Genomic DNA, 144,179 nt, shown 5'->3' with positions numbered 1-144,179 from the left:
TTATAAATGAACAAACTGAATCAGAGTGATCACACAACTAGTAATGGGGTGAGTCGAGTCTGTATGATTTCAGGATCTTTTCATTGTACCATATTACCTATCTTATTTAAGGAGCCTCCCACCTTCACCAATAGAATCTACCCTTTACTCTCCTCCGGACTTTGGGTATTGCTACCCATCTGTAGTTTCGACCTTTGTTTCTTTAGGATTCTTTGTCTGAAATTAGATGGAGTTCCTGGATCTGAATGGAGAAAGGAAATGGATTGGTTTTTATTGGGTGTTAGCCCTTAATGTGGTGATTGTAAATTCTGGTTTCCTTAATATAAAAAGAGTTACTAGCCCTCTGCCAATCAGCCATGCCTTACCATCCGTCGGTTACCGGCTTCCTTTACCCTAGACTGGCTGCAGTTTCGGGGAAGGGCATAGTGCAGAGGACTAGAATTTTTACCTCAAGTGTTGTCTCTGCGTTTTTCTGAGGAAAACGTTCATAGTCTTTATCAGATTCTCACAGAAATCTGTCATCACTATTGAGAAAGGTTAAAAACTACAAGTATCCTAAGATTTGGTTCCTAAGAGATTGTGATGCTAGACTCAGTTGATTCTTCTTTGATCTGAAAAGGTGCCCCCTTTGGCCTATTGGACCAAGCAGCAAATCACCACAAAGCTCATCTGTGAACGTACTTGTTTTCTTATTTATTTTTTGAGGAAGGTTAGCCCTTGGCTAACATCCGATGCCAATCCTCCTCTCTTTTTGCTGAGGAAGATTGACCCTGAGCTGACATCCGTGCCCATGTTCCTCTACTTCTTAATATGTGGAACACCTGCCAAAGCAGGGCTTGATAAGTGGTGCCTAGGTCCGTGCCCAGGATCTGAACTGGTGAACCTTGGGCCGCTGAAGCCGAGTGCGACTCAACTTCCATGCTGCTGGGCTGACCCCCATACTTGTTTTCTTATAAAGAAATGATCTGTGAATTCAGCTTTTACTTTTGAAAATTCAAATAATTTTGCTACTAGAGATTGAAACCTACTTAGTTTTACTTTTATCAACTTCACTTACATGTACCCTCAACTGTGCTCAATAATTTTTTCCAAAAGAAAATACTTTTTGAAAAGGAAATGAAAAAAAGGAAGGCATTAATAACAGGTCTAGAAGTCAGATGAGACTCCCTAAAAGAGTTTTTAATTAGGTAGACTAAGGAATGGTGACAAGCAGCTCCCAAACATTTGTGTTTAAAACTTTTTTGGCTTGTAAATTAGTGTTTTTATATTGTAATAGGCTGATAGTGAAATAAACATTCATTATAAGCCTCTCAAAGAAAAGATTAGGCAAATATTGTCTCCTTTGAACAGTTCACCAATGCAGGATTGGTAGAAATTCATATGAGTGTGTTCAAATAATAGCTAAAAAGTGTTAAGTTTGAAATCTGCTAGAAAAACAGTAACAAGCTATTGATAATAGGACAAATGGAGAGCCTAGTGGGTTTCTTTTTTGCTTTCATATACAGATGGAGAAAGAGTTGGACTTTCAACCATGAAATGTGAGGCAGGTCCAGTGGTGCAGCGGTGAAGTGCGCACATTCCGCTTCAGCGCCCCGGGGTTCGCCGGTTCGGATCCTGGGTGCAGACACGGCACCACTTGGCAAGCCATGCTGTGGCAGGTGTCCCACATATAAAGTAGAGGAAGATGGGCATGGATGTTAGCTCAGGGCCAGTCTTCCTCAGCAAAAAAAAAAAAAGAGGAAGATTGACAGCAGATGTTAGCTCAGGGTTAATCTTCAAAAAAAAAACCATGAAACGCAATCTTGAATCTTAGTGGATTCTTAAGAAATCCTAAATTCATTCAGGAGCTATAGGTCACGTAATTTTTTTAGAATTCAGGGATGGGATGAGTGTGAAGACATCGTTCCTTTAACAGAGGACTTTGTGGTGCTTTGGCCCAGTAGGTCAAAGTGGGGTACCTTCTTAGGCAGGGATAGTCTTTGTTTTGCTTTTTTGTCACCCTTAGTAAGTATCATCTTATATATTTACCAAGATATAAATTGTTTAGTCCCGTCTTAGGTAATGGTCCTTATGGACATAAAATGAAAGGATCTTGTGCAGAAGTATTATCAGTTCTCCATAATTACTATTTTTGGACACTGGTAATTTAATTTGTGGGCCAGAAACCTCAGTTGCGAAGGATCTAATGTGTTACCAAACTCATAGTATTTTTTTTATTGTATTTTCTTAATCAACAGATAAAAATTTTTGCACTTTTTTTAGGGCTAGAAGTCTGAGATCAAGGTGCCAGCAGAGTTGGTTTCTCCTGAAGCCTCTCTCCATGCCTTGCAGATGGCTGTCCTCCTGCTGTGTCTTCATATGGTTGTCCCTCTGTGAATGCACATCCTTGGGATCTCTTTTTGTGTCCAGATTTCCTCCTCTTATAAGGACACTGGTCATATTACATTAGGGCCCACCCTAACGGCCTCATTTTTTTTAAATTGAGGTGTAATTGACATAAGATTGTATTAGTTTCAGGTGTACAACGTAACAATTAAATATTTGTATAAATTGCAAAATGATAACCACAATAAATCTAGTTAACATCCGTCACCTTCCATAGTTACAAAAGTTTTTTTTCATGTGATGAGAACTTTTAAGATCTACTCTCTTAGCAACTTTGAAATATGCAGTACACTATTAACTATAGTCACTATGCTGTCCATTATATCCCCATTACTTATTTATTTTATAACTGTAAGTTTCTACTTTTGAACCCCTTCACTTATTTCTCCCACTCCCCAAAATTTTTGCACCTTTAAAAAACTATCCTTTTGTTCAAAAAGATTGGGAACCACTATTCTAAAGTTATTAGTGGTGGTCTGTAAAAGATTTGTCAAAATCTGGGGCACAGGATTTGGGGGAAAAAAACAAAAAACATGTCTTAGTTTTTTATATTGGTCACCAAGTACTGGAAAAGGAAATACAGTAATCAAAAACAGTAATGTTAAGCATTTGGAAATATTTTACTCAGGGGAAAAGTTTATAAATAGAAGATATCTTAACAAAAAAGGGGAAATAGCAAGTAAATCCTAAGATACTTTGTATGTTTACTCCATTTTATTCAGTGCTAGAATTCTGTACTTTGCTTAGGGTCAAACTCTGATATGACAGGGAAACCAACAGAGATGATTAAAGGAGACAGTAGAATAACGGAAGTTTAGCATGATACATGGTTGTGATTATGTTTTGCAGGAGAATTTGGAGCAACTTACTATGCCAGTTGTATTCATTAACTAAAAAGTACTATTTTGTCAGTGTCCTGGAGCTAATTCATTATAAATATTCGTTAATGAATGAGAATTTTGGCCCAAATACAGCTGAAGTGTTTACTGAAACTGGAACAAAGATGAACATCTGTGTCAAGGTTTTAAAATCATTTTTCATGTTAACATCTCCAGAGAAGATTTTTAGAATCCATAAGTTTATTTATTTATTTATTTATTCGTGAGGAAGATTGGTCCTGAGGTAACATCTGTTGCCAGTCTTCCTCTTTTTTTTTGCTTGAGGAAGACTGGCCCTGAGCTAAGATACAACATAGAGAATGTGGGATGCTGCCACAGGGTGCCTTGATGAGAGGTGTGTAGGTCCGCACCTGGGATCCAAGCTCACAAACCCAACCACTATGCCAGCAGGCCAGTTGAAGTTAAGTATTTTTGATGTTTTGCATGATGGGAACTCTTGAATTTCATGGGTCTCATAACAAACCACTAGCTCGTTGTTCCAGAGATGTTCCTCCTCTTGGGCTTCTAGGGAAATAACGTATTCACAAATTTAATTTTACTCAGTAACCTCCTATGAGTAGATACAAGCTAGTTTTTTGCTTAAGCAAAACAATGTCTATCAGTGTTTCTTTGAGTTGATCCTCATTACTGTTACTTTTTAAGTTACAAACTATTCTAAGTTTAATTTCACTGTTATCACTATAGCTTATGGTGAGTAGTTTAGTAACAGAATGTGTAGTGGTGTATATTTGCATTGACCGTGATTTGGGCCTATTTTCCACTGACTGGACCTTAAGATATGTGTGCCTTGTGGTTCCAATAGAAATCATCCATACACATCCCAAATGTTTTTGTTCTGTGACACTCACCATTACTACTGAGTTAGTTTTTGACTAGAAAGTACACCTCAGTCGAGTAGGTGAGCCTTTTTACCCTAAGTTTGTCATCACTCTAAGATTCTTTTACTACTCTTAGAAACTGCTCACTAAAAATAAGGAGAACAGGGGCCGGCCCGGTGGCACAGTGGTTAAGTTCGCACGTTCCACTTCAGTGGCCCGGGGTTCACTGGTTTGGACCCCCGGTGCAGACCTACGCGCTGCTTATCAAGCCGTGGTGTGCAGGCGTCCCACATACAAAGCAGAGGAAGATGGGCACAGATGTTAGCTCAGGGCCAGTCTTCCTCAGTGAAAAGAGGAGGATTGGCAGAAGTTAGCTCAGGGTTGATCTTCCTCAAAAAAAACAAAATAAAATAAAAATAAGGAGAATAACCGGTCACTACTTCAGTAATGAGCCACTGCTTGTGTGATGTAATCAGTCCTTATCTTTAATATGCAGGTTTATGGAATGTCACATTTTACCTGCTTTGGCGTGTTTCGTCTGTGTTTTATCCATTTCATTTATTGACATATAGCATATGTAGGAATCTGTATCACAGCTGTGGGTCATATGTATGCTTGCAGTTAGCTCTGCTGTAAGGAGAAATTTGCCTTCCCAAGAACACAAGAAATTTTATTATCAACAAACTCACATCAGAAGAAATTGCTTACAATGATTTTTTTATTAAGAAAAAATAATTGACATTTTCAGTAGCCATAAGTGTGTAATTTAAAACCTAAATATCACTCAGCAAATGTATCAATTGGTACATTAAGCTCTTTATCCATCTTAACTTTTGCAAAAGATTGATGACCTTTCTTTCCCTGTCGCCACCACCTGTCATTATAAGCAGATCCCTCTCACCCATTTTTATGATAAACAAGGGGATAACTCCACTTGGCAGATGTGATATATTTAGCTGATATTTCTGAGATTTGCTGTAAAATAATCCTGTGGAAGTGGAGTGGTTACAGATAAAATAAGATTGGCTAGGAGTTAATTGTTGATTAAAGCTGGGTAGGATCCATGAGTTGATTACAGGGTTTTCTTTGGTTTTGTATTTGTTTGAAATTTTTCATAATAAAGTTTTTTTTTAAGATGCAAAAAATAGCCTATCAGCCAGGATAAGTAGTGTGAACAAAATTTTGAAGCTAATTAAGAAAGGAGGTCTTGTTCCATTCAGGCAAAGGAGTTAGAACTAACCCAATAGGCATTGGGGAGCCTCTGTAGATTCCCAATAATGGGATGATAATGATCAGAGTTATGCTCTAGAAGGGTTCATGTCATGAAAGAATGAAAAGTAGATTAGAAGGTCGAGAACCCAGAAATAGTGAGACCAGTTCATTGCTATTATGCAACCTTGAAATTATAAGGAGGCGAGTAGTGTTACTGAATAATAGATAAAAGTCTGTGAGGAAGGAGGAAGAACAGCTCTGCGTCAAGGCTCTTAGTCAGGTGCTAGTGACAGCACAGTGAAAAGGAGAAGTTTTCTACTCATCGGTTCAGGGCTTAGATTTGGACCGTGTGGGTATCTGGTGTCATAATGGAGTATACAAAGTGAATTTGTAGCTACAGTGTAGGTACAATTATAGTCAATATTTTGGCTCTATCTTTTAGCAAATCAGTATTAACAAACCGCTTGTGGTTTCAGAGTTTCTTCTCTTTCCAAGGGTAATTAAAAATGAAGGCATCATATTTTACACTGCTGAGGCAGAACAGAGTTTTGATAACCTGTTTGAAACCAAAGAGCTCAAATCTTCTAGATTACTTACATTTTTCAGTCGGAACCCTATGGCTGCCAACTGAATTACAGATGGCTAGCATAATTTGTTTTTTCATTACTGGAAGAAGAAATATAGAACTTGGTGCATTCTGTTAAAAGAATTAAAAGTTATCTCCTGGGACAACTATAAGAAAATACTTTGGTTCTGAAATAGTGGCTTATCTAGGTTTTATTTTGACTATCCCAGCCCAAATTTAGTGAAAAGGCACCTGAGATCACCTATTTAGTATATAAGAATTTTAGAGGACAATAGCACATCCAATCATTAGTCTTAAAAGTGTATCACAGAATTATTGGGAATTTGTAGCTAACTTTCATTTTAGGGTTTTCTTTTAGAATGTAGAGAGTCTTCTAAGGAAAAGATTCTATGAGGAAAGTTAGAATTGAAATTGTTTTCAGCCTCATGAGAAAATGTAGCCTTCCCCCTTTGTTTGTGGGAGTGTAAAATGGTTTTAACTCTGTGGAGGGTGGTTTGGCATCGCTAATAAATATGCTCATGCCATTCCAGCTCTTTCCCTTCTAGGAAGGTGTCTTAAGGAGGTGTGTGCACATATATGTGACTGTTCAGTGCAGCACTGTGTGTATTACGGAAAATTAGCAACGATCTGTAAACACCCACCTGCAGAGGACTGACTGAAATTACAGTAGATCCATAGGATAGAGTACTGTGCCATCATTTAAGAGGAAGAAGTAAATTTGTACATACACATATAAAAGATGTCCAAAATTTATTGCTAAATGAACAAAGCAGATTACAGAACAGTAGAGTTAGCACCTGTATCTTTGGGGTCTCTTTGGGAAGTGGAATTGTGTGAGAGTTACACTTTTACTTTTTATGCTTTTGTAATGTTTGCATATTTTTAACAAGCATTTGTTACTTTTATAATAAGAATAAAGATACTGTTGTTGGTTGGGGAGGGGAGCCCTATTGTGCATATCAGAATTATTAAGCTTTAAATTCCTTTACTGTTATACTTAGCTACCTGGTCTGCCAAATAATCACAGAACATGTATGGTCAGATTCTGTTCATCTTGTTTTGAGGGTTCTTGCTTGGCATTGTCCTTTATTCTTAATGGAATTTTCCGTGAGACCAGTCGGTGATAAGTTTTATCTAAACAGTTTAAGAGATTTATAAAAGAATCTCTTTCTCTAAGAGACTCCTCTGTGTCACTGGTGAACTATGGAGTGGTTTGGAGTTTTCTTTTTTTGGGAGGGAAGGTGGTGTTTTTCTTCAGAATGACTCATTAATTGAAGAGGCACACTTTAGGACTTTTTTTTCCCTTCATGGTTGTGAAAATGCAATACTTGGCACATAAGCAAACCTAAAGAGTTCACAAATTGCCTACCCTCTCCTACTTTGGATAAGAGAAGATTTTTAAAATAGCACTTAACATAGTTTTTATACTTAGTAATTACTCACTTTATGTTTGCTGAATGAATGAATGAAGAAAAAACTGGCAAATCTAGATAATATAAATCCCAAGAGAGCCAGGAATTTTAATCTGGATTTGTTTGTCTAATGTAGCACCAATAATAAATAATTGGTGCTTAATAAAAAAAATTTTGTTTTAATTCAGATATTGCTATCTAAAAATCAGTAGTAATTACTTTAATGAATAGAAGCTATACATTAAAATTCTAATTTCCTTTCTTCTGAGCTCCACCGTGTGTGTGTGTGACTCCTTGCAAGTTAATATTTTTGTAGCTCTGTTTCTTCATCTGTAAAATAATGAATTAGACTCTAAATTTAAAACCAGATTTTTTTTATCAACTGGAGAAATTTTGCCTAAACTATAGGAAGTATAACAGATACTAATGTCTCATAAATGTCATAACCCGCTTCATCTGGAGGAGTTAAATGTGGTTCCCGTTTCAGAGTTTGAAAATGAAAAAGATCTGGTCAGAGAAGAGGCAAACATAGAGGTATGAGAGGTTCTTTTCCTGTCTAGTGTGGCACATCGGTCTAAAGCATGCTCTGAGGCTCCAAATACAGTAGGACATGCAAGTGGGATAGTGGAAGTTATAAATTAGGCTTACAATCTGAAGCAAGTTAATGCAGGCTCTAGAAGTTCAGGGCTGAAGAGAAGGAAGAAAAGAGAAAAACACTGGGGTAAACAGTTAAGAGAGACTAAAGAAATGTCATGAGAATAAAAAGTCTTGAGAATATAGCTCTTTAAATAGCTAAATCTAAGTTCTTTGAGGGTGATACTTAGGAAATTTTTAGTCTTCTAACTGTTTCTTGTTAGGGATAGAAAGAGTGTATCCATGGTTAGTTTAGCATCTTTATCATTCCTAAACAAGTTATAAATATTTCTTTTTCTTCGATGTCAACTTAAAATAATTTAAGATTGTAGTATTTAATTTCATTATTTTTGGCATCTACCACCACTCTCCCTCCCTTCGAAGTACACCTGAGTATGTCTTGGCCTCTATAGTAATTACCATTAATAAAATTTTTCATGGGAAAAGAAATTCTTAGAATAGACTAAAATAGGAATTTTTTAAAACTGGATTTTAATTATCTCCTATTCTAGTAAACTTAGTGCTTTTATAGGCATTGGTTTATTGTGCCAAGACCAGTAGCCCCTTGAGGGAGTGTAAATTTAGGCAAAGGAGCCAAGAGATAAACAAGTGTACAGGAGAAGAGGCGGGAGGAAAGGAAAACTTTATCTTGGCTCTAAGTTAGTAAATCATGACATTTCTTTAGTCTGGCTTAATTGTTTACCCCAGTGTTTTTCTCTTTTCTTCTTTTTCTTCAGCCCTGAACTTCTAGAGCCTGCATTAACTTGCTTCAGATTATTAGCCTAATTTATAACTTATACTATCCCAGTTACATGGACTTTTCACTGGATCTCTGTGCACTTTCTCTCTTCTTAGAGTTCATCTCTTTATTTTCTGATAATTCTTACTTATTTCTTCCAGTGCTTATCACTTATCTCTCCTATGCTGTTTTTTTCATGTTTCCCACATATCCTCATTTCACATTATTTGCTGTAGCAAAATTGAAATACATGTATGGTTGGAGAAGGTGAAAGAAGTTTTTAGCCACAGTTGAGTTATTAGTAGCAGCTCCTTTTTCTTCACATATAATTAAAAGTTCCAGAGTGCCATTTAAACTCGTTTGCTACATACACTAGTCTACTTGCACGTATGAGTCAGCAGGACAGGTGTTATTCTTTCTGTTGTACAGATGAGAAAACTGAGACTTGGAAACATTGCGTGAATTGCCTAAGCCAGTGCCGGGGTTCATAGAAATTTGGAGCAGAAAGAAACCCAATGAAGATTTTGCTTTGAGGAGTTTAAGGTTCATCTATAAAAAGTGATTTTTTTTTTTGATCGCCAAACTAATTAAGTTATAGGTTAGAACTTAAATTTCCTAACTCCTAATATAGTACTTTTTCCTAACATACTTTTTCTTCTCCCAGGGGAAATAGCTATGTGTTACAGTATAAAGGCAGTGTTTTTCCTCATTATTTCAGTTTGGGTTGGAGGTGGAAGATGAGCATATAATGCGACTGTCACATCCTTCTCAAACAAGTTGGTCATGTAGATAAAGTGCATTTGTATATTTATTGCATTTTGAACTGTTCTGTGATTTGAAAATTAAATTGAGGGTAATAATCATACCAAAAAAACTTTCTGATATTCTTTCCCCATCTCCCCTTTTTACTATTTTGAGTCATTCAAAAGAAAGAAATTGAAGTATAGAAGTATTTAAGAATAAATTCAGCTTACATGTATAACAAAATTTTGAATAATCAGTAGGTTCAGAAATGGAATCTTAAAGCTAATGTCTATTTTCTTTTAACTCTTATTGAAAATTTTCCTGAAATGTTTTTTTCTTTAGCTGAGTTAAATTTATTCGTTTATTGGGCTATTAAAGATCTTTTATTGCTTCAGAGTTATTCTGTATATCTGTTCATGATTTAATAGTTTAGATATAGGGATAGTAGATTGGGCTGCATGTATTGATTTCGGGATCTATCTTAGATGCTTGTCTTTTTAGTGAATCCAAGTTTAAGGGTTATTGCCTTCAAAAGGAAGAAGTTTGGCTAGAAATGTGGCTTCCTGCTAGTTGGAGTTTAGAGAACTGAGGTTTGTGTATTCAGGGTCTTTTATTTAGTAAGAAGAAAATCCTAATAATTTTATTACAATACTGTATGAATAACCTTGATGGCGAAGCTCTGAAGAAGAAACTAGACCTAGGAGATGAGGAATCTCGAGAAGACCTTTAAATTGAGGATACTCAAGTTAGATTCTGAAACAGTAACTTGTGGCTAATAGGGTGAAAATAATCATTAACCCTCGTAGAAGATTTGAAGTAATGTTGCCCTTGAGGAAAATGGACATTGCATAGTGTGATGATATTACTCAACCCACCTTTAATGTCAGCCTAAGCAAGAAGAGATTTTTCTCTTGTTTTCTAATACATGCCTATTTTTAACATACTGAATTTGACATAATTTTAAAAATATCTCTAAAAATACCTTTCTGGTCCTGAATTAGTGAGTGTGTGTATTTGTCCTTACTTTGAAGTCTCATAATTGGGCCTTAGATTCCAGAGTGATTTTCAGACTTAGGGAAGTCACTACCTCGCAAAATGTTTTCTTATGAGAGTGAGGAAAATATTTGTAAAATTTCAGTGTAATACCTTGCTGTTAATATGATTAGAGAATATATTCATAAAAGTAAAAATGTGCTTAGTGTTTTCTTTACAATTAAATGATGGATGATAGATATTGTAAAGCCAAAGGCATTTTTTAAAAGGGACATTTTGAGAATGTGGCTTGTTTGTAGATATCTAAATATATATTCACTTAAATGTTTTATCAGAGGCCGAAATTGAGGAAGAGATTTGGATTTCTGGTGGTTTGTGGAGAGTTGATCAGAGATCGCTCCTTGGCTGAGTTGCTGTCTGCATAGGCTGTTTAACAATTGTTTCTCTGGCAGCAGATCTTGTTCATCTGGATTGCATCATTTCTGGGAGGACGGCCAAGGTCCACAGCCTCAGTACAAAGACTGTCTGAAGCATATGAGGCCTGTTCTCTTTCTGAAGCGGCACTCCTCTTCCTGCCAGTCCTCTTCACAGGATTACTGAAGCAGACTTGTTCTGAATTTCTTTCATTGGATTGGCTGTGTATTGGACTCTTGTCTCCCAGCTGCTTCCGGCTCACCTGGCTGATGCAATTTCTTTTTCTGAAATCTCTGTTAGAATTGTTCTTAAAACACGTTTTGTCTGTCTTTGAGAGTGACCAGACAGATCACACGGGTCTTGTGCTTTCAGCAAGTCATATAGAGAAGAGACTGTCAAAATGACAAATACAAAGACTATTGACCATTTCTGAACCCAATTAAAAAAGACAGGGGTATTTATAAAACATTTCTGGCATGTTCCCTTTAACAGCCTTTTCCCTAGAAACAGTATGTAAATGGTGACTACTCAAAAAGAGTACTCAGTGCTAGGAGACAGGCTGGTTCTGCATCTGAATCCAAGAACTTACTAGCGTTACTGCAGATTCTGATGGAGTGTTCTGGAAATAGTTAAGTTGAAATTCTGACGCATTTATTTTCCCCCTACTGTGCACTCACATGTTTATTTCTCTTTTTTCTCCTGTCGTTTCTTGTCTTATTTGTTGTTGCTAAAGGAGTCTACTTTTTCTTCCTTGGTTCATTTAATTTTTTTCTGTCCTCCTTTTACTGTTACCTTCATACCTTTTGTTTTTATAATTTCAAGTATGCTCTTTTAAAATTGTTTCTAAAGAATAGTTTATTTCCTAATTTCAATAAATTAAGAAATCCATAAAATATCAACATAGGATAGATTTCCTCTCTACTGCTTGGTAATTGGAATCCCATGAACAGCTCTTTTCACGTATAGTGATATATTAACATGTCAAGTGTTAATACCTCATTCTGGCTAATGTTAAATTTGACTTTTTTCTCCCCAGAAGTCCTGGATCACCTATTTTCTTTTACTTTTTGGAGAGTGGAAAGTTAATTAAGGCTCTGTTTTTCCGCTATAGAGTTGACCACAAATAGCATTGACGCCCTTTTGTCACTCTTTTTTTCTGTAGTCGGACAAGAGGATAGGTGGGATGGAGTCGGGGGAAGAAAGGAGTCGTGTGAACTTGTACTTAAATAGATGATGATAGGTCCTTGTCTGACTGGAGAGTAAATTTGACATTTGATTAAAGAAAAGCTTCTGAGTTTAGGAAGAGGTCACTGGAGAAGAGAAGCACCTCCTAGGAAAGATAGAGAGAAGGGAATTTCTTGGGAAATGGGAGAGAATTCTAGTTTGAAGGAAAGTGAAGGATTACCTAGTGACATCAAAGTATTTACCTCTTCTTAAGTCAAATAAAGATAATTTCCTTTTCCACCCTTTATTTAGGTTCTGGCTTCACTGGCAAATAGGATATAAAGGTTAAAGGATAAAAATAAAATACTAGATGGGGCATAGGTTGGTAAACAAGGCAGTATAGAGAAATGAAGCATAAAATTCTCGGTAAAATATTCTTTCTGTAGAATTCTCTTCTGTGTCCATCAGTGTTATTTCTTTCCATACTAATTTGTGTCTCAACTTTTTCTAGGTCTTCAGAGCTACTGGAAGCTAATTTTTTGGGACTTCATATTCAGAGATCTATAAAAAGGTGACTGAGCCAAATAAACTCGTTTAATTTGTTTTAGTTTTTGAATTTTAATGGATGCTAAAATCACATGTTGAGTTAATGGTGATCATAATTAATTCAGCAAGTATTTCTCAAACACCCTCGCAGGCATTGTTCTGGACGTTGGAATTACAATAGAGGATAAAACAAAAATCCCTGACCTCGTAAAGTTTATATTCTGATAGGAAGAGACAGACAAATTAACAAGTAAAAGATATCTTGAAATTGTTCCACCTAGAGACAGAGTTAATTCTTACCGTTCTCTCTAGACGCTCTTCAAACTCTGTGATAAATTAATGACTGCTATAACTACTAAGCTTGGTAAACTAAACTAGGAGTCTGTTGTCTTCGTTTATAAAACTAGAGTGATTATAATAAGAAAATATTGCATATAGCATGATCTGTTAAAATTTCTTCAGTTAACATTTTAATAGCTACATGTTGCAGAGTGTTAAGTGAATTAAGAAGCCCCAATATTGTGAAAGCATTATTTAGAACAAGATGGCCAAGCTCACCTATAATGATTGCCTTCATCAGAACAGTGGAAGGATCATGTAAAACTAGACAAAGGGAAACTGGAGGAATTCATGAAAGAGAAATTCATAGTTAAGTACTTAATGTTTCTTAAAGTTACTTGTCAACTGTCCAAATTAGCTGCGTTGGGATTTCATTAGGGAATGTATTAATGGTTTATTCACTCATTCAGGACGTATTTTCTGAAGCAGTTTTCCCATCTTTTCCTTTTAGTATATCTTTTAAACATTATAGAAAAATAATATCAGCTTAGGTTTATAAGTTTTCTTTTATCCAGTAGCCTACTTTTTTTTTATGGGCATATAATAGTAATAGGTATGACAAAGGATTTTTAATGGTGTTGAGTAAATTTTTTTGTCCTTGACTGAAAATACAACACATGATCCAGATTCCTGTATTGGTCGGGGGAGGTAGGATCATTATCAGACTGATCTGATCATCAAACCCAGGCAGCCTCTGGGCTTTTTTCAAATTTGAATTATACAGTGATACTAAAATTAGAGAAAGAGTTGTAACCAGCACTCTTCAATATTTAACTATGCTCTTTGGGGCATATTTGATAAGTGTTTTGTCTTTTCTCATTTTTAGATTTTATTTCAATTTCCCAGAGGCTTGGAGGATGTACTGCCTGAATTTCTGTTTGGATGTATTGTTAGGGAAAGGAAACGTTTGTGTAAGATGAACCCAAAGGCAGACACTTATATTAGTCACTTCTGTTTTATGAGCTATGAAGAAACAATAGATAGGAAGATTTTTTCCTTTTCATTTCAGTCTCAAGTCTAGCAGTATGTCACCTCCAGTTGAGTTGGAATAGATATATTGCCACACCCAGATTTGGAGAGCCCTAGATCCATTGGTGAGATCCAGCTCTTTTAAAGTGTACGTGTCAGGGAGGACTGCTTATAACAGTTGATAGTTGTTCCAGCATTCTAAAGTAACAGCACAAAAGAGTAATTTATCTTTATGCATTCTGAAAAATCTTGGCCTAATTCACTGTTGACAATTGGTTTTCTTATCCACATTAATTTGCTTCATATATCAAAGTAAGATTCAAACATCTCAGATTGTCTACCATTAAAATTTGCATTAAATGCCCTGGATTGACTCAATATCATAATTTTCATTCCATTTGGTTTTTTTAGTATAAATAATCATTTTACTTTTTTATTGTCTTATTTGTCTTACCATGAATCAGTATATCATTCATGACTCTTTTTGTAGTATTTCTGCAAAAATATGTACTAACATGGATCTGTAACATTTACATTTACTTTCTTCCCTCCCACATAAAATGGTTGTTGTTTGACCCTTTTAGTGGTTTTTTAACATTAATACAAAACTACTAACATAAAATCATGCAAAGTGCACTGTTTTCCTTTTGCACCATACCTCTAAATCTCTTAGTCTACTTTTGCTTTTTTACACTTCAGTAGTTTGTGAATCTTTCTGTTCCCAAATTCCACTGGTTATGGTCACCAATTCAAGGTATCCTCACTCCTTTTCCATACAAAATTTTCTAATCTTTATCATGAAACAGTACTCTTTGTTGTTTATGTTGTATTCATACCTAACAGTGGATATTATCTCACAAATATAGTTGTAAAAATAATTGCATTTTCTCCCGAAATTTTAGTTAAAATGGTTTAAAAGAAAGGAAAAGAAGGCAATAAGAAACAGCTGTATCAAATCAAATATAAACAAATTGATCTATTTTTATCACATTTAATTTGGTAGAAATAACATTGGCTGCTGGTAAAACTGCATTTACTTGTGGCATAGAAAAAAAGTTTAAAGGAGATCTTGAATTGCTAAAAAATTAAGTTAAACTATGATATTTCTATTAACCATCCTATGTTTTAGAACTTAGTTGGGTCCTAGGCTGCCAGAAAATTTTGTTTGATGAGCATTTCTAGAATGAGGGAAATGTGCTTATTAAGGAACTAGGTAGACAGTTACTTTCCCTGTGTCTGAAAAGAAAAAAAAATTTAAATGAAAACTAAGCATAACTTTTGCTTCCTTGCTTTGTGGAACGTTAATGCAGTACAGAGTAAACATGGGACAGTGTGTAGATCCCTTTCTGTACTTATTTTATTTTTATCCCTTAAAGCCTTGTGCAAAAAATATTCAGTAGTATTTTGGGTAAATTTAAAGAGCTCTCTGATTACTAGGTATTTTCCTTTTCTGTGGCAGGATTCCTCATGTCCATAACATGTTGGTTGAGGCTCTGCAGCTCACCCCCACTCTCAGAGTGGCCAGTCTCCATTAATTGGACCCGGTGATTTCTACTCTCTGCTGTGTTGGACGTCATGAGCATTGCAATCCCTCTGGGAGTCACCACACCAGATACATCCTACTCAGATATGGCTGCTGGATCAGAGTAAGTGCTACTTCTAGGTAGTAGGTGCAGTACCAGTTTGAGTGGAGACAGCTTTCTTATGGGCATCTAATAATAAATATGTAGTATTTTCTAAATCCAAGCCTAGCCTGCTATAAATGATATTAGACCTTTCTCTTTGCCCCATAGAAGCTAGAGCATAAAAAGATTTAGAAGAGGAAGGAAAAGAATTTGGGGGACATTTTTTCTGAGTAAATAATTAATAGAGTTAAATTTGTAAAGTAGTGATTACGTTTTCATTAGTTTTGATGGGTGGAGAAGATCGAAATAAAGTAGGTGCCAATACCTGCTTCTGTAGAGTTAGCTATTATTCTGATGGATGGAGATAAGGAGGAGTTCTCTCCAACTGATTTTCTTTGAAGGCCTCTTCCTATGTACTTCTCATTGTTCTAGAGTAAAGGGGCTGAAACTTTATATGGGCAGGTTACTTAGACCTTCTGACATTTGGGTAGAAAACAGAAAGCAGTGTCATTTGTTTTTTATAATAATTGTTGCCTAGAAAGAGGACCTTCAAAATCAGTGGTACCAAACTTTCTTTTCAGCTAAGAGCAGCTTTAGAAATTCAGAGTTTGTCGAAAAGCCCAATCCCTAAAATAGACTCAATTCTTGAAGAATTTAAATGCCAAATGGCAATGAAGGTAGGCCTTCGTTATAAAACTTTATATATTATTCACAGTTTTAAAAATTTTAGCCTTTTGTATCCCTTCTCTTTTAAGTTGTCCAAGATTCCCCCTGCTCACAGATTCCCCCTCTTGTCCTTTTACCTCCCTTGTACCCAATCTTCCTTGCTTACAGAAAGGAAGTGGAAGCCCCCTACCTTTCAAGACGAAGTGGCACTACACCAGGATGTGAAAGTCCAGCGAAAGAGACCCAAGGGGCCTAGGGGGCAGCACACCCCCAGAAGCCAAGTCTATTCCAGGCAGTACCAGGGATTAGGGTCTGGGCTGGAAAAATCCTGGTGTTTTGAATATGTTCAGGTCCAGTTCAGACTCTTGATCCCACAGCCACTTCTTGAGTGAGGTGGGTGTTGCTCTAATTCCCCTGTTTCTCTTGCCATTTTCACAATCCCTGGGGATTCTTCCCCCTTCAGCAAAGCAAAGCAATTGTACCAGAACTCTGGGTTCAACTGCATCCCTGAGTAATAGTGGTTTTCTTCCTTAAAACTGAGAATGTTAGTAAAGAGTATGTACATTTCTTCACAAAGCCACCTAGGATAACTTAACTGTTTATTGACTTTCTTAAAGAGAAAGCCTTAAAATGAAGCTGCCCTAAAAAGCAGTATATTTTATTCTGGGGTGGTCTAGAATTGAAAGCAGTTTTTGGCCTTATTCCCTTATATATAAAAGGAAAGATGGAGGGAGGGGGAGGGAGAAGGGTGGATTGTGTTCCTTACATGGCTTTTTTTCCTGTTTTTAAATTTTTTGCATGCTAAAGAGTTTTAGTTATGCCAATATGGAACTTAAAATTTTACAACTGTTTCCCAAGTAAAGTACTTAAAAATCTTCCTGGATTAGTAGGTGACATAGTTGTATAGCGTTAATAGATTTTTATAGTCAACCACTAGCCTCCTATATGGAGTAACTGGAAAACTATATAGGTAGACAGCATTAACTTTTGTGAGAAATTTCAACAAAAAGATTAAATCAATGAGTTTGAGATTAGTAGATAAGAAAAAGACCTAAAGCAATTATTCTTAAAACTGGTATTTTTCCGAGAATACAGAGATGACTGCCCATAAATGTTGCTAGGGAGTCCCGAAGTAATTGCAGAAACAAAAAATACTGCTGGCCTCAAAATTTGACTGCAGTGTTTCTGTTTCCTGAAACATTTTTATCTGTAATCTCCAGACAGATTTCTGATACTGTGGTCATAACTAATTACACAGTTATTCATTTAGTATTTCTCCAAAGCAGGAGAATTCAGCAGTTGGCTTTTGTACCAGTCTGTTAAATTATCGATGATATTTGTTAATACTTTACCATGCGTATTCTGCTGTCATACATATTCCACTGTTCTGGGCACCCTTAAGATTAGACCTGGTATGAAGGGCAACAACTTCACCTAAGTAAAAGACCTAGATTTTATCTCAGGGGATTTTAAATCTGGTGACAACAATATGCATTTTTTTGTATATTTGTAGGAAAACCTCTAGATGTAACAACAGAAGCAAAGATTTTTCTGAATTTACAGTACTGCCATAAATGAATTTCCAACATTTTCCAAGAGGTAGCATTATAGCAGCAGATTGCATATTGTACTTAGAACACAGCTGATGGAGTATATCTGTTATAAGCATGGCTTCTGTGTATGTGCCCAACTGTCATAGCGGTTCAAATATAGGGGAAGAAAGCCCATAATTACATTTGCCCTAAAATGATTGGCTAACAAGAGATGCAATCCTAACACTCCAAATTTTTAATCCATATTTTAAAATATAGATAAGAGCTGATATATATGTCAAGGAATAGCCTAGGAAATCCTGTAGTTACCTGTCAGCATGTAACTATGCATTTAATCAGTAGCCAGTATGGAAATTACAGAGTTTCCCCATCAAAAGATATGAGTTTAAATTTTAGTATTTGGCATGCATAGCAATATATTAAATGCTGTGCTTGACTAGAAAGTTTTGTGCAGTGGGATGGCCTTTTAACCTCCACAATATACATTTTATTTTTATTCCCTAGACTTGCACATGAAGTGCATATGTTCATATTTACTCAATTTGGAGATGGGTAAGATACAACCAACATAGCTCCATCTCCATGGCCATCTTTTATTTCATGCCGCTTTCCTTTTTCCCGTCCAAAAATAAATCCATTCCTAATAAACAGCTATCATGTTTCACCCCATGTGTTTAATGGTACAAAATCTCTTACATAAAATATGTACAGCTCTTTGGAATACTTATTTATCTAGTAAATTAACAATATTGCATAGAGTTATTACTGTCTCTTAACTGTCCATTATAGAAACTAAATTCTACCTTCATTTTATTAATGCTTGTTTGCCTTTGGTTTCATTTAGGAAACCCCACCTGTTTCCTAATACTCAGAGCTGATTGCCTCTCAGTGAGCCATGTTCAGATCATCTTTTTCTCAAGAATACTGACCTGCATTCTTGACGTATCCCCCCCAGTTCCCATCTTACAGACCCTCTTAAGTAATAAAATGCATGCACTTCACTAACAGAGAATACTTTCCTATGTCTAAAGTTCTTCTTCACCTAGAAATTACCTTTGCTGTTATTAATAAGATCCCTTCTCACAGTTTTGGAGCATATAACTGGGTGAGTTGGATACATATCTCAGAATTTTCTTTTATCCCTCACTTCTCAGCTGACCTTGCACATTGAACTGCACACTTTATTCCTGCCAAGCACTGTATAGTGTGCATTTCTAAGCAGGAAAAATGTGTGTTACTTGAAGCAAACAGTATGCATTATTTGATTCCCAGAAGACCCATTGATCTCTAAGGCTGAGTTATGCATGTCCTTGGAGTTTCTAATTTGTGAATCTCTGTTCTGCTTAATTTAAATGATAGATAATCCATTAATCAGTTCAGCAGAGTCATACAATTGCATTCCTTAATTATCTTTCAAAATTCCGTCAAAAGCTAACCAGTTAGCAATCAAAGTTAGGTTTTTTTCCTCAAAAACTTGAATTTTGTCCTTTGCCACCTATGCCTTTTTACTATCAAGTAAAGACGTACATTAAATTTCTAAATTTGGACACATTTATAATTTTTTATACTAATAAATTGTGCTTGAACAGTTTTTTTTCCCCACTCAGTGAGGGTACAAAAAGATACTAAACCAAACTTCTCACTAAGCCTGGTTACTTAAGATCGCATATAATTTTCTTTAAAGGTAGAATGTTATCCTGGTTTCCACATCAGTTAGGCATAGTGGAAAGAGCACACACCTTGGAATCAGACATTGTTTCAAATCCTGGCTCTGTCAGTTTGTGACCTTAGCACAAAGTCACGTAATCTCACCACCTCAACTTCCCCATATGTAAAAATGGGGTGCTATTTACCATGTTTAGTAGTTTCAGAGTAAATGAATCAATACATATAAAGCACCAGCAAATAATGGGCAATTCAAAATGGTAGCTGCTACTACTGTTATTTGTCATTAGGCTAATATAACTTCTGAGTACAGTTTTGATTATTTTGAAGTTCTGTGGTATTACCATGCAGCTGTTAAGTAACTGTGTCCTTCATATGCTTGCATGTCATTGGTGGATGAGAAATTATTACTCTAATATTTGAAAGTGTTTGGGGGTTCATCAAGATGAGAGGTATGATAAATATAAGATGCCATTGTTTTTACCTGTACTTTCTTCAGGGTATCCTGTCTTGGTAGTGAATGGAAGAGGGCCTGGTCCCTGGGGCAGTGCAGAAGGCACTTTCATCATCTCACTCACTGCAAATGTCATGTGAGGTTTCATGGAAGTGTTAAGAGATCCAATTAAGAAGAATAGTTCTGAGTCTAAACCAGCCCAGAGTGGCTTCTCTAGGGGAAACTCCCTGCTCAGCTGGTACGTTTGTGTTTGTCATTAGGGACACCTTGTATCCCAGGTGCCTGCTTTGAGACATCTGCCTGTACTGGCCTCATGTTACACACAAATCCACATTTAATAACACTCCTGCTGTTATTTATAGGCTTAGTTATGTTAATCAGATTGTTTCACTGAATTCTTTCTCTTATTCTAGTGGCTGGTGGTTGTGGAAAGAGGAGGGGTTAGGATGGGAAGTTAAGTCTTAGTTTAAGGAAAGATTAGGTGTTATGCTATCATGCGTTGCTTTTCGCCTTTGTGCAGCCCTGAATCTGTGGAGGCTAGTCCAGCAGTTAATGAGAAGAGCGTGTATTCCACTCATAATTATGGGACCACTCAGAGGCATGGGTGTCGAGGACTGCCTTATGCTGTGAGTATGCATTTGTTTCTCTCCAGAGCAGTGATCTTCCTGGAGTGTAATCCATTCTTATACATTGTGACTTTCTTGAAATGTTTATATGCAGCATGACGAAGTTGCCCCTTTTGCACTTCCCTGCCTCCAGCGGACGTCTAGCCCTGCATCATTGTTCTTGTTTTTATGTCCCAGTTGACCTTGGCATTTTGTTTTATCACTTTCCTGGTTGAAGCCAAAAAACGAAGGGTACTACTTTCTTCTTTCTTTCCATATGTACCATACTTTAGGGGAGAGAGGGGCCAGTGTTTGGACACTGTTGATTTAAAAAATCTTATTTTCAGGATCATAATTACGGAGCCCCTCCTCCTCCGACACCTCCTGCTTCTCCCCCTGTCCAGACGATCATCCCTCGTTCTGACCTGAATGGCCTGCCGTCGCCCGTAGAGGAACGCTGTGGAGACAGCCCGAACTCTGAAGGAGAGACTGTTCCTACCTGGTGTCCTTGTGGTCTTTCTCAGGATGGCTTCCTTCTCAACTGTGACAAGTGCAGGTAAGATCATGTTCCATCTAAATTCAAGCCTGGGTTGCTGGGATTAGGGTTTCTTATTAGTAGGGAAAAGCTCAAAGTATTCTTTCTTGTGTTTGTTAATGTAGATGATTCCTTAGTGCTCCTTGGCTCGAATTCTCTGCACTAGGTGAGAATTACTGACAACAAGGAATGAGAGATTGATGTTAAAGCTATTGAATTTGATATGAAATTTAATGTCCTGGAAACATTTGGTAGGTGGGAGGGAAGGGGGTAGTATATGCAGAGACACTTCTCCCATGTGTGCAATGATGTACTGCATGCTGTTGGAAGGACTACTTTAAGTTTATTTTCCCTCTTTAGGGGAATGAGCAGGGGGAAGGTTATTAGACTTCATCGGCGGAAGCAGGACAACATATCAGGTGAGCTGAAGATGGGTTAGGCCTATATTTTAACATACGATATTTTGTGATTTAAATGTTTGTCTCAAAACCCCTCCTTCTAAGTTCCCATGATCCCCACCTCTTTTCATGAGAAGACATAGAAGTCCTCTCAAGACCACTGTGTAATTTTCTTATTGTGAATTAAATGTATCCAAGAACAATATTTTAGCCCTGTAGCAATCAAAATATTCCTTATGAGCACACAAAAAAATTCCTTCTTCTTTGTTAGACATTGAAGCAGAGCTAGGGAACTGAATTCAAGGGGAGAAATAGGTACAATGTAGAACAAGGTTTATATACTTAATGCCACTGATAAAGAAAGAATCTTCTTTTCATATGGAAGGTAGGTATTTATGTTGTTCTACAGATGATAAATAATAGATGTAGTAACTTATTGGATATGAGGTAGATCTAAAGAAATAAGCTGCTTCTAAAGCACTTTTGAGGCTGTTTGTACAACATGAACTATGGTACAACCTTTCTTCAGGTGGGGATAGCAGTGCAACAGAAAGCTGGGATGAGGAGCTTTCTCCTTCCACTGTGTTGTATACAGCAACACAACACACACCTACAAGCATCACCTTAACTGTTAGAAGAACCAAACCCAAGAAGCGGAAAAAGAGTCCAGAAAAGGGTCGTGCAGCACCAAAGACGAAGAAAATCAAGGTATGAAGGATAAAAGTCTCTTAAGTAGAAATAGCTAAAATTTTGGACCAAGAATGTACCAAAATTCTTTTGAGAAGTTGTGATCCAGATGTTTAAAGGGCCACTTTTGCTCTGCTTGCAAAAATCAGCTTATCTGTGTTATGAATATGTAAACCAACCTCTCTTCTGCCACTTCATACCATCACAACTGGCACAAAGTTTCTTCTACTCCAACCCCCATCCCAGGTATGAAATCCCAGCCCCCCTGGCACAAGCCCATATATGCTGCAGCCTGCAGTCTAGGCTTCCATTGTCCTCATATTATCTGCCTGCCTCCTCAGTCCCAAAACGTAGTCTGAAGTTCTTGTCCTGGTAACATGCCCACCTCATGTCATTGGGTTGATTGTTTTTTCCTTGTTTGAAAAAAATTAGGAAACATCTCTTGAATGGTCTAGGCTTCGTCAGTGTCGTGGTCACTTTCCTGTATTCTCAGCTAAAAAGTCTCCAGGAGAAACCTCTTCTGTTTTGTGTTCTTTCTTCCCCATCACAGCAACTTTGTTGCTCCTAGGTGACTTGTCCACCCCTTGTTAAGGGGATTGGTCTTTGTTTCCTTCTTAATTTCAAAACTGGTAAATCTGCAACCTTACTTAACATTTTTATGTACTTTTTCATTTAGTGTCAGGGGTGCATATAGGACTTAAGTGATGCATGCTCTTCCCTGTTAATTACCTAGTTCCACTATGGAAAGTATTGGAATTAGCCTCAAAGTTCACTGGCCTTGAGCTACCCCTATTCTTGATAATAGTGCGGGGAAGTCCATTGTATTTTGTTACCTAGGAAAAAGGGGACAGACAAGAACACTAGTTGTTGCCTTAGTTTTACTCTCAGATAGGTATAACTGTCATTATTGGTACCAAGTTTTGTTTTGTTCTACTTGTTTTCCTCTTTGGGATAGGCATTTCGAGAGGGATCCCGGAAGTCCTTGCGGATGAAGGTAAGGGGTATTCTTCCCTGATGCTGTGTTTTACTTCATTGTGATCTTGCATTTTGGTCAGCTTCTTTCCTGACATTGATGGTCTGGGAATCTTGGACTCTGCTTTTCGTTAGTTTGTAATTGTTGCCATTCGGTTTTCATAGAGCCTTTCTCCAAAGTAGATTTTCTTGACCATTTTCTGAAATATTTTCCCTTTCTGTAATCAGCCTTCATTTATTGGTTTTTTCATTAGCTGCTTTTCTGGCGGGGGGTAAGTGACATTTTGCCTAACAAAATGAAGCTGATGTGTTCTGTCATTGTGATTGACCTCAACCTCAGGACTGAGATTTTTCTGGTTATACAGGATCTCTTGTGCACCCACTCTAGCACCATGTGGCCTTTAACCACCAGTTGGAAGGATAAATTTCATCTGTAGGAAATTAGTGCTATTGATAGGAATTACTCTGATTGGAATTACTCACTTTTGAACTGTTTTCTCCCGGCATATCTATTTGGTATAGGACTGATGATGCTAGTGTGTTTCTTTTCTTCAGTTATCAAATAAAAGAATTTATGAGGCATGAATTTGGAGAGCAGTTGGAGAATAGAGAAATTACATGCAATGGTTTTAAAAGGGCTTTTAGGTACTGGGTGATAAAAACAGTTGGCCCAAAGGAGATTTGATTATCCTGTCTACTATCTTCCTTTACCTATGTATATATAGGAGGACAACATACCTCCCAAACTATTACTTATGGCTTCAAAGCATTTAATTAGAATTAAGATCTAGTTTAATTCTGTAAGTATAAATATCCCTAAATGTGTAAATGATATAAATATAGGATCTTTCCTGTTGACAGTTATATGGCATAAACATTAAAATCTTTTAGTGAGAATAAGCTTTATTAGGAATATATATATATGGAGCACCAATATGACTGATGTTAACAAAGATCACAGGTGGCACTTTATCTAAAATTTGAAGGTCTCACCTTGCTTATACAGACTTGTACATTTCTGTAAAAGACATGGGAAGGGACGTAGAGCCCCAGAGCATCAGAATCCTGGGATGTCTTGGAACACAGTTATTTCTTTGCTAAATCTCTTGCCTGCAATAGGCTACATTTGCTTTAACTGTCCCTTTATTTTTGTCTCATTTGCTTGGAGAGGACCTTAAATAGACTTGTGGGGCAGTCATAGCCCTGATCCTGGTTGATGAGCCCTTTTTATTTTATCAGCTAACTGTTATAACTTGCCTCCAGAGATTCAAAGCCTTTTGAAAGCTATTGATGAGTCTCCCAGAAAACTACACATAAACCCCAAATATTTCTTGCAATTGCAAGATATTGACAGATAACTCCAAAAGTGTGTTAAAATTTATACATTGAAAGTATACTGGTTAGTTTTATTTTGATTCTCGTATCAGAATTCTAATTTGAGTTACAAATTTTAGACTCAGAATTAATTATTAGTAAGAACTCCACCAAAGATTTCGTTGGGAGCCATAAGAATGGGAAGAATTTACCATTTGGGTTTTTAATCCCAAAGTCAAGAGCTTTCCTACTGGAGACTGCACAAAACCAGGGTTTCTCAGCCTCAACCCTGTTGACATTTTGAACCAAGTAATTCTTGGTTCTTGGGGGCACTGTCTTTTGCATTGTAAGCAGTTAAGCAGCATCCCTGGCATCTGCCCACGAGGGGCCAGTAACACACACACTCAGGTATGATAATTAAAAATGACTTCAGATGTTACCAAATGTCTCCTTAGGGGCAAAATCACCTCTGGTTGAGAACCGCTGCTCTAAACCCACTGAGATGAGATCTCCAGGACCCAGAAGAATGGGACAACAGAGTAGACAGAGTTGTATTAGTGAACAACAGCTAATACTGTGCCAAAGGCTTCTAGTATACCTTGTCTAACAAGTCAGAAGTTTAGTGATCACTACTGGGTACTTAAACCTGAGAATACTGTTTGACCCCTGCTAATCCCCAGTCTTATAAGCACCCTTAAGTTTCAGGCTTTGCACTTTTCTTTTGCTCAGCTCCTACTGACAGCTCACGCAAGTAATATTCTGTTCTCAGTGTTTTGGCCTTAGGTGTTTCCTAGATCCCTTTGTTTATTGTTCAGTCTTTTCACCTCTAGTGAGAAATGTGGAAAACAGTGGTGTTAACTTTTTCCTTCCATTTCCCTATTCCTTGGGGAAGGGATGATAGACAACAGTCAGTCAAAACTAGTGACACAAAAGTGAAAGGAAGCAATTGTTATAATATGCATAAATGTTTTCTACATTATTTATGGAAAGTATATTTAATTTTCTTACACCTGTTTTTGCAAGTTTAGTGTGGACATGGATTTGCAAGTAGCTTTGGTACTGTGATGTCTTTCCCTTCTAGTCCTCACTAGTATGACATCATCACTGTCAGTGTTTGTTTTGTTTTCTGGTGACACATTATGTCTTGAACACCATGGAGGAGAACATGCGTCAGACTTAAGCTGTGTCTCTAGCTCAAGCACATATAAAACTGTTTAGGATAATGATGCTGAGATTTAATACTCTCTTCTTAGTCCCCTCACCACTGAGGGCAGTGGTTTTCCTAGAGAAGAAAAGCAAAGTACCTCTCAGCATTTTCTACACTCCACCTTCCCACCCCCTCCCCCATCTCACCTCTTCAGAGTGTGGCTGTTTAAGCTGTTGAAAATAGAATGTTAGGAAGATAGACTCCAAAATGATAATTTTTTCTATGGAAGGCAAGACTATGGGTTATTTATTTGTTTATTTGGGTCACATGTATTTTTAGAATGGACACATTGTATAATGAAAATCAGTTACACAGAAATAAAAACGTTCTCCGGAGAGTACTAAAACACTACTAGTTTGAGCTGACAGACTCACGCAGATGTTCAATAAGGATTGTAATTTAAGTGATGTGAGATTTTGAAATGTCCCTTCATTTTTATGAAGATTTTCTTACGAACCGTGATTCTTCTGATAAGAACAAAATTTATTTTTACGACTTAAAAATGGTCATAAAATCACAGTAATGGGATGGAACTACAATCCAGGTTAATTTCTCACTTTATAAATGAGGAAGCTGAGCTTTTGTAAGAGGTTGTTCAAGGCCTCACAGCTCATTGGTTATGAAACCATTACAGAAGCCAGATCACCTGACTCCCAGGCCATTACTCGTTTATGCCACACCAACTGCCAAGCAAAAAACTAATTTTCTTTGGAAACTCAGCCTGTTTTTCCCCCATTTTTATGTATGGAGTCTCCTAACGTACCTGACCTTTGTTCTCTACAGAATTCTCCTTCTGAAGCACAGAATTTAGATGAGAATACAACTGAGGGATGGGAAAATCGAATAAGACTGTGGACTGATCAGTATGAAGAAGCTTTCACTAATCAGTACAGTGCAGATGTACAGAACGCCCTTGAACAACACCTACATTCTAGCAAGGAATTTGTGGGCAAACCTACTATTTTAGACACTATTAATAAGACTGAATTGGCCTGTAATAATACGGTTATTGGTTCCCAAATGCAGGTAAGGATCCAAGGGGTAAAGACTCTCTAAATAAGTAGTTAAAATTTTAAGAACCCAGGAAGAGGATGTACATTGGAGTTAGCATTTCTTTCAAATGTACAAGGCCTTAGAATAATGAATTAGCCAGCTGTTGAGTATCTTTAACTCAAAGCAGATGATAGTAACTGGAGACTGTCTTGACATGTATTTTTAAACTATCTCTATTAACTAAAAATAGAGAAATTAGGATAGAAAATTTTATACAGCTTTAGTAGAAATTATTAAGATTAATAGAAAGCTAAGCTTATTCTTTCTCATTCTTACATTCAACACAGAGGCACTAAAATCTTAATCATATATTTTTCTTTGATCTTTTCTTGCCTTTTGGGGTGGGTGACAGGTTCACTAGATGGAGCCTGTTTCTTAGAAATACTGAGCTTTTATCAAATTTAAAATTTTCTGACCATTGAGCTAAATTAATATATACAAATAAACCCTAAAAATATTGGTGCCTTTTCCTCAATTAGGAAATATTCTAAGTGTCTACTAAGCTGTTGTTGCTATTGTCTAACGTTTATACTCTGGTTTTATTCAGCTACAGTTGGGAAGAGTCACTCGTGTTCAAAAGCACCGAAAGATCCTAAGGGCTGCAAGAGATTTGGCTTTGGACACTCTTATAATAGAGTACCGAGGGAAAGTCATGTTACGACAACAATTTGAGGTCAATGGACATTTCTTCAAAAAGTAAGAATAACATACATTGAGCAGTGAGGGCTAAGGTGGGCCTGGCCTGAACACTGTGGGTGTAAAGCCCATCCTGGTTGATAGAATACTCTTGGGGAAAAGATAGCTCAAATAAGCTCATGCCTGTCTGCTATTTGTGAAGAAGTGCAAGTAAGTCTACAAATTGTTTAATATATAAAGTGGCGATGACTCCTTTCCAAGCCAAGCATTCCTTGCTTTGTGCTTGTTCTTTAATCAAAAGCAGACAAGCATGTGATGTTTTCCAAGTTTAGGCATTGCAAAGGACTGCTGCTTCTTCTGTCAGCATATGCTTCATGTTTGAAGTCATGGGGTGGCCTTTTTATGTGTGTTGAGAATTACAGGAATTTTAATTATATCCCTAGACCATACCCCTTTGTGCTCTTCTACTCAAAATTCAATGGTGTAGAGATGTGTGTGGATGCACGTACTTTCGGTAATGATGCTCGGTTCATCAGAAGATCATGTACACCAAATGCAGAGGTAAGATTTCTATAGCAACTTCTCTTTGTATGGAACCACCAATGGACAAGTTTACTGAAGTTCAAGCAGTCTGAAAACTTCACTCAGATTAAGGTCTGTAGATAATGGTTATGATCTTTCATTGTAAGAGATGAGAAACAAAAGTAGTAATGCTTTTATTCTGACAGGATGGAGGCAAGGAATGGATTTTCTTTAGAGAAGGCAGAAATGCAAAAAAGCAAGTTAGCATTTGTTAAAGAGAAAGGGCTAGATTGGATAAGAAGTCAATGAGGTTATATTAAAGAAATTGCCATATAATAGAAGATGTAATTTGGCCCAGACTAAGCTGTGCGGTTGCAGTTTTTTAGATTTTAGGCAGTAGTGTTGTAAGAGAAATTGTAGGCATTTCTAGAATTCATTAGTCTGTGCATAATCAGTGCAGCCACATCAAACGCAGCAAGAAAATCCGCAGAGCTTTTCTTACAGGCTAAGGAATTTTAATTCTCTGCTGCAGCTGAAAACAGCTTTAAGATGTAGAGCAGTGATCTTACCCTGATTTCTAACATCTCAGGGTTTCTCCATTTATTTCAAGAAGTATCATAAATTTTCGAACAATTACTGTGTAGTAGTTTCAAATGAAATTATAGAGTCAAATAACAGACTACCATAACTCTAATTGGGGAGAAATTATTCGGGTAAAAGGTTTTCTCCCTTTTCTGGAGTGTTCCTGGTCTTTATGATAAATCATCAACCATAAGCCTTGTTCATTTAGGTGAGACACATGATTGCAGATGGGATGATTCACCTGTGTATCTATGCTGTGTCTGCCATCACCAAGGATGCCGAGGTCACCATAGCATTTGATTATGAGTACAGTAACTGGTAAGACCTTCGAAACCTTTCCTAACGTGCATGGCCTTGTCTTACATATTAAGCTATTCTATTGTCTGTTTTTGTTCCTTGCCATTTCCTTCCCCTTTTTACCTGATCTTTTTATGAGTAATGCATTTTCTCCCTAGAAATTGTGAAGGGAAAGACAGACTTAGGGCATTTCTTTAAAGACACAGGTACATAGTATGATACTGCTCACCAGTCTCCTAGGCAAGGATGTTACAGCTTATGCCTTTGTAGCAAGAATAGCAAAGAGGGTATGTATGAGACACTCCTAGAAATTGCAGTAGCATCTGTTGTTATGTACAATGTACACAGCACCCGTACTGGGAGCCGTAGAGAATGAGAATTTGAAAATTCACCTCGTCCACTCAAACCATGTTATCTAACTATATATAACAATACAGAGAAAGAGATATGGCACATCGTAGATGAATACGTGATGGGTTTTGTAAAATGGATACTTTTTCTCCCTCGATCCTTTTAGGCAAAAACGGTTATGTGGTAAATTGATGTTCGGCACAAGTACGAGAAGAAAAGCTATTAATAATAAGTAGGGAATCAGTAGGTAAAAGTGAGAATGTGGTGAAAGTAGACACAAGTTAAAAATGGACACTGCAGACTCTCACCGATTCACTGCCCACTAAAAAGCATAAAGATGGTGGGAGAATTGAATTTAGGGGAGGCTTTCTTTCATTTCCACGGACCGTATGTAGGGGAAGAGTTGGGGTTACGTAGAGAAACAGAGCATATTGAAAATACTCATAGGACTCGAATGTCTCTATTTAACTTAGTCAAAGATAATACGAGAGGAAATTACTATAGTAATATTTCAAGAGAATGAATGAATAGTATAACTGATTTTCACTTGGCCTGAGACAGAAACTTTTGGTTGTTTTTTTGGAGCAGTAATTATAAAGTGGACTGTGCATGTCACAAGGGGAACCGGAATTGCCCTATACAGAAAAGGAATCCCAATGCTGCAGAACCACCGCTCCCCCCTCCTCCAAGCCTACCCACCATTGGAGCAGAGACAAGACGGAGAAAAGCACGACGGAAAGAGCTAGAGATGGAGCAGCAGAATGAGGCTCCGGAAGAGGATAACAACCAGCAACCAGAACAAGTCCCTGAGAAAGTGACTGTATCCAGTGATCATGAGGTAATCTCCCCTGGTCAGAGGATGTTGCCATGGTGTTGGATCCTCTCCAGATAAAGAGGGTCCCAGGTTGCCACATAGTGTTTTATGTAGGGAGTCTACAGTAACACTTAATGCCGTTCATATCAAGGTGGTGAACATTCATTCATTCTCTCCTTTTTTTTTTTTAACAATGTTAAGAATATCCTTTCAGCTACTTTCCAGTTTTCAATCCAGAGAATGGGGCTTTTCATTTGTATTTATCATGTGGCTCCACATGAGTGACACTTTGTAAAGCACTAACAGTAGTTTTTAGAGAGTTTTAAGCTACCAAAAGAAATAGAGATTGATTTTTCATAGAGTTCTAAGAGTACAGCTGAATATTGCCTCTATCTTAAAGGAAATAGACAATCCAGAAGAAAAAGCAGAAGAAGGGAAAGAAGAAGTTACAGATGACCAGGAGAACCCAGCTCATAGTAGGAGGGTGAGTACCTTCTAACATCCTTTTGTTCCTGCTGATTCCTGCTCCCTCTAGCAAGTGTACCCCTTCTCTTCTGAATTTGTGTCAGCTCATTTCTTTGACAAGATACTGTACTATCACCTGTAAGTTAGAATTTGGGCTTTTTCTATAAAAGAGATTTCATTATGGTTTTTTAATTTCTTTTCCTAGTGACTGTTATCTGATGATGGTCTTAGAGCTTTCTTACTAACAATCTGGTTTCCAAAAAACTGCCTGGTCAAAACAAAATATCTATGTTGGGGCTGCTTGCTCTAACTTAGGAATTTCCTAAGTTTGTGAGTTTTGATGTTTTTTTAAAAACCATTTCAGTCATATGGATTCAAAAATTCTAGTCTTTTGCTGAAACCAACCATGTTTATTTCTGTTCCTGAGAAGAAGTTCAAGTAGATCTGCTTGGTTATTTTTGAACTCTGAAAATACAGAGAAAAATCGATTTTAATGGCTATTTTTCTTTTGTAGTAAAAAGTTCCAAGATCACTGACCTTTTTTGAAAAGTTCAGGTTTGACCTTGCCTTCCTTTACAACTCTTCAACGTGAAAAATGAAATATTTTAGTTTTTATCTCATGTTGTCCAAGACGCATGTCATCTTACTGGTAGTTTCTGTAAATGTCTGTACATTTCCATTAATAATACTTCTGAAAAGCTGTCCCCTCCTCCTGGTTGAGGCTTCCTCTTATGCTAATGCTATTTCTTTCTAGACCCGGGAAGATAGGAAGGTCGAAGCCATCATGCATGCTTTTGAAAACTTAGAGAAAAGAAAGAAGCGACGGGATCAGCCCTTGGAACAAAGCACCTGTGACATGGAGATTACTACCACCACCCCAGAGGTTCCTGTGGGAGAAGAGACGAAAACTGAAACCCCTGAGTCAGAAGTTAGCAACTCTGCTTCAAACATTGCCATCCCAAGCACCCCACAGAGTGTTGGAGTGAACACTCGGAGGTCTTCCCAAGCAGGGGTAAGAGATGATAAGACTGCAGGGCTTAAACATCCTTATTTTTGCTAATGGTGATTATCTGTCTTTTGGAATGATTAAAATCAGCATTTTCAGCTTTGCCTTGTATTGCAGTACGTAAGGCCATTTTCGTCAGCTGATTTCTGGGATTTAGGGAGACAGAATTTGATGACTAGACACTTTCACACTAGAATGGAACTTCATACTGTTTCCATCAGATAAACTATTCGTGGTGAGTTCATAAAAATTATTTGGTGGGGCCAGCCCCATGGTGTCATGGTTAAGTTTGGCACACTCCTCTTTGGCAACCTGGGTTCACAGGTTCGGACCCCAGGCACAGACCTACACCACTCGTCAGCTATGCTGTGGCAGCAACCCACGTACAAAATAGAGCAAGATTGGCATGGATGTTAGCTCAGGGCACATCTTCCTCAGGAAAAAAAGAGTATTTGGTTTCTCTTCTGGCCTTTCTGCATAGCACTATTATGCACTGGACCTTTCCTTGATATGAAGGATTCTCGGGATAATTTTTCCCTTCCCTACCCTAGACATGAATTCTAAACCTTAAGCTAAAACCTCAGGATCTGGGAAAGAAACAAGGGAGAAATTATCTTTCCTGCTAAGAACCCTAAAATTAGGTGGCTACCTTCAGCTGACTTTTGACCTATTTTATAAATACTAGAAAAAGAAATAACTAACCAAGACATCTGAAGCCTCTGCAGCTGATTTAATTGTACAAATTTTTGTAAGGATTACGTTTGAAATAGTGTTTCTGAATACTCACTTTTTTCACCAGTAAACATTCAGAATGCTTAAAGTGAATAGGAAACTGAATAGAATGTTCGCTCATAAGAACTTTCTGGTAAGCATTTCACTGTGCTGTTGTTGTAGGATGTTGCTGCAGAAAAACCAGTCCCCAAACCACCTCCAGCAAAGCCTTCTAGGCCCCGACCGAAGAGTCGAATTTCTCGGTACCGGACCAGTTCAGCCCAAAGACTAAAGCGTCAGAAGCAGGCCATTGCACAGCAGGCAGAGTTGTCACAAGCTGCCTTGGAAGAGGGAGGAAATAACAGCTCAGTAACTCCTACTGAAGCTGGAAGTATAGATAGTTCAGGAGAAAACAGGCAATTAACAGGGTCTGACCCAACTGTGGTATCAGTTACTGGATCCCATGTCAACCGTGCTGCATCTAAATACCCCAAAACCAAAAAGGTAAGACACAAATCCATCTTCATAAATCTAGTCTGCCAAGGGCTGCGTCTTAGTAAAGTTAGAGGACCTGTAATCCCCACAAAAAAACAAATAGTCTAAATATTATTAGATTGAAAGTTTTGGCAAATGCTTTGATGCAAAGGGCTGAAGCCATCCCTACCTTTTTTTGTTCCCATAAGTTTTAGGCAGAGCTTAAGTTGCTCATGGCTGGAATTATTCCTCCCTTAGTGGTCACAGAGAGGGTGAAGGAAGGTATCCTTGCATTCTGAATGCCCAAGTCATACTCTCTGCATCTGCTATATCTCCTTTCCTAGTTTTTAGATGAGCTTTGTCTTCACGAGCTTCACTGCTGCCTCTGGCTTTTACATCTGCAGCATCAACTAATGATCTCTTTTTTACCTTAGTATCTAGTTACAGAATGGTTGAATGACAAAGCGGAGAAGCACGAATGCCCTGTTGAGTGCCCTTTACGTATCACCACGGACCCAACTGTACTGGCGACAACCCTGAACATGTTACCCGGTCTTATCCATTCCCCGTTAATTTGCACCACCCCCAAACACTACATTCGCTTTGGCTCACCCTTTATCCCTGAGAGGCGTCGAAGGCCCCTTCTGCCTGATGGCACATTCAGCTCCTGTAAAAAGGTATGTCTATGTGTATGTGAGTTTTTTTTTTAATCTAGGATGCCTGTAATTGTGACACATCTAACACATTCTCTAGATAGCCACTCTCTGTCCATGTGAGTTTGTAATGAGTTCACTGTTCAGCCACGAATACTGATGTGTCAAGAGTCAGTGGGATTAAGGTGGGATGTATACTGCATTTTTGGTGCTCAATTTGTGAGTATTCACTGTTGTCTTTTCTGAGAGCCCTTGAGGTTACTGAGTTGAGAGCGCACAGCATTTGATGACTGGATAAGGAGGGATGTTTTGTGTGTGCTCTTGTGGTATTGGTTAACATGTCCATTTGTGATTATTGTGTGAGATTGGGCCCCGGGTAATCTAGAACACTGTTGCATAAGTTAAAAATGATCAAATTGTGTTTTGAATTAATTTAATCACTATCATTTGAATGAGAGTAGAGGAAACGTCCTATTACAATTGGCATAATTCCCGTTCCTTGATCAAATGACAAGTTGGACTGTTTATTCCCTAGTGAATATAGAACCTACTATAAAATCCTCTCTTTCTGTGCCCCCATCTCCCCTCTCTCCTCTCTCTAGTTACATACTGTTTTTTGGATCTAGTGGCAGTAGTGTTTGATGGTTGGTTGTTTTTGGAATGCTCTTTCTTAATTCTCAGAAGCTCTGCATATTTTCCAAAGGTGTCTCTCAGGAATAGATCACTCCCTCAGACCTATAATGTCATTTTTGTGTTTCTAGAAGTATAGGATACCCTTTCATTTGGTCTTCCTTTGAGGTAGAGTCTGTTCCCTGGAACATCCTTTTCTCTTATCCTCAGATCTGGATTCAGGCTGCCTTCCTCAGTGTCTGCCATTGCCCTCCTCCACTGGCATCACGTACATGAGGATGCTGCATGTAGATTATTTGATGTGATGAAGTCTCCAACTCCAGGCAGGTCTTCCCTGACTCCTCCAAACTTAAAGCTTTTCTCTTTCCCCAAAGAGCAGAAATTTCTTGGGGGGAGGGGGGGCATGAAAGATGAGCCAAAGTGGTGTGGGCTGTGGAGGGGAGGAGGGCAGCAGGGATCTGTGCACAGAGGAAGGGCACTACCACTGAACGAGCAGCATAGACTGAAGAAAGTCTTTTCCGAATCTCACGTCTTACCTGAGTATTTACGTCACGTGCTGGTGTATTTGGGAGAAATTCCCAAGTAGAAAAACAAAAAAGTTTGACCATGAGATCTTTGCCAAAAGGGTTTGTAGATAATGCATGCAGTAACGTGAATAACTTCCAGGTGTCATAAATTTGTTGCAATGACAACTTTCTAAAGGAAGAAAGACTAAAAATTTGCCTAAGTGATAAAGGAGGATTGAGTGTTTGGGGATACTTTCTTATACCAAGTCACTTATTTTGGATCTTAGAAGTTATCTGAGAAGGAAAAAAATTGTTTGCCATTTAATGAGCATTATGATTAACCTTATTCTGTTGTAATTGGAGAGTTGTATTAACCCTGGTATGGCATGTAAAACTAATCTTCCTATTAGGTTTAGCTCAGCCCCTCATTAAGAGTAACAGCTCAAAATCTTAACTACATTTCCAGAGTAGTATTGCCCAATTAGAGAATGAGATGTGGTCTTTAGTTTGGAGGAGCAAGTCAAGAGATGGCTTAATATGTTATGTGAAAGCAGTTTTTTCCTTTTGTTCTGTCTTTGGCTGGACATAGTACAGAACTTCTAAGGTGGTTAACTGTTAAAGAATTTTATCAAGTTAGATAGTAGATTCTCCTATTTTGGTCCTTTTAGAAGGGTAGACGTCATTTAGTACAGATTAATAGTGACATCTGAATTGTAAATAGTATGATCTACCCCCTTGAAATGCCACCTTGAACATTCTGTTGCTGGGTTACAATCTTTTTATTCCCATCTTTTTCAACTAGCAGAGTACTGTGAAAATTAAAAAACGTGTAGGAATATAAATTCAAATCTGATAGAAAATCCATTTCTTAGAGCTCTTTTTAGTTGGTTATGGTTTAGGACTTGTGTCTGTGGCTCATCTTTGTATCTCCACTGGCAACAGATAGAAATCCCATTTCTCTCATATCCATGTTGTATTCTCCACGTGTCAGACCATCTTTAGTCTTGTTTATACAGGTTCTGTGCAGACACTTTTATCTGTATGTGTCATATCGGTCTTGAGGAAGTGTTCAGGCTATGCACTCGAAATTATCATAGTAAAATTATCTTACTAAAATGGGTCTTTTAAAGTTGTTTAAGTTTAGATCTGAATTGTTTAAGTTTAAATTACAGCTTTAATATTTGCTGTTAACATATCAAGATTATATTACAAAACAAGAATGTGACTTTTTACGGAGCAAAATTAATGAAATTGGGTCTTTTATCTAGAAATTGGACTCTACTTATCCTGGGTAGGGATGGCGGAGAGTTTTTTTTAGATTGGCTAGGAAGTATTCACCTCGTGCAGGACCTAAAAAGATTTCCGTGATTAAACAAAGTTGTAATAAATTTCTGAAAATCCCTCGGAGGAGAATAAGTTAACCAGATAGATGAGAAAAGCCATCCGTCCTCCATGAGATTAGTTAGAACAGAGTGTATTCCCAACAGGCCTACTGTTTCATATCTGATTAAAGGAGGTAAAGGCCTCGTAAGTTAAAGACAGCGTAAAGTTGCATATGTATATTTGCTCCCAGATTCTTAATTTGACAGAACATTTTATGAAGTCCTTGGGGTTTCTGAATTAAATTGAATCGTAGTTCTTACAAAGCACGTTTCTTTCGTTGGATCTTACTTCACTTCTTGTTTTAGAATGGAAGCAGTGATAAGTGGCTGACACTCTTTTCAGGAGTGTCCCTCCTTGTTCTCTGTAAGTCTTCTCTAAACTTACCTTGTAGGCGTAATATGTGTGGGGCATTTGGTCTCCTAGACTTCTTAGCAAACTGTCTTGACTGAAAATGAAACACTGTGCTTTGCATTGGTATTTGATTGTATACACCGGAGGGTTATTCATCTGTGTGTCTCTTTGCGTTACTTTGAAATTCACTTGAACAAGTTCTCACTGACCACATGTGCCTAGTATTGTACTACATGCTTTCTTCACACACATCATCTCGCTTAGCCTTCGTGACAACCCTGTGAAGCTGGGATTAGTAGCCTCAATTTACAGATCCAGAAGCTTTGGCTCAGAAGGGTTCAGTAAGTTGACCAGAGTTAGGTAGCTGATAAGAGGTGCAGCCAAGTTTCAACCCAGATCTTTAGACTCCAAAACCTAAATTACTTCCTTGCACTTTTCTCGTAGTAATGGGACCGTTTAAAACATTTCTCTCTCCCATCTCTGAGCTTCCTAAAAAACTCTTTAATACAGAGTTTCAGAGAAGGAAGAAATGTTCTTTTGACTTTAATAACTATCTAGAACTTGAGGGATGGGAGTGTCTAAAGTTAATTTATTATCCATAGGGTTTGTTGGAACTTGTTAGATACAAACAAATGTTCACATTCTTTTTTATGGGCCCTAAAATACTATGTAGACATACGATAGGGCCAGGAGGAATGGGTTTGATCATGTTTGCTGTGTTTGACCTTATAGCTAATCATAGCAGTGTCTTACTCCTTAGAATGCCCCTGTCCTGGTTTTATTTTCCCTTTTTGTAGTCATCAGATCCAGAATGTAAATTCTTTTATGGGTGCATCTACTTGACACTGGAAATATAAGAAATTAACTTCTCTTGGAGGAAAGCACAGTGACCTCAAATGAGTCCTGTCATCTGCTCTGAAAAGAAAAACTGGTACTAAAGGTATCTGTGACAAAGGATTTTTCACTCATTTTGTCCTCCTGGCCCTAATTTCCCCCATCTATACTGTGAGTGCTTTGGACAAGGTGACCTCTGAAGTCTCTTGTAAGTTGTAAGGAGCTATGGTTCTGATAGTTCATCTTTACATCAATATTCTGTGTGTAAGAGAGTTCATTCTTGGTCTTATTTTGGCTTTTAGAGACCTGGTCATATCCTAAAATGTTTATGTGATTCAGTTGACTGCTGAGATCTCTTTTTTATATACTTACTTTTATCGCCTTATGTTTACGGTTTTATTTTTGTTTTCATTTGGCAGACCACAATGCCATTTACATGATGTAAAATTTTTCCTGGTGAAATTTTCCTCGCATTATTTCCCAAGAAATAATTATTTCCTAAGTTCCTAAGCGGGTAAATCTACTAGAATTGCTCTCTTTGGTGAAGAGAATATTTACTTACCTGTAATGCTTGTTCTCTAAAGGTGTAAAATTATAGTCACCTTTGCTCTTCCTACTTGGGGGAGGGTCTGACTCAGACATTGATGTTTATCAAAATTCGATCTGTCTCATGTCAGGGCAGGAGAGCCACAGAGTGGTGAGCATCCTACAACTGTGTATCTTAAGAGAACACAATTACAGGTAAGAAATTTTCTCTCTTCCACAGGATGATGCATAATCTTATCCTAATCTTTGCAGGCTTACTTTCTGACCTAAATTTTTTCCTCATCATTTTAGATTCCAATATAAAAAAAATGTGACTGCCTAGAGAGCTCTTTTTGACTTTCTCCCCTTTTTGATTTCTGCAGGTCATTTATTCTGGTGATTTGCATTTATCCATGCTTAATTTAACCAAACTGCTTGATAGGGAGAGAAAACTCAGGATGTTCCATCTGAGAGTAGACCTTTTGGAAGTATTTTGGTACCTGTAGTGAAGAGCGGTTTATTCTCATTCAGTGTCTTCCTATGAATCTTTTCTATTACCTCTTTAGATGTCCCCAGCACAGGGCAGACAACTCTTGAGATCTTTTATCTTCCTTCTAGGCATTTATTTTATGTACTAGTTTGATCCTATATGATCAGAGTCTCTCTTAAATAAATGCCAAGATTTCTTCCTTATCTCTTCCCATTTACCCCATTCTAAGCAGTGTGAAAAGTTGAATAATCATTTTTTATTGGGTTTGGTTTTTTGCTGAGATCTCAATATGTGTAATTCAGGATTTCTCAGTTTTGCCCAGTAGAAGGAATTGATGGGGCAGTATTCTAATATGCTGAAACACAAAACAAAAAACACTTGAGTGTGGAACTGAATGAGTGTGTTGGATTGCATCTCTCACCAGTTGATATGTAATGACCTGGTTAATGCATTTAAAATAGGTGTACTAAATAGTTTTAAATGATTATTGATAATTCCATGATTTTTTTCCCATTATAGCGCTGGATAAAGCAAGCCTTGGAAGAAGGGATGACTCAAACATCATCTGTACCCCAAGAGACTAGAACTCAGCACCTATACCAAAGTAATGAGAATAGTAACTCTTCTAGTATCTGCAAAGACAATGCAGGTGCGTATCTCAAACCGTTCTGAATACATGAGCAATGATTATTTCAGATCCACATAAAAAATTTCAGTATGAATACTTAAAAAGTCTGGTACAAAAAAGAAATGGCATTGTTCTCTAAATAGTTACTTTACATCTGTCTTTACAGAGGAAGAGAAAGATCTCAAGTCAGGGATCAGTTTTCCCAGGACGACAAAGAAGGAACTAGACAGTGTACAGATAACAACAGAAATGGTTATAAAAAGGTTAGATACATTTAAAGTAGTAAGTTTAGGAAATCTATATCCATGTTTATAAAAGGGGAAAGAAGCAAGAAAGATGTGGGGCACTATTCAGGAAAGAATCAAAATTGTAGGTGATTGAGTTGGTGGGGGTGATTGAAGGGGCAGGAGATGAATGAAATAAATGAGAAGTTATTATGAATTGGTTGTTTTCAAAAGGACTTGCACAAACAGTTTAAAATTTTTTGGACGAGGTAGCCTTGAATCCATTTTAAAGTCCTCGTGAGTTTTTAAACTAGAGGGTCATGAAAAGCATCTGGTCCTATTGGTTTTCACAGACTCTTACAGGATTTTTAATTGAATTACAGTTGAAAGCACTGGTGCGTGAACTTGTGATACCAGCTTAACTTGTTTTGGGACAGTCTTCTTACCAAAGTTTCTTCTGTCAGTATTAACTGAAAAGTTCTCTGTGATTTCTATGAGTTTATCGCTAAATGAGTTTTGTGAATATTATGCAAACAAAACAAAATAGCAAAATAAATTAGATGCTAAAGGTCATGTAAGGCTACAGCTAACATGATAATAGTTCAAGTTTTCCTGAAAACCACTTCATTGTTTCTATTCAGTGACTTGCTGAGTAAATATTAACGAAATTAAATTAAATAGGTTTGTACTAGTAGTATCTGCTTTATATTAAGATTCTGTAAAATCTTGTATTTGGAAAAATCTAGGGTACTAAAAATGTATTCTTTCAAATTTTTTACTTAGTTTATTTTTCTTTCTCTAGATTGGATTATACCTTATAAGTTATTACATGTGTAACCTCAGGATAATAAAATCCCAGTGTAGAACATCTGGAAGATAAATGATACCATGTATTTAAAATATTTTGTTCTCTCCTTCAGCAAAGATTAGGGAGATTTACTCAAATCAGATTAATAGAAAGAAATGCCGATACCAGATTCCTATCAATATTATCAATTTATTGGCAGCTTTTCTTTTTTTTTGAACTTTTTTATCCCCCCCCAAACTCCCCCAGTACATAGTTGTATATTTTAGTTGTGGGTCCTTCTGGTTGTGGCATGTTACGGTAAGCTGCCTCAGCGTGGCCTCATGAATGGTGCCATGTCCGCACCCAGGATCCTAACTGGTGAAACCCTGGGCCACCAAAGCAGAGCGCTCAAACTTAACCACTCGGCCACAGGGCCAGCCCCAATTGGCAGCTTTTGCAATATAGTGAGAATATAACTTAACTGAAGTCTATCTTGTATATACACATTTGCACATTTGTATTTGTGTATTAAGTGTGTATTTGAGGTTGGGAAGAGGAGGTCGTATAGCAGTTCATGTCCTGACTCGCAAAGACTCAGGAAAAGTGCCTTTTACTACCTGCCCTGGTTGGAATGGAATTAGGACTGTTAGTCACCAACCTTTATTGAACATCTGCTCTCATCTGTAGTAGTGAGAAACATGCAGAGGACACACCTTGCCCTTAAGGAACAACATAAACAGAAGGAAAATGTTTAATTAAAACCAAACAGCAGTCAAATGAGTGACTTGGGATATTGCTAGAAGTTAGTGTAAATCCTGAGGAATTATTTTAATTTGTTGGTTTAGTTTTGTTTTTTTCAAAAAGACCAAGGAGATGTTAAGAAAGACATGGGGCCTGCCTGGTGGCGTAATGGTTAACTTTGCACACTCCACTTCAGTGGCTCAGGGTTTGCAGGTTCAGATCCCAGGCACAGACCTATATACCATTCGTCAGGCCATGCTGTGATGGTGTCCCATATACAAAATGGAAGAAGATTGGCACAGATGTTAGCTCAGGGCCAATCTTCCTCACCAGAAAAGAAGAAGAAGAAATTAAAAACGAAAAAGAGAGAGAGTCCCACAGACCTGAATTTCAAAACCAGCTCTACTATTTACTAACTATAGATGTTGAGCAAGTTAGTAAACATCTCTGAGCCTCATCTGTAAAATGGGAATAGTAATATCTGTTTGTAGAGCTAATTTGAGATTAAATGATGTGTATAAAATGCTTAGTGCAGTATCAGACCCATAATAGGAATTATTACTTTCATTTTTCTACACAAAATACTCTTACTTGTCAAGTATTTATGGAGCACGTGTAGAAATTAGTCAAGTAATAGGATACATTAAAGATTCTAAGTTCCTAAAAGCTAAAGTTGTATAGAAATGAAAGGTATTACTACTATTCAGATAGAGGAGGACACAATGTTCATTATTTGTAAATAATGTAGAAATGTACCTAGGAGAGCCTGAATAATCGACTGAAAAACTTATTAATAAGAGTTTAATAAAACCTCTAGGTAGTACATATGCAGAAATTAAGTCTTTATGTACTAAGAAAATGAATGAAGAAAAATTTTTCGTTCTCAAACTTAACAGAACTAAGAAACTGCTTAGGAATAACCTTAGTGGGACATGCGGTGCAAACCATTACTGAGAAAGTCGAGGAAATGAAGGGAAATTCTGTATTCCTTAATGGAAAGAAGAAATATAATCAGTATCTCTTTTTCTCCCTCTCTCTCTTTCTGTCCCTCTGGCTTCATATAGTTTCCATCAAACTAGTTCGTTTTTGGATTTTGGTTAAATGATCTTGAAGTTTATCTTAAAAAATAAACAGGAAAATAATTGAGAAAAAATTGAAAAAGAGTCATGATGAAGAAGTACTTTCCCTGGAAATATGACTGACTTCTAATATGAAGCTGGAAGCTAGTAATTAAATGACTATTATTACTATAATTACTATTATTACTAAATTACTATTATATATACTGATTAGTATAGTACTGGTGTGAGAATGGATGTATATATGGAACAGAATAGCCAGAAACAGGCCTTATATAAATGAAAGATTTGGTAAATTATTCTGAAATTTTTGCTTACTTGGAGGATTGAAAAGAATTAGATCCTTGCCAAAGCAAATTCTGTGCACATTCAAATATTTTTTTTAGAAAGTCAAACTTGAATGACGTTTCTCTGTCTGTATTGTCTCTGAACTAATAGAGGACAAATATATTGGGAGAAAGGATTAGCAGTAAAAATGACAGCAGTGTAATATCCATTGTAGCAATTTGGTAACATTAAAAATATGCTTTAAAAATATTCATACTCCTTAACCTAGTAGTAGTTGTTCTAGGTATCTGTTCTGCAGAAATAAGCACGGGCCAAAATTTCTGTAAAGTATTAGCTGTACAATTATTAATAATTGGAAAAATATACAGGATAAAAACAACCTGGATTTCAGCTGATAAAGGAATAGTAGAATTTGTGGTTTATTTTTATGTGTGTAAACTTTTGATGGACTACTACACAGTGTCACTAAAATTTTTACTCATGATTCGTTTTATCAAATTAACTTAACCCCCCCAAAAAATAGCATAGTACTACTTTTAAATTAGATTTCAATGATCTGGATCTTGAATCTCTAAGAATATTAAGAGAATGGTATGTTACAACCAAATAAAATTTCTCCTGGGAATATAAGGGTGGTCCAATATTTGAAAATTATGCAGGCCAGATGGAAGAGGGGGAGTAATAGAAATCTGAATTTAATGATATTTAATTAATTTAATCTAATAAAATAATGTACTTAGAATTTTTTTTTAATATCTATCTGAAAATGGTTGCCAGTTATGCTTCATTGAAAGCATGGTTGAAAACTAGTTACATTAAACCTTAAAATGGGTTATCAAATTATCCCTCTAGTACTGTTATTTTTTAACACTGTCTAGAATTGTTAGCCAAAATGATTAGCAAAGAAAACTGAGATAAAAGTATTACTAAAGAGGATGTATGTGTTGTCATTGTGTACAAATAATATGCTTATCTATCTGGAAAAGCCAAGAGAATTAACTAAAAAACTGGAGAGATCAATAGGGTAGCTTGGAACAAAAATGTATAAACATTTTCTTATATATTAATAATATTTGGATAACATAAAAGGAGAAATATGTCCAGTTCACAGTGCTAACAAAAAATAGAGAATACTGGTGAGTAAACTTAATTAGAAATGTGACAAATCTCTAGGAAGAGGGATATAAATGAAGACATGAGTAGCTGAACAATTGTGCCATGGTGCTGAATGAGAATTCCCCAAATTACTCATGAATTCAATACAACTCCAACCAAATTTTAACTTTTTTTTGGTAGTATGAGCATGGTTGACACATGATTTCTGCAGTTCATTGTCATGAACCAGTATACTACAATAGCCAAAATATTTTGGAGAGCCAGAGTAGAATAACTGGAATTGCCCCAACACTTTTACTAAAATGGATGTCAATATTGATTCCGTTTGGACAACAAGGGTACAAAATAACATTCAGAACTAAACCCAGTATATGTAAGACTCTAATTGGATAAACGTATTTCAAATCAATGGAGAAATTATAATCTATAAGTATAAAAGATTTTGGAAGAATGTGCTAGCAATTTGACATGTGAAAAGGATAGATAATCACTACCTTATGCTAAAGTATGTTCTATTTGAGTTAAATTGAAAAATTGAAGATGGAGATAAAAGGAAAATAGGCCAGTATTTTTTATACTCTTGGGGTAAGGTGGCAGAGACAAATATGATGTCACAGGCAGAAAATCAAATTATTGATACATTTGACTAAATAAAAATATAAAACATTAAATAGCCAAAAAAGGCTATTAATAAAATTAAAAGGCAGTGAGCAACCTTGGAAAATATAATTGCTGCATTTCCAACAAAGGGTCATCATCCTTGTTATTTAAAGAGTCTTTACAGATGAAGAACTAGACCAACATGCCCATAGGATGCAGGCTAAAGGACATGTGCAGACAGTTCGCACAAGAATAAACAAAACTAGTGAGCCAAAGGACGTATTCTTTCATTTAACAATCCTACATCTACCAGTTTGTCCTCAAAAGTAAACAAGTGCAGAAATATGTAAGAGCAAGATTATTGGTCATTGAGACATATTTATAATAGCAAAAAATTATACTTAAAGGGGTTAAATTTTGGTAATACGAATGGTATACAGCCATTAAAACTGAATTGTAGATTTCTCTTCATTGTCATGGAAAGATTTTTTACCGTGTATTTCTGAGTGAAAATAGTAGGTTATTAAGCAGTGCGATTTAGACAGGAGTCAGTAAGGCCGTGTCAAGAAAGAGTTCTAGATGAAAATACACCAGGGTTATTAGCAGTGCGTCAGTTTGTGGGTATGATTTCAAGGTATGTTTGTGTTTCAATATGTGGCTCTTTGTACAATCTTGGGAATTATTTGAGTAAAGGTGAAGAACCATAAAAGATGGATGGGTTTAACCATATAAAATTTGAAAGCTTGGTATGGCAAAAAGAAGAAGAAGAAAAATGAAACTTGAAAAAATAAATTGTAAATATAGTGCTATTAATAGAAAAAAGTAGGCAAATGACTACTGACCTGTGAACTTCGTAAGGACAGACGTTAGGTCTGTTTTGTTGAATATGATATCATAAGTACTTAGTAGATATATTTTAAATGAATTGTAAGTTGATTTGTGGGTAAGAGAGTTCATCCATACTTTTTAACTTTTCTGCAGTGAACTTCATCACTTATATAATTGCTCTTAGTAAATACAGCGTTGGACCTACCAGTATAGTGGTCTTTTAAAAGATTCACTGTTTAAGACTTGAAATATATAAAAGGTATTCTAAATATAAGTCGTGAATCATGTTTGTTTGTTTTTTTTTATACCTAGGCAATTTTCAAAAGGAGAAAAGAAAAATAAGAAAGAAAACTTAGTATCTGGAACAAAAGGAAAATACGAATATTCTTCCAAACTAGGAAAATAAAAAATTCTCAGATATCAGAAAAGAAAATATGCATCTCCAGTATTTTTTGCATTTCTTCTTCCCTCTCCATTTCAGTGTCTGCTACACTAGCTCCTTGCCTCAGAACTCTGTGCTAACTACTCCATTAACACTAAATAGTTTCCCAGTGTCCAGTATTTTCTTAGCCATTGCTGCCGGAGTAATCTTCCTGAAGCATGGCTCTGTCCATGACCCAGTGTCCCAAAACTGCTTGAAGGCCTGGAATCAGCTCACTCCTTCCACCAAGCCTTGGGGGTGTAATTTAACCTCGTGATTAAGAATGCGGATGGGAGCCAGATTACATAGTCTTTATCTTTCTGCCTGTCAAATTCCTCATCTTGAAAATGGGGGCGATGATGATGATGATGATAGTAGTGCTGAATTTATAGAGTTGTTCAAATTAATTCACATGAAGCGTCTAGTATAGTAGCTTGTGTATAATAATTGCTTAAAAGCCTAATTGTTTTTTAACTAACACATAGCAGTATAATCACCTCTATTGAGGTTCTTAAACGTATAGTAGATATGTTTTTATATGTTTTCTCTTTCTTACAAATTTGTAAACCATTTTAAATAGAGTATATGATGACCATTTCTCCCCACATACCTGGTTCAGTGATTTCCATGTAGTAGATATTAAGTAAATAAATCCCTTTTAACTGTAAAGGAATAAAAGTAGATTTTTCCTCTGTGAAAGTGAGGTAGGTGTGTTGGCCTGAGAGGTCACTGAAATATATAATGTAGTAGCTTCCTTTTTAAGTGGACCTAAGAGGTATAGAAAGTAGGATATTTTGATCAGGAAAACAATACCAGCCTAGTTTTTGAAAATAGTTGGGAAAAGTTTTTGTAGAAATCATTTCACACTTGGAAGCACTCCAAACTAGGGGCTGGATACAAGTCAGGTAATCATGTGTCTTTCCTACTAAAGCAGAACGTTACACATTATAGGAAGAGCTGCTGAAAAATGGCAAAACTGTAAGAGAAGATAAAATAAGTATGGCGCATTAGCATTCCAGAAGCTTGAGCTAGTGACATGGCAGTTAAATAGAGGGTGATTTTAACAAAGTGACACAGATTTGAGATTTTCAGAAACAGTGTAAAAAAATATATTTTGCTTCCAGGGATCAGTCATTAAAAATGTCAGATTCATCTGGCAATTCTCTGGGAGAGAGTTTTGAGAATTGTGTGGCAATTAAAGAGTTTCTTTGGGCTTGCGATTTGATTGCAGGAGATACCAGTGGGGTGAGATGAAGAGGAGTTAAGAGCCATTGTGGGCTAGAGATTAATGGCTTTACTGCAGAGCCTCTCTTTAAGCTGTGGTTTCAATCTCTCATCCAAGCTTTGTATTTCACAGACTTGTTGAGCCCATTAAAGAAATGGAAATCTCGTTATCTGATGGAGCAGAATGTCACCAAGTTACTGCGGCCTCTTTCTCCAGTCACACCACCCCCTCCCAATCCAGGCTCAAAGAGCCCCCAGCTGACCACACCTGGCGCATCTCACCCGGAAGAGGAGTGTCGGAACGGATACAGCCTCCTGTTCTCACCAATTGCGTCTCTTACTACTGCTAGTCGCTGCAATACTCCTCTGCAGTTTGAGGTGATTTGGGTTTGGTTCTTGGGAATGCTGAATATGAAAATCATCATTTGCACCTCCTCATTTCAAATATATCATTCCAGATGTTTCTTTACCATGTTCCTTGCCTGTCTCAGCAAGACAATGGGAAACCTCAGGGTCATTGTGACCTATTACCTGGTAGCCTCTCATCTTGGCAGTCCCCATACTTCCCAAAGTAGGAATAGTGCTACACAGATGATGTTCATCTGTCTTTTGCATGCAGTCCATCAGTCTCCATAACTTGAGGTAGTAAGCATGCTAGATCTCCATCTTTATCTTTACTGTGTACCTTGGTTAAAATAGGCCTCTAGCTGCCTAGTAACCATTAATGACACCAGCCTGAGAGCTAAGATTATACTTATTGATCATGTCTTCATTTCTAGACCTTTTAAATCAGTGCAGTGTCTTTCCCTGTTGTTTTCTATTCTTGTTGTGGCCTCAGTGAACGGAGATTTAGAAACCATTGAAATATGGTTTATAGCAAATGAAGGGGTTTTTTCCTACTCCAGGTTACTTTCTCTTGTTAAAAACGCGTTAGGAATGAAAAATAGAGGCTAGCAACATGCATTCATAAGAGACAAATTTATTATGTTCATACTCTGGATTGTTAGAAATGTATGTCTCAGGTGTTTCAAAAAGTTAATTCTGAATCACTTTAGTATTCAAGTTTGGGTGACAGCAGGTCTACTGAATAGAATCCATATGTATAAAGAAACTTCATCTATTGCATAATACTTTATAATCAAATTGAAGACATTTTTCTCTTCTTTCTTAGAAAAATTTGTTCTTGTCACTAAACACATTCAGTTCAGCCCCTAGCTCACACTTCTCCAGATGTGTTCTTTGATAAAGGTGAATGTTCCAACCGATGCCATCCTCCCTATTCAGCTTTTATGAGAGCATGGAAGTTAAGAATACCTGGACTTTTAAGTGGCTAACTCAGAAAGAGGTAGCTAGAAACCTTGAAAGCAAGAAGCAGCCATGTTCTGTGCCTAAATAGACCTTGTTAACTTAACTTTGGAGCAAACCTTTTCCTGGTTACATTTGATTTCTAGGGAAGTTACTCTTTAGGAAATTCCCTGTGGCATTCTTTTTAGCCAGCTAATAAAGCAGATTTGGGCCTTATTAACTTTACTTGGTCTAATTGCAGTTGACTTTTCAATTAGCAACTAGAGTTTGATAGTAAAATTTCATGAGAGGACGTTCTCCCTGTAGGGCAGTAAATTATAGGAAAAGGGTTTCATACTTTATCAGTGCAGGTTTTATCATAATTAACGGGAAATTACAGAAATTAGAAGGTAAGTCGCTTTCTGGAACAGCCGTGTTTAGCACTCAGTGCATTTCCTATCCCTTGTAGCATTTTGGATAACTATGAAACACTATGCAAATGTAAGGTGTTTGTATTTTTTTGAAAAATCAAAGATTGTTTTAGTGATGGATAGTCTAAGCATAATATTAGAATACCAGGAGGGAAAGAAAATATTGTAATATAATAAACAGCCCATCCCTTCAAAAAGTCCAGTGTGTGTTTCCACTATTTTATCTCCTTTAACTAAGGAAATTTAGCCTTTTTCATCAATAAAAAGCAAACTTCACCATCCTAACCATCCTTATCAGCATTCAAATTGCCATACTCTTTCCTATATTCTAGTATAGGGAAGTGTGGGAAGCCTTATTTCTATCCAAGACTAACACAGAGAAATATCAAAAAGGTGTCATAAGTAAAGATCAGCTTGGGGGCCAGCCCGGTAGCGCAGCAGTTAAGTTCCCGCGTTCTGCTTTGGCGGCCCAGGGTTTGACGGTTTGGATCCTGGGTGCCGACATGGCACTGCTTGGCATGCCATGCTGTGGTGGGCGTCCCACATATAAAGTGGAGGAAGATGGGCACGGATGTTAGCTCAGGGCCAGTCCTCCTCAGCAGTAAGAGGAGGATTGGCAGTAGTTAGCTCAGAGCTAATCTTCCTCAAAAAAAAAAATCAGCTTGGTTGAGGGAAGAATATTTTTGAAAGGAAAAATAAACATTTCATGAGAAATCTGTCCAATGCTAAGGGAAGGAGTTGAGACATGTAGTAGAAGAGAACAAGATTATGAGGAGGAGGGCGCATCAAGAAAAAGAAGTGAAGGCTGCATTGGGAGGAGAAGCTTAATTAGCCCCTGCTTTCCACCAGAATAACCCTTCCCTTCCTTTCCTACCTTGAGATCCATACCGCACTATCCGCCTCACACACACTACCCACCCCACCAAATAAAATTAACAGCCAGTACCCTGCTCTGCTAAAGCAGCCTCATTCCCCTATCACAGGATAGGTCTGCCATGCAGGCCACATGTGTCAAGGGTCTACAAGAGTAGGAATCCTACCCTTACCTTACCACTGACAACCCTCAATCCTTGTTACAACTACCATTCTCTCCACTCTTTACTGTTCAGATATTCCCAGCGAGTTCACTGCCCAGTTCCTGTTTAATAAGGGAATGCTGCCTCAGGTGAAAGCCCTAAGGGTAACCCTGTTTAGGACGCAGGGACTGGAAGTGTGCACGTCTGCTTATTTTTCTTTTTTTTTTTTTTTCGCTCTGTTCCCAAAAGTATTAATGGACTTTAGTATCAGAGCACATTGGTAGGGGTGGTCAGATCCAATTAGATCCTGTCAAGAACCATCTGGCCTGTGAGCTAGAGATTCTGTCAGTCATAGCTCCTGTAACCGTCATTCAGGAGGAACTGGCCATCTTCCTAGCAGAGTCAGCCCCCAAGCATGCTAAGCAGCTTCTCTGGATAATGGTAGTAGGCCTGTGTCACATAAGAAAATGAGGAAATGTGATGTTCATAGGGGGGTGGGGGGTGAAGGTAAAAGGTTCCCCTACGGAGGAATAAGTGGTGGGGTGCCCATCAATAACAAATACTCTCATCTAACATAGAAAGAAATATAATAGTGTCAAGTTTCACCAATCTAACTCTTTCCTGATATCTGCTTGAGATGTTTACTTATAGCATGAAACATTATAACCAATTTATCCTTAAATGCTTTCAAAGACACCAGGAAGCATTTTAACAAGTCATTCTGTCTATTGAGAGGAATTCTGCAGTTAAATACCTGCCCCTCAAAAAAAGTTGTGGCTAACCATCTATGCTTGCTTTTACTTTATTTTTTGTTTGTTTTGTTTTGCTTCTTGACTTCGAGTAGATGAATAACAAGATGCTTTTCCCTCCTCTAGAACATATCCTCCCCTGAGAGTTCCCCTGCGAATAGGCCCGAGTCCCTGTCACCCGAGGTAGTTATCACACCATCTCAATCACACTTGGAGGCTGAGAGTGAGTGTGCATGAGTGTATTCCTGAGTGTGTGGGGGGGGCTGGGGGCTCCAAGTGAATGGGGTGATGGGCTGGAGGGTGGCCGATCGGTCACTTAGGTTGAATGAATGTCCAATGTGTGATTGTGATTACTCAGAACCCTCAATGTAGATGGAGGAAAATGAAGTAGCTGTGTGTGTGTGCTGGGGTTTTGTTGTTGTTGGGGGAGGGGGTGGCTGAAGAGTTCTTTTAAAGAAGAATAGAATCTAGAAGTCAAGTTTAAAGGAGGCTGAAGATATGGTAGGAGATGTGTTAAAGTCTAACGAATAAGGTGTGTTTGTTAAATAAGAAAAGTTAGAAGTTGGTAGGAGCTGTCTTTTGATATTTATTATCTTGGGCTGATAAAGGAGCAGCTTATATTGGAAATGGTAGGCAGTGGTTTATGCTTTGTTCCAGGGTTAATCTGACAGCTCTTGTTTAACTGGATGTTTTGGGCTTTGGTTGATAGATTGAGCAGCTTCTTTAGGAAGGGAGAGTCATGCCTCTCACCTTTTACATTTCTTCATAGCTCCTTACTGGGTATACAAGGAAACTAAGTCTGCCCATGACTTTTGTGACATAAGCCTCCATTCTGCAGTGGTTGGGATATGGTTGCCATATAAGTGGCATCTCTTAGGGTATTAATTGAGTGCTTTTCTCAGAAACCCTACTGCTATGGAGATGTTAAATTCAGATTTTAGTGGTAGAGTTTCTTAACTATTAAAAGATTTGGACAAATGTAGTAATGATTAACTCCATGAATCCACATGGAGCCTTTTTCCTCTTGAAGAGAAAGTTACAATCTCTCAAAACATTTCAGAAATTAACTGAACTGTTAACCCCTCCCCACTCCAAAAAAGATTAGTGCTAAACTCAGCAACAGTTGACCAAATTCTGAATCAGTAGGATTTTATAGACCAGTGTGACTGAAAAAGATTGTATTCTAGTGTACTAGAGGTTTTCTGGGTATTTTTTACTCTATCTTGTAAAGAAGGTAAAGTTCTCCTCAGCTGCTAAAGATTCTAAGGTAACATAATTTGGAGGTTGACATGGTGTGATATCTGGGTTTCTGGTACCATTCTTTCTAGAGAGTTAGCTATAGTTGACCTAGTGGTGGAAACATCTTGGTGTTAGGAGGTAATGATAACCAAATAGTAGATGGATTTTTGGGGGGTACATTTCAGATGCTCTACAGTGATGGGCATTAGTGGTCTTTGTGGTATGTTGACATACGTTAGAGGATAAAGAAAGAAGAATTGAGCGGCCAGAAAGTTTTATGAGAAACACTCCTACTTAATGGTGAAAGTGAGTGAAGAACTGGTTGATTGATGTCTTTTAACTAATGCCATTCTCCTTTACTGAACCAGTAACTTAAATGCTTGACTTTCCGTCTACTTTCTACTTTGTTTCACCTTTTTTCCTCCTCCCACCTTCCATCAGTATTGATTTAGAAATGAATGACACCAGAAGCCAGTTTTCATAAGACACCAGTCTTACCTCTGTAGCATACGTGGGGCTCAGGTACATCCCTAATTATACTGCCAGTCCCTTAATGTGTAGTGTAGAGTGACTCAACAAACCTGATGAAAGGCTAAGCAGGCAAAATAATCACATTTGGCCAGTTATCTAGTTTTGACTTTCCCAGTATTCTCATCCGGAAAGACTTTAAAGCAATTTGGGAAAGGCCAGAATTCTTTAGTAATCTGGCCTGTAGACACTGTGGCTACATGGGACTTTTACAGATGTTAATGGCTTTCTCTCTTCTACTTCCATCCCTCTTATCTTTCCTTGTTCACCTTTGCCCCTCTTACCTCCCTTCTTTTCTGCCCTTTGACTTTTTCCTTTCTCCCCTACCCCATGTCTCTGTTGATTTTTATTCTTTCAGCTCTGTCACCGAAAAGACCTGGACTTGACAAAAGTAGGCTACCTTGACTCCAACACTAACAGCTGTGCTGACAGACCTTCCCTGGTCAACTCGGGTCATTCTGACCTGGCTCCTCATCCCTCCATTGGGCCCACCTCTGAAACTGGCTTTCCAAGTAGGAGTGGAGATGGACATCAGACCCTTGTGAGAAACTCGGACCAGGCATTTCGGACAGAGTTTAACTTAATGTATGCCTACTCCCCATTGAACGCTATGCCTCGAGCAGATGGATTATATCGAGGATCTCCCCTAGTAGGGGATAGGAAGCCTTTACATTTGGATGGGGGATATTGTTCCCCTGCAGAAGGGTTTCCCAGCAGATATGAACATGGTTTTATGAAAGACCTCTCTCGTGGATCCATGTCACCTGGTGGTGAAAGGGCTTGTGAAGGAGTCCCATCTGCCCCCCAGAACCCACCACAAAGGAAAAAGGTAAGTGTTTCACATTATGTAGGCTCTTTTGAAGAACGTTAACTGAAAAATTCAGTAGATATTTACTGAGTTATTGCTACGTGTTCAGCACTGTTCTCAGTGTGAGGAAAACACAGATGAGTAAGACATGGTCTCTGCCATGTCTAGTGAAAAGCAGACTGTTTTAATACAATTTGATGAGTGCTGTAAATATTCAGCCAATTTAAATGCCTACTGTGTATGTGCCATACACTTGATAGGCAATTCAGAGGACAGAACAGTGAAAAAGTATGCCAGTTACTTATGTTAGTTAGCACATCCCGTGTACTAGGCACTGTTGAGCTCCTCTTATGCATTTAATCCTCACAATAATTCTGTAAGATGGATGATTTCCCATTTTGCAGGCAGGGAAGCTAAGGCAAGTTGAATAACTTGCCTATGGTCACACAGCTAGTAAATGGAAGAGCCAGGACACTACCCAGGTCTGTCTGATTCCAGATTGCATCCTCTTACTGCCACCATGCTATATTGCCTCCTAGGTTCTGCTCTAATGGAGCTTATGGCAAATAAGACTGAGCTTGCAGATAATTATATTAATAAGTAATTACTTACAATGGTGATGGATGCTCCAAAGGAGCTGTTCAGATGTGGTGAGAACATCTTAACAAGGGAACATGGTTTAGTCAGATGCGTGGATGGTTGCTTTGAGAACGCAGAAGAGGCTCTTAGCCAGTTTGAGGGTGGTGGAATGAGAGGTGACAGGTCACTGATTTAGCTGATTTCAGACAATAAGTAGGAATCAGTCAGCCCACAAATGAAGATGAGGATGTTACAGAAGAGGGAGCAGAGCAAGTACCTATAATGACACTCCATTGAGTGGCCAGTAGGGATGCGATGTGGTTGCAAACAGTTGGATGTTGCTGTGGTATCAGGTGAAAGGTGGGGAGAGGAGGAGAATACAGAGAGAGATGAGCAGGGCCAGGCATAGAGAGCTGGCTAACGAGTTGGGACTTGACTTTTAAATAATGCCTGTTCTAGAAATTACAAAGCCAAAAATGTGTGGTTGTCAACTAGGGACATTTGGAAATGCATGGGAGTATTTTGGGTTGTCACAGCAACTTCCATTTATTGGGCAAAGCTAGAGATGCTAAGTCTTGTGTGTGACAGTGTCACATAATTACAAAGTATCTGTAGTACTTTTGTCAAAATGTAGCCTAGCGGCTTTTTATATTTGCATTACAACAAAATATATTACCATTTGTTATTATTAACTCCTTTCCAAGATTGTGTATAGAAAATGCATACAAAATTGTCTTATTTTCCCTATTTGTTATATTTTACTTTTGGACAGAAAAATGAGAGCCCTAAGGGGATAGAAGAAGGAAGAAACACTGGGAGATAATTTGGAATAAGATAGCAATGGGTTTAGAAGACTGTTACATGAACAATATTGACTATCAGGGACAAAAGTGGAAATAATCTTTGGATTTTTGGTTTTATTCATTGTGTACAAAAATTGTGGACCTCCTGCTATCAGCCAGTTTCTGTGCTGAATATTAAAAATAAAAAGCCAAATAAACTTGGTCTTTGCCCTTGTAGAACATACAGTTTAGTGGAGGAACAAGCAGAACACTGTAATAGGTCCACAGTTGGGGGAAGCACAGTATGCTGCAACAGCAAAGAGGAGGTAAACTGAGCAGGGCAAGGGAGAGGGGCTCACTGTGCCATTCCGGAGGGAATGGGGCAGGTGGACAAGGAGTCAGAGAGAAGTTTCCAAGTGTAGGTTTTCTAGAGCTAGTTGCTAAAATATAAACCACAAGTCATTTCCTTTCTCTTTTTACACTAGTTTCCCTATGTGTAAGGCAGAGAGGAGTAAATCCTTGGGTGTATCTTGGAAAATTGAGCACATTTAAGAACTCTAAGCATTGGCTTTTTCTTTTTTGTTTGTTTGTTTCTATTTCTCTCTCTCTTTTTCAACATCTAACTCTAGGAGTTTCTAGGGGAGGAGGAGGAGCCGTTGGAATCACCTGGGAGGGCTTTTCAAACTACAAAAGCTCCCAGCTTTGCACCTTTCCCTTTTTAGGTGCTTCCATTATTACAGATAATTATAGTATGCTTCTGTTATTGGGTAACTTATCTCACAGGTTTTTCTGAAGGCAGAAAAAAGGTTGAGGTGTACTGGTGAATACCGTTCTTCAAAAGTGTCATCTCTTGGTATATTCTCTTCTTGCCAGTTTGCCACTGATTTAAACATGTAGCCGTGCTTGCTCAGATCTCTCTAACACCTGAAAAGAGTCACCCATGTTGGTGCCTGCTTTGTTTGCATGGCTTGCTAGTGGTTTACTAGGGTTCCATCTTCTTTCCCCATTGCTAGTGATCCCCTAATGATGCCTAGCTAGAGTCCTGTTTCCTGTTTTCCTCCTAGGTCTCCCTGCTGGAGTACCGCAAACGGAAACAAGAAGCCAAGGAGAATTCTGCCAGTGGGGGAGGGGACTCTGCACAGAGCAAAAGCAAGTCTGCAGGAGCTGGGCAGGGCGGCAGTAACTCACTGTCAGACACTGGTGCCCATGGTGTACAGGGGTCCTCAGCCCGGACCCCATCTTCCCCTCACACAAAATTCTCCCCATCCCATTCCTCTACGTCCCATTTGGAGGCGGTCAGCCCGTCAGATTCCAGAGGATCTTCATCTCACTGCAGACCTCAAGAAAATATCAGCAGTAGGTGGTAAGTTTGTGTTTGATGCTTTAGTAATTAAATTTAGGAGGGAAGTATACATCTAGAATCGTTCCCAGTTTTACCTACGTTTGGGACCACTTATCTGAGAAAGCCAGCCAACAGTGCCATCTCTCCTGTTCAGCTGATTTAATAGTATCAGCCACAACCCCCCAGCCTTACAGAAGCAAAGAATTGCCACCAAGCCTACAGAACACCACTTTGGACGACATGTGTAAGCTATTTTATTTGCTGGGCACTATCACTGCCTCTTCTGTTTTCTCATTTTGTGTGAAAGGTAAGTCAACAGTTCAATTCCACTTAAATTAACAACAGATATAATTCCACATGGCAAGCATATACAGAGAGAAAAGACGTATTCTGAAAGGATTTGTCTGGTTTAGGGGAGAATACAAATAAATAAATAATACTAGTGGCAACTACTGAGCATCAGATGAGTGAAGTAGAAAATGAGACAGTTCAGGGATCTTGAACTGAAGAAATGAAGTCTGGGAAAGAAAAGACCTAGCTCAAATGAGTAACGTTCATTACTCTAAGAAACACTTATTAAACTACTACACATGCCAGGCACATGACTTCACAGAAGAGAAAATTTAGCTTTTCAAAATGGAAGTTGAAGTAGACATCTTTAAATCTGCTTTTTCCTTGATTGCTTTTTCTTTCAAAGTATTTATTCTTCTGTGCCTGGCATAGTTTGAGGCAGAGAAAATACCTTGTTTTAAATTGGTCCTGAAGAAGGTCATGTTTAAGAGGATGTTTTAAGTGAATATGTTGTACAACCTTTGTCAGAGCTTCATTTGTTCCAGACTTGACCCTTGAAGTCCTGTGGCATAAATTTGCACCCTGTTGCCTTCACAGGATGGTTCCCACGTCAGTAGAACGACTTCGAGAGGGAGGGAGCATCCCCAAGGTCCTCCGAAGCAGTGTGAGGGTGGCCCAAAAAGGGGAGCCTTCTCCTACGTGGGAAAGTACCATCACAGAGAAGGACTCAGGTGAGCCTATGGCCTTCTGCTGCCAGCCAGGTTCAGGGACACGTGAGCCAGGCTCCACACAGTTCACACCAAATGCTGGGCTGAGGTGAGTCAGTTTCATTTGCAGTTATGTGAGGTTCCAGCTCAGTCTTGCTTCCACTTTTTTGGGCTACAGCATTCTTAAGATCTAGCATTTCTTGCTCTCTGTCTGCTCTTTTTTCCCAAGGGCTACTTTTCTGTAACTCATCTCTCCAAAGTCCTGGATATCCACTTTGATGAAGGATGAAGAGAAAGGAGGAGACGGGAATCAGATCAGGCATTTAAAACATAGTCCATAATTAACCACTCCTTTTTGCCCTTGTGGCATGCTGCACTCAGCTAATTTGTCAGAAAGAGCAGCATGGGTTGGTGGTGGCATTGATGATTTGAATGAACAATGGCTATTTCCCTCATACTCTAAGAAGCCAAGTTGATTTTGTGTTACCTTTCAGATCCTGCAGATGGAGAAGGCCCAGAGACACTGAGCTCAGCACTCTCTAAAGGAGCAGCCGTTTACAGCCCTTCCAGATACAGCTACCAGGTGAGACAAGAAATTGCTCATCTTTGGGCATAGCAGTATGTTCTGGGTTCCAAATGTTTTGTGATACTGGCCATCCTTTGCAGTTGAGATGCCGTCTTTGCATATAATTTCAGCAGCCTTGGAAATAAGTCATCATCTGCTCACCTTCAGGTAATAAATCATGCCAGAAAAATAAAGTGACCAGAGACAGCCATTTTACTGTCTTTGGTATCCTAAAAAGAACAAATGGTTAAGAAGATGAAGAAGAAGAAGAAGAAATAGGGTGTTTCAAATATTCATAAGCCTGGATGGCTTAAATATGGACCTTTTCACCTCGTTTTGCTTTTCCTCCTAACTCTTTCTAGCTCCTGCAGTGTGATAGTCCACGGACAGAATCACAAAGCCTCCTTCAACAGAGTTCCTCCCCCTTTAGAGGACATCCCACCCAATCTCCAGGATACAGTTATCGAACTACTGCACTGAGACCTGGAAACCCCCCCTCTCACGGTTCTTCAGAATCTTCCCTCTCTTCTACATCCTATTCCAGCCCCGCCCACCCTGTGTCCACAGACTCGTTGGCCCCATTTACGGGGACACCAGGGTATTATAGCAGCCAGCCACATTCTGGAAACAGCACCGGCAGCAGTCTTCCAAGGAGGAGCTGCCCTTCTAGTGCTGCTAGCCCTACCCCACAGGGCCCCTCAGACTCACCAACCTCAGACTCGGTTTCCCAGTCCAGCACAGGAACTCTGAGTTCCACCTCCTTTCCTCAGAACTCTAGGTCGTCATTGCCATCAGACTTACGGACTATCAGTCTGCCCAGTGCTGGGCAGTCAACTGCCTACCAGGCCTCCAGGGTATCTGCGGTTTCCAATTCACAGCACTACCCACACCGCGGGAGTGGGAGTGTGCACCAGTACCGACTCCAGCCGCTGCAGGGGTCGGGAGTCAAGACTCAGACAGGACTTTCCTAGGGCTTCTGGATTTGGGCAAACAGAACTGAATGAGCCCATAGCTGCTTCCTTCCAGCTGCCTCTGGAACCTAGGCCGAGCATATTGCTGGGGAAGGGGGTACAAGGTGCCAGAGGATTGGGTCTGGTCGACAAGAAACAAGACTTGTGGTCGCGACTGGCTCTGGCCTTGGAGAAAGATGTAAATCTTGTCTGAAGCAGAGACTATAAAGAAGTTTCTCCCTGCTGTTAAGGGTACATTGTTGACAAGCAAATGGTGTTTCGGTTAGTAACGGTTCTAAGTGCAATGAGTTGTGTCGAAGCCTCCGTCTCCCATCCTTGCCTGTAGCCTGTAGTCACTTGTGCAGTGAGGACATCTTTTTAAATCCCCCCAAAAATATTTTTTTTTCTTTCAAAGGAAAAAAAGTGAAAAGAGCCAATCTCAAAGCCCCAAGCCATCTGAGTAGTGTTAGGGTTTTATGCACTTAAGAAAAAAGGTAGGTATGTTAACATTCACCCTAAGACAACCATTCCAAAAGCAGATAATCTGGCCAAGTTGTGTCCACCAAGAATACCCCCTACCTTTGTCTTAAAATCACCAAGAAATAGGCAGGGATAGTGAAGCTTGGAATGTGCTCTGACAGAGGGGTGCCTGGCTCTCTGAAGAAGAGCTGGAGGTCAACTCGTGATTATTCAGGAGCAGATTACCCTTGTAGATTGTCTGAGCCCCCACCTGTTACCATCCCACTCCCCCTCCCCAAGCTATTTCACAGCTCAGTAACCTATGAAGTAAGTAGGCAAAGAAAAGTGGAATGATAAATGAGATAGGCCAATTGCATTGCTACTTATCAGCTGTTGGCAATAATTTTGATTAGGAAGGATCCCAAGTGGTTTGGGAATTCTTTGAATTTTATTTTTTCTACTCCCAATTAATCAGGAGTTGACGATCCCATGAGTAGGACCGCCTCCATGATTGGGGAGCATGCACTCGTGACTGCAGGGTAAGAGTGGAAAGATGTTTGTGGAGTGGCACCGACAGGGCTGTGATTGTGTGGGCATGTCCCACGTTTCTTTGGGGGATGCTTATTTGGGAGTGGCCCAGGTGAGAGAGTTATAAAGCCACCCGCACACCTAACACTGTTCTGGATGAGAGATGAGAGCAGACTGGCTTCTCCCCATCAGTGCATTGTGCCTGTTGTACACCCCTGGAGGAGCCCTGGAGCCAGCCCAGGTGGGGTACACAATCTTTTTAAATTCCATATGGTTGCCAGCTTATTTCTTTCACTTGTTTACTGTAATATCCGGCGTGTTTTTATTTATCTAATTTTGTATTCAGTTATAACCATGGTAGGGTAGCAGATATATGACAGGTGTAATCCCTGGTGCTGCAGTGGACCTTACTTCTTTTCTTTTGGACAAGATAATACTGTGAGTCTCCTCCTCCTTTCCCTCCAATTTGTTTTCTCCTCTTTTCTCCAGCCTCTTGCATCCCCTTCCTTTCTACCGTCTCCTACAACTATCCATATGCACAGTCTTCTCTCTTTGTGTGTGACTGTTACAAAATTTCACTTTTTCAAAATTGAAATCAGGTGTTTGCTCAAATGAGGGGAGATTTTTTTTTTTTTTTTAATGCTGAGACCTCAGCAGAATACTTTTCTTTTTGTTGTTTCCCCCACAAACCCATCAGTCTGGGAGAGCGTTGGGAGTGGAAATCATGTTGCCTGGGATGCTGGTTTCTTTGTATATTATATAAAACGTATGTAAATGTCTCTCCATTGGGCTGGGGTTTGCATTCTCCCCTTGGCTATTAACCGAGGGGAGAGGCCAGCGGGCAGGCGGCCCTCACCCTGCCTGGCACGTGCAGAGACCCCAGCCACTCTGTGTGGGCAGGGTGCTGTCAAGACCAGACCTCTGGGGGGGGTGGGGGCGGGGGGTGGGGGGACTCTTGGAAGGGAAGAAGTATCACTTCTTTCTCAAGTGGAGTGTTTACACCTTGCTGTAACATTTGAACTTTCACAAGAGATGTAATAATTTTGATAATAAAATTCTTAACCATAATAATCATAAAGTTGAGAACTTCTTTGTCCAGTTCTGTGACCTTGCCTTGCCTGGTTTTCCTAACGCTATCCTTACCTGAAGAGGGCAAGATGGATCCATGTTAAGGAGAATGTGCTCTTGGTAGAGTTATTTTGCCCATAATGGGGCCAGGAATACAGATTGATCTTCCTTCATCCTTTTATGATTAAAGGCCAGTGTTTAATTATGATTCAGGCCAGTTTTAGGGCCAGTCTGGAACAATGGAACTAAACATCGCAGACTGGCTTGAACCAGACTGGAGTTTCTGACCTTGGCCTCATTCATTCAGCAACTACATATTGGCCTTTTTCTTTTCCATCCAAAAACAGTACCAGGCAGTTTTTGGTTGTGGGTTTATGCTGATTAAATGGGGGGTGGGGGTGGGGTGATAAAGTCTCTGCTCTCATGGAGCTTACATTATAGAGCAGGGTGAGAACTAAACCAGTCCATAATTTCACATAGTCTTCACCATGTTGCTGTTTCATAGCAGATAGGCAACTAGGGAGGTTGAAGCAGCCACTCTGGCTTGGTTGATCAGGGAAGCTCTCTGAGGAATTGCCGTTTAACTGAGACCTCAGTGATAAGGTGGCAGTCCTGAGATGAGATGAATAAAGATCATTCTTGGAAAGTTAGAACAGCAGGTGCAAAGCCTCTGAGGAAGAAGCAGCTTGGTTGGGATATAGTGAATGACCAGGGTGAGGGAAGTGGATAGCAGATATCCAATAAGACAGGAAGACAGGGGTCAGATCAGATAAGAGCAGGAGTCAGCAAACTGTCTTCTGTAAAGGGCCATATAGTAAATATTTAGGCTTTGTAAGCCATGTAGTCTCTATCACAACTATTCAGCTCTGCCGTTGCAGGATAAAAACAGCCACAGGCCGTACATGACTATGCTCCAATGAAACTATATTTACAGAAATGTGGAGAGTCAGATTTGGCCTGCAGACTGTAGTTTGCTGGTCCCTGGTGTAGCACTTTGTGGGTTTAATTTAAAGAATCTGGATTCTAAGTACAGTGGTAAAGTCATTGCAGAGTTTTAAGTAGAGAAGTGGCATGGTCTAATTTATTTACAGTTTGTTGGTTAGATTAAAATTACTTTAATTGTTTTAATCTTGGGGGAGACATTAATAGAAGCCAGGAAACCAGTTTGGAAGCTAGAGCAGTTATTTAGGCGAGCGGCAATACAATGGTATGTGTATTAAGATGGCAGTACCCGGGGGATAAGGAGAAGAAGTTGGAATCAGGGTATGTTTTGTGACTAAACAGCAGTGCTTGCAGATGGATTGGTGTGGCAGTATTTTGCTCTAACATTTGTTTGACAAATATTTACTAAGACCTATCATAGACTGCATTTTGCTAAGCACAAAAGGGATTCAAAGATGGAGAAGATGCTATCCATTTCTTTAAGGAGCTTAGAAAGTAACCAGTGGAGATATGATAAAAATGATTGTCTTCTTAGAAGACGCTTCCAAAATTCCCATAGGATACCTAGCTAACCTTCCACCAGGCACAACCAAATTCTGCCTGGAGGAAGACGAGAATAGGTGCATGGTCCTCTTTAAAAAGCATTTTCATATACAGTGTCTTATTTGGTCTCATAATTCTGTGATGATAGCAAAGCAAGTGCTAGAATTTAAAGATGAGAAATTGAGGCATAGTGCAGTGTTCCAGCTGTACCGCAGGGCTTCTCATAATGAATAAGCCCATCTGATTTTTGCCAGAATTGGAAGATTCTGTTCCATAGTTGTTTACTAAACACCTACTGTGTGCTAGGCTGTATGTAAGGTGCTAAGAATATGAAGGTAAGTAAGACAGCCAAGTGCCTATAAGGGATTAGTAGTCTGTTTCCTATTGCTATCAAGCACTACGCTAGGTACTTTGCTGAATATAAGAAGCTGAACAGTATTAAAGTAAGCTGGTACCACGGTGCACCTTATATATGACTGCAGTTTACAAGGCTCTTCCATTTATGTCATCAGCTATCTCATTCACACTTAAAGTGTAAGGTAGGTATTGTTCCCATTTTATAGTTTTTTTAAATGCACTTCAGAGGATACGATTTGTCCAAGATTTCCCTCTTCTAAATGGCAGGCCCAAACCGACAGTCTTGGAAATTTTGCCTTTACACAGGAAACAAATAGAGACAGCTAATGATAGTGGGAAACTGTGGCTAGAAATCATTTAACGAGCTGAAGAAGTATTTTATACCCTTTCCTACCTTAAAAACAGTCTGGACTTTTGGCCCTCAGGCATCAGTTTGATGATGCAGTTTTCTCTGTTTAGCAGGGGTCAGCCCAAAGGGAAAAATACACTATTCAAATGGAGTAGACCATTCACTTTGAAACTACACTGATTATCAATTCATCAACCAGAGCTGGGACAGCCTCCATAACCTGCTATGAGGCTTAGAGAAAGGGGTTTGCCAAGGTTCTTAATACACCCTGTGCTGAATATTGATAAAGGAAACAGCTTGGAGAATAACGTAGTTATTGAAGAAGATGGTGTTCCCCTATAACTTTTACCTGTTCTTACATTCAAAACTTACCTGGCAGAGATTCTGAGATAATAGTTTTGAATATGTCTTCAAATCCCCCATAAAAGTACACCGAGCAGTCATGATAGCTAAACAAAACCTTGGGAAACTTTACAGGAAAACTAGGTGCCTCCATGAGCCCCAAAACAAAAGTTGAGTAGAAATAAACTACCAATAGCCACAACTCCTGCATGATATCACCCTTTGTTCCAGAGGAAGCAGTGGAGCATCTGATGGATCCTAGAACTCCAAAACAATAAGTACTTACTTGGAAGTTCAGCAAGCCAATTTGAAAACAGCCAAAACTGGCAGGGCTTTGCAGTGAGTACAAAGGATGCTTAGTTAGATCTAAAGGGGCTGCAGCAGTCTAGGGTCAAGAATATTCTAACCAGCAAAGCCCCTGAGACAAAGATCCACGCTGGAAAACTGATAGACTCCAAATTAAGCAGAAAAATCAAAATAGGGATTGATGGAGGTGTGTGGGAGAGATCACATTAAATGGAGTATTTTGAATAAGAATGAAACTAGGGTTGTCCCCTTAAATCCAGGATGTGTTGTCTTTTCTAGGAACGATACAGTCATGCTCCACAGAAGGACCTTTTGGTCAACAATGCACTGCATATACCACACCATGGTGGTCCCTTAAGATTAGTACCATATAGGCTAGGTATGTAGTAGGCTATACCATCGGGGTTTGTATAAGTACATTTGATGATGTTTACATGACAACGAAATTGCATAATTATGCATTTCTCAGAACATATCCTTGTCATTAAGCGACGTACAACTGTATAAGGATATTAAAGAACTTGTTTTTTAATTCCTGAGAGAGACAAGTAGTCATAAAATGCTAAGCATATTCTGTGCTGAATTTAAACAGCTGTAGTTTGCACTGTCCATATTTTAACATTTTACATACCAAAAAAGTACTGTGGAACCTTGAAACTAAAAAAACTCATCATGCCTCCCTTCTAAAAGTGCAGAACAGCTAAGTTGTACAAATATTGGTAACAGAAAGAATCAAAGTCAAATCCCAAACAGTTATAAGAAAGTAAGGAGCAGAATAATATCCCCACAAACAATAAAAGCATGCTAAAGACGTGCAGATAAACATTTAAAATGACAGATATCTTCAAAACTAGGAATTGAGGGGAACTTCATCAAGTTGATAGAGAACAGCTACAAAAAACCTATAACTAACATAATAGGGAGAAACTAGAAGATTTCCCACTAAGATCAGGACCAAGAAAAGATGTCCACTCTTACAACATTGTACTGGAAGTCTTAGCTAATACAATAGGACAAGAAAAGGAAATAAAAGGTATACATATTGGGAAGGAAGACATAATACTGTCTTTGCTCATAGATGATGTCATTTATTTTGTTGGAAATCCAAAAGCGTCGACAAAACCCCCCCAAAAACCCTCAAACTAATAACCCATTTTAGCTAGGTTGCAGGACACGAGGTTAATATACACATTGCTTTCCTATATACCAACAACAAACAATTGGAATTTGGAAATACACAAAAACATTTCTATTAACACTCAAAGAAACAAAATAGATATAAGTCTAACAAAATATGTACAAGACCTAAATGGGAAAACCCACAAAACTCATGAGGAAAATCAAAGAAGAACTAAATAAACAGAGGGATATTCCGTGGTCATGGGCAGGAAGACTCAAGATAGCAATTCTCAGCTTGATCTATAGATTCAGAATCCCAGCAAGTTATTTTGTGGATATCAGTAAACTGATCCTAAAGTTTGTATGGAGAAGCGAAAGACTCAGAATAGCCACACAGAATTCCAACATAATGTTGAAAGAGAAGAAAAGTCAGGACTAACACTACCTGACTTCAAGACTTATTATAAAGCTACAGAAGTAAAGGCAGTATGATACTAGGGTAAGAATAGGCAAATAATAGATCAGTGGAACAGAACAGAGTGCCCAGAAATAGACCCACACAAATACAGTCAACTGATATTTGACAAATGAGTAAAGACAATACAGTGGAGAAAAGATAGTCTTTTTAACAAATTGTGCTAGAGCAACTGGATATCCACATGCAAAAATGAATCTAGACACAGATACCTTCACAAAAATTAACTCAAAATGGAACATGGACCTAAATACAGAAGTATTAAACACCTATAAGATAACATAGGAGAAAAATCTAGAAAACCTTGGATTTAGCAATGACTTTAGTACAACACCAAAGCCCCCATCTGTGAAAGAAATGGTGAGCTGGACTTGATAAAAAATTAACTTCTGCTCTCCAAAAGACACTACCAAGGGAATGAGAAGACAATCCACAGACTGAGAGAAAATACTTGCAAAAGACATACCTGATAAAGGACTTATCCAAAATATACAAAGAATTTTAAAAACTCAACCATTAGAAAACAACCTACAGATTCAGTGCAATCTCTATAAAAATTCCACTGGCGTTTTGCACAGAAATAGAACAATCTTAAAGTTTGTATGGAACCACAAAAGACCCTAAATAACCAAAGCAATCTTGAGAAAGAACAACAAAGCTGGAGGCATCACACTTCCTAATTTCAAACTATATCACAAAGCCATAGTGACCAAAACAGTGTGGTGTTGGCCTGGAAACAGACACATAGATCAATAGAAAAGAATAGAGAGCCCAGAAATAAACCCACAGGTATATGATCAATTAATTTAAGACAGAGGAGCCAAGAATATACAATGGGGAAAGGACAGTCTCTTCACTAAACGGTGTTGGGAAAACTAGACATCATATGCTAAAGAAAACAGGACCACTTTGTTATACCTTACACAAAAATTAACTCAAATGCATTAGACTTTAATGGAAGACCTCAAACCATAAATCTCGTAGGAGAAAACAGACAGTAAGCTCCTTGCTTTGGTCTTGGCAATGATTTTTTGGATTTGACACCAAAAGCAAAGGCAACAAAAGCAAAAATAAATGAGACTACATCAAACTAAAAAGTTTCTGCGCACGAAGGAAACCATCAAAATGAAAAGGCAACCTAGTGAATGGGAGAAAATATTTGTAAATCATATCTGATAAGGGGTTGATACCCAAAATATGTAAAGAACTCATACAACTCAATAGCCGAAAACCCAAACTGGTAAGAAAAAAATGGACAGAGGACTTGAATAGACATTTTTCCAAAGAAGACATGCATATGACCAACAGGTACATGAAAAGATGCTCAGCATCTTTAATCATCAGGGAAATGCAAGTCAAAACCACAATGCAATACCACCTCGCACCTGTCAGAATGGCTGTTCTCAGGAAGACAACAAAGAAGTGTTGGTGAGGATATGGAGAAAAGGAACCCCTCATACACTGTTGATGGAAATATAAATTGGTGGAGCCACTATGGAAAACAGTATGGAGATTCCTCCAAAAGTTAAAAGTAGAACTACTTTATGATCCAGTAATTCCACTTCTGGGTATATATTTATCTGAAAAGTGAAAACTAACTCCAAAAGATACTTGCATCCCCAGGTTCATAACAGCATTATTTACAGTAGCCAGTTTATGGAAACAACCTAAGTGTCCATCAATGGGTGAATAGATAAGTAAAATGTATCTATACAATGGAATATTATTCAGCCATAAAAAAGAAGAAAATCCCTCCATTTGCAACAGCATGGATGGACCTTGAAGGCTTTATGCTGAGTGAAGTAGGTCAGACAAAGAAAGACAAATACCATATGATCTAACTTATATGTGGAATTTTAAAAGAAAAAGCAAAAACAGAACAAACTCATGGATACAGACAACATATTGGTGGTTGCCAGAGGTGGGAGATTGGGGGTGGGCAAAATGGGTGAAGGTGATCAAAAGGTCAAACTTGCAGTTATAAGTCATAGGGATGTAATGTAAAGCATGGTGAGGATAGTTGATACTGTATTGTATGTTTGCAAGTTGCTAAAGGAGTAGATCTTAAAAGTTCTCATCACAAGAAAAAAATTTGGTAACTGGTGATGGATGTTACAGACGTGGTGATCATTTCACAATATATACATGTCTCACATCATTATGTTGTACACCTGAAACTAATGTTACATGTCAATTATATCTCAATTTTTAAAAACACCAGTAAGATGAGAGGAGTGCAACAGCAGACATACATAGCCTTCATGTTTTAGGTCCAGCCTACACTTCTTGCCTTATTTCCTCTATTTAAACCTTTTATGTCAGCCAATATGACTAATTTCCTTAAGGTCAGGATTTTACTATGTTTATTCTTCACAGAGTCTTGCATACAGGATGTGCTTAATTTTTTGAGGAATTGAGAGAAGAGAGGTGAGAAGAAAAAAAGAGAGACATAAGCTATTAGAGAAATAAATGGATTTTCCTAATTTCTTAGAAGACCCACTAGATGAAATTGAGGTCATAAAGTACAAGTTAAAATTTCTACCTGAAGAAACTTGCAAAACAGAAACGGTGGTGAGGAAAAGGAATAGTCTTTCATTTACTAATAAAAAATTTAGCAAGTCAATAGGGCATTGGTTTTTAAAGGCTCTGCTTCAAGATATGCATACATTTTAAGGTCCATTGGTGTTGATACCCACCAGTAAAGCCTACTAGAACTCCTCAATTCAAATAAAGCTTTATTTGTGATTATCTGCAGAATGCTTTCCTATCATATTTTTGGCAAAAAAGGGGAAAAAAAGCGACCTGATTAAAAAAATGGGCAAAAAATCTGGACACTTCATATACAGATGGCAAATAAGCATCTGAAAAGATGCTCAACATCATATGTTATTAGGGAATTGCAAATTAAAATAATGAGATGTCACTGCATACCTATTAGAATGGCCAAAATCCAAAACACAACACCAAATGCTGATGAGAATGTAGGGCAACGTAAGCTTTCGTTCATTGCCAGTGGGAATACAAAATGGTACAGCCACTTTGGAAGATAGTTTGGCAGTTTCTTACAAAACTGAACAAATTCTTACCATACAATTCAGTGATCGTGCTTGATAATTACCCAAAGAAGCTGAGAACTTATATGAACACAAAAAGCTGCACATGGATGTTTATAGCAGCTTTATTGATAATTACCAAAACTTAGAAGCAACCAAGCTGTCCTTCAGTAGGTGTATGGATAAAGAAGCTGGTACATCCAGAAAGTGGAATATTATTCAGAACTAAAATGAAATGAGCTATCAAACCATGAAAAAACATGGAGGTACCTTGAATGCATATTACTAGTAGTGAAAAAAGCCAGTCTGAAAAGGCTACATACTATATGATTCCAATTATGTGACATTCTAGAAAATGCAAAACTACAGAGACAGTAAAAAGATCAGGGGTTTGGAGAGAGAATGAATGGGCAGAGCACAGGATTTTTAGGGTGGTGAAACTACTTTGTATGATACTATAATGGTAAATGCATGTCATTATGCATTTGCCCAAACCCATAGAATGTACAATGCCAAGAGTGAACCCTAATGTAAACTTATGGACTAATGGACTTTGAGTGAAAGTGGTGTGTCAATATAGGTCCATCAGTTGTAACAAATGTACCACTCTTGGTGGGGGATGTTGATAATGTGGGAGGCTATGCATGTGTGGGGCAGGGAAAATAAATAAATCTATGTACCTTCTGCTCAATGTTGCTGTGAACATAAAACTGCTCTAAAAAATAGTCCTTTTTTTTAAGTGACAAATATGGAAGACAGACAAAAAAAAAAAACAACATGGGTGTAATAGGGGTTCCCAAAGATGACAAAGCAAGAGAATAGAACAAATACCAAAAGTTATAATTCAAGAAAACTTTTCTGAAATATTTTAAGCTACAATTGAAAGAGTATTACATACCTAGTAAATTCAACCCAGAATGATCAATATCAAGACATTTTAGTAAAATTGCTAGAGTTTAAAGAAAAGGAAAAAATCTTGAGTATCCAGGCCCTCCAAAATTTACTGATAATGGAAAGAAAATTAAGCATAGCACGTGTTTTGACAGCACCACTTTGTGGCAAAAAAAAAATGGAATAATATATTTAAAATACTCAAAACTTTGAGCCAAGAGTATCATACCAACTGAACTGACTTTCAAGGATAATAGCAGCAACCTCTCATCAGCATGCAAGGACTTGGGAAATTTATTTCTGTTAATTCCTTCTTAGGACTCTTTAGAAACTGAGCTTCAGACAACCAAACTGTCTTGAGAAACATCAACATAAAGTCTGGTAGTGAGCTCATTATCTACAGTTAACTACATGTAGAACTAAGACTAAATGAGGGGTATAAGGAAAGTGTAGTATAAAATGGTTTATGTGACCTAAGCAATGTAAATACAGTGCAACTATCAAAAAATACTCGGAAAATAATGTTTTTAGTAATCATATTTGTGGCAGTATATCTGAGGGCTTTAATGTGGGATAAAGCAAATGGATCCAGGGTCCTTGAGGACCAGGGTTCTCAGTGTCAGGGGAAAATGAGTTAGAGATGTTAAGATAGAAGATGTTAAGCAAAAACCTTCCATGTATCCATATTAACTTATGAGGTATTTTATCACAATAGATGGATTAGATAGCTAGATCCCATATCTATATATACGTAAGTTTTGTGTCTGTGTCTTAGACATGTCAACTGGAAAGGCTTAGAAACAGGGCTTGTTAGAGAAATGGTTGATTTTGGTCTGAGAGAGAAAATGTACAAGATGAGTCTGGACCATCTTGTCATACCAGATAGCAGGGATGCTATCAGAGATAATTAGGTTGGGTTTAAAAGACTCACACCAACTTTAGGAGGCCTCTTCTGACCAGCAATGGGACATTTTAAGCATTAATTAGAATAATAAATATAACGGAACCAAATAGATCAACTGTGTTTCAATCTATGAGTTCATAGTGGTATCAAAACAATAATTGTTCGTCTCAGGAGGATGTTTGGGAAGCAACTCTATTTTTGAAAACTGGTAAATAAAGGGAAAGACTCCAGCACTGGCTAAGTAGATCGTAAATGAGGATGTTTCCCTGTATGGAAGCATTCCTACAAATAACTGATGAGAGAATGATAGAGCGTCAATATTTTGCAACCCCTAATGACAAAAACAATTCGACATTACATGTTTCTTGATGACAAAAGCAACTATGAAGCAGTCATTCAAATGTGCAAACACAGACACTGAATAAGCATCTAGATCCAATTACCAGTTTGCTGGAGATAGAACAGAGGAACTTGTTCAACTACACCACAAGGACGAAGCCCGCAAAATTCCAGCTGTGAAACTACATAACAAATGGTCCGGTTTCTTCAACAAATGGCAAGAAGGGGTAAAAAGACATGAAGCGGGGAAAGACGCATCAAAAACAAAGTCAAAGCTAAACTATTTTGTTTAAAATGCTCACTTGGGTGAAAAAAAAGTGTAAATAAAAGTTGGGAAGTGATTAACCTAAAAATCAAATAGTGGTTACTCTCAGGAGGGGAGGAAGGGCTTAGTGTTTGGGAGCACGGGAAGCGCTTCTGGGGTCGGCTAGCAGGAGCCTATCTTTGGTTATGGCTAGAAGGGTACTTTCTAATAATTCTTCCGTCTACCTGTACATTTGTTTAATGCTGCAACACATTTAACAAAACGAAGAACAATCTTGCCACTATAAACAGGCAAACAACCCTGCTACTAATTGGCCTGAGATAATTTCATCCTGGCAGTACCTGACCGAACAGGCATTTGATGAAGCTTCTGTTGAATGAACTTGAAGAAGCCTCCAACCCACCTAGGTTGAGTTCCTGCACCTACTTTGGCACCTAAATGGGCTTTCCAGCACCTCCAGATCTGCTCAGGTGCCAACAGCTGGCATCACCAGTCCTTGTGATCTGCCTAAGTAGACCTGAAAGGGGTTTCAAACTAGAGCTCTGTTTGAAACTTTGAGTCTGGTGAATTCTACCAACTTCATGTTCCTATTCCCCTTAGTCCCCTCCCAAAAGGAGAGTTCTCTGTGTCATCTTGCTTCCTAATGCTCTTTACTCTTACTGTACCACGTGGTTCTCTGTCCCATCCTCCTCTCCCAACCTCTGCCATTGCTTTCTGGTCACCTCTTTTCTTTGATAGGCCACCGGCTACCTCCCCCATCTTGTCTAGTGGCCTTTACTGAAATATGGTTCTCTCCTTGGGTCACCACCTCCTTTGCAGCCCTTTTAAGTGAGGCTGCTCCTTCTCTCAAAACCTGTTGCATGGATGTTCTCCCCAAATGTTTCCAGACAAATACATTTTGTCCCTCAAATAAAAATCCCCTCTCCACTGACGCACATGACATCTGGTTATTGCACTTTTTAGCCCTCTTCATTGCTTTCATCTTTTGACCTTCCAACCACTTGCTTTGATTCTTGAACAATTTTGGCTCGTCTTCTCCACCCCAATTTCTGCCATTATCCTCACCTTTGGGTGGACATCCTAAGCAGGGTACCTCACATCTCAAAGTCTTCAAGAATTACTCATAATATTCAGGTCACTCCACTTTCTAACTATCCTCCCAGCTCTTTCAAGTAAATTTTAGTCCCTTAGTTCTTCCATTTTCTCCATATACGCCTCATTTCAGGCTCTCCTTTCCAATTCCCAGCCTAGATCTCGTGGTGGTTCTCCTAAACACTCTTTCAGGACACTTGGCTTATCTTGCACCTACCTCTCAATCCACAGTCTCCCTTCTCTGTGCCTGCCCTCCTGTCTGTGCCACCACAAATTCATGATTATCCATCAGTTCTTTTATTTATCCTTTGACAACTCCTTTAGCAACTGTTCCAAACTTTCACCACTCTTCTCAGACCCCCAGCTCAGTTCCCTTCTCCTTGAGCAAGCAATGTTGCCTCCTGCTTAACTGAGAAAATGGATGCTATCAGGCAAGCACTCCCTAAACCTTGCACTTCCCTGTACCCCAAAAAGGCTTCCTCGCCTCTTCCATTTGTCATCTTCTCTTTATCCTTAAACTCTTACTAGCCATGGCCTACAGTCAGAACTCTTCCATATTTCACGAAAGAGAGCTTCCAGATCCTCCTCTAGATTGCACGCTGACACTTGTCCGCTGCCGGTTCGCTGTGTACTTAATAATTCCTGAATGAATTTCAGTCACTCACTTCTCCTCCTTATTCACACTTCTCCAAAGAAGTGATCCTCGCTCAGTCACCTCCCATCTTCTCCCTGAACAGACCTCGGTGTGGCTGTCCCCTGAACACTCCTCTGGACATGCTCTTACCAAATCCAACAGGGACCTCCTTGTTCCCAGATCCAGTGGACGCATTTTTCATTCCCTAATTCTGGACCTTTCTCCATCTGGCTAGTTGACCCTCCCCTTGAACTCTGAATCCCTGGTTTCCGTAACGCCACATTCTCACGGTTCTCCTCATAGCTCTGACTCTTCTACTGTACTCTCCTTTTGGATGTCCATTTCTCTGACCTTCATCTGTTGGTGTTTTCCAGCATTCCATGCTCTTTTCACACCATACAGTCACCCTGAACACGCTCATCTGTGCTTTGCATTTTAACCAGTACCTGTATGCTCATGTTTCTGGCCCAGATCTTTCTCTGGAGCTCCCAAATCCATATAAGTCAACTGACCACTGGACAACTCCACCAGGATGTTCCACATGCATCTTAAACTTAGCATTTCTCAAATTGAACTGATCATCTTGCTCCCCTGCTATACCGACAAATCTTTCTTGTCCCCAAGCAAAATATTTAACCATTATCCTTGATGCCACTCTTTATCACTTCAGCCCACAATCAGTTACCAAGCCTCCTCAATTCTACTTCCTAAATATTAAATTTCTTACCTCTCTTAGACCCCCTGCCAGCACCTTGCTTCAGGCCAGACTTCTGCTTTCCCTTTCATTAAAATTGTCTCCCTCTAATTGAGCCCCCTAACACCACAACCGGAGAGAGTTTTCTGGAATGCAAATCTAACTGTGTCCGTCTCCTACTTAAAAACTTTCCATGGTTCCCCGCTGCTCTTACGTCCAGACTCCTGCACACAGCCTCTAAGCTCGTTCATCATCCTGCCTTTGCCTGCCCCTCCAGACTAATCTGACCCGCCCTGACTGCACAGCTCAGCATTACTAAATTGCTCTTAGTTCTCCAAAAGGACAGTGCTGTTTCTTACCTCAGTCTCTTTCCTAAAGCTGCCTTCTCTTACACGAATGGCTTTCCTGACTCTTGCCTGCCTGACTCCTATTCACCCCTCAGAAAAACTGTCCTCTGCTCTACCCACTCCACCAAAAGCCATGTAAGGTGTCCCTACCTGGGACACCCACGATACCCTGCACCTAGCAAATTTTGCATTACTTTGTTTTTACATATTCATCTGCCCAACCAGACAGACCCTTAAGACAAGGTCTCTGTTTTTGTTCTTTAAATGCTTAGCATATACTAAGTGCTCAAAATGTGTTGAAAGAAGACTCAATTCCCAAGTGCTTAAATTATAATCAACGTAGCTGACTCACGGGACACGTTGCAATGTGCCAGAAGCTGCAAAGCAATTCATATACATTCGTTCCTTGGTTCCTTACAGCTTCCCTGAGATTACTGTCATCCCCATTTGTTCCAGGAGATTTAGAGAGAGGTGAAGGGTCTTGTCCCAGGCCAGAGGCAGCAACGGGTGGAGCCTCGTTTGCTCTAGTCAAAGTCAAGCCTGTGCAATCAGGAGTATGCAGAGACTGCTAGCTGCCCGCTCCACCTGTTCTCTGCTTTCTCCAGTTTTATTTGGGGTGGCAGTGTGCTCAGTTAACAGATCACAGTTCAGCTAGGTGTGCTATTTGACTCAGTCTTATGGGATTTCCAGAAGTCTCCTTCAAATAAAATGTGGACCATGTGACTAGAGCCCCAGCAGCCATCTTGAGCCATGAGATGTCCTTGAAGATGGAAACCAGGATTGAAAGTGGCACTGCAGAAAGAAGAGAGGCTGGGTTCCTGAAAACACTGGGCCGTATGGGTCATGGTCTGTGATGGGAAAATAAACTATCTCGTTAAACCACAGTAGTAGAGCTCTGTTTATGCAGCCAAAACTGGTACAAAGGGTCAGGTTGAATCTCACCCCTCTGGATCCCCTGGGGGCCAACTCAGAGAAGAAGCCAGCATGGGTGATATAAAGTGTTTCTTTATTTGAACGTCATTCCACCTGCACTGAAGCTCAAATCCAGCAGCAGCAGAAGGGGTCAGGACCAAAATAAATGTTACCAAATTGGACAATGAGCAGCAAGGACACATTCAGACAGAACTTACTGATGGGGTGTAGACACCACCAAGCTATCCTAATGACACACAGCACAGGTGCTCTGAGGTCTGCTGGCCAGAGCTCTGGGAAGGACTGTGGCTCCCTTGTTCCCTTCTCAGGAAACTCCAGTCCCACCCAAAGGCTAGCCCTGAGCCAGGCAGGGGCCTACAGAAGTTTCTTGTGCTGGGAAGATCCCAGCTTTTCCAAAGAGAGGGTTTCCCTTTCTCAGTTCACGCTGGAAGCTGGAGAAGGGTGATCCCCTGTGCCCTCAAAAGAAGGCCAAGTAGGTTTCCTCCACAGCCTGGTCTGAAAGCTCTCAACATCTTGGCTAGTCCAGGCCTGGAAAGGATCTTGATCCTATCCATAGTCGTCACCCCTCAGGAAAACAATGTCTTCCTCCCTGGCCACCCGTCCCCAAAGAGGAAAGTTCTCACATCCCGGAGACCGGGAAAGACTTGACCACCCGGTGCTCCAAACCACCTCTAGGTTGTGGCTGCTTTGGCTTGTCATGAAAGAGTCCCCAGACCAAGGCAGAGAAAACCAGATAGTGCCAGAGCCCTCTGATCCAGTCAACCTGGGGGAGGAGTGCCTCGGTGGGCCACTCAAGGCTCAGCTTCTTTCAAGGACCAAGGAACAGACCATCTGTCTTCAGTCTCTAGTCCCGAAGGCTAGAGCCAAATCACCTGCCTACAAACCGTCCCTTGCCATGATGGCTGCCATCTGGGCCTCAGGCTTGGTGATGCTTCGGCCTCAGCCGGGGCCCCTGGCTGCAGTATGTTATGCGCTCTGCTCCTGCCTCTGCTGAAGCCTCAGGGACAGGGCTGCGGTTTGGCCTGCACTCCAATCTCTTTCCCATCCCTCTGTTACCCTAGCGTCCTTTCAGCTCATCCAACCCTGCTTACTGGACCCCAAACTCCTGGCATCGCCAGGCTGCCCCTTCTTCAGCCAGGGCAGCAGCTGGCTGGGTGAGTGGTGACATGGAAACACTGTCAGTCTGCCCCAAAGGGAATTAACCTCCCTCTTCTCGACCACTAATCCACTCCAGTTGTGCTGACCCTCTCAGCAATCACTTGGGCTCAGTTCCCCTGATGTGGCGCCCCCTCCACAAGGGGTTGGGGGTTGGCTGCCTGGGCCCCGCACGTGGGCCTCGGCCTCTGAGGGGGTTAGGGTCTAACCTCTCCACCAGGGCACAGGGATCTGGCGGCTCCCTTGGGTGGTAGGCATCCTTGGGTGACAAGCTCTCCCCTTGCACATTGCACACACAGCAGCTGCCCCCCCGATGCCTCGGGTCCCGTCTCCTCTATCCTCTCCTTCCCCTTTCTTTTGACCCCTGCATCCCAGTTTGGCCTCCCACAGCCCGTCTCTCTCCATTTGCCTCCTTCCTTGTCCTATTCCTTCTTCCATCTTGCCAGCCACCTCCCCTCCCCCATCCCAAGTTCTCTGTCCGTCTCAGTCCCCTCTGTTCACTCTTCATCTCTCTCCATTTCTGTGTCTCTCTCGGTGCCCCTCCTCCTCCTCCGTGCTGTCTCGGCCCTCTCCTCTCCGTCTCTTACTCTCCCTGTCTCTGCACCTCCCTCTTCACCCTCTTTCTCCTACCTCTGCCTTCTCCCCATTCCTGATCACTTGCTCCCAGCCCCTCCCCCTGCAGCCTTCCAACATTGGGCTTTGGTTTGGATCTTTGAGGAAATCACTTGTGCCCCCCACTCCCTCCCACAAGGCTGCCCTCACCCTCCCATTCGGCCTGGGACCCTGGTGTGCAGCCCACCCCCCGGGCAGCTGCTGGGGAAGGCGCCAGTCATGGGGCTGCAGTGTGGGGCTTGGGAGCAGGAGAGAGGGCAGCACAGTGCCGGGCCAGAGCACTGCTGGGAAGGTGTTTGCCCAAGAGGAGAGAGTCAAGGGTGGGGTCAGGACTTGGTAATTTCCAGGTTTCAGGATCCTACCAAGACCCAGCTTCTGATTCCAGTTAGGGTCCAGATGGGGGATTCAGGCAGAGGATTTCTAGGATCTGTCTTGGGAACCGTAAGTCTCAGGTCCAAGGCCTATAGAAATGAACACAGGGTTGGCAAATACATGGCACTCTCTGCTTTTCTCCCTTCCTTTGACTGAGGCCGACATAAGGAAGTGGTGACAACACGCTTCCCCATTGATCCTGCAGGAGCCTCACACCCCTCCAAGGGACCAGGCAGCAGGTACCAAAGACAGAAGTAGGCACACGAGATGAAGCCAACCTGCTGCCCAAACGGGCCAAAAGGGGTTGTCCACACCCCAGGCCAGATGGCTGTACCGCCAGGTCCACGAGGCAGTGCGAGGGTTCAGAAACACTTGGAGTTTCCCTCACTTGCTCCCTGCCGAGGGGGAAGGAGATGCCCCCCAGTGGGAGGAGGGGGGAGAGAAGACTCCTCATCTGCCCCCATACACACACACGCGCACACACACCCGCTCACACACGCACGCACACACTCATGCCTCGGCTCCAAGCACTGCCCGTTGGGCTGCAGACCCTGGGCATATCGCAAGGCGAGAGGTGGGCAAGGAGGAGGAGGAGGTGGGGACAGGGTTACAAGGCCCAGGGATGGGGACAGGGGTACCCTGTTCAGAGGTGACCTGCAAGTTCAAGTTATGCAGAAAAGTATCAAAGAGGCAAGACAGTCTCTGCCCTTGTTAGATGCCCGGGGTAGGGGGGCATGAGAAGGGGCAGAGGGGGGATGCGTCCCCTAATTGCCCACTCTCGGGCTCCCCTCCCCAACCCCCAACCCTGACAACAGGGCCAAGAAGTCTGTGCTGTACAAAACAGGCCGGGGTCAAGGGTCCAGTCACTGGTGAGACATCCCAGCAGGGAGGAGACCAGGCCAGCCCCCCAGCCTCTTCCAGCCCCCGCTGCCATGGTCAGGTGCCACCAACACAGGAGCCAGAGTGCTTCCTCCTGCTGCCTCCAGAGTCTGTCTGTCCTTTCCAGACTCTGGGCTGAACAGGGCCCCCTCCAGCAGTTGACAGAGAGGCCCTGTGTTTTCTCCCTCGGTGCAGTTCAGACTCCTTTGGGAGAGCTGGGAGCAAGCTGGAGTGGGGACAGAGAGGCCCCAGGGAGGCTGGTGGCTCCTGGAGCTCTGTGACTATGTGATGGAACCATCGTTGGCAAAAAATAAATAAATAAAGTAGGAAAGAGTCTGATCTGCCCTGGGGCAGTGTCTTGAATAAGTTTCTGCAGGAGGCAGGGACCAGAGGTGAGGATGCAGCCAGGCAGCAGCCCTCCAGACTGAGGGAGCCTGAGAATGGGACCACAGTACCTGCTTCCCCTGGAGACTCTGCAGGGCCCCCAGGCCAGGCTAGAGAGGGAGGAGACGCCCAAGGGACGGGGGTCAGGCTCCCCTAGGTCAGTTGAGGGACCAGCAGAACCAGGCCCTCCCAGGGTCTGCAGGGCTCTCCCCTCCCCCAGGCTGCATCCCAGCCCCATCTCTTCAAAGCCTGGAGCTCACAGGCAGGTAGCAGGTGAGAAGTCATCCGAGATCAGGGTCTTCCCTCGGAGCTTGAATGGAGGGATGACGGGGCAGGCGGCAGGACAAGCTGAGGGCAGGTCAATTCCTGGGCTGTGATCCTGGCCTTCAGGGTCCCTGTGAGTGAGCGACGGGACAGGGGAGGACTCCCCATCCGGAGACATCACCCCCTGGCCGCAACACGGAGCTTACTGTGGAGCCCACAAAATCTAAGAGAGAGAGAGAATTGGAGAAAGTCAGAGGGCATTGGGGGTCCCTTCGGCCACTCTTCAGGGTAAATGTGGGCAGAGGGGCTGGCTGCACAGGCTCTGGAATCCCAAGCAGGCCTCTGACTAGCTGGACGCCTTGCGTGGGCCATCTGACCTCTCTGAGCCCCCATTTCCTCATATAAAATGGGCGTAATAGCCTACTTCACAGGGTGATTTGGAGGGGTCAAAAAGACACAAAGAACGCCAGCCAAGGACTCTGCACGGTGTTTGGCACAGAGTAAAATGCTGGAAATGACAGCAATTCAGTTTATCTTTTACTTTCGCTCCAGAGGTCTTTGGCTCAGAACTGAGCTCTGCGGCTCACTCATCTTGAGCTCCCAGTGAGGGATGGAGACCCCCAGACGCTGCAGGAAGGCAAACTGGGGCTCCCTCCTGTCACTTTTAACACTGAGCTGTTAGGCTGCTTTGGGGAGGGAGGAGAAGACAGTGAGGGGCCCATCTCACAGTCACATCTCCAAGCCCCTTCTTCAGAAAGGCCAGACGCCTCTAACTCTGGCACTTCTGGAAGCTGCCACCAGAGGGCAGGCCCTGACCTCACACCAAGACAACAGAAACCGCTGGGGTGTCAGGATCTCTAGGGGCAGGAGCTTCAGAGAGGGACAGGTTAGCAGCCTAGCAGCCCGGGAGGGCCCCGAAAAGGGGGCAGGAGTAAGGAAGAGCTTGGCCCCTAGACTTGGGCCTGGGTTCAAATCCTAGCTCCACCACTTAGGTGGCCTTGGGCACCTAAGTTACTGGACCTCTCCGGACCTTGGCTTTCTCACTTGTAAATTGGTGGCCATGATGCCTCCGTGGTGGGGAGTCAGGAGGAGTGAAGCTTTTACTGAGTATTCACCATGTGCCTCTTTACAGGCATAATCTTTCTTTCTTCCTCACAGCACAGCCCTGTAAGGTGGTACTATTCTCACCATCCTCATTTTATGAAGTGCAGGAAACTTAGGCTCAAGGAAGTGAAGGCATTTCTTAGCTCAGCCTGCTTCCCACATAGACGATCTGCCTTCACAGTCCAAGGGTTCCACCACAATACGGAACTACCTCCTGCCAAATGAGATAGTGACCCTCACCGCCATTATCCCCATTTTATAGATGAGGGCTCCAAGAGACAAATGGCAAGTGCTAAACAGAGACCCGGCACCTGCTAACAGTTCGAGGAAGGGTGTGACTACGGAAATGACTCCTATTTCTCACAGCAGAGAACACACCCCCAGACAGACGGGGTGTCTGTCCACCGAAGTGATGCAGTGTTTCCCCTCGCTCCAGGGGCAGAGTGGGGCCCTGGGTCAGAAGATGGACCCTCTTTTAGAGAGCAATCTGGCACTATCATTACAATTAAGTGTGCAATTCCGCTTCTGGAAGTACACCAAGAAAACACTTGCGTATAAGAAAGCACAGACAAAGATGTTGACTGCAGCGTTGTCAATAAGAGTAAAAACCTGGGGACCTCCCTAATAGCCCTGAACAGGAGAATGGTTAAGAAACTACGGTTCCTTCATCTTATGTAATGCTGAGCATTGGACAAAAAGGGCAAGATGGTTCTCCATAAAATGATAAAGAAAGAGCTTTAAGATACACTCTAGAGTCAAGCACAAAAAGCAATCTGAGGAGGGATTTGCTGAAGATGATGCATATCCCACATCACATTAGCACATAACACTATATTTTATAAAGGGTCATATAATGTGTGTAGATACCTACATAAGCATCTGATAGACCTGGTTACCCCTGAGTATCTGGCCTTATAGGTAAATTTTTTCTTTATTGTATTTTAATGTGACTTGATACATACTATTAAAAAGAAATGACAGGCCCAAAATGGAGTCCCTTGTGCTAAGCCCCACGTCAGCAAACCAAGACTTACTACCCAACCTAACGGCCGTTTCAGCCGCTCCCGGGAATGTAGTCTTGACCAGTAAGCCTGGAATTTTCTGGTCAGCACCAGTGAGGTAATGTGCCACACAGACCTTTTCCATCCCACAAAGGAAAATGAGGGGATCCCCTCTTTCCTTACCCCCTCCCCCTTCTGCATGTAAAAGCCTTCCCTTTTGTACAGCTCCTTGGAGCTCCCTTCTATTTCTAGATGGGATGCTGCCTGGTTCGTGAATCACTGAACAAAACCAATTAGATCTTCAAATTTACTCAGTCGAATTTTTGTTATTTAACACACTTGGTGGCAGCATTGGGACCTGAAGTGAACTCCTGATGGCATTTGGGGACAACGAGAAACACAGGAGTGGGACCCCACAAACCCTTTGTGTTCTCTGCGTTTCTCGCTGTTTCCAAGGGCCGTGGGTGAATTCCTCTCCATTTTGAGCTCCGTTTTCTTTGCATCCACCTCCTGATCTAATTGGCTTTCCAAGACAGGGCAGGTCAGCTTGAGCTGGCAGACAGTTCTGCCCAGAGCCCAGTGGAGCTGGTAGATGGTTCTGCCTGGAGCCAAGCCCCTAGCCTTTCAGACTGCAATTCTCAGATTTTTGAGTGGAAAGCCCCAGCCCTCAATTCTGTCCCCAGGTTCCACATTGAGGAATTGCTGATAGTTCAGTCTGCAGCTCTCCATTTGTGTGGAATCAGTCCACCATCCCCATTCTTTGGGATCTCCTCGTTCAGTCCTCTCCCTAGTCTGAGGTTCCATGGGAATTGGCGGTGGTGTGCACAAGGCCTTCTTCTCTTGGCCAGGACACAGTAACATCTCTTGGTTACCGCTAATATTTTAGGGTGCACATGTTTGTTTGTCTTGTTTTGCGTAGAAAAAGGCTAATTACTAATGGGGATCTCGGAAGTAAAAAAAAGCCACAAAAATTGGTGGGCCCAAGTTGAGCATTTAAGAGCTGTTAGAGTGCTAACCACCTGACCCAAAACTCCCCCATGTTAGGATAAGTTGGTCATGGAATGGGTCAGATTGACACCAGGCCACCCACCAACCCCAAGAAAATGTCCACGCAATGAAGTACTCTAAAACACCACACCATCTCCAGCCCAGCAGCTCATCCCTCTTAGGTATTAGTTTGGCTCTAAGAAACCTAAAGTCTTAGCTAAAAGTAAATAAATAAACAATAAAATAGGATCTTTAAATTCCAATGAGTTGAGCATGCCACCTTCTGGCACACCTGCTTATTTGATGCCTAAGAACTATAGTCCCGGTAGCTGTAAATAACTACAAAAATGGCAAAATCTTACTAAAAACAACCTAGAATTATAATGGCCATTAGAAGGAATGTTCCAATTAGATAAGATCATTTAAGAAGGGCACTTGAAAGAGATCTCAAGTTAAACGGAATAGGACACGTGTTTTAATTGGTATGCAGAAGTTTCCAAAAGGCTTCAAAATTCCAAGAATAGCTTCATTGAAAGTTTCATTGCAAAAAGCTAATGAAAAATTGAAAGACACAAATGGTACCTAAAACAGACACTCCAAGACTGTAGACAAAAGTCTGCCAACTTAACAGCCTTACAGACAGCCTCATATCTACCTTCTAAGGAGGGCCCCCATATGAGCCCCTCCCAGACTTGATGACACTCAGAGGGGTTTTCTGGTAATCTGCTACATTATTCCCCTAAACAGCCAAGGGGAAACTAAAATTAATGAAGAAACCCAGCCAAAGTTTAGTAAATATCAGAGCTATACCCTCTACTTTAAACCCCACTCAGGACCTGTAGACAGGATCTGGAAAAAACTGGCAGAAGTAGGCTAAGGTTGAGGATTCTGACCAGATTGCTTTCCCAGATCTCTGTCGGTAGTACCCGATAGAGAGAGGAAAATAAAATATTTTTTGCACCCTCTCTGGGGACACCTCTTAAGTCCAAGAGGTTGTTCAGTATTGCCAGAAATATTCACTGCTTGTTCCAGCTAAAACCTGACAAGATATTTGAAAGGATTTAATAACTCTATGATCAGAAATTTGGCCAAATTGGAAGCTGATATTCAGAGCTTGATAGGAATTCTTTTAGGCCTACCCGCCCCTAAGTTAAATGTACCCAGAATAAGAGAAAAACCTCCTAAAGCCCTTGTAAAAGGATTGCTGGGTGGATCAACCTATGATGTCATTTAAGTTGTAACCTAACTTCCTTGAGGAATTAAAATTGACTGTCCTTATCTTACAAATCTTTGCAAAACCAGAAATGCAGCTCTAGAGGCAGTTTAAATTCCATCTATCCTTTTTACCAATCCCAAAACCTCCCCTATTTATCTCAAAAGGCTTGTAGGTACTGTGAAAATTCTGGCCTTAAGAAACCAATGTCTTTCTTGGAAGAACTTGCATTCTTCCCCGTGCCCTTGAGATGTAGATGGTCTCCTTGACCCCTCCAGGAACGCTGATCTTGGCCATCTCTTTAAAGCACAAACTTCAGGGAGGTAATTCTTATCAGAAGGAGAACAAAAGGGAGAAAGGTCATTTGAAACTTAGGTGAATAAAAATCATGTGTCTCCTCCACAAATATTAGTAGAAAAAGCTTTAGCCATGTAAGCAGATACTTAACTTATTCCAACTGTTCTTTTATAACTAGTGAATTTTCCATTATCATACTTGTTTTGTGGCTAAAATTTTTAAAGGAACTTATAAGGTCTTTGTTTGTGTCTATCTGTACATTTATTTGTATCTATGTATGTATGTTGTAGATGTGTGGCATTTCCTACCTCCGGATGGTATTACTAAAACTAATTTGTAAAAGAGTCTATTTAGTTGGCTTAAACACACAAGCATTTATATAAACTTAGTATTCATAAAAATTCTCAAAAATATAATAGAAACTAACCAAATGCTTTTCAGTTTCACATGATCTGGGGAAATATTTGGTATCGAAGCTAGTTTAAGTTTGTTGCTTTAATTAAAATAGACATGTCTTTAGAGTTATCAGCATTAAATATGATAGTTTTATTCTACCTAGGCTGACTAAAGGTCGAATGAGTTCATGTTATCCCTTACAAAATTTGTCAGCAAGAAAAATAGCTTGAGATGACGGCTGACTTTGTGTAATATCTCATAAAATTTTTGTGGGTTTTCTACACATAGTTGTTAAGAATGACTAAATTAAATAGATGTCAGTAAGATAAAAAGGTTTTAGGTGAACTTTTAAAATAGTTTCCCCAAATCTGGTAACCTAAAACCTGAAAGTTTGGCTAAGTTAATGATGAGTTAAGTTAAATTCATTGACTATGCAGACCATTTCCAAATAAGATAAAATGCTGAAACATTAATTACTGAACATAGGTTTATCCATTTCTTGCTTCCTTTTACAGAGGAATTAAAGATATTTGAGTCTATTAGTAAACATGTTTTGTGCCATGCTGAGAAAGTTTCTATGAGAAAACACATTTCTAGAAATGATAAAAAGTATTTATAAATTTCCTAAGCCACAGAATGCTAATATAAAAGACAGTTCATAATTGTTTACTTCTTTATTTTCACTAAAAATTAAGGTTTTTAAGGGTTAAAAATTTTAATATATGTAATTAAAGTCACTAAGGTTTGTAGAAAAGGAATCTTTGGAAAGAAATTTTAATGTGTTGGCAAGCTGGCTAAAGGTAGAATGAATTTAATTAAGTTAAATGAGTTTTAATATGAAAAGTAAGCTGGTGCAAAATTAGAATTTGGTTTTCTCTTAAAAGGACAAAGTTTTCTTGGACTACTGGTCTCCTCTTGATAATAAGAGATTGTGAAAGGTTTTTCTTTACCAACTTCTAAGTAATCTGCCTAGAAAAAAACAAAGATCTTGTGTCTTATCAAAATAATCACGTATGTTCCATGTTGTCTATATCAAGTCTTTGATTACTTACGTAAACCTAGTCTTCTCCATATTAAAAGAACTAAGTTTTGCTCAGAACTATCTAACCTTCCCTATTTGCCTATGAAGTCCTTAATTGTCAGCATGGTTAAATGGATAACTTAGTATTGTTTCATAGTGAGCTATGATCCTATTTGACCAAATGTTTTAAAATCTTTCATATGTTTGACAGTTTCCAAAAATCAAATTCTAAATGAAGTCTTTTTGACTTTGAACTAACTTTGGGATTTCCCAGAGGGCCCCTGGATCATCTCAAAATATTTATCACTATAAAAAGGGAGTTGTTAAACTAATTAGGCTTATTTGATATGTTAAATTAGATGGGAAGCACTGTCAAATAAGAAGTAATACTAAGCCTTCTTTATGTTATGTCTGTATAGGTATATGTTCTAAGTGTTTCAGAAATTGTGTGAAATTCCTGGAAGTCTGCTATGTCCTGGTATAATGTTTTCAGTCATAGTTCCAGTTATTATCTTAAAATGTTGCATCTTACAGAAACAACCAAGTTTCCTTGTCAGTTCCATTATAATGAACCCTCATCAGATCTTTACCCATGGGCATTTTAAATCTGTGTTATTTATAGAGAGTTATTGTTTTATTCAGATGCTTTTGCAAAAGTGTTCCTGCAAAAGTGCATAATCTTCAAGAAAATTCATAGAAGGACTTTTGACAAGTACAGGTTTCTGATAACCTTAAGACATAAAACTGAACTTGGTGAGGATTTCCAGAACTGATGGAAAAACTAGGTTCAAGCAGAACAATACTAATTTTTTCTTTTCTTTCTTTCTTTCTTTTTTTTTTTTGCAAGGGAAGATTCACCCTAAGCTAACATCTGTCGCCAATCCTCCTCCTTTTTTCTTCCTTCCCTCAAAAGCCCCAGTACATACTTGTGTATAGTTGTAATTTCTTCTGGTTCTTTTATATGGGCCACACCACAGCATGGCTACTGACAGATGAGTGGTGCAGTTCTACACCTGGGAAGCGAACCCAGGCCACCAAAGTGGAGCATGTCGAACTTTAACCACTAGGCCATCAGGGCTGGCTCAGAAAAATACTAATTTTGTTGTTAGTGCTGTTGAGTTGATTCTGACTCCTAGTGACCCTGTATACGGCAAAGCGGAACCCTGCCCAGTCTTTTTGCACCATCCTCTCACCATCTGGTGCTATATCAGACAATGCTCCACTGATATTTATAGCACTTTCATGGCCAATTTTTCAAGAATTGGGTGGCTGGGTCCTTCTTCTTAGTCTGTCTTAGTCTGGAAGCTCTCCCGAAACCTGTCCACCATGGGTGACCCTGCTGGTATTTGAAATACCAGTGGCATAGCTTCCAGTGGCATAGCTTTCAGCATCACAGCAACATGCAGCCACCACAGTATGACAACCAACAGATGAGTGGTGTGGTTTCCTGACCAGGAAATGAACCCAGGCTACAGCAGTGAGAGTGCTAAATCTTAACCACTACACCACCAGGGCTGGCTACATATTAATTAAATGGGACTGAATGAATTGAGGAGGATGATTATAATTTTTTATGACCTCTTAGTTGAAACATTGCTGGTTCTTTAATGTTTTGATTTTCCAAATTTGACGAAACTTTTTTTCTCTTAAACTATCTATGACTTACAACAATTTGGTAAAGTATACCTTTGTAAAAAATAGGTGAAACATTTACTTTTTTCCCTCCACATGCTCCCTCCAGAATTCAGAAACTCTTAAGAATTCTTTTCATGTCAATATAGTTAGTTGCATAAGTTCAACAAGAATCTGTTCTCCTTGTAATGGGACACAATTGGAAATATTGTCTATATTACCAAGGCTTTGACTGGATTGTCATATTTGAGAGAGATGTGCATAGACTCAGATATGACCAGAGAGTGTTAAGGAACTAAGGTTGAATTTATGGAACCAATAAAGCCCTTGGGAAAATAAACCTGGTACCTTGCTTACAAGGTTCCAGCAAAGCAATCTTTAAAAGAACTTATATGGTCAATTTTCCTGCTATACTTATATAAATAATCAAGCCAAGTTTAATACAAACAAATTAGTTTTACTGTGATCATCTTTGGTAAGAAATGGGAGTACTTGGAGAGAGAAAAACTGTGTTTGCACCTTTGTAGATATTAGATTCTAGTTCTATTAATTATCTTTGAGGTTTTGTTATATACCTTTAAACTGGACTGGATCCTGAATTCTAGTTTCCTCAAATATCTGGCTATGACTCTCCAAACTGTTTCTAGTTTTTTTCCCCCATCCTTCTGATTTGGAATCAGTAAGAACAAATTCTGCCCCTGGATGTCCTTGGAAGGGACTACACCAAGTCCTCCTCACTGAAATTCAGGACTTGAGCCTTGAGTACACATCTCACAGCTGAGGAAGGCTCCACTTGACATCTGGTCCTGTACAAATGCTGGAGACCTTCAAATCACATGGACCTGGAAGAGAAGTAGCTGACATCAAGGCAGACTGCTTCTTCCCAAGTCTCCGGATCATGACTTCGCACTTTAACTAAACTTGAAACCCTGTCTTCTTCTCTTTCCTTCCTTTACACGGACATTAGCCTGGAAAGATAATGCCATCATCTGTATCTCCAAGTCCATTGCTAAGGGGGGTAAACTCTGGAATTTAGAACAACTTTTTATTTCAGGCCAGAAGAAAACCTAACCGGACCCCTAGCTTGAGCAAGCAAATGCAATGATCCTGTGAATGAACCCATGGACAGTGCCACCTTAGTGGAAGTGGTTTGTGCCCAACAAGATTAATTTTGTCTATGATAGTTACCACTTTCCTTGGGCCACTAAATGCCTAGATGGCTGGCGAAAAACCAGACAACGCCTCTTAGGTTAGCTAACTGTGCCCCAAACTGTTTACAAACCAACTGAGATGATTGGTTCTCACTGGTCAACTCCACTGAATCTACATCATCGAGTTAGAAAGGACCTACCAGGAGGCATTCATAATTTAGAACTTGCTTCCTTTGGCGGATTCCTGCTTCCCTGCTTAAGAGTAAATGTAAGTAAGGCTTTCTATAATCAGGAACCTCTCCTTACCTCTCGAAAGTATTGCAGAGTGCACTGCTAAAGCAATAGCCGCCCAAGAAAAATCCTTAGACTCCCTGGCCAAAGTTGTTCTTGATAACAGGACAGCCCTTGATTATCTTTTGGCTCAATAAGGAGGTGTCTTTGCTGTGGCCAATTCCACCTGCCGTACCTGGATCAACCCTTCTGAGGAAGCTGAAACTCAGTTACACAGGATCACTGAGCAAGCCGCTTGGCTTAAAAAGGCGACTCGACTCCTTCAACAGGGTCTCTCTTCAACTTACTTGATTTTAATTGGTTTGAGTCTTGAGGACCATGGCTCTGAAGTGCACTCCAAACATGGGAAATGAATCCTACTTATTATAATCACAATAATTTCCCTGGTACATTATATTCTCTCTAAAGCTTTAAATGTGTGTTTGCAGCTGCTAACTAACCACCAAGCAAATGATCTCCCTAAGACTGGAATGTCAGAAAAAGAACAAAGAGAATGACTAACTTAAAGATTGGTAACCTGAAGCAATAACCTGCGAAGATCACAAGCATTAAGCAAAAACATCATGACCTGTGAGCACTATGCAAAGGATCAAGAAAAGCTGCGAGAACCACAGAGTGGTAGCTGAGAGTGGCGCTAATGCCTTAATTTTTTATCACATCTCTCAGTTCGGATGAGAGTTTGATCAAAAGAGGAGAACTGTTAAAAAGAAACAACAGCCCAAAATGGAGTCCCTTGTGCTAAGCCCCACATCAGCAAACCAAGACTTACTACCCAACCTAACGGCCGTTTCAGCCGCTCCCGGGAATGTAGTCTTGACCAGTAAGCCTGGAATTTTCTGGTCAGCACCAGTGAGGTAATGTGCCACACAGACCCTTTCCATCCCACAAAGGAAAAATGAGGGGATCCCCTCTTTCCTTATCCCCTCCCCCTTCCGCCTGTAAAAGCCTTCCCTTTTGTACAGCTCCTTGGAGCTCCCTTCTATTTCTAGATGGGATGCTGCCTGGTTCGTGAATCACTGAACAAAACCAATTAGATCTTCAAACTTACTCAGTTGAATTTTTGTTATTTAACAATACAAAAGTTTATATGTAATATACTTGGTATAAAGCATACCGTAACAAACATCTGTGGGCTCACCATGCAAGAACTATAACTCTACCAATGATCTGTACGTACCTACGTGTCCCCCATCTCATGCTCCTGGCTTCGTCCTGCCACCGCAACCACAGATAACCACCATCGTACCTTTTCTAGTTCTCATTTCTTTGCTTTTTAAAAAAACATATTACCATAAATATGTGTGTGTTTAACTGTACATTGCTTAGTGTTGCTTGGTTTTTGAGCTCAATAAAAATATCGCTGTCATCTTCTGGAACTTGATTATTCCTCTCTCTCAATATTATGTTCCCAGGATACAGCTACTCTGTTACTTATAACTGAAGGTCATTCATTTTCACAGTTGCCAACTATTGCTGATGTCACCATATCTCCATTTACTTATCCATCCTCCTGTCAATGACCATTTAAGTGGGTTTTAGTTGTTTGCTATTTTGAAACTGCTGCCAAGAGCATTTTTGTACATTTCTTCTGGGTTTAACTCATAGGTGGGTTTGCTGGGTCATAGGCGTGCAAATGCTCAGATTTGAGGGATAACGTCAAATTGTTTTCAAGGTGGTCGTACGGTCTGTACCGTTTCCGATTCTGGCTTCGCTTTTATGACTTTGAATTCCCGCCCCCCCACGCCCCCGCTCCCGCCTCCACCGCAGCCGCCCACCCGGGAAAGCGGAAGTGGAAGCGCGCACTCGCCTTTGTTTTCCTGCTTGAGCTCCTCCTGCAGCAGGTCTGTTTGCCGGTTGCCCAGCACGAAGGCGAGGAAGGAGAGGATGAGGGCGTTGAGGATGCCGATGATGGCCAGGATGTACGCCCAGCGCACCGAACAGTCCCCCAGGGAGTACTTCCCGGTCTTGGCCCCGCACATGTCCCGGATCGTCTCGGCGTCCCAGCCATCGGGGAAGATCATGCAGCCCAGCACGAGGCACAGAGCTGAGGGGGCGCGAGGCCGGGCCCGCGCCACGAACAGGAAGGAAAAGAGAAGGGGATGGTTACTCCCCGGAGCCTGGGGACCACCAGAAGCCCTCCTCAGGCCGGGCGCCGCACTCCCACTCCGCCCATGAACCCAAGAGCCCGTTAACCACTTCCTGTGGGCTCCAGAAACTCTAGGATTGGGGATGGCCTCCGGCCTCGGGGACCAGAAACTATTCCGAACCCACAACGCCCTCTCTTGCCCCATCAAGTCAACTCCTTCTCCAGGAAGCCTTCCTGGAAATACGAGGAAATTACAAACCACAGTCACCTCCTTCAGCATCTTGGCCCTGCTTACTCTCTCCCATCCTCGTCCTTCTTTTTTATTTTTGTAATTCATTCAACAAATACTTATTGGGCGCCATTGTCCTTTCATTTCAAGATGCTGGGGATACGTTCTCATTCAAACGGGTGAGCCCTGCGCTCAGAGAACAGACTGATGGGTTTGAGGCTCGTTCTTCCACTTCCGCAGTGTATGACTTTGGGGACGCCGCCTGTTTGTGTCTGTGTGGAATCCTAGTACTTACCTCACAGGGGGTTTGTGACGGTTAAATGAAGTACTGCTTGTAAGACACTTAGCACAGTGCCAGGCATTCTCTCACCCAAGCAGTGTCTATTGAGGGCCTACTGTGTGCTGGGCACTAGACTAGGCTGGGGGCCGGGGTACCTGCACTCGAGCCTCTTGGAGCTTGCAGTGCAGTGGGGAGCGTTCCATTAGAGCGCAGTTGCTCAGAGGGCTGGGGCTCCAACCCTGGCTCAGCTATTTTCTAGATGTGTGACCTAGAGCCAGTTCCTTCACCTTTGAGCCTCAGTTTCCTCATCTGTGAAATGGGGATGATGATGGTATTCAAGTGATCGTGAAGATTACAGGAGGCAGCAAATGTAAAGTGCTTGGCTCAGTAAGTCCCAGATAAATGTTAGCTGTTATTATCAAAACTAGTCATAATGATAAAAATAATTACACAAATAAGGAAATAGTTGGCGGAGAGGCTTGGTTTCAGATGGGAGAAGGGATGATGCCAAGAAGAGCCTTCCAATGGAAATGGGCCCCCGCTGGTTCCCTCCTTTGCACCCACTCCCTCTGGGTTTAGTGACCTGCCTCTGCCAATCCCAGCCCAGCGGTCTGGCTGGGTCTGGCTGGGCTCTTCCCGGAGCTTAGTCTAGTAGGTGGGACCCAAGTCTAAGCCAATCAGCATATTCTCATTCCTCTGGTGACTGATTGGCTCAGGGAGAGGCACATGCCCCATGCAGCCAATCAGAGCCAACAGGGCTCCGTAGGTGACTGGGGCTGTGACCTTCCCCTTGCCTGCAGTGGGGCAGCTGCGTGACTTGTGAGTGCGTCTGCGGCTTGACGTTGCCCTCTTAGTGTCTGACGGTCCCGCCAGCGACTGGGCTACTGTGTCTGAGACCCGAAGGTTCCTCACCAGGCCCATGGGGTGCTTAACCTGGGTTTTAGATGACAGTGATGACAAAGTGGGGATGGTGGTCAGTTCTGCCCACTGTCCACGAGGCCCTAGGGTAGGGAGGGGGCCCTCGGCTTTGCCAGCTCCCTCCCTCATCTACCGTGCGAGGAAGTGCTCCCTTGGCCCCTAATTTCCGCCTGGCAGCGCGATGGGGCCGCTCCCATCCACCCTCCCTCCCTAGCGTTTGACCTCCTCCGGCCTCTCGGCCCTCCTGTAGTGGTCAGTGCCCCCACTCCCCCAGGTTGTGCTCCTCATCCCGAAGCAGGGCGCCCTCCTCTCTCCAATGCTCGCCTCCCCCAAGACGGCTCTCAACTCCAGTGGAACACACGGCTGCTAAGGGCTGGGAAAAGAGCCCCTCCAAAGGAAATGGCAAATGCAAAAAGCCTTGAGGCAAGAATGAACTTGATGAGTTACGGGATTCAAAAGTTCGAAGATGCCCGTTAGACACCCCGGTGGACAGGGGAGCTCAGGGGGAAATTAGGGCTGGAGATGTAAATTTGTGAGCTGTGGGCATGTAAAGCTCTGGGACCGGACGTTATGGAAACTGAAGAGAAGGCGCAGGACTGAGCCCTGCAGCGCTCCAGCATTTATTTACAGGGTGGGAAGAGAAGAGGAGCTTACGGAGAAGGCTGGACCCATCCATGTCCCCATACATCCCTGACACTTGGCAAGACTCTCCAGGCCCCTATCAGAGAGGGCAGGAGGGTCAAATGCCAGGGATGGAGGAACGGGAGAGGAGTGGACTCAGCACAGCCCTTCACCCACCCCTAGGGAGCCCCGGGGCCCTTCCCCCAGCTGGTGTGCTCCCACCTCCCCATCCCTGGGGCTCTGAATCCCCAGCAAGAGGCAGGGGTGAAGAAAGATCCCAGGGCAAACCCACCCACTCTCTCGCCCTCCCCTCCCTGGTGCAGTGTTTCCTCCCTCGCCCGGAGCATCCTCGTCTCCATGGAAACCGCGCCAGTATCCAGAGTTCCCTGCGGCGGCGGGGCTCAGGCTCCTGCTGGTGGTCCTCTCCCCTCCCGCAGCCCCGCAACCCTGCAACCCCGCAACCCAGTACTGGGCCTTCAGTAAGGTTTCTTCCCCGCCTCTGTGCCTGCATTTTCTCTGTCTCTGTCTCTCTGCCTCAACACTTACGTGTGTGTGTCTCTAGTCGTGTGTCTTCATTCTTTTCTCTTCTCCACCCTTTTCATTTTTCTTTGCACGTCTCTGCACATCCCTCCCCCCTCTCTCAGGCTAGTCTATATCGTGCTCAAGTCAGTCTCGACCCTCCCTCTTCCCTTTTCTATTTAGATCTCTCAGCATTTGACAGTCATTCAACATCCCTCCTCTTCTCTCCTTTTCTCCTTCTCTGTACCTATTCCCTCGCCCTTTCCTCTCTTTGGCTCTCCCTTCATACATTCCACAAATAAATTCTGAGTGCCTATTATGTGCCAGGCACTGTGCAGGGTGCTGGGGACACTGCCAGGCATGGTTTCTGTGCTCAGGAGCAGAGGTGTATGAGGAGGAATAGAATCAAGTCGACACACAAATAGAGTAGTCCTACATGTCAAGGAGTGCTTGGAGGAAGCAGACTAGGGGCTGAGACCCAGAATAACATGGATGCTCGGGGAAGGCCGGGGCTGGAGCCTCTGTCTCCAACTCTCGCTCACTCTCTGCCTCTTTTGCTCTGCAGTGTTTTAGGTGGTGACTACGGGGCTCCAGAGGCTGCTGTGGGAATGAGAAACATCCAGAAGTCAGGCAAATGGAGAAAAACCAATCTGAAGGGTTTTCCTCCATCTGGGGGGAGAAAGGAAAGACCACTAGGGACAGCCTAGGCCAGGGAAGTGACCAAGAGGCTCAAGCATCAGGAGATGGAATGACAAACAGGCAAGGCGGGCTTCAGCATCCCTCGTTGCTGGATGAGGAAACTGAGGCTGAGGTCTTTAGAGTCCAAATTCACATCTCTTTTGGCAATAATGAGCTGGCTGAAGAGCCAGCTACCCTGAGACACAGACACATGTGCAGGGTGCAGTGTGGGGTAGGTTTCTGAACCACAGCATTTTTGACTCTCAGCCTGGTAATTCTTCATGGCGGGGGGGGGGGGGGGGAAGTGGGGCGGGAGGGGGACCATCCTGTGCATTGTGGGATGTTTAGCATCATCCCTGGCCTCCACCCACCAGATGCCAGTGGCACCACCACCCCCAGTCGTAATAATAGCAATGTCTCCAGACATCACCAAATGGCCCCTGAGGGGCAAAATCGTCCCTGGTTGAGACCACTAGTATACAGGAAGGGGCCCCAGGATGGGGCATCTCTACCCAATTACCCTACCGGCCACTGACTTTCCCTGCTCCAAGCAGCCAAGAGATGTTGTGACAAAATTAAGAGTAATAATACTGACATTATTAATAATGTGATAATAATGTTAACAAACAGTATTGAGTGCTTAACTATGTGCCAGGTGCTAAGATCCTGACATTCATGATCTCACTTAATCCTTTAACAAATCTATGAGGTGGGAAAAGTGAGCCTCCTCATTATATAGATGAGGAAGCAGAGGCTCGGGGCACCAAGTGTCGGAGCCAGTGTCACCCAGTTAGTAAGCAGTGGGATCTATACTGAAACCTCAACTTGTCTTTACTTAATGTTTTTCTCTGAATAGACTCATTTTTTAACTTAGAGGCATTTACTTAAAAAGTAAGCTGTACATCACTAACAAAGAAAAGGAAACCAGGATCATTTGCCATAAATAGAAGGAAGCTATAAATATAAGTATAATGAAACCAAAACAATGTTCTTAGCTTCTAGCTAGATACTTTTGCCTGCCAAATGCGCAGAGCCCGAGGGCTGCTCCCTCCTTGTTTAAAAGACATATTAGTAAGTGTGAGAGGAGGTAAAGACACACCAGCACCAATCTGAGACTTTCTCCTTGAACTTATGAGTCACTGCCCACCTTTATCGCCTCCACAGGAGGCTCAGCTCCCTTCTTTACTCTACAACTTCAGGCAAAGTCAGTTTGCCTCTCTGGGCCTCAGTTTCTTCATCTGTAAAACAGGTCCATGACATCTGCCCTACTCATTTCATAAAGCATTTGTGAGAAGCCAATGAGAAGAGGTGTGGCAAATTATTAAGGGTGAAGTGGGGGCAGGTCATGGCAACTCTTGGCAGAGTAGAAAAAAATCCTGGACAAAAGAGACAAGGCTTTTTCCAGATATTTAAGAAGTGTTAACAGTGATGGCCTGGGAAAGATAATAAGCTTAATTTTTACATATAACCATGACAGAAACCAAGAGTTTACTACAATAGTTGCTCATCCTTTCTTCTTCACAATTAGAACCCCCAATTTTTAGCTGAGAACTTGCCTGTTGAAAATAAAGACTGCATTTTCCAGTCTCGCTTGCAGGTAGATGACTTGACCACATGACTAAGTGAAAATGCATGCAGATGTGTCACATGTCTTCAAGGAAACAAGTTTATATAAACAGATCCCTAAGGATGCTAGAGTGTGCTCTTTGCCTTCTTTTTCTTCATCCATTCCTCTGTCCTGTGGCCTGGAATGCAGAGGTGATGGCTAGAGCTCTAGCAGCCATCTTCAACAATGAGGACAAGGGCCATGCCCCAAGAGTGGGGGAGCAGAGCTCTGGAAGGAACTAATGACTTCAAGAGTTCCCACACCAGCTCTGGACTGCTGAACTCTCAGCATTCGTTTTACTTAAGAGACTAGTATGGTGGGTTTTACCCCAATTATTTGGGGTTTACCTATCCATATAGCCAAACCTAGTCCTAATTGATGTAAAAATATATCATTCCATCTGAATTTTGTAGCACATGTATGTATTAGGAAAAAAACTTTTTTAACTGGTGTCCTTGGGCAAGTCATTTCACCTTTCTGAACCTCTGTTTGTCATCAGGGGAATGGTGATATCTACTTCTCAGGGCCATGGCATGGACTGGGTGGTCACCATCATCACTGGAATGCTGACATGCCTCATTGTGGGGTGTGAAGGCGGTGCCTGCTCTGTGCTTGGAGAACAACGTGGTGGTATCCATAAAAATCATAAAGGCCCTTATCCCCTGACTCAGGGATGTACCCTAAGGCTAAACTTGTGCGCGGATGCAAAGGATGTATCCAGGGTGCTCACCGCACTACCTTCCTCATAACAAAGGACTGAAACGTCCATTAAGAGGGAACTGGTTAGATAAAGAACGGTATAGCCATGCCTTGGAATACTACAAAGACTTTAAAACGAATGGGGTACAATTGTGTATGTTGTCATGGAAAATCTTCTAAGATATATTAAGAAATGTAAAAATCAAGGTACAGAATACTGTATATAGGGTAGCCCCATCTATGGTTTTTAAAAAGGGTGTGCATACTCTGGAATGCACTGCAATGGTTAGAAAGAATGGGCAGTCCACAGGACTGACGCAGCAAGCTTTCGGAGACACGATGTCTGCTGAAGAAAGCAACTGTAATTTTTAAAAACTCAACATGTAGACAGTGTTTTCTATGTGCTGGGCATTGTTCTAACTGCTTTATGGGCATGAATTTATTATTATCCCCATTTTATAGATGAAGAAACAGGCCCAGAAAGGTTAAGGGATGTGCCCAAGATCACACAGCTAGAGATATAAGAGTCAGATCCAGCCCACCGGGCCCAGAGCGCGTGCTCCAAACCACTTCTCCTCTCTGACACGACAAGCAGGTAGAAAGACCATATATAGGCATGATCCCTCTTGTTTCAAAAAAGTAGGAGGTGCTCTATCGCTCCAGTGGGTTGTTATTCAGCCTTAAAAAGGAAAGGAATTCTGACACCTGCTACAACATGGGTGAGCCTTGAGGACATTGTGCTAAGTGAAATAAGCCAGTCAGGAAAGGACAAAGATTGTATGATTCCACTTATACGAGGTCCCTGGAGTAGTCAGACCCATAGAGACAGAGAGTAGAACGGTGGAGCCAGGGGCCCGGGAGGGCAGATGGGGAGCTGTTGGTTAAGGGGGACAGAGTCACCGTTTCGCAAGAAGAAGAGTCCTGGAGAGGGATGGTGGTGACGGTGGACAACAATGTGAGTGTGCTTAATGCCACTGAATTATGCACCTAAAAGTGGTTAAAATGGTAACTTCCATGATGTGTGTATTTTGCAAAAAAGAAAGAAGGAGAAAGAAAGAAAGTAGGGGGCACACAGAAAATGACATATTTTACTTGTGGATGTGTATGTATGTGTGTATTTAGCCTTTTTGTAATGTTTCAGCTTTTCACAGAGTAAATGTATTCATATATTATTACTCATGAAATTAAAAAACATAATTTAAAATACAGATTTTTTTCAGAGAATATATATATATCCATATATAAGCTTGCATGTTTATAAACGTTTCTGGAAGGACACAGAAGCAACTTAATGATGGTTACCTCTGAGACGTAGCCCGGGGTGGGGAGCAGGAGAGGGGACACCTACTTTTCGTCCTATACCCTCCTGTGCTGTCGACAGTGTTTAACATCTGTGTGTATCATTTTTATAGTAAAAATGATATTATGTCCAGTCCTTTTCCACCCGTGTCAAGTCATGAAATCCTCTTAAGCTTTTAAGAAACAATGAAGAAACTAAAGGAGAGTTAAAAGGAAGACCAATGCTTGAGTTTGAGGATAAAACTAGGATGAGATCAAGAAGTGCTGAAGAATTAGTAAGAGGAAATATACTATATACTCAAGGTTTTTTTTTCTTTAACGCCCGTGCTATAAATGTGCTTTCATACAAAGCTTTTTAACGATGCATTTATGCTCAGCTATTTTAGCGGAGTTTCATTATAACACCGTCACACCATCCTCCAGGGACATCCGCTGAGCTGGGCACTCCTAGACAGAGCCCTCTGATTTTGCTCAGCTGTCCCCTCCATGCCTGACATGCCACAGCTGCTCCCCATTACTGGGGAGTCAGACTGAATATCCCCCAGGGCTCTCTGCCCTGAGAACACTCCGAGGAGGCTTGCTGTGGACTGAACTGTGTGCCCACAGAATTCCCCTGTTGAAGCCCCGCGGCCCCCCCAACCCTCCCTCCCCCCCCCCCCGCCCCCCGCCCCCCCGTGATGGTATTCAGAGGCGGGGCCCTGGGGAGGTGACTAGGGTTAGGCGAGGTCATGAGGGTGGGGCCTCAGCATGGGATGAGTGGCCCTGCAAGAAGGGACACCAAGAGCTTGCTCTCTCTCCTCCTGCTATGTGAGCAGCAAGAAGACAGCTTCCGCAAGCCAGGAAGACGGCTCTCATCAGAACCCAACACGCTGCCACCTTGATCTGGGACTCCAGGCCCCCAGGACTTTGAGAAAAGAAACGTCTGTTGTTTATACTCAGGCCAAGCTCAGACAAGGCTCCAGGCCTCTGTCCCCTGATGTGGCGTCTCTGTTGTGCCACCTCCTGCTTTTTCGCCGTGGCCCCTCCCACTCAGGCGCTGCAGATGGAAGCTCGGCAGGACGTGAGGAACGGGTCTCAGTGAGGCAGAGCTGGGCTGCTGCAGGCCGCCTGGAGGACAGCAGGGGGCTGCACAAGCCACCAAGAAGAGCCTTCGGTCCCCTCACCCCCTACAGGTCCCCGAAGGCTCTGTGTGGTAGGTCTCTCTTCAGCAAGAGAAGGGAAAAGCCTACCAATTCAAAGGGGGCAGGTGCCAGAGAGCAGTCCCGCACAGTGGATCACAAGCCTCAAAAAGCTGCTTGCCATAGTGTCTGTGGGAGCCAAGCCTTCTCCATCACCCCCAGAACCCCACCCTCTCCCCAGGGTACTCCCAGCGGAAATGTGCAGATATTTCCCCCAAAGACAGTTACTAGAAGGTTCCCAGGAGCTTGGCTCATAGCCCCAAACTAGAAGCAACCAAATGTCTATTCCCACTATAGTGGGTAGATAAACCATGCCTTCTCATCCAGTAGAAGATTCCACATCCACGAGGAGGAACAAACTGATGCTAGTGCAACAACCTGGATGCATCTCAGAGTCACAACCTCGTGAAAAAGCGCGATTCCATTTACAAAGCTCAAAGACAGGCAAAACTAATCTACAGGATTTTACAAGTCAAGACAGTGGTTACCTCCGGGGGTAGCGATTGGACGGGGGCCGAGCTTCCTGATCTGGACGCTGTTTACATGGGCATGTTCACTTTGCGGAAATTGTTCAAGCTGTACACATATGATTTTTGTGTTTTTCTGTAAGTATGTTATACTTCAATGAAAGTTGACTTTAAAAAAGAAAAGGCTGCGTGTATGTAATAGGTAAACATAGGAAATAACCTAAATGCCCACCAACAGGTCACTGGGCAGCACAGGCCCGTGTGAGGGCGCACTCTGCCGTCCAGAAACCGAGGGGGACGCTCTGTGCTGCTGGAACGGCTCTGGATGCCCCGCTAAGGGAAGAGCATGTCCACAGCAACAGGCACGGTGCAACGAGCATTCTGTAAGACGAGGGAAAGCAGGTGTGTGTGTGTTTTCTTGCACGTACATAAAATGGTTCTGGAAGGATTTATAAGACACTGATAACCCTGGTTACTTCTAAGGAGGGGGACTGAGCAGCGGCGGGACAGAGGTAGGAGGGAGGCGTTGAGCGCATAACCTGAAGCGCCGTTTGCATTCGCAACCTTGGGAGTAAGTGACCTGTTGAAGGCGTGAGGTGGGGGGGCGCCGACTGTAGTAAGTGACTATTGCCAGAGATTTTCATTCACTGAGAATGAAATAATAAAAGCAGCAACGAATGGCAAGACGCAAGCCAAATGTAACTCACAGAAGTAATGGATTAATCACAACAACATAAAGATGAAAATCTCTAAGCCCCTTTTGACTGAGCTCACCAATTTCCAAGAATTTATCCTAAGAAAACACTCATGGATATGCTCTAGGATTTAGCTATGAGGATGTCCGTCACGTTGTTATTTACAGGAGAGAGATGATGAGAAAGAAGAGGAAGACGAGGAGAAGGGAGGAGAAATAACAAAGGAAGGAAGAAAAGAAAGAAGAACTTACTATCCAACAATTCCGGAATATTCTTTCATACCCTGGAACACCGCTCAGCTATTAAAATTATATTTAGGAAGATTTAATAATACAGAAAATATTCGTGAAATGTTAGGTTTCAAAAGGCTATAAAAATAATATACAATAAAATTTCATTTGTGGGGAAAAATACACAGTTCTAGCAAACAGTTATACAGAGTTACCATGAGAGGCACTATGCAAGTACTTTACACACATTACTTCATTTAATCCCCACAACACTGTCTGGAGCAGGTACTGTTATCATCTTTTTACGGACAAAGACACTGAGGCACAGAGAGGTTATCCAAGTTATCCAAGGTCACACAGCTGGTAACCAGGATTTGAACCCAGACAGTCTGGCTCCGGGGCCTGCTTGTAACCAGTACTCTATACTGTTTTGAGTGTAAACCAAGCAGTTAAGAATGACTGTTTCTGGGAGAACGATATTATGGATGTAATTTTGCTCTTCTATATTCTCCAATTTTTCTATAAAGAACAGTGATAATTTTACAAAGCAGTAAAAGTCTTAGAAAAGATGAAAGACACAGAGAAGCAGTACAGTTGTGTGTCGTTTAATGACAGGGACATGTTCTGAGAAATGCGTCGTCAGGTGATTTCGTCGTTGTATGAACATTGTAGAGTGCGCTTACACAAACCCAGATGACACAGCCTCCTGCACACCTAGGCTGCATGGCACTAATCTTATGGGACCACCATCACACGTGAGGTCCGTCCTTGACCGACACATCGTCACACGGCACGTGGCTATAAGCACAGAATGCACAACCAGCTGCTTGCACCCTGCGAGTCCCTCCTTCAAGTTTAGGAAAGCACCGGGCTGAGTTTGGAGCTGAGCGGAGCCCAGCGAAGGGTTTGCATCTGCTCTGGGACCACAGCTTTCCAAGGGAACACTTCCCCAGGCCCCGTGCACTAGGGGGCTGTAGGGAGAACCTCTGACAGAGAGAGCCCCCCCGGGGAAGGAGGTTGTCCACATGCCCCTCCCTACCAGGTCTGAGCCCGGGTTCTCTCCCGGTCCCCCACACGCCAGGGCAGGGGCTTATCTTGCATGAGAGACTGGGCCTCTCCTAACAGTCAACCCCGACTTGCTGGCTTTGTAGATCAGGTCCCATCTCAGTGCCTTTATCAGCCAGGGATGCTGGGGGTTGGGACTCCTGCGCATGGGCTCCCCACCCTCCATCCAGCACCCAAGTGCTAGGAGGCACCCTGATCCCTCCCCTTCCCTCACCCCACACATCCAATCCATTCCTAAGGCCAACTGGCTCACCCTCCAAAAGGCCAAGAGGCTGACCTCTTCTCTCCATCTCTACTGCCACTACCTTGTCCCAGCTGCCATCATCTCCCTCCCGGATGACCGCAGTGGCCTCCTAACTAGTTTCTCTGCTCCCACCCTTGCCCCATCATTTTATCCTCCACTCACCATCCAGAGTGAACTTGCAAAAACGGATGGTGTCACTCCCCTGCTTAATGCCCTTCAAAAGCTCCCTGTTGCACTCGGACTAAAACCCTGACACCTGGTCCTGCCCTACGAGGCCCATAGGCTCGCTCTACCTTCCCCTCGAGCCATTTGGTCTCTCAGTCCCTACAAGCGTCCTTTCTGTCCCTTAAAACATGTCAAGTTCATTCCCACCCGGATGCCCTTGAACTGACTGTTCTCTCTCCCTCAGACACTCTTTCTCTGAGTCACTCAGTCCCCAGCTCATGGATCCTGATCTTGAGGAGCTCATAGTCGAGTAAGGAGACTGTTAACACAAATAATCATATCTGGTGTCACAGCCGCTGTTACAGAGATGGGACACCCATGACTTAGTGAGTTGAGGATTTGGCAACAGTATTTACTCCTGCCCCCCACCCCCCACCCACCCTGCATGGAGCTCATGGCCTCTTAAATAACCTTTGCAGCCCCCATTGCCCTGGCTCAGCTCTGCCACACTCGTCAGCAGGATTTCCTCTCCCGGCATCCTGTCACACTCCCTCCAGCTCTGGGCAAGGCCCTTCCAGGTGGCTCCTTCCCTTCCCAGTCCCCCTCTGGCTCCTCCCCAAGATGTCCTTCCTCAAGGCTGACCTTCTTCGCTTCTCAGTTGCTAATTTGAGCAGCTGCTCTGGCTCCTCTCTCCAAGCCTCCTTTTCTGGCTCCTCCTCCACCTGCCTCTTAAAGGTTGGTGTTTCTGGGCTGTCTCCTCTTCTCCCTCCACACATTCTCCAGGGCAGTTTCACCCACACTCAGACTCATGATGACGCCTCACACCTACATCTCCAGCTGAGACCTCTCTCCTCGGCTCCAGATCCCAACAGCCAACTGCTTGCTGGACCTTTCCTCTTGCATATCCCACAGGGACCTCAAATTTAACGCTTCCCAGACTGAACTGATCTTCCTCCTACATCCGTTGGGAATGTCACTCCAGAGACCCAATCATCCAAGGAGGAAACCTGGAGTCATCTGCAACACTTGCCTGTCCTCACCCCCAGCACACCAGCTGGTCTCCTAAACAGCTCTCCCCTCTTTCTCCTTCTGTCTCTCCTCTAGCCTTAGCACTTCTCACCTGGACCACTGCCACCACCTTCTCCCTGGGCTTCCTGCCTCCCCCCAGCGCTCCATCCAGTCCATTCCCTGCAGCGGCCACCCAAGTCATCTTTCTAAACCCACGTCTGGCCCTGGTTTTCTCCCATGCCTAAAAGTGATTGCCCATCACCCAGGGACAGGAACCAAACTCCTAGGCCTGACTGTCAATGCTCTCCATAAGCCAGCCCTGCCTACTTTCCCAGGCTTGTCTCCCAATTCTTCCCACTTTTCAACATTTCCTCCCTTGGCCTAACTCAAACTATGGAATGTTGGAGCCAAAGTGATTTGACCAAGAGCAGCTAATGAAAATCACTAACAGTTATTTAGGGTCTCCTTTGTGCCAGGGCCTAGACACATATTCACAATCAATCCTTCAACAGTCCCATGAGGCAGTTTACTATTATTATCCCCATTTTATAGATGAGGAAACTGAGATTCAGAAATTGCATAACCTTCCTAAGGACATTTAGTTGGTAATGCCACACTCAGGATTCAAACTCAGGTCGTCTGACCACTGAATATGCTGCCTCAAAGGAGTAGGCAGTGGAGCTAGGACTTAAGTCAGATATCATCATTCATTCATTCAATAAACACTCATTAAGCGCCTACTATGTGTCAGGCACAGACTCCTGATCCAGGGCTCTCATTATGCCATTAAACTGCTCTGGGATTAAAGTCACGTCAATGATGATGAATAACATGAAACTGGGAATGAAGAGAAAAAGATAAAAATAAGAGGCTTTCAGAATAAAAATAGTCTGGCCCTTGTCCTCTTGACACCTCCAACCCATCCTCTCCACCAACAACCAGACCCGGCATGTTTCTCCCTGCTCAAAATACTTCAAAGCTTTCCAGGTATTATACTAAGCCCGGGAGCCATAAAGGAGGGAACTGATGATTTGTTTATGTTGAGAAAACACTAATTTCACCGTGGGGAAAATATCCATAGACAATGTGAGAAGGTAAACTGGGAAACAACGTTTGTAACTCATGTCACAGACAAAGGGCTAACTTTCGTAACATATAAAGAATTCTTACGAATCAAAGAGCAAAAATACCACTAACCTGATAGAAAAATATGTATGAACTGAAAGTTGACAGAAAAAAATATATAAAAGGTGCTCAACCTCATTCATAATAAGAGAAAGGCAAATTACTACTATAGGAGTATTTTTTACCCATTAGGTTGGCAAAAATAAAATATTTGATAACACACTCAGCTGGCAAGGATGTGGGGAAACAGGGACTTTCACACCTTGCTGCTGGGACTGTAAGTTTGTACAATTTCTACGGAGGGTCTTTGGCTGGATCTGTAAGACTGTAAATATACAGACCATTTAATCCAGCAACTGTGCTCTAGGTCTTTATTCTACCCTTGTGCTTACATAGGTACCAAATTATTTGTAAGCAACATCATCCCTTGAAATATTGTTATAGCAAAATATTGTAAAGAATTTAAATATTGATTAAATAAATGACGACACGTCTACACAAAAGTATATTATGCAGCTCTTTATACACTGATACGGAACAGTCTCCAAGATGTATTATTGAATGAAAAAAGCAAGACAAACCAAGTGTTTAATATGCTACCATTTGTGGTGGTTTTTAAATATGTCCACAAGTTCTTTGATATCCTTCCCTTCAAGAGGAGGAGCTGAGTTCTCCTCTCCTTAAATATGGATGAGATTTAGTAGCTCACTTTTAATAATAGCGTGTGGAAGAAGTGATGGTAGGTGATGTCTGAGATTAGGACAGAAAAGGCAGTGTAATGGCCAAAACAATCTTGAAAAAGAAGAACAATTTGGAAGACTCACACTTTCTGATCTGAAAACTCACTCAATACAACAGTAATCAAGACGATCTGGTACTGGCATAAGGTAGACATATAGATCAATGGAATAGAATTGAGAGTCCAGAAATTAACCAATGTATCTACAGTCAACTGACTTTTGACAAGAGTGCCAAGACCATTCAGTTGAAAAAGAATAATCTTTTCAATAGATGGTGCTGGGATAACTGGATAGCCACATGTAAAAACATGAAGTGAGACCTTCACCTTACACCATATAAAAATTAACTCAAATGGATCAGAGACCTAAATATAAGAGCCAAAGCTACAAAACTCTTAAATGAGAACGTAGAGGTAAATTTTTGTGACTTTGGTTTTGTCAACAGAGTCTTACATATGACATAAAAAACACAAGCAACAAAAGAAAAGATAGATAAATTGGACTTTGTACAAATTAAAAAACTTTTGGGCTTCAAAGGACACTATCAAGAAAGTGAAAAGACAACCATACAATAGAAGAAAATACTTGCAAATCATATCTGATAAGGACTTAAATCTAGAGTATAAAAAGAACTCTTACAACTCAACAATAAAAAGAAAAGTAACCCAATTAAAAAATGGGCAAAAGATCTGAATAGATATTTCTCTAAAGAAGATATACAAATGGCCAAAAAGCACAGGAAAAGATGCTCAACACCACTAATCATAGGGAAATGCAAATCAAAACCACAATGAGACACCAGTTCACACCCAGTAGGATGGCTAAAATCTAAAGTCAGATAATGACAAATGCTGATGAGGCTGTGAAGAAACAGGAGCCCTCATACACTGCCAGTGGGAATGTACAATGGTGCAGCCACTTTGGAAAACAATCTGGTGTTTCCTCAAAATGTTAAATATAGAGTTGCCATTTAAGCAAGTAATTCCACTCCTAAGTATGTATCCAAGAGAAATGAAAATGTGTCCATACAAAAACTCGTACGCAAATGTTCACAGCAGCATTATTCACAATGGTCAAAAGGCCAAAACAACCCAAGTGTCCATCAACTGATGAATAGATAAACAATATCCATACAATGCAATATTATTCGGCTCTAAAACAGAATGAAGTATTGATACATGCTACAAAATGAATGAACCTTGAAAACATTATGCTAAGTGAAAGAAGCCAGTCACAAAGACCACATATTGGATGATTCCATTTATGTGAAATGTCCAAAACACGCTAATACAGACAGACAGGAAGCAGATTAGTGGTAGCTTAGAGGCTGAAGTTTAGGGGGTGATAGCTAAAGGGTACTGAGCCCTCTTTTTGAGGTGATGAAAACATCCTAAAATTGATTGTAGTAATGCTTGCACAACTCCATGAATATGCTAAAAAGTATTGAATTGTATACTTTATATGAATGAATTATATGAATGATATCTCAAAAAAGCTGTTACCAAAAAAAGGGGAGTGGCCAGCGTAGCTTCTTCCTTTTTCTTTTCTCTCTCTCTCAGATCGCTCATTCTGAGGTCTCCCGTCAACACCTGAGTGCACTTAGACGCGGATCCAACCAGCCCTAGTCAACCTTCAGATGACCACAATCCCCACGGAGGTCTAGGCTGCCACTTCATGAGAGACTTCGAACCAGAACTATCTATCTAAGCTGCCCCCAAATTCCTGTGACTCAAAGAAACAGAGATAAGAAAAGTTTGTTGCTTTAAGCCACTAAGTTTGGGGTAATTTGTTGTGCAGCAATAAATAACTAATACGCCATTTATATAAAAGAAATATTGTTTGCTTTTGCTTGTGTATTTATGGGATTTCTTGGAGAGGATACTCAAGGAATGGTAACAGTGGTTGCCTCTGAGAGAACTCTGGGAGGATCATTGAGGAGATAGGGGAAGAAAGGAGACTTACATCTGATTGCACACCCTTATTACCTTTTGAATTTTGTATCATGTGCACGTATTAACTTTTCCAAAAAGTAAATAAAAACTTGGAAAATACTTAAACAATTTTTTAAAAGTCAACAACTGTTGGCTGCCTACAAATAAAGTCTGAACCCCTCACTACGCCTTAGAAGGCCTCCAAGATCTGGCTCCCCACTCTCTACTCTCACCCCTCCTTGCCCTAAGTGCTTGTAATCCCCAAACACACCAGGCTATTTCCCACCTCCATGCCTTTGATCATCCTGGTTCTGCCTGGTTGCCCTTTTCCCTCCTTCCCATCCTTTAAAACTCAGCTCAAATGCTGTTACTTTTTGGAAGACTTCCCTGGGTGTCCTTAACTGTATCAGAAGTCCCGTTCATGCCCCCAGAATACCCTGTGTGTGATTCAATCACTTCATAGTGTGATGATCTGATTTCTCTCCGGTATCTCCCATTACACTATGAGCTCCCTGGGAGCAAGGACACTTGCTCAGGGTTCCCAGAGCCTAGCACAGCGCCTGACACACAGAGGAGACCATTAGTGAAGGATTGATGTGAGAAAGAAAGGAAGGGAGTAGGGAGAGAGGGGGAAAGGCAAAAATGAAAGAAGGGAGGGAAGGAAAGTGGAAGAAAGGACAGAAGGAAGGAAGTGAGTGTTGAGAGAGGAAGAAAGAAAATGAGGGAGGGAGGAAAGAAATTCCCCCAATGTGCTCAGCAGTGTCATAAACGTACAAGAAAGACTTATCGGATGATTAAAATCCCAAACCAAATCTAAAACAAACCCCAGGGAAATGGGGAGGAGTGTGGATGCCCATTCTAAGCTGCAGGGACAAGAGCTCCTGTCACTGCTGCTCCTAGCCCAGGGAACCCCACCGATTAGGAAACACATCTGGAAGGCTGGAAGACGCCCACCTCTGGATCACCAGCCAGCCCAGCTGCTGCCTCCAGCTCAGTCCCCCCTAGCTCCCACTCCATCGCACACATTCTGTTCTCTGCTGTGACTCCAGCACCAGGGCAGTGCCTAGCACACAGTAGGCACTCAATATTGAATGAATTGTGGTCAGAATCATCTCCTTTCTGTGGAAGGAGGAGTCTCACTTTGTCATTGTAAACTTGTCTCTTCCTCTCTCTGGGACTCAGTTTTTTCATCTATAAAATGAGGGAGTTGGGCCAGCTTATTGGTCACACCCTTTCCAGCTGACAGTTTATGACCCTCAAGGCCTTTGACCATCCCAGTAAGTCCAAACCCTTCCACCTGAGCATCAAGGGCTCCTCACAAGCTGTTCTTCACTTGGACTATGCCACAGGAATAACGGTGACCATTTATTGAGTGCTTACTGTACACTAGGAATCACACGCGGCATTTTACACCCATCATTTTGCTTATTTCTTTCTACCACCTCTGAGGTAAACACTATAATAATCTCCATTTTATAGATAAGGAAACTGAGACTCAGAAAGGAAAACCCACTTATCCGAGGCCACACAGCTGGGAAGTGGCAGAGCGGGAATTTTAAATCCTCTGCTCTTAAACCTCTACCCCATGCTGCCCCCTCAAACCATCAACCAGGCTTCCAGCCTGAGTTTCTACTCCATCCAGGAACCTCCCTCTGGCTAAGCTCACCTGGCCCGCAGGTAAACATTGAGTACAGAGAGCTTACAGCTGTAACTTGTAATCTGTAAACTCATGTCCTGGGTTCCAGTTTAGTGGTAAGAACAGGTTCTAGATCCATTCGTATTTGCATTGTTTCAGTTCCACCTTTCACCAGATGTGTGACCTTTGGGCAAGTCATTTTAACAGATAAAGATTAAATGACACAACAAATGTGAAAGTGCCTAGCATAGAAGCTGGCACATTGTATGTTCTCAGTAAATGGAAAGACCAGGTAAAGAATAGCAGAGGTGTCCTGAGAAGCCCTGAAAAGCTGACCCTAACTCCATAAAGAGCCACCTGGATCTTCCCGCCTCTTTACTTAGCATTTGACAAAAACATCCTGCCACCATCCCCACCATTAATGCTCCTTTATAAATCCTTGGGCTTTAGATTCAGACAGACCAAGTTACAATCCTGTCTCCACTACTTGCCACTTGTATGACCTTGGACAAATGACTCTTTCCTCTTTGAGCCTCAGTGTTCTCATCTATAAAATATTAATAATGGTACCTACTCCATCGAATTCTTGTGAGGATTAAATAATACTATGCATGTAAATGGTTAGCACATGGTCGAGCATAGAGTAGAGGCTCAGAAAACGTTAACTATTTTTCCTGAATGATAATGACAGTCATAGTAGCTTCCAACTGCCTGCTGACTAATGTCCAAATTCCTTGACCCAGTATTCAGAGCATCGCGCTGTGGCCCATCATTCCTTCCTGGCCTCCCCTATGTGAATACCACTCAAGCCAGATGTGGCTTTCTCACGTCTGTGTCTCTGCCCGTGATCTTCCTCTCCATTCAGAATGCTCTCCCACACCTGTCCACACCCTGCCCAACTCAAGCCTCACCTCCCAGCTAAGCCAGCAGCCTCCTCAGTTGCCCTGGGTTTCCTCAGCACTTACAGGCCAGAGCATACCAGTGCTCAGACCATCCGGGGTGAGGCTTCTGTCTGCACTTGTCTTACCTACCCTCTTTCAGGGTTCATCCTTGATTTCCATTTTGGGGAACTGACCTTTCTCCATTATCAATCCATGTGTTGGCAGGGATGGGCATGTGGCCGAGGGCTTAGAAAAAGTTGCAATTATTAATTAAGAGGTAGACACTTGACCAAAGCTGAGCCAATGAGACTCAGCCCTGGAACTTTTACTGGAGCCATGGAGTAACCAGCATTCATAAGCTGAAGCAATGTAAATTCAGAGCTGCTAGTAGCCTTATTTATCACCTTCAAGAGAGAAGTAGACTTAAAAATGAGACCAAGAAATGGAGAGAAACATGTTCTTAATGAGCATCTGGATCCATGCATGCCTGCAGCAAGATACTCTTGAGTTTAAAGTTGTGTGAGACAAAAACCTTACCCTCTTTATTTTTATTTATTTAGGCCAGTTTGAGTTGGGTTTTAAGCCACTGAGAGATTGCTGATCAATATTGTGATCCAACTAGATGGTAAGCTTCCTGAGAGCAGGAATTGTGTCTTACAGGCCTAAGATCCTTGGGGACAGGGACGATCATGGAGCAAGTGAGGAGTAAACAAAGGGATAAGTATCTCTTTGCATCTTCCCAATGGTCCAGTGCAGTGTGCTTAGAAGACTCCAAAATACTTGAACAAAATTTCACTTGAACAAGAGCCATACAACAGACATTCAATTCTTATCTGATACAAACAAGGCCTTTTGCTTCTCTGCAGCTCCTCTGAGGATGACTGATTTCTCACTTTCTGGATGGAATGATCTTGGTGAAAGAGTTGTTCTAGGAGCCCCATGGGCTGAAAAAGATACTTTAAATCCACTAATCTAATTGATTAGTTTTCCACTGTATAGAGGAGAAAACTGAGATCTAAGATAAAAACAATCGCTTAACACTGCACGGTGAGTCACAGGCAGAGCCAGCCAAGATCCCCCATCCCATGACTCGTAGTGCAGTGCTCTGGCCCCTGTCCTGGTGTCACTTTATTAAGCAAAGTGAATCAGTTCCTTACCCTGAGAACTCAGAAATCTCTATGCAAAATGAAATAAACTGCTCCACTCTGCTCACTGGACCCCCTCAACCCTCAGCGGTGGGGCAGGAACACAAGGGAAAAAGCACTGGGCCAGGAGTCAAGACTTAGTTTACTCCCTTCTGGCTGTGTGACTGTAGGTAAGACCTTTTCCATAGTATCAGTCTCCTCTCTCTAAAATGGAGGCGGGGGGGGGGGGGAAGTGAGATTTGAAGGAGCTGATCGCTAAGACCCCTGAAATTCTGTAATTACATGGGGATAGTTGGACAGTTCATCAAATCCCCAAGATTAAACGCATATGGATTACAGAGAATTGGAAGGCTAGAGGTCAGCATCCCATCTGCAGACTCAAAATCAAGGTTGAGGAATTAGGGATCCGAGCTGAGCATATATTCTTTCCAGCTTGCTTTTGGAAGAAGAACAGAATGGAGATAGATAAAATCACCTTCTGGGTACCACTGGAAATATGGAGAGAAAACCCCACATCCTACAATTCTCCTTTCTCATCTTCTTCAAAGATCCTAAAAGACCCACATCTAAGTTGAACGGAGTGAGACGTATTTGAAACAAGCCCATTAGAATGTCTGCATCTGAATAAATGCTGCCTTCTTCAACGCCGTCCTTTTGGGAATTTGGGCATTTCTTCCAGTGGGCAGTAATCCCTCCCTGCATTTGTTAAAGTCCTCTTGGGGAAGGAAACCACCTCAGGATTTTGCCCTCAGACCTTGGCTCTCATCCCAAGTGACAATTCTCAACATGATCACCCATCGTACTTTCTACACTTGGCTCAGTGACTTCCAGCCATTTCCAAAAATCATATTCCTCCTTCAAGAGATGGAGTTTCCTCTCAATGATGACGTTCAAGAGAATACACTCCATGCTCCGAAGACAATTCCCTACAATGTTTTGAGCGGTGGAATCATCAACAAATAATATAACACCTCCTCCTGGGGGTCTCTTTTGAAGGGGCCCACACTTGTTGAATGCCCTGAGGTGCTTATTTTGAAAAACCATCTCTGCTGCATGGTCATCACATTTTTCCTTCTCTTCCTCATCCTTTCAGAGCTCCAGACTTTTTCCTAGTTTCACTAGCCCTCCTTGCCCATCCCTACCATCCCCTGGCCCCACTTTCCTGAGCCAAACTCTCTTTCCTGCCTGCAATTAGGCAAATGTCCAAGTTGCTGAATCTTAAAAATCTGTCTTCGATTGAAAGGTGGGTGAGGGTAGAGACTCTAATGGATCCTTGAAAAGTGTCTCAGCAGTTCTCATTCCCAAAAGGCCTTTCTCTGGTTCTTAGGGCAAGATGTCTGTCTTAGCCAAACATTCAGAGGCTCCCAAGGACTCATTCCCCTTGGGCACCAGAACTCTTCCTGCATTGGGTGGGGGTCGGGGGTGGAGACCTGCCCTCTAGAGACTCATGTTGCCAGGTGCTGTCAACCACCTACATTTGAAACATTGAATAGACATTATAGACAGCCTCCTCCTACCCCCTCATGTTATCGTAGCACTTTAAAGTTTACAAGTTCTTGGAATCCTCTCCACTGTTTTACAGATGAGGAAACCAAGTCTCAAAGAAGTAAAGTGGAACACTCAAGTTGATAATGTCAGCAAGTTAAAGGTCAAAGTCAGATTTCTTGATACCCCACCTCACACTTTGTTCAATACAACAGAAATTGTTCACACCTAGAATAACTCTTCGTTCATTTAACTATTTCCCCTAAGACAGCCAACAAAGACTCTCAGAGACCCTCAAGAGACTCTAGCATAATGCTAACCCATCGATGCCCATATCCACAGACCCAAAGACCCAATCCTGCCCCAAGATGTCTCTCTCATAGAATGCCCTCCCCAGTGGCTGCTTACGGACAGCCAAGGAGGTGTGTCTTTAGACAGAGGAGCAGAATCTAGCTCTGACTCCTCCAAGAAACGGAAGGAAGGAGGCCCCATCCCTAGCGCCTGTTCTAGGGGTAACGCCCCCGCCCCTCCCCTACCTGCCAAGAGCTGCATCCAGGCGCAGATCTTGTAGACGGTGGCGGTGTTGCAGAAGAAGAAAAGCGCAAAGCAGGTGATGCAGCCGAGGATCAGCACCATGGAGAGCAGCACGAAGAAGGCGGCCGCCTTGAAGGCGCCGGACGGGATGGTGCTGAAGTCGGTGAACGAGCCGCGGCAGGTGAGCTCGCGGCCCGCCAGCCCGCTGCCCACACAGTAGTGGAAGAGGCCGAAGTAGCCAGGCTTGGGGGTGCTCACGCTGTCGCCCACCCAGTAGGGCTGGATGAAGACCACCACGTTGATGATGGCGAAGCAGATGGTGAAGATGGCCCATAGCACGCCGATGGCCCGCGAGTTCCGCATGTAGTGCTCGTGGTAGAGCTTGGAGGCCTCCTGCGAGGGCAGCATGGTGCCCGGGGGCGGGGCCGGCGGCAGCGGCGGCGGCGGGGGCTGGCGGGGGCCGCCGGCCCGGGACAGACCGCCGGGCTGCCGGGCGGGAGCTGGGGACGCACGTGAGAAGCCGCCCTGAGCCGAGGAACTCGCGAGGGTGGGGCCTGGGGCGGAGCCGGGGGAACCTGGGGGCTGGTATGGGGGAGCTAGGAAGAGGTCATGAGAGTGTTGGGGTGGTGTCTATGGTGGGGACTGGCAAAGATCTCCAGTTGGGGATCTAGGAAGGGGCCATGTGAAAGTTGGGGGGCTGGGATAAGGATATGGGAGCTGGAAGTGGGGGGGGGGGCTAGAAAGTGGTCATGGGAGAGTTAGGGAGGGGGCTTGGGGGCTGGTATTGGGGGAGTGAGAGGGGACCAGGGGGAGATGGAATTGGAGGCTGGAGACCGATGTTGGAGGATGAGCAGAGGGACTGTATAAGGGAGCACGGGAGGGAATGTAGGGGTTGGTATTAGGAATAGAAGGAGGTCTGGTATTAGGTGTCTATAAAGGGGCTATGGAGAGGGAAGTGGGCGCTTCTATGAGGGGGTAAGAAGGGAATATAAGAGGCGAGGGTACTGGGGGATTGGGAAGGTGATATGGGGGCTGGGACAGGGAGTGGGGGCTGGTACGAGGGTCTAAGAGGGAGAAGTAGAGAAATCAGGATGAGGGTAGAGGGGAGTCGGGAGCTAGGACTGCAGAGTCTGGACACGGGGCAGCGGGGTTGGGGGTCCCTCAGAAGCCAGGGCTGGATGTAAGCTGGGAGGAAGCCTAGGATTGGCGGGCCAGGGCTGGGGAAAGAGGGTTTCCAGGCTAAGGGGGCAAGGGACCGGGGCCTGCAGGCAGCCCGGGCCGCGAGGAGTGGGCGGTGGGCAGGAGCTGTCTTCGGGGCGCTGGAGAGCGGCCGGGCCCGGGTAGGGCCGGGGGTAGGAGGGATGCTGCCCCGCGCCCAGGCCGGACGCGCGCGGAGGCTGCCGCCGCTGGGAGGGGATGGGGGAGACCAACCTGGGCCCGCTCGGGGGCAGCAGGTCCGAGACTGGCACGGCCTAGGCACCACGGCTCGACGCTCGTAGCAGCGGCTGCCTCGGCCCAGGCGGCGGCCTCGGCGCGGCCTCCATCTTGCTCGGGTTCTCCCCGGGGCGCGCTCCGGCGCCGAAGCGCGCGCTCTCGTGCACCCGCGTAGCCCGGCGGAGGCGCGCTCCCGCCGCGGGCGGGCGTGCGGGGCGGGGCGGGGCGGAACGGGGAGGGGCGCTTCTGGTTCTGGCAGTCGGAGAAAGCGCGGTCCCCGGCGTCCCCCAGCTGGAGCAATAAGCTCCGTCCACAGTAGGGCCCTCTGGTTTGGGGGACCTCCTCCTTCCAGCCTGAGCTGTGGGGCTGTAGGTCTCCTGCTAAGCCCAGGGGAATGGGGGAGGGGCCAAACAGGGTATTATTTGATAGGGTTTGAACTGATCTCTTGCTCCCAAATTACCTTCCCTACAGACTCTCACAGTGCCTCAAATTGCACCATTACGCTTCCAGTCCTTTGAGTCTTGGAGGCGTTGAAGGTTTCCAGAGTCTCCTAGGAAACTGCCAGCACCGTTGGGAGAAGGAACCCCATAAACTGTTAGCAGCCCACGTCCGCGGTGGGGATTTGTTGGCCGCCAGCACAAGGAGCGGGCCCCGGGGAACAGGACCCAGGGTGAGTATCGGGGACGGAGACAGGAGGCTGGGAACGTGTTCGTTTCCCTCCCTGCACTCTGCCCAGGGCCTGGCATGAAGTGCGCATATCATAAAGATGTTAAAGAACAAAGCGGCCAAGCCCAGGCTCAAGGTTGGGCCAGAACACCCGGGGCACTCCTAGGGAGCCAGTGTGGGTCATTTCTTTCCCTGCAGGGAAGTAGCTTTTGGCTTAGGATCTGCTTTTGGCTTAGGATCCGCCAAGATGATCTGGGTTGGTACCCAGACGAATTCTGTTACTTAGTGTCTCTGCGACCTTGCACTTGCTCTGTCTGAACCTCTGTTTCCCCATCTTCAAAGTGGGCAGATTAAGCCCCACTTCACAGGCAGTGGATGTGGGGGTCAAAAAATAATCTGCTAGTGGGTTCCAAACACTGGACTCCACACAGGGGTCAGGCTGATGTAATTTACATTTATCTGCAGAAAATATTCATGTAAGGTTGCCAACTTTTTTTTTCCAGGAGGGAGAAAGACTATTCTTTTTTTCTGAGATTATGTGCTTCCTGCTTTCTGAGAGTAAAAATTGCCCTTTTTAAAGAAATGGTGATGATACTTAAGGGAAGCTTGGGGTTTTTTAGTGCCCTTCTTTGGCAAAATAAAAATTAGACGGTTATCTCCACCTCAGAGTTTTAAAAAATTTCATGGGTCCATGAAATCCCACATATTGGGGACCTCAGACCTATGGTGGTCATCTCACCTGAGCACAGAGTGCTCAATAAATTTGGTTTCCCCTTGCATCGGGTCCTTGCAGAAGACATCCTGGCTGGCTCCTGAGACTCCTAAGATCCTAGAATCTGGAGCTGGAAGGGGCTGTGGAAAAAGTCTCCCTCTATACCTTCTCCCACCCGACAGATGGAGAAAAAAGGCCAAAGAGGGAGATTGACTTCTACAAAGAGGGCGATGGATCCTGCAGATCGGACTCATCAACCTGGTTCGTCAATTTATTTGTCCATGCAATAAGAGTGTGATAGGCCCGTGTTTTGTGCCAGGCACAGCAGTATGCTACGCCCTGGGGAGAAGATGGAGGGTGAAGAGATGTGGTCCCTGCTTTCCTGGAGCTCACAGTGTTGTGGGGAAATAGGGGATGCTGGGAGGAGGGAGCCGGCGAGTGGTCATCCTCAAAGAGCACCTCACAGTCTCCTGTGAGTGCTCCTGGTTTGCTTCTGTTCTGAACAGAACAAGTTACTGGAGCCGGAAGCTCCATCTTTTCTAGTAACTCTGCCATGAATTATTGCCTTTTTTTCTATCCTGCGGAGCCAACCTAGGCAGTCCAGGTTAAAAACCGCAGAAGTCCACTTACTACTCTCTCTCAAGGTAGGACCTGGGATTTCTTGCTAAGATGGGCTTCCAGTTCCTCACCGATTGCTCTATTCTAGTTCTGCAGACCAAAGACGCCCTGTAGAGATCTGCCTACTAACCACACCACTTCTGACATCAATACATTTTCTTTAAAGAAACTCTTTTCCCCCCCTCACTCAATCCCTGGGTTTGGTGAGACTCACCCCCAACCGCCACCATACTCTTCTCCAGAGGGGGAAAATGATCAGGGCTGGACAATGAGAATACTCCGTTGTTCTAGACACAATGATTGGTTTTCAGGGGTGGCTCCATAAGCTAACCAAACAGTTGAGAATGGTATCCAGGTCATTTGTTGCAGTTTACAATAAAGAGGTATTCTTTTCTACTGAGTTTGTTGAGCTGAGGGAATGATAAGCTTCAGCTACTGGGAGCCATCTTTGACACCTCAAGCTTGTCTGAGAATAAGGAGAGCATAGAGGGAAGCTACGAAATGGAGAGAGACAGTCCCGATGACATAGTTTGAGCACCTTGATCCATCCATGCCTGAAGATCTGCTTCTGGACTGTTCTGTTAGGTGAGCCGACAAATTCGGATTTGCTTAAGCCAGTTTGAGTTGGCTTTTTGTCACTTTCAATAAAAATAGTCCCAAATAACTTACCTACATCCCCCAAAAGAGAGCAGGGCTGGTATATCTGATTATTTATATTGTAGAAGAATACCTGAATAGGTGAGCCATGCTGACATATTAGAACCAACAGACCAGGATTTGAGACCCATCTCTGCCACTGATTAACTGTGTATGACCAGGACAATGGTGCTACTCCGCAGAGCCTTATTTTCTTCACTTATAAAATGGAGAAAAACATATGTCCTTCCTACAGATGTTGTGAGGATAAAAAGAGATGATGAATGGAAAAAAGCTTTGTAAACTGAAAAAGGCTTTATCAACGTAGGTGATTGTCGTTAAATTTTAATAAGTGGCTTGCCCAAGCAGTAGAAATAGCAGTCTTGTTGGAAAGGCACTTGCAGAGCTGTGAGCAGCTGGGACAGAATGTCTTCTCATTTTAAAATAAAGACTAACCTTGGAATAATTACAGAAAGAAGGTGAGAACTCTCTACGGGAAGAAATTCTTTTTGACCCCAGGGAGTGGCCAGACCAGAATGGAACAGTTGTGAGATCAAGATGGGGAGTTGTGGGACCGAGATAGATCCTAAGGCAAGGGTGATGCTGGACTGAGCCCCTGGATGAGAAGAGAAGGCCCCCTTCCAGCCAATATCCTAGTGAAGAAACATTTGTAACCCACCGGGTACCCGTGTGCCTGAGTTAAGTGTTCGGTTGCGTTGAGCAGTTATTAAACTCTTACAGCATTCTAGGTCTCCTGATCTTTGCTTTCATGTAGTGTCTCATTTAATCTTCACAATAACCCTATGAAATAGTGTTATGGGCTGAATTGTAGCCCCCACCCCCCCCCACCCCAATTCATATGTTGAAGTACTAAACTCCAGTACATCAGAGTGTGACTGTGTTTGGAGATAGGGCCTGTAAAGAGGTAACTAAAGTAAAATGTAGCCATATGGGTGTGCCTTAATCCAACATGACTGATGTCCTTATAAGAAGATGTTAGGACACAGACAACACACAGACCAAAGCATGACTATGGAGGACGCAGCGAGAAAATGGCCATAGGAGAGAGGCCTCAGAAGAAACCAAGTTTGCCACAAGTTCATCTTAGACTTGCACCCTCCAGCACTGTGAGAAAAGAAATTTCTGTTGTTCAAGCCACCCTGTCTGTAGTATTTTATTATGGTAGCTCTAGCAAACTAATACAGGTAGGTACTACTGTATGCCCATTTCACAGATGAGGACACTGAGGTTAAATGACTGGCCCAAAGTCACACCTCTAACAAGTGGAAGAGCTGGAATTTATCCCCAGGTAGCCTGCTCCAGAGCCCACATTCTTAATTACCATGTCACATAGATCATTCTATAGAGTGGATTCAGTTCTTCTCAACTACCTTTGTTTCCTTTTTGTGTCCATATCATTTGGTTATGAGCACAGGCACTGGCATCGGATCGTCTGTGTTGAGGTTTCTGCTCATAACTGCTCTTAAGCCTCAGTTTCCTCATCTGTAAGGTGGGGATGATGATAATAGTAACATCTCCCTCTGAGAGTTTTCAGGAAGGCTGAATGAGATATCGTGTATATAAAGTGCTGAGCACTGGGAAAACATTCAAGAACTTTTTGCTCTTACTATCGCAGGGCTAGAAAGTGGGAGTTCCAGGGTTCAAGCCTGGGGCTGGTTTGGTCAAAGCCAGTGCGCATAACCCTTACAGTGACCTGTCCAACGTTCCTGAGCCCTGCAGAAAGGCACAGAGCTGTGGAGTCAGGAAAATGGTATTTGTATTCTAACCCTGATACCCAAGAGCTGTGCGTGTTTGAGTAAGTTATTCAAATTCTCTGAACCTCATTTTTCTTATCTATAAAATTGAACTAACAACTCCTTAACCTCATATGGTTTAAATGAAGTAAAATGTGTAAGATATTGGTCACACAGTAGATGCTTAGCAAACATTAGTAGAGAGGATTTCGTCTTTTGTAGAAGGTTAGGCTCTAAAGGCAAACGCAATAGGGGAGGAATGTGGTGTAAATTACCCTTAAGAAAATCCCTTAATTGTCCATAAAGTACAATAAGCAAGGTTTCATCTATGCCACCCTACCCTGTAATTGTAGTGTACCAAAGTTACAGAAAACTGAGAGAGACTAAAGAAAGAAACAAAAGGAAACTCCATTTTCAGATGTGGAGACATTCAAACCATTCTGCCTTTAAAATACTATTAGTCCTTAGAAAATGGAGGATAGGTGGAAAATTCTAAAAGATCCATATTTACCTGTATAATTTATTCTTTACTTATCTGTAAAGTCTCCAAAACATTAACACACAAAATAGATGAATTTGTGCTTGTGAGGATTAAAATAAACAGCATAGTCACCTCTTAAGGGATCAATCCTTAAATGTCTGTATGAAACTGTAATGGAAAATCTGTGGGGTTGGTCTGTCCAGATTTCCTTTTCCTTTTCTTCTGATAATAGTATCCAGCTTTTTTTAATTTTTATTTTTTAAAGATTGGCACCTGAGCTATCATCTTTTGCCAATCTTCTTTTTTTTTCCTTCTTCTCCCCAAAGCCCCCCAGTACATAGTTGTATATTCTAGTTGTAGGTCCTTCTAGTTCTGCTATGTGGGACGCCACCACAACATGGCTTAATGAGCAGTGCTAGGTCCACACCCAGGATCCAAATCAGCAAAACCCTGGGCTGCTGAAGCAGAGCATGCGAACTTAACCACTCAGCCATGGGGCCGGCCCCTGTATCCAGCTTCCTTTAGGGAACTGCCCCTTCTACCTCTCTGGGCAGGAGTGGATATGGGTCCCAGGCCAGCCCATCGTACTGCCTGTCTTAGCCAGCCCAGGCTGCTATTACAAGATACTGTAGACTACGTGGCTTAAACAACAAGCAAATTCCTTTCTCACAGTTCTGGAGGCTGGAGATCAGGGTGCCAGCATGGCAAGCTCTGGTGAGAGCTCTCTTCCTGATTTACAAATGGCCACCTTCTTGCTGAGACCTCACAGGGCAGAGAGAGAAAGAGACAGCTCTGGTCTCTTCCTCTTTTTATACAGACACTAATCCCATCGTGGGGGCTCCGCCCTCATGACCTCATCTAAACCTAATTACCTCCCAAAGGCACCACCTCCTAATACCGTCACATTCAGGGTTAGGGTTTTACCATATGAATTTTGGGGTTACACGGACGTGCGGTCCACAACATTGTCCCACACATTGGCTTTAGTGATTTGTCCTCAAGGAAGAGTGGGGATAGAAAGAGAGACAGAGAGGCAGAGAGAGAGATACGCAGTTCTTCCTTCCTTGGATCATAGCTGTAAGGATGGTTGTAGGCGGTCGTCTTCACCATTCCGTGGCAAAGCCTGAGAGAATAAGGCCAACATGTGCTCAGAAGCTGGGTTGAGAGATGGAGAGATTCTTAATACTGTTCAAAACCCTATGGTCAAAGTTATACCTGTCTTTCCATGGTTTTCTTAAATCCTCCTTTTTTGTTGACGGTGGTTTGAATTAGCTTCCTGTCGCATATTCCTGAAAGAGTCCTAATGAATACCATATCTCTTGCCTCCCTCAATCTCACAGGTTATCTCTTGCTCTTTGGCTTGAGAATCAAGTTATTCTTTCCTTCAGCCACACAGCCAATAAGTATCAGTGGCACCTCATATTTAACAGGCCCTGGGCCAGGCAGTGGGGACACAAAGGTGAAGACCGGTCCCTGCCCTTGAGGAACTCATTGTCTAGTGGAAAAACAAGGAAACAGATGGAGCACAATTAGAATGACAGAGGGTCACTCAGTGATTGTGAGAACCACATGAAGGGGCTCACTGGAGCTGTGATCTTGAGTGAGTCACCTAAACTTTTGAAATCTTGGTGGCTTCATCTGTAAAGAGGCCATCATAAAAAATAAAGGATTAAATAAAATAGTGTGCTTTATACTTGAAGCAAACTAAAATGTGAAGAATTGTTCATGTAATAACAAGATGTCTATGTAGCTGCACCATGCCTTTCCTTGTAAGCATCTGTATTATTTAGGACTCTTGGGTTGCAAATGACAAACACCCAGCAAAAACTGGCATGAGCAGAAATAGGTTCCAGGAGGATCCAGTTGCTCATGCAAGAGGATCATACATCAATCTCTGCCCAGAGACCCTGCTTTCCTGTCCATGGTTGGCTCCATGTCCACGTAAGATCTTCCCAAGCCATGGCTTTGCTGGCTTTGTGGTCAGAAGAAGTGGTCTCTGTGGATTATCCCTTTGAGGCCTAGTACGTGGTCCATTTTTCGTAAATGTTCCCTGTGTGCTTTCAAAGAATGTGCATTCTCTATTAATGGAAGAAAGTTCTTTCTATGTTTATTAGCTCAGCCTGTTAATTGTGCTGTTCACGTTTTGTAGATCATTACTAATTTTTTTGTCTGCTTGATCCTGTAACCACAGGACCAGACACAGAATTTGCCACCCCAAAATATGCCTCTTTGGCATAAGGGCTATTTTGGGCTGATTATTATTGAGAAAAAAAAACACAGCAGACACAGGAAAAACTCTGAAATTTACGCTTTAAGGGAAAATTCACATTTATAAGAGAAATCTCCATTTGTGAGGGTGCCTCCCTCTCTGTGCCAGGAAGGGGAGGATGACTCTAATCTCTAGAAACTCTCATCAATAGAGAAGGCAATGTCTTAAATATGCGTAACAACTTTATCCTTAATTATTGTGCTTTTCCCCGGAAACCTCTCGTAACTGACCCCATATTAGAAACAGTTTTAAAGCTATTTTTCAGGGGTGGCAAGCCAGCCAGAAGCATGTGCAGAATAGAAAATCTTGATCTGCCAATTGAAACTCGTCCTGCCAGCACTTCCACTTACCAGCCGGCCCTCCCTGACCCCTTAAACCTTACCCCATACTTTGCATGAGCAAGACTGATTTGCGAGCCTGGCCTCCTGTCCCCTTGCTGATTGATTGTGCAATAAAGCCTTTCTTCCCTCAAAGACCAATGCACCACAGTGTCAGCTTCTGTGCACATCAGGTGGTGAGCCCTTGTTCAGTAACAATCCATCAGTTTCTGAGAAAAGTGTGTTAAAATGTCCCATTATGATTGACTGTGAGGGGACCTGAGAGAACTTTATGAAGTGATGACTGTGTTCCCTATCTTGCCAGGAGTTTAGGTTACACAGGTGTATGCATTGTCAAAACTTGACAAATGTACTCTTAAGATTTGTGCGTTTCATTGTATGCAAATTTATTTCAACAGAAAAAATTGCAGTCAACTTTAGGTAATGACGTTTCTAAGGGAAAAGGAACTGATTCTGCAATTTACTTTAAAATGCATAGAAAATAAGATGGGTTAATAAATGCTCAGAAAGATGGATATGTGAAAAAGCAAATATAGAGTAAAATGTTGCTGGTGGAATCAGGCAGTAAGTATTTGGGTGTACACTGTAAGATTCTTTCAACTTGCGGTACAATTTGAAGTTTTTCACAAAAATATGTTGGGGAAAAATCTCCCATTATGATTGCTGTTTTGCCGATATCTCCTTGTGAGTCCATCAATTTTTGTACATACGTCGAGACTAAGTTATTAGATGCCTACCAGGATTATTTTGGCTAGTATTTCCCTGGTATCTATTCTTTTTCCTTTAATCTTTGTGTATCATTATGTTTTTGGAGTGTCTTTTGTAAAAATCAAAAAGCTTCACAAAAGGAATACAATATGAGAGTCTCTGTCTTTTTTTTTTTTTTTTTTTTTGAGGAAGATTAGTCCTGAGCTAACATCTGCTGCCAATCCTCCTCTTTTTTCTGAGGAAGACTGGCCCTGTGCTAACATCCGTGCCCATCTTCCTCCACTTTGTATGTGGGATGCCTGCCACAGCATGGCTTGCCAAGCGGTGCCATGTCCACACCTGGGATCCAAACTGGCAAACCCTAGGCCGCCAAAGTGGAACATGCGCACTTAACCACTGCGCCACCAGGCCGGCCCCGAGTCTCTGTCTTATAATGGGTAAAAATTAATCAGTTTATGGGCTGGCCCAATGGTGTAATGGTTAGGTTTGCGCTCTCTGCTTTGGCAGCCCTGAGTTTGTGGTTTCAGATCCTGAGCAGTAAGCCATTGTATAGATGAACCATACTTTGTTTATCTACTCACCACTTGAGGGCCATTGGGGTCATTTGGATTGTTTCCACATTTTGACAATTATAAACAAGGCCGCTATAAACATTCATGGATAGGTTTTTGTATGAATATAAGAAGTCATTTCTCTAGGGTAAACATGTAGGAGTGAGATGGCTGAATCATATGGTAATATACGTCTAACTTTATAAGAAATTGCCAGTTTTCCAGCACGGCTGGACCATATTGTATCCCACCAGCAATGGGTAAGTGTTCTAGCTGCTCCACGTCGTCACTAGAATTTGGTATTGTCTTTTTGTCATTTTCTTCTTTTTTTAATTTGAGCCATTTGAGTGGGTATCTCATTGTGGTTTTAATTTACATTTCCATAGTGACTAATGACATTAAGCATATTTTTGTGTGCTTATTAACTTCATTGGTGAAATGTCTGTTTAAATCTTTTGCCCATTTTCTATTAGACTGTTGGTTAACTCATTATAAAATTTTGAGAGTTCTTCATATATTATGAATACAATTCCTTTATTATATGTATGTTTTCTAAATATATTTCCTCTTAATTTTTGGCTCATCCTTTCATTCTCTTAACAGTATTTTTTGAAGAGCAGAAGCTCTTAATTTTGATGAAGGCCAGCTTATCACTTTTTTATTTTATAGATTATATTTTTTATATAGTATCTAAGAAATTTTTGCCTGATCTAGGTAAAAGAAAATTTTCCTCTATGTTTCCTTTGAGAAGTTTTATAATTTTAGCCTTTACATGTAAGTCTATAATCCATTTTGTGTTAATTTTTGTTTATGATGAGAGGTTAGGTTGAGATTTATCTTTTCTGTATGGATATCCAATTGTTCTGGCACTATTTGTTGAAAAGACTATGTTTTCTCCTTTGAATGGCATTTGTACCATTGTCAAAAACCAATAAATCATGGGGCCAGCCCCGTGGCCGAGTGGTTAAGTTTGCACACTCCACTTTGGCGGCCCAGGGTTTTGCTGGTTTGGATCCTGGGCACGGACATGGCACCACTCATTGGGCCATGCTGAGGTGGCGTCCCACATGCCACAACTAGAAGGACCCACAACTTAAAATATATACCTATGTACCGGGGGGTTTGGGGGAGTAAAAGGAAAAATAAAATCTTTAAAAAAGAATCAGTAAATCACATTAAGATACCTCTTTACACCCACTAGGGTAGCTAAAATTCAAAAGACAGATAATAACAAGTGTTGACAAGGATGTGGAGAAATTGGAACTCTCATACATTGATGGTGGGAATGTAAAATGGAGTAGCTACTTTGAAAAACAATTTGGAAGATTCTCAAAATGCTAAACATAGTATTACCGTATGACCCAGCAATACATCTCCTAGCATAAGAGAACAGTAACTAGGCTACAACCTCAGATCTGGGGCATAGGAAGGCTATAAGAAGCAGAAGTGATTGCTCCTAGGAAACTTCAAAGACTAACAGATGCCGTAGAAATGAATTCCCACGTTGGTTCTAACCTGACCATCTGGAGCTTTACACACACATAGTTCAACTTGGTTTGGGTACAACTGCATGCTCTCCATATTTTCCAACCTCAACGTCTTCCAAAGAGAAATGAAAACATATATACATACAAAAGCTTGTGCATGGGGGCCAGCCCTGTGGCCGAGTGGTTAAGTTCATGCACTCTGCTTCAGCGGCCCGGGGTTTCAGCGGTTCAGATCTCAGGTGCAGACATGGCTGCACTCATTAAGCCATGCTGAAGTGGTGTCCCCATAGCACAAGTAGAAGGACCTACAACTAGAATATAAAACTATGTACTGGGGGGCTTTGGGGAGAAGAAGAAGAAGAAAAAAAATTGGCAACAATTGTTAGTTCAGGTGCCAATCTTAAAAAAATAAAAATTAGGGGCTGGCCCCGTGGCTGAGTGGTTGGATTTGTGTGCTCCACTTCGGTAGCCCAGGGTTTCGTCAGTTCGAATCCCAGGCAGAGACATGGCACTGCTCATCAAGCCATGCTGAGGCAGCATCCCACATGCCACAACTAGAAGGAGCCACAACTAAAAATGCACAATTATGTACCGGGGGCTTTGGGGAGAAAAAAGAAAAAATAAAATCTTTAAAAAAAAATTAATAAATAAAAATAAAAATTAAAAAAAACTTGTGCATGAATGTTCATAGCAGCATTATTCATAACAGCCAAAAAGTGAAAACAACCCAAATGTCCATCAACTGATGACTAGATACATAAAATGTGGTATAGCCATACTATGAAATATTATTCAGCCATAAAAGGAATGAAGTACTAATACATGCTACAACATGGATGGATCTTGAAAACAGTGTACTAAATGAAAGAAGCCAGTCACCAAAGACCACATATTGCATGATTCCTTTTATATGTAATGTCCAGAGTAGGCAAATCTACAGAGACAGAAAGTAGATTGGTTATTGTCTAAGGCTGGAGGAGTGAGGGAGTGAGATGTGACTACTTATAAGTATAAAGTTTCTGTTGGAGATGATGAAAACATTCTTAACTTAGATTTGGATGATATTTGCACAACTCTGTGAATAGACTACAGCCATTGAATTGTATACTTTAAATAGATGAATTTTATGGCATGTGAATTATATAACAATAAAATACTTAAAAAATAAATTGGTCATATATGTTTCAATCTTTTTCTGCATTCTATTTTGTTCCATCAATCTGTGTCTATCCTTTTACCAATACCAGTTTACCTTGACTACTGTAGCTTTACAAAAGTCTTGAAATTGGGAGTACAAGTTGTCCAACTTTGTTCTTCCTTTTCAAAATTATTGTGAGTATTTTAGTTCCTTTGCTTTTCAACATAATTCTTAGAATCAGCTTGTTGATATCTACCAAAGCTCCAGCTGGAATTTTGAAATAAATTGATTGAATCTATAGATCTATTTAGGGATAATTGATGTCTTAACAATATTGAGTCTTCTAACCTGTGAACAAGGTATATCTTTGCCATTGTCTCAGTTTTCTTTGATTTCTTTCATCAGTGTTTTGTAGTGTTCAGTATACCAATCTTGCACAACTTTTATTACATTTATACCTCTTTCATGGTTTTTTTCAGTGCTATTGGAAATGGTACTGTTTTTTACATTTTAATTTCTGATTGCTCACTGATATGATATAGAAATGCAATTGATTTTTATATATTGACCATATACCCAGTGATCTTGCTAAATTGCTTATTAGTTCTAGTAAATTTTTTGTAGATTTTTTGGAATTTCAACAACCAATGAGCCAAAGATGAAATCAAAAGGGAAATATCTTGAAACAAATGAAAATGGAAGAACAACATACCAAAATTTGTGGGGTTCAGCAAAAGCAGTCCTAAGGGAGGTTACAGGGTAAGTGGCTACATTAAAAATAAAGATCTAAAATTAAAAAATCTAACTTTGCACTTCAAGGAACTAGAAAAACAAGAACAAACTAAGCCCAAGGTTGGCAGAAAGAAGGAGATAACAAAGATAAAATGGAAATAAATTAAATAGATAATAGAAAAACAATTAAAAAAATCAATGAAACTGAGAGTTGGTTTTTTGAAAAGATAAACAAAGTTGACAAACTATTAGTTAGATTTACAAAGAAAAAGAGAGAGAGGACTCAAATAAATAAAATTAGAAATGAAAGATGTTACAACTAATACCACAGAAGAACAAAGAATCATAAGAGACTATTATGAACAATTATATGCCAACAAATTGGACAACCTAGGAAAACTGGGTGAATTCCTAGAAACATTCAACCTGCCAGGACTGAATCATGAAGAGATAACAAATCTGAACAGACCTACAATGGATAAGGAGATTGAAATAGTAATCAAAGATGTCCCAACAAAGAAAAGTCCATGACCAGATGGCTTCATGAGTAAATTCCACCAAACATTTAGAGAAGAATTAATGCTAATTCTTCTCAAACTCTTCCAAAAAGTTGAAGAGGAGGGAACACTCCCAAACTCATTTTATGAGGCCAGCACTACCCTGAAACCAAAGCGAGATAAGGATACTACAGGAAAATAAATTACAGGCCAATATCCCTGATGAATATAGATGTAAACATTCTAAACAAAATACCAGCAAACTGAGTTTAACAGCACATTTAAAGGATCACATAGCATGATCACATGGCTTTTATCCCTTGGATGCAAATCAATAAATATAATACACCACATTAATAGAATGAAAGATAAAAATCATATCATCATCTCAATAGATGCAGAAAAAAGCATTTGACAAAATTCAACATCCTTTCATGACAAAATCTCTCAACAAATTGGGTATAGAAGGAATATACCTCAAGATAATAAGGCCATATATGACAAACCCAAAGCTAACATCATACTCAATGGTGAAAAGTTGAAAGCTGTCCCCCTCAGATCAGAACAAGACAAAGGTGTCCACTCCCACTACTCCTGTTCCACGTAGTACTGGAAGTTATAGCCAGAGCAATCAGGCAAGAAAAATAAGTAAAAGCCATCCAAATAAGAAAGGAAGAAGTAAAATTTTCTCTGTTTGCTGATGACATGATGTTGTATACAGAAAAATCCTAAACCCCACCAAAAAACTGTTAGAACTAATAAACAAATTCAGTAAAGTTTCAGGATACAAAATCAACATATAAAAATTGGTTGAGGGGCCGTCCCCGTGGCCGAGTGGTTAAGTTTGTGCACTCCGCTGCGGCATCCCAGGGTTTCACCAGTTCAAACGAATCCTGGGTGCAGACATGGCACCACTCATTGGGCCATGCTGAAGCAGCATCCCACATGCCACAACTAGAAGGACCCACAACTAAAATATACAACTATGTACCAGGGGGCTTTGGGGAGAAAAACGAAAAAAATAAAATCTTTAAAAATTGTTTGAATTTCTATATTAACAATGAATTATCTGAAAAAGAAATAAATGATCCCATTTAGCATCAAAAGCAACAAAATACTTAAGAATAAATTTAATCAAGGAAGTGAAAGATCTATACACCAAAAACTGTAAGACATTGATGAAAGAAATTGAAGAAGACACATATGAATGGAAAGATATTTCATGTTCATGGATCAAAAGAGTTAATATCATTAAAATGTCCATACAACCCAAAGCCATTTATAGATTCAATGCAATCTGTATCAAAATTCTGGTGAGGATGCAGAGAAACAGGAACTCTCATTCATTGCTGGTGGGAACGCAAAATGGTACAGCCACTTTCGAAAACAATTTGGTAGTTTCACGCAAAACGAACCTGCTCTTACCATATAATCCAGCAATTGCACTCTTTGGTATTTACCCAAAGGCGCTGGAAACACATGTCCACACAAAAACATACACACAGATAATTATAACAGCTTTATTCATAATTTCCAAAATTTGGAAGCAACCAAGATGTCCTTCAGTAGGGGAATACCTATATTAACTGGTACATTTAGACAACAGAATATTATGCAGTGCTAAAAAAGAGATGTGCTATCAGGCCATGAAAAGACATAGAGTAAACTTAAATGCATATTACTAGTAATGAAAGAAGCCCATCTGAAAAAGTCTACACTCTGTATGACTCCAACTATGTGACATTTGGAAAAGGCAAAACCATGGAGAAAGTGGATCATAGAAACATTCTACAAGGATAGGTTACATTTTCTCTGGGAGTGCCTGTGGATATCATCAATGCTAGACCAACTTAAAATTATTTCTCACAACTAGAAGGACCTGCAACTAAGATATACAACTATGTATGGGGAGTTTGGGAAGATAAAGCAGAAAAAAAAAAAAAAGAAGAAGATTGGCAACAGTTGTTAGTTCAGGTGCCAATCTTTAAAAAAAACACAAAAATTATTTCTTTGCTTTGGATGCTCATCCTAAGGGGATGGAATGGATTCTGACCCTCTTTGCATCTTTGTATTTATAGCAATGATTAAGGATTCTCAGGTTAACTGAGAACTGTTGACTCAACAATGACATCCAGAACCCAAGAACTTTCCATCTTTCCATTCTACAGTCCATCTGTAATATTCTTTTTTAAGTAAATACATTTTTTTTCCACCTGACATGCTATACTTCATTATTTTTTTATTGAGATAACATTGGTTTATAACATTATATAACTTTCAGGTGGACATCATTATATTTCAACTTCTATATAGACTGCATCGTGTTCATCACCAAAAGTCTAGTCGCCATCTGTCACCGTACACATGTGCCTCTTTACCACTTTCACCCTCCCCCCACCCCATTTCCCTCTGGTAACCCCCAATCTGTTCTCTGTATCTACGCATTTGCTTGTTTATCTTCCACACGTTGGTAAAGTCGTCCAGTAATTGACTTTCTCCATCTGACTTATTTCACTTAGCATCATACCCTCAAGGGCCATCCATGTTGTTGCAAATGGCAAGATTTTGTCTTTTATATGGCTGAGTAGTATTCTACTATATGTATATACCACATCTTATTTATTCGTTCATTGATGGGCACCTAGGTTGCTTCCAAGTCTTGACTATTGCGAATAATGCTGCAATGAACATAGGGGTACATGTGTCTTTTTGAATTAGTGTTTTCACTTTTCTTTGGGTAAATACCCAAAAGCGGAATAGCTGGATCATATGGGATTTCTCCTTTTAATTTTTTGAGGAATCTCCATACTGTTTTCCTCTGTAATATTCTTCATCATGGTCACAAGATGGCTGTAGCAGACATGGCCATGCCCAGAGAAGAGGAAGGGGCATTTCTTCCCACGCATCTCTTTCTATTAGGGAGGAGACCCTTTCCCACAGTCCCTTTGAAAACTTTCCTTCAAATCCCACTGGTCAGGACTCAGTAACCTGCCTATATCCTATCCACAAAAGAGACCGGGAAAGCGAATCTGAGCATTCCCCAGTCTCTGTAGTGAGTGGTGGGCTCTTCCAATGGTGAAAAAGAACAGGTAGGAGTTGAAAATGGCCTTTTTGGTAGGCAACATTTCCAAACATTTCTATGAGTGTGGACCAGAATAAAAGATATTTTGTCGCCAACTCAATCCACCATAATGTGTGAAATTCAGTATTACTTTTTTTTTTTTTTTTTTTGAGGAAGATCAGGCCTGAGCTAACATCTGCAGCCAATCCTCCTCTTTTTGCTGAGGAAGACTGGTCCTGAGCTAACATCCATGCCCATCGTCCTCTACTTTATATGTGGGATGCCTACCACAGCATGGCTTGCCAAGCGGTGCCATGTCCACACCCAGGATCCAAACCGGCAAACCCCGGGACACCGAAGTGGAACATGCGTGCTTAACCACTGCGCCACAAGGCAGTCCCAGTATTACTTCTATAATTAGAATGAAATAGGGCTAATTTATTTTTTTAAGTCTCTCCCAAGAATCCCTAGCCATTTTAACTAACCTCTTAGCCATCACCTCCAGCAAGAAATTCAGCCTATTTAGAAAGCCCAACTTATTTGAATGTCATTTTGTGAAACAAGGAAGAAACAAAGAAAACAACATTTGTATTCCATGTGTTGGTTCTTTCCAGTACATTATTGTCTTTAATCCTTTCAATGACCCGATGACATAGATGCCAATGTCCCTATTTTACAGATGAGAAAACTGAGGCTTAGAGAACAGAGGTGCCTTACTCAAGGTCACACAGCCTGAAAACCCAGCACAGCCAGGTCTGCCTGGCTCTAAAGTCCATGCACTTTTCTTTGGGCCATTCTTCCTCCTGTCTCTCCATCCCAGTTATTTGTAAAGATCAGACCTGAGGATCAAGAACATAATTTCCTGGACTTCAACTTGGCCTAAAACATTTATCTTTAAGTCAGAAATCATCAGAGGGGGGCTTGTTGTTAAGTAATCCATCAGACAGGCTCTTGATTAGCGGTAGAAATGAAATTTCACCAGACTCTCTGGGGATGCCACTTAGCAATATTAAATTGAGGGCGTAAATTAGTCTGGCCAGAGAGTTAATTCCCTCTCTGATTCAGGCAACTGCCTGAGAGACGTCCGCTGGGAACTCAGCCTCCTGGTTCAGATTTTCTGTAGACGAGATTCCAGAAGAACCAAACTTTCCCACAGCGTTTAAACTGCTCTTCCTCAGAACTCCACCCTCTGGATTTCCTGTTTACCCTCTGCCTTCCCCGCAAGGTGGTGAACAGCAAAGCTCAAAGATCTCCCCCGCCTTGCTCACCACTGACTTCCAGGCCCTGCACTGTGCCTGGCACATAGTGGCACTCCATACAAGCTTGTCTAATTAGTTATTGATTAACAAATCATTGAAAATACTAGCATTCGGTTGCCCTCAAATTGAGTTGAATTGTGTGTGCCAGGGTTTGCAAAACTCCCAGTGGTCTGGTTAGAACCAGTGAGGCAACGTGCCTCAATGGCGCCTGCTCCTTCAAGAGTTTCCCAAGGACTATCACTGCTGCTCCTTATGTGCTTTCTGTGTCCTGGGTCTGTGACTTAGTCACCGTTTCCTTCTGCTAGACTTCAGACTTCCTTCCTTCCAGCTGTCACGTGGGTGACCAACAAAGTCTTCTGAATGGCAGTACCTCCTTAGAACCAGGAAAGAGAGACCCTTGCTCTTGGCCCATGTTTTAGAGGGCTCCATATATACAAACACATGACATTTGGGGAAAGAACACACAAGCACTTCTGTTATTTGGGATCTGGCACTCAGGCCTGGCACTGTTCAACCTATGACCCTAAACGTCCGCTCTCGCAACTCAGGCAACGCTTGTCCGTATCTCTAGAGAAACGACAATGGCGTCCGAATGGTTTTTGGCGGGTTGTGCCACTGCTTGTGTTCAAGACAGACACTGTTTCAGAGAGTGGGGAGGATTTAAGTGGTGGAATCACTTGGATTAGAGAAAAGAAATCAATGTCTTTGTCAAATCCTTCCCCTCAGACAGCATGAGTGCAGTAGATTCTTGCACTACGAAACGTTGTTTCCCGGTGGTGCTGAATGTATAGCATCTTGCTGCTTTCCGTGTTCCAATCTGTGGTTCTGGAAGTGCTCACAAATTAGTTCTATATTCACAAGAGTTACACGTGGAGGCTAGGGAACATTTTGCAATATTGACGATTACTCTTAACTTTGGATGCGTGTTTGTCTGGATGTAGCAGGAGTGGTATGTGATACCAGCGCTTTACACAGGCAATGAGATGGACACTGGTGTTGCAGCTGGAGCTTCAATGATATTTAATTAAATTTTCAAAAACTAATTTCAGATTTATCTAAAAAAATTTGGTTTTAAATTTTAATATTCATTCATTATAATCACTATTTTTGCCTTTTAACTTTAATGATTTTACATATTTTAGGAGAAAAATAACTTTTGGGAAAACATATGTGAACAATTTTTTCATTTTCATTTTAATATTTTATTTTTGCTTTAATTACATTACATACTGGATGAAAATATATTCAAGTTTTATACAGTTTGAATATAACTTTTAACTCTAGAATCATTACTTTCAATAGGACACAGATTATGTGAAAAACTTGAGTTAAACAAAATAATTAGCGGTATTTCTGAAAGGACAGAAAGAAAAATAAATTCATTAGAATAAATACAAAATTATTTATAAATTATATATCATTTTATTATTCTTCAAAACATCAGAAGTCTATGAAAAAAACACTCATACTAGTCATAATAATTAAATTCAGTCATCTTTAATACTGTATTGACTTTCAGTCATCTAAACTGTGGCTTTACACATATTTCTCAAATTCGACGTCACAAAGGTGTAATGTCACGGTGGGAGGATACGTGTTTGATTTAACAGTTTGTTTTCCTGAGATAATCATTCAACACTCAAACACGTGCTACAGGGCCTCCATTTGTACTCTCGTCCCAGGTTCTGCAATGTTATGGGTAAAGCTTCTAGCTGGTCTCTGATTTGCCTCATCCCAAATCCATCCTCCACAAGGAAGCGAGACGCAAATTGTTTTTTCCATAAAGGTATCAGATCGTGTCACTCCCCTGCTGGGAACTCTCCAGCAGCTCCCCTTTGTCCCTAAAACAAAATCTGATTCCTGAGGGCTGCAAGCCCTTCACGACCTGGCCCCTGTCCACCTCTCCTACCACTAATTTGCCCTCCTCACTCTCAGTCTCATACCTCCAGCTCCCCACGAGCATCCCTTCTCCTCCTCAAACCCACCAAGTGCCCTCCTGCCTCAGGGCCTTTTCTCTTGCTGTTTCCCATTTGGAAGGCTCCTCACAAATCTTTATGCAGCTAGTTCTTTCTCACCCTTTGTTTAGATCTCAGCTCAAAAGTCGCCTCTTTTGAAAGGCTTTGCTTTCTTCTTCCCACATCTACTGAGCAATTGCTACATGCCTGGCACTGCACCAAGGGCTCTAGATCTGTTAACCTATTTAATACTTCCAACAGCCCAATGAGGTGGGTACTTTATGAGCTCAGAGAGATCAAGTGACTTCCTCAAGTTCACACAGCTGAGAAATGGTGGCACTGGGATTTGAACCCAGGCTCCAGAGCCCCATTCTTAATCCTAGGCTAGGTTTCTGTTCCAGTCACCCAAACTAAGATGGCGCGCTCCCTGCCCCAGTCATCCTCACATTACCCTGTCTTATTTCCTCATCTTGTTTATCACTCTCTGAATTAACTTGTTCACTATGTTTCCTAGTGTGAAGATGGAGATTTTTATCTTCCTTGTTTACCACAATAACAGCAGATCTGAGACAGGGCCTGGCACACAGTAGGAACTTGTAAATATTTATTATATAAGTTAATATACCTGTGGATTTGGCTTTTAAAAACAAAAATCTAGCCATGTTGGTTGACATTTTTTTAAACATTGATTTATTAGTTAAAAGTGTATACTGAGATATTAATGGGTGAAATTGTATGATACCTAAGATTGTTACTGGCCACAAATACAGGTTCTTTACCTGCCACATGAGAGAGACCAAAATAAAAACAGGGACACCAGGCTTATGGCAAGGAAAGAGTTTTATTGAAAGGCAGCCAGACAAGGAGATGGGAGTTCATAAGAACTCAGATCCACCTCCTCAAAGGAAAAAAGATAGGGGTTTTTATTTGAGGTTTTAGGAATGGGAGGGGGAGCATGTGGCTTTGCAGGTCAGTGCTTTTACTCCAGCCTGTGTTTGGCCTTGTGAGGCTGCTTGAAGAAAGAGGGATGGCATGATAAGGGACTCCACAGTGGGTGTCCTTGGTTGTCTGCCTCCATGGAGGATGGTGGATTCTGGTTATCAGGAAGCTGTGGAGTTGGGATCTGGGAAGCTTCAGCTTCTTGCTATTCTCTGGATATCAGCTTCCCTGTAATAAAGCTTCAAAGGACCCGTAACTAGCCAAAATGTTAGCTTGAGGCCACCTGGGCTCTCACAATTTGTAACTTCCATTTGCCTTGTGAAGTTCAGGGATACAAAGGTTTAAAAAAAACGATATTTACATATGAATGTAACTTAGAGAAGCAGGGGAAAGGGATGAGTGCTTTTGGTTTCAACCCCATATATACTGGGTTTAATATAGAGGAATTGATATTGTGGCCAGTATCAATTTCCCCCCAATTTATGTTCATTCCTCAATCTTGAGGGATTCAGGACAATGACTGATTTAGCTACTTCCTGCTTAATCAGGGCATACATCTAGGTTAGAGGAATGAAACTGTTTAGCACTCATTTGGAATTTTTTTGTTGTTGTTCCCAGCTTCGGGTTGACATTTTGTATCATTAGAACTTTTGTACCTTGTTCAACAATTTGGAACAACATCTAAAGGCACATTAAGTATCTGACCAGAAGGATAAGAAGTATAGACAACCCAAATTTTAACAGTCCCTGAAAAATAGACTTATTCCTTTGGGGAATCCAGGAAAACAGTCCTGAAAATCAGTCTGGACCTGGTACCTCTAGGGTGACCTGTGATAAGGTGTGAAGGTTGTTCTATCTCATTGAACCAATCTTTTAATAAGGTGCTGGTGCAGGTGGGCTCCCAAAATTAGGTGTGTATTGTGTAAAAAGTAACCGGGTATTTAATAAGGTGTATTTCTAGAGAAACAAAAAGGAAAAATAAGATTAATGATTGGAGCAAATTATAAACCAGTTTCTGAGCCCAGAGGGCAGCCAATCAAGAAAATTTCTAGAAGTCAGGGTCAAAGCATCTTTTGCAGTTTGAAATGTCTCTGATGGTGTCATTGGCCACTCAGGTATCTTCCTGAGTGGCTTACACAGCAACAGGCATGAATCTTTCTTAAGTTTATATCAAGATGTCTAGCTTCAGTGCAGGGCTTCAGGAAAAAGAGAAGTTTCAGTTCTCAATGATTCCAAATGAAAATGATGGAAAAAATGGAAAGTGTTAGTTTGGAGATTTGTTATTTCAGATATTTCAGGAGAGTAGAAGAATTCAGGATCTAGTTCAGTTTACAGGTAGAAAACAAAACCTCAAAGACAACTGACAGAACTAAAATCCAACATCCACAAATGTGTATTATACAGTTTCTATTGAAACATACTTTTTCCCACTAAAATCACCCTCATTTTTACCAAAGATAGCCAAATTAAGACCCACTGGTTTAAAAAAGAAATCTAGTTTCAATTAACTTAGCCCAATTATTTACATAAGTACAGGAAGAATAGCAATTGATGATATAGGCTCTTTTAAACCTGCTTTGCTGGAACTTTTTATAAGAACCTCAGATTGAACTTTAAAGGCCTCTTGAGGCCAGGAAAGCCAGCCCAAGAACTTGTCATCAGACTCTACCTGTAATACCTATAGATTTGGGTGAATTCCTCTCTTCTCAAGTTCCCCAAAATATCCTGGGGTTCTTTGCATCTGCCAGAGGGAGTTACCTTCTTTACTAACCTAATAAGGTTACTGGAAACCCTGTAAACAAGATATCAGGCCAATATTTCCAAGCAAGTTTATTTTATAAAGTCAAGCTTTGTTCCTCAAAAACTGTCTGTTCATGCCTGAGTCTGTATATTTTTCTCAAATGTGACATTCTAGTCAAAGCCTTGGTGAGATAACCAGTGTTTCCAATTGTGTCCTGCTATAAGAAGATCAGATTTTTATTGAACTTATGCAAATAACTATATAGTCATGAAAATAAGAATACTTACTCATCAGGAGTTTCCACATTTTGGAGGGATTAGATAGGGAGAAAAAGATAAATGCTTCAATTTTGCTTACAAATTGCTATAAATCATGGTTCCTTAAGAGAAAAGAGAAAAAAAGCTTTCTTAAATCTGAAAAAACAAAACATCAAAAAAATCAGGATTATTTCAAACAAAAAGTCATAAAAACTATAACCATCTCTATCAATTTATTTAGTTTCATATAAGCAACTCTTGATCTCTGTTAGCAGTATCATGGGGCCATCAGTTTTTTAGTTACACTTCTATAGTTTCTTACCCAGCTAAGTTTCATAACCCAAAAGTTTATAAGAAACCTGTATTCTAGAGCAAGTGTCAGAGTCCTTTCCATGAATCTCTCTGAAGATCAAACATATCTGCAAAAGTGTCAGAGTAAAGCAACTGTCTGTAAACAACAAAAGACCTAAAAGTGGCAACTGACAAAGAAACTTGGCTATTTCTGTAACATACAACACTTTGAGATAATAACCAGAATTATGGCTGACAATCAGAACAGATCAGAATTTTAGGAATGTTATATAATTTTTAAACATTTGTATCAATAGCATTTACCCATATAATATCATAGGTGCCTATGAAATAATGTTTAGTTATCCATCCAGTCAAAGTGACAACAGGAACAGTCAGAGACAGACTTAAAACAGCCCAAAAAAACTTTCATAGTCTTTTTATCAAGAGAAGACAAAAAGTTCAACAAAAATTATCCTTTTAAGAGAGAGAAGACCAAATTTTAATTTTGTACTAGTTTACTTTTGACATTTAAATTCATTTACTTAATTGGATTTATTTTCATTTTAGCCATCTTGACCATGTATAAAACTCTTTTCTCAGGGTTTACTTCCACAAACCTTTTGTCACTTACTAAACGTTCAGAATGTGTCCCATGTCTTATTCTTTTTTTTCCCCTAATACTTTAGGGTAAATTTATCTTTTTTAATAAAAGAAACAAAAATATCTCTATTTTTTATACCTTCTTTTCTGCAAACATACATTTTACTTTCCCTGTATACAAACTTTTTAGAAATATGTGCTTTCTCATAGAAAATTTATCAGCATGTACAAAACATGTTTATCAATAAGCTTAAGCATCTTTTAGTTTCTCTGAGATAAGAAACCAAAGGCAGACAAATCTATGCTCAGTAATCAATTTTCAATATTTTATCTTGTTTGGAAAATGACCTAGATAATAAATTTCTATCATTTAACTTAATTTAGCAAAACTCTAAAGTTTTAAGTTACCAAAAAAGATTTTGGAAGCTGTTTTTCAAGCGTATATACCATAAAACATAATTATTGCTCCCAAAAACTCTTACCCATTTTTATCTGGCTAAGTTATGTGTTTCCAGCAATTATGTTTAGATTAGTCTCAAAAACTTCGTGTGACATTAAAGCATTAGCCATTATCTTGAGGTGTTTTAAGTACATATACCATAACACATAATTATTATTTATAAGTTTCTCCAAAAACATTTAGCCTTTTTTTACATCTACTCAGTTTACCTGTCCTCAACAATTATATTTGGATCATCTACAGAAACCTCATGAGACATCAAACAAAATCAGCTACTATTCTAAGTTGTTACTCTTGCTGACAAATTTTGTAACCGAGATCACATGTCTGCATTGTATCCAATATTGATAACTCTGGAAACATATTTATTTTAATCAATCCAACAAACTTAAACAGGCTTTCATTTACTAAAGATCATTTTAAATCATGTTAAATAACTGTGTCTTTTAGAAGTTTCTGCGTATTAATCAAAGACTGCATTTCGTTATGAGAGATTTTGAATCTTCTTTGTTAAGGGTGACCCTTAAGGTGTGATGTGGTAGAGAAGCCCAAGGTGACCTTGCCTACAAGCCAATCTATATGACCCGATGGATTTTATGGTGGTGATTAAGGCTGCCCCACTGAGAGAAGCCCAGGGCATCCTCACCTACATGCTGATCTATATGACCAGATTCATACCTAAAGTTATAAGACCACACAATAACCAGACCCCATCTGCACTGAAACCATTTAATGACTTTTTACATCATCTTTTCTTTTTCCAGTAAAAATAAGTCACGTACCCATGCCTTATAAACTTAACCCTAACCCTCAACACATTGCAGCAGCAGCTCTGACTGCCCATGGGCCCTGTCCCCATGCTATTCTACGCTATTCTCTAAATAAAAGAGCACTACTGCCAGACCTTGAGAGTCCAAGAAATCTTTCTTTCGACTCTTTGGCTCGCCAACTCCGCATCATTTCGACTCATCCCAAACAGAAGTTCCCCAGAATGGCCATTACAATTCCAAATTATCTGAAAAGTTTACTTATTTTCACTTCTTTAATTTTAGATCAGGAATTTCGGGGGAGTGGAAGTGGGGAAGCTCAGCAAGAGAGGAGAGAGGAGCAGCAGATTTGGCTTCCGCTGCCAGCATGTTTAATTATTTAATTGTTTTCTTTTAAAGAGGCAGTAAAGTATTCCTGATTTCATTTAGAAGCCTCAAAAGATTAAAATAGGCTTCCTGTTGGTTGTTTAACTTTGTAGCTGGCTTTTTCCAATTGCGTGTGGACTACACTAGTTTGGGTAAACTGAAATTGCCCCATGTTGGCCATTTTACAGTGAGATCTCCTTTAGCATGTTTAATTAACATTGCCTGAAGGGGATTTATATGCTCTTACAATATTGGGCAGGGGAGAGCCTGCCCAATGAGACCTAATGTTTATCCCCACAACATAATCTACAATACAATCAGGCAAAAGAGATGCAGTCATTTTACATAAAGCCCATTTAAATATATTAAGCTTTACAAGACTTTATCTTAATTTTGTCAACTCTTGTACCTCTAATTATAACTTCTATTGGAATTCCATTCACAAGTTTCAGTCTTACAATATTGTGTAGGAGAAGCATTTCCAGCCAGACATAATATCTATTTCCAAAAAAAAATTCAGGCAAAGTTGACATAACCTCTTTATATGATATTAGCTTAAGCACTTTGATCTTTGTAGTTTTATCAACCTTAGCAGCCTAACTGTTGCCCCAAACAATTGTTGGTCAGGTTTCTCATTATGATTTCTGCCTTCTGGCCTTTTAATTTTTTTCAAACTGGGGTGACTAGAACAGGTCTGTCTGGTCTTTAGTGTTGGGGGCCAGTAGGGGGTCCCTTTGGCCCATCCAACCTTAGGCAGTGTTTTATTAAAATCTTTGTTTTAACTTTATTCATGTATTTTCTAATAATCCCTTTTCCTTTTAGTAACTAGTTAAAGATTTCCACCCTGTTGGGAGGAGTCCTGTGACTCTTCCCTTTTTGATTTATCTTTGGGTTTTTTTCCTTTAATATTTGTCTTATTTAATCCACTGTCTTATTTACCTTCTTCCTATTATTACTATTTTTAAAAACTCCTTTAAAAATATCCACCTTGTTGGGGCCAGCCTGGTGGCACAGCAGTTAAGTTCTCATATTCCACTTTAGCAGTCCAGGGTTCTCCGGTTTGGATCCCTGGGTCCACAACACACGACTTATTAAGCCATGCTGTGGCAGGCATCCCACAAAATAAAACAGAGGAAGATAGGCACAGATATTAGCTCAGGGCCAACCTTCCTCAGCAAAAAAGAGGAGGATTGGCGTCAGATGTTAGGTCAGGGCTAATCTTCCTCAAAAAAAAAAAAAATTCCATCTTGTTGAACAAATTCCCTTTATTTTTCCTCATCTTCATTTTATTCTTCTGTTAACTTAGTGTTTTCATTAGCATCTGTAAGACCATGAGAAGAAGCTGAGATCCCAAGTTTGATTAAATTCTTAAGACTAGTCATTGTATTTTCCTTTTAATTTGGTCTTTTCATAGGTACCAATAAAACAGCTGTTTATGATGCGAGCTCTCTAAAAATTTTTCCAACTTAAGGATTCATTGTTTGGCTATTTTCTCTCTGGAGTCTAAAGAGTACTGTGGCCATGTGGTGTTACAAAAGAAAATCATCCCTTTTTAGACATTGGCTTATGACTATAATTAGACCGTCTACTCAGAATAAGCCCCAATGGGCTCTGCTTGGGGACAGACAGCATGTTCCCCATTCCGATACACAGAGATGGACAGACACACAGATCCAGACACAGAAATACCAGACACCAGTGAACCGGTTCCCAGATTTAGAGTAGAATGTCCTACAACAATTTCCCACTCCGAATGCATGCCCAGATGGCCCCTCCATGAATGGAAAAGACCCCAGATGGCCCTGCCATAAATGGAAGGACCCCAGATGGAGGAGAAGGGAGTTCACAGGCACCCCCAAGGCAACTTACCCTATTCCAGATTGAGTCTGTGGACTCACCAGAAGCAAAACAAACAAACAAATCTACAGCCTGTTTCCTTGCCATGAGAAGATGTGCCTAGAGCCAGTGGTGCCTGGTCAGATGGAAAGTACTGGGGGCAGTCCCTAGAGAAAATCACCTAGGCAGTTGCTGGACTGCTTCCCAGGAAATCCCAGTCAGCCTGGGGCCATGGAGCCATAGGCAAGAGCCTCTTGGCTGGCTCGCCAAATTGTTACCAGCCGGAAACACAGGTTCTTTACCTGCCACACAAGAGAGAGACCAAAATAAAAACAGGAAGCCCAGGCTTATGACAAGAGAAGAATTTTATTGAAAGGGAGCCAGACAAGGAGATGGGAGTTTGCTAGAACTCATACCCACCTCCTCAAAGAAAAAAAGGAAGGGTTTTTATTTGAGGTTTTAGGGAGGGGAGGGGAAGCATGCGGCCTTGCAGGTCAGTGCTTTCCCTCCAGCCTGCCTTTGGCTTTGCGAGGCTGCTTGCAGGAAGGAAGGAGGATGGTGAGATAAGAGAATCCACAGGTGGATGTCCTTGGTCGTCTGCCTCTGTGGTGGGTGGTGGATTCTGGGGTCAGGAAGCTGAGGAGTGGGATCTGGGAAGCTTCAGCTTCTTGCTATTCTCTGGATATCAGTTTCCCTGTAATAAAGCTTCAAAGGACCCGTAACTAGCCAAAACAGGCCGCCTGGATTCTAATGATTTGTAACTTCCATTTGCCTTGTGAAGTTCAGGGATGCAAAGGTTTAAAAAACCGATATTTACATATGAATATAACTTAGAGAAACAGGGGATGTGCTTTTGGTTTTAACCCCATACATGCTGGGTTTAATATAGAGGAACTGACATCAGGGCCAGTATCAAGATTTCCTTTAAAGTACTGCAGTAAAAAAAAAAAAGTGTGGTAAAAGAGGAAATAAGATTGGCAAAATATTGACCATTGTTCAGGCTGAGTGATAGATCCATGGGGGTCATTTTACTATTCTCTCTACTCTTGCACGTCTGAAAAACTCCTTAATAAAAACTTTTTTAAAAGTCAGCTAATCATCCTTAGGACAAGACAAATCTCAACCTTCAGGACACGAAAACTTGGTTGGTGTCTTGGGGTAGGAAAAAGGGAGAGAATAAAACTAGACACGGCCAATTTCTTCTGTCAATGGGGACAAATGTTAGGAGATTCCAGGGGAGGCAGTAACTAAATTCTCAACAAAAGAAGAAAGGATATCACAGGCAAGACGCCCATGGATCAGGGTTCTGAAGGATGAGTGGGAATTCATCAAGCAAACAATAAAGGCATTCTAGTCAAAGGGACAGTCTCTCCAAAAACACAAAAATTTCAAGTGCTTGACATATTGATTAAATTAGGATACTTTTCAGCTGAACTGGGTTAAACATTAAGGACAATTAATTAGATCTCATTGCAAGATGATGAGACGGACATGGCTCCGGAATTGGTTAAGTCAGCGACTCTGTAATATCATCGAGGACCCAGGTTCTCCCCGGTCTCTGCTCTGGCCTCTTCAGCATGCCCTCGGGCTAGCTGCCACCATGGGTGTCACACAGCTGCTGCAGTCCAGGCATGACAACTTGCAAATGATGAAGAAATGACATCTCTTTCTAACAGCAAAGAAACCTTTCTCAGAAGCCCCCAGCAGACTTCCTCTTGTGCTCCATTGGCCAGGTATGTGTCATCTGCCCATGTCTGAATCATAAGTGAGCGAATAGGACCACCATACTTGCTTGAAATGATCTTAATCCACTCTTGGTACTGTGTGTAGAAGAGCCGTGATGGCAGGCAAAGGAGTCTAGTCTTTATCCAAAAACAGTGGGGATCCAGTGCAGTTTTCAAAAAGGAAGTAATCTGATCGAATCTGTATTTTTTAAAAGGATCACTCTGGTGTCTGAATGGAGAACGGCCTGGGGAATAAGGAGTCAGGCATCAAGTCAGAAAGACCAGAGGGGTTGCAGTCTTCCAGAAGAGCGGTGATGGACTAAACATCTTCTATCTGCCCCTGCAGATCCATTCTCCACTCTTTTCTACCTGCTGTCTGCAACCCTCAGAGACTGACTTACATGGTCCACAGTAGAGGCTCCCATGTCCTCTGCTTTCCAGTGGTGTTTGGGCAATGGGCAGAACTGAGAGTAAAGTAGAGGGAAGAATGAGAATGAGGTTGGGGCATTTATTCCCCTAGTTCCCTCCTATGAGGTCACCTAGGGCTGACTGGGTCCCTTGACAGAGGTCCGATCAAGGCAACCCACTCTAAATAACCCCCTGTTTTGCTCATCCTCTTGGCTAAAGGGTTAGTTACAGCTTCCTGTCACTAGCCTCAGGCACTGCTTTATCCCTTGTCTTTTCCCTACACCATGGCCACACTTTCGTATCTAATCTCTTTATTAGATCTTCCTCCATTCATACAAATTTGAAGTGCCATTCATCTCCTGCCAGGACCGTGACTGATACAGGTGACAAGGGACCACGGTGTCAGGGGACTCTTGGACAACCTGCAGAACAGGTGAGGGGACTTCTTAGCCATTTGCTTCCTTCATCGTGTAGCAGACAGACTGGATAAGCTGTCACCAGAATATCCTAGTGCTGCCGGCTTGGGACATTCTACTCCCCTAGACTAGTTTCTGTTAGTTACAAGAGGCAGTAACAAAAGCATGAAATACTCTTCAGTATTTATCTTTTAGTAAAATTTTTTGTTTGTCTCTTCATAATATTTTTGTTAGAAAACAGAGGAAGCTTGCGCCTCAGTGGCCCAAAGGAGAAAGCGAAGTGCTAATTGGGTGCCCTCCCTGTCATTCATCTTGGGATATAAGAGGAAGCAGCCACTTCAAAGGGGAGAAGAAGGGCGCTGATGTAGTCCGCAGAGTATGGTGGGGAAGATCCTTTCTTCTACACTTCTTGTTAAGGGGTTAAATTATGTCCCTCCAAAAAAGATATGCTGAAGTCCTAATCCCCGGTACCTGAGAAGGTGAACTGACTTGGAAATAGGATCTTTACAGAAGCAATCAAGTTAAAACGATGAGGTCACTGAAATAATAAAACTCCTAGAAGAAAACATAGGCATTAAGCTCCTTGACATCGGTCTTGGTGATGATTTTTTTGGATTTAAAACAAAGCAAAAATCAACAAGTGAAACTACGTCAAACCAAAAAGCTTCTACACAGCAAAGGAAATCATCCGCAAAATGACAAGGCAACCTACCGAATGGGAGAAAATATCTGCAAATCATCTATCTGATAAGGGATTAATATCCAAAATGTATAAAAACTCCTACAACAAATAACAAAAATACCCAAACAATCCAATTAAAAAATGGGCAGAGGTTCTGAATGGACATTTTTCCAAAGAAGGCACACAGATGTCCAGTAAGTATATAAAAGGTGCTCAACATCACTCGTCATCAGGGAAATGCAAATCAAAAAAACAGTGAGACATCATCTCACACCCATCAGGATGGCTATTATCCAAAAGACAAGAATTAATAAGTATTGGTGGGGATGTGGAGAAAAGGGAACCCTTGGGCACTGTTGATGAGAATGTAAATTGCTGTGGCCAGTATGGACAACAGTACGGAGGTTCCTCAAAAGATTAAAAGTAGAACAACCATGTGATCCAGCAATTCCACTTCTGGGTCTATATCCGAAGAAAATGAAAACAGTAACTCAAAAAGATATATGCACCCCCATGTTCATGGCAGCATTATTTACAATAGCCAAGACATAGATGCAACCTAAGTGCCCATCGATGGATAAAGGGATAAAGAAGATGTAGTATATACACACAATGAAATATTATTCAGCCATTAAAAAGAATGAAATCTTGCCATTTGTGACAACATGGATCAACTTTGAGGGCATTATCGTAAATTAACTAAGTCAGACAGAGAAAGACAAATGCAGTATGATCTCACTTACCTGTGGAATCTAAAAAAGAAAAAGAAAAAACAAAACTCATAGATAAAGAGAACAGAATGGTAGTTGCCAGAAGTGGGGGGTAGGGGTGAGTGAAATGAGTGAAGGTAGTCAAAAGGTACAAACTTCCAGTTATAAAGTAAATATCAAATAGTTATGTTGTATACCTGAAACTAATATAAGGTTATATGTCAATTATATCTCAATTCAAAAAATGATGAGGTCATTAGGGTGGGTCCTAATCCAATATGTCTCATGTCCTTGTAAAAAGGGGAAATATGACACAGAGACAGACATGCACAGAGGGAAGACCATGTGAAATGGAGGGTTGAAGTGAGGCATCCACAAGCTCAGGAACACCAAAGATTGCTGACAAACCACCAGAAGCTGGAAGAGGCAAAGAAGGAGCCTTCTCCTACAGGTTTCAGAGGGAGCATGACCCTGTGACACTTTGATGTTGGACCTGTGGCTTCCAGAATTTTGAGACAATAAATGTATGTTGTTCTGAGCCACTGAGTTTGGGGTACTTTGTTATGGCAGCCCTACATGGTGGTGGTGTCCAAATCTCAGCTCAGACTCTGAGATAATTCAGAGAACACATCCTCATCAACAGAGAGCTGAGACTCCAGTGAGGGTGACATCTGATTATTACTTAATGGTCACCTTGAGTAGAAAATAAAGAACGTACATTGAAAAAAAACCTTCCTTTGATTCTTTTTCTTTAAACTCCTTAGTAGGAAGCAGGTAAGTGATGGAGCCAGAATTTAAATGCTGGTCTGACTCCAGAGGCAGTGCTACTAACTACAGTAATGTGCACTCATTGCCTGTGAATTAGTTAATTTATGCCCAAATGGGATTTTTAAAAAAATCAACTTTATTAAGCTTCTTCAACCTGATAAAGGATATCTATAAAAAACCTACAGCTAACACTGCACTTAGTGGTGAAAGATTGAATGCTTTCCCTGTAAGTTTGAGAATAAAGCAAAGGTGTCCATTCTCACCACTCCTGCTCAGTATTGCACTGAAAATCGTAACCAGTGCAATAAAGCAAGAAAAATAAATAAAAGGCATACAGATTGGAAAAAAAAAATAAAAGGGTCTTTAGTTGCAGACAATACGGTTATAAACATAAAACAAAAAGTCCCAAAGAATCTACAAAAAGCTACTAGAACTAATAAGATGCAAAAGAGTACCTACTGTATGACTTCACCATTTACTCTGATATTATATGTAAATTTTTCCCAGATATTCTTTATCAGATTAAAGAATTCCCTTTATTTCTAGCTTGCTGGGCATTCTTATCCTGAACAGATATTGAATTTTATGAGACTTCTGATCATGAACAGTTACTGAGTTTTACGTTTGCTTTTTTTGCATCTCTTGAGATGATCATACGATTTTTCTCTTTTTTCTGTTAATGTGGTGAATTACATTGATTGATTTGTGAGTAAGTCATTATCATATTCCTAGATTTAACCCCACATGATCATGATCTATTAGCTTTTTTGTATATATCACTGGATTTTATTTGTTAATATTTTGTCTGGGACTTTTGCATCTATGTTCATTTCTGATTAGCCTTTAACTTTTTTGATTGGGGCCGTAAAGTCTTTGTCAGAAAAATGTAGTGTCTTTTATTAGTCTCTTAAGATGGAAGCTTAGACCGTTTGTTTTCAGCATTTCTTCTTTGGTAATATAAGCATTTAAAGCTAGATATTTCCCTCTAAGCAGGCTTTAGCTTCATCACAGAGGTTTTGCTAAGTCATATATTCTTTTAATTGTGAGAGTAACATTTTATTTTTTTATATTTTTATTTAATTAATTTTTTATTGAGGTAATATTGGTTTATAACATGATATAAATTTCAGGTGTACATGATTATGTTTGGACTTCTGTGTAGACAACATCATGTTGATGAGCCTGGTTGTCATCCTTCACCACACAAATGCACCCTTTTACCCCTTCCACCCTCTCCCCTCCTCTCTTCCCCTCTATTAACCACCAATCTATTCTCTGTGCCTATGTATTTGTTCGTTGCGTTGCTGGGGGGGGGGGGGTTCTGCTTTTTCTCCCCAAATCCCCCCAGTACGTAGTTGCATATTTTTTTATTTGTAGGTCCTTCTAGTTGTGGAAGTGTTGCTGTTTTTTTATCTTCAACATATGAGTGAAATTATACAGTATTTAGCTTTCTCCATCTGACCTATTTTGCTTAGCATAATACCCTTAAGATCCACCTATGTTGTCAAAAATGGCAAGATTTCGCCTTTTTATGGCTTAACAGTATTCCATTGTGTGTGTGTATATATCTATATCTATATCTAATCTTCTTTATCCATTCATCTGTTTTTCGGCACTTAAGTTGCTTCCATGTCTTGGCTATTGTGAATAATTCTGCAATGGACATAGGGGTACACATATCTCTTTGAATTAGTGTTTTCATTTTCTTTGGATAAATATGCAGAGTGGAATAGCTGGATCATATGGTAGTTCTGTTTTTCATTTTTTGAGGAACCTCCATACTGTTTTCCATAGTGGCTGCACCAGGTTACGTTCTCACCAGCAGTGCATGAGGGAAGGTTCCCTTTTCTCCAAATCCTCTCCAGTATTCATTATTTCTTGTCTTTTTAGTAACAGCCATTCTGACAGGTGTGAGGTAATATCACATTGTGGTTTTGACTTGCATTTCCCTAACAATTATTGACATGAAACATCTTTTCATGTGTCTGTTGGCCATGTGTAAATCTTCTCTGGAAAAAATGTCTTTTCAGATCCTCTGCCCATTTTTTGATTGGGTTTATTGCTTTTTTTTGTTGAGGTGTATGAGTTCTTTATATTTTTTGGATATTAACCCTTTATCAGATATAGGATTTGCAAGTATCTACCTCAATTCGTAGGTTATCTTTTTGTTTTGGTGATGGGTTCCTTTGCCTTTTTAGCTTGATGTAGTCCCATTTGTTTATTTTTTTTCTTTGGTTTCTCTTGCTTGAGGACACATGACATTCAAAAAGATAACGGTAAGACTGATGTCAAAGAGCACACTGCGTACATTTTCTTCTAGGAGTTTTATGGTTTCAGCTCTTACATTTAAGCCTTTAATCCATTTTGAATTAATTTTTGTGTCTGGTGTAAGATAATGGTCTATTTTGATTCTTTTGCATGTGGCTGGCCAGTTTTCCCAACACCGTTTATTGAAGAGACTTTCCCTTGTCCATTACATGTTCTTGGCTCCTTTGTTGAAAACTAGCTGTCTGTAGATGTGTGGATTACTTCTGGGTCTCGATTCTATTCCACTGATCTGTGTGTCTGTTTTTGTGCCAGTACCACTCTGTTTTGATTACTGAGCTTTCTGGTATATTTTGAAATGATTCCTCCAGCTTTGTTCTTTTTCCTCAGGACTGCTTTGGCTATTTGGGGTCTTTTGTTGTTCCAGATAAATTTTACTATTTTTGGTTCTATTTCCATGAAAAATATCATTGGGACTTTGATAGAGAGTGTGTTGAATCTGTAGATTGCCTTAGGAAGTATAAACATTTAAATTATATTAATTATTCTAACCCATGAGCACAAAATATCTTTCAATTTCTTTGTGTCTTCTTCACTGTCTTTCAACAATGTTTTATGGTTCTCAGTGTACAGATTTTTCATCTCCTTGGTTAAATTTATTCCTAGGTATTTTATTCTTTTTTTTTTTCTTTGCAATTGTAAATAGAATTGTATTCTTGATTTCTCTTTTGGCTATTTCATTGTTAGTGTATAGAAATGCAAC

General features: G+C 41.2%; 2 protein-coding genes and 1 long non-coding RNA gene across 54 annotated transcripts in view; 2 read left to right on the top strand and 1 right to left on the bottom strand.

Annotated features, from left to right (window-relative positions):
- Positions 1-59,089, top strand: part of SETD5 (SET domain containing 5) — a 77,011-nt gene extending 17,922 nt beyond the window's left edge. The window contains exons 2-28 of one of the 50 annotated variants that reach the window (XM_070238493.1): positions 12,511-12,570; positions 15,313-15,499; positions 16,313-16,537; positions 18,202-18,249; positions 19,862-20,054; positions 20,337-20,442; positions 20,769-20,977; positions 21,317-21,375; positions 21,884-22,062; positions 22,997-23,035; positions 26,318-26,560; positions 27,135-27,283; positions 27,667-27,784; positions 28,536-28,645; positions 29,564-29,813; positions 30,190-30,273; positions 31,009-31,266; positions 32,155-32,475; positions 32,880-33,122; positions 38,337-38,466; positions 45,887-46,131; positions 49,360-49,416; positions 51,359-51,829; positions 54,234-54,532; positions 55,400-55,533; positions 56,004-56,092; positions 56,437-59,089. In XM_070238493.1, coding sequence (XP_070094594.1) covers positions 19,963-20,054; positions 20,337-20,442; positions 20,769-20,977; positions 21,317-21,375; positions 21,884-22,062; positions 22,997-23,035; positions 26,318-26,560; positions 27,135-27,283; positions 27,667-27,784; positions 28,536-28,645; positions 29,564-29,813; positions 30,190-30,273; positions 31,009-31,266; positions 32,155-32,475; positions 32,880-33,122; positions 38,337-38,466; positions 45,887-46,131; positions 49,360-49,416; positions 51,359-51,829; positions 54,234-54,532; positions 55,400-55,533; positions 56,004-56,092; positions 56,437-57,045 — 4,494 coding nt within the window. In that variant the 5' untranslated portion in view covers positions 12,511-12,570; positions 15,313-15,499; positions 16,313-16,537; positions 18,202-18,249; positions 19,862-19,962 and the 3' untranslated portion in view covers positions 57,046-59,089. Of the gene's footprint in view, positions 1-12,510; positions 12,571-15,312; positions 15,500-16,312; positions 16,538-18,201; positions 20,055-20,336; positions 20,443-20,768; positions 20,978-21,081; positions 21,123-21,316; positions 21,376-21,883; positions 22,063-22,996; positions 23,036-26,317; positions 26,561-27,134; positions 27,284-27,666; positions 27,785-28,535; positions 28,646-29,563; positions 29,814-30,189; positions 30,274-31,008; positions 31,267-32,154; positions 32,476-32,879; positions 33,123-38,336; positions 38,467-45,886; positions 46,132-49,359; positions 49,417-51,358; positions 51,830-54,233; positions 54,533-54,665; positions 55,534-56,003; positions 56,093-56,175; positions 56,345-56,436 lie in introns of those variants that run through there. The other 49 variants (XM_070238522.1, XM_070238501.1, XM_070238498.1 and 46 more) reach the window with 49 other exon arrangements.
- A 13,629-nt stretch (positions 59,090-72,718) lies between these two features.
- Positions 72,719-110,481, bottom strand: LHFPL4 (LHFPL tetraspan subfamily member 4). Its single transcript, XM_023620025.2, has 4 exons — positions 110,319-110,481; positions 108,890-109,387; positions 87,231-87,467; positions 72,719-76,553 (listed from the first exon to the last, which is right to left on the bottom strand). The coding sequence occupies exons 2-4, from the start codon at positions 109,293-109,295 to the stop codon at positions 76,453-76,455; spliced, it is 744 nt and encodes a 247-aa protein (XP_023475793.1). The 5' UTR covers positions 109,296-109,387; positions 110,319-110,481; the 3' UTR covers positions 72,719-76,452.
- A 24-nt stretch (positions 110,482-110,505) lies between these two features.
- LOC111768295 (uncharacterized) lies at positions 110,506-121,679 on the top strand. 3 transcript variants are annotated; one of them, XR_002800510.2, is made up of 4 exons: positions 110,506-110,689; positions 110,793-110,991; positions 111,882-112,902; positions 113,426-121,679. It is a non-coding gene; the product is annotated as an uncharacterized lncRNA (long non-coding RNA). The 3 variants fall into 3 exon arrangements; XR_011427193.1 differs by having other exon boundaries at positions 110,549-110,689; positions 113,404-121,679; XR_011427192.1 differs by having other exon boundaries at positions 110,549-110,689; positions 111,882-121,679.
- The last annotated feature ends 22,500 nt before the right edge of the window (positions 121,680-144,179 follow it).

This window comes from Equus caballus, chromosome 16, assembly GCF_041296265.1.
Source record: "Equus caballus isolate H_3958 breed thoroughbred chromosome 16, TB-T2T, whole genome shotgun sequence".
Taxonomy (NCBI): Eukaryota; Metazoa; Chordata; class Mammalia; order Perissodactyla; family Equidae; genus Equus; species Equus caballus.
This window is presented reverse-complemented; position numbering and strand designations above follow the sequence as displayed.

Excerpts from the sequence above, each read along its gene's own strand:
- LHFPL4 (XM_023620025.2), bottom strand. The coding sequence starts at position 109,295 with ATGCTGCCCTCGCAGGAGGCCTCCAAGCTCTACCACGAGCACTACATG. Across the intron at positions 87,468-108,889 it reads CTGGATGCAGCTCTTGGCAG|CTCTGTGCCTCGTGCTGGGC; the intron begins GTAGGGGAGGGG and ends GCGCCCCCTCAG. Across the intron at positions 76,554-87,230 it reads GCTCAAGCAGGAAAACAAAG|ATTTTGTGGGCTCCACAGTA; the intron begins GCGAGTGCGCGC and ends TCTCTCTCTTAG.